The sequence below is a fragment of the Ixodes scapularis genome, unplaced genomic scaffold, assembly GCF_016920785.2.
Source record: "Ixodes scapularis isolate PalLabHiFi unplaced genomic scaffold, ASM1692078v2 PGA_scaffold7__128_contigs__length_106722199, whole genome shotgun sequence".
NCBI lineage: Eukaryota > Metazoa > Arthropoda > Arachnida > Ixodida > Ixodidae > Ixodes > Ixodes scapularis.
Genome location: NW_024609882.1, coordinates 90,922,181 through 91,066,359, shown reverse-complemented (window position 1 = coordinate 91,066,359; position 144,179 = coordinate 90,922,181). Strand labels below are relative to the sequence as shown.

General features: G+C 45.4%; 1 protein-coding gene across 1 annotated transcript; it reads left to right on the top strand.

Annotated features, from left to right (window-relative positions):
* The first annotated feature begins 35,113 nt into the window (after positions 1-35,113).
* On the top strand, positions 35,114-102,346 carry LOC115330430 (lysosomal alpha-glucosidase-like). Its single transcript, XM_040211015.2, has 15 exons — positions 35,114-35,264; positions 45,591-45,697; positions 49,147-49,466; positions 53,851-53,999; positions 56,695-56,707; positions 56,764-56,895; positions 58,546-58,656; positions 64,111-64,227; positions 65,804-66,003; positions 68,908-69,041; positions 82,397-82,548; positions 87,106-87,254; positions 90,375-90,459; positions 98,752-98,936; positions 102,133-102,346. The coding sequence occupies exons 1-15, from the start codon at positions 35,233-35,235 to the stop codon at positions 102,344-102,346; spliced, it is 2,100 nt and encodes a 699-aa protein (XP_040066949.1). The 5' UTR covers positions 35,114-35,232.
* Positions 102,347-144,179: the final 41,833 nt, after the last annotated feature.

The window sequence follows — 144,179 nt, the reverse complement described above, 5'->3', positions numbered from 1 at the left end:
ACCCAGTTCGACAATAACAATCAATCAATGGTTACGAAAGAAACATTGTGAATTTAAACACATAATGACAAGAATCAACACGTATGCAACGAGATACATTCGATAGAAAACACTACGTTTTTACATAATACCTCATTGTTCAGAATTTCAGTTCGACAAAAAACACCTCTTTTATTTTTTCATACATCTGCCTTTTAGATGACAGGCTTAGGATGTCTTTAGGCAAGATATTAAATATTGCAGGAACATAATAGTTTCTCTGTTTTTTTCTGTAGTTTGTATATATTTTTGGAATTGCATAGGTTTCTGTGTTCCGGAGTGTTTTTATCCTGTTGGGTATTTCTTTGAACTCCTTCGAAAAATAATGGCTGGTTAAAACGACAAATTTAAAAACATTTTCAAACGACACTAGTCCGACTGCATTCTTTCTGTCCTTGGTTTCCTTCAGTTCATGTTTTGACCTATATACTATATTACTAACATATCTATTAATGATACTATCAATTTTTGTTGCTTGTATTTAAGACATGTTCCATATATAGTAATTCCGTAACGTATCACAGATTCCCCCAATGATAGGTACACCTCACGCCTCAGATTGACGTCACATCCACTTTTAAGTCTATATAAATATGCAGAAACAACGCGAAGTTTTTGTATGACATGAACAATGTGATAGCTCCATAAAACGTTTTCGTCGAAATGCAAACCAAGGTAGGGTGTTCTTTTAACAGTATCCATTTTTTTGCAGTCGCACTGATCACAATGTTGATCATGAAGGAATATGGGAACATCAAACGGAACTTCTTTATAGGGGTTCGGAAACACATAAGTTTAGTTTTGTTGCGATTGACAAAAATACAATTTTTTGTGAACCAGCTCATTAACTGTACTATATCGTTTTGAAAGAAAGGAACAGCGAGATTGTATTGTTCATGTGGTAATATTAATGCAGTATCATCTGCGTATTGAAATAAATTTGATTTGATCTTCAGGTGACCTATGTCATTGATATATATGTTGAAGAGTAGAGGACCCAGTGTAGATCATCGTGAAACACCAAAATTCATTTTAATTTGATCACTTGTTTGACCGTTAAGGTTCACCATTTGAAATCTGTTTGTAAAGTAACTTTTGAGAACGGTATAAAATGGCCCTCGAAAGCCCATTCTGTACAGCTTTGCTAACATGACTGAATGATCTATGGTATCAAAGGCTCGGGATAGGTCAAGAAACAGTGCGATAGCGATTTGATTATTGTCTAAAGCCTTATAAATGATATCCGAAAAATTTTCCATCAGCAAAGTCGTGTTTTTGTTTTTGTTTTAGAAACCCGTGTTGTGTTGAGAGTATTAAAGAAAATTTAACACAAAATGAAGTCATCACTTTTGCTAGATACTTTTCTATGATGTGTGTCATGGCTGGAAGTATGGATATTGGTCTATAATTTGTTAGCTCTTTTTTAGATCCTTTTTGTGTACTGGCCTTATGATAGACAATTTCATCCTGTCTTGTATATTTCCGCTTTCAAATATGCAATTGAGAATTGAAAGCAAAACACCTTTTAATTCATAAAAGTTACAGTAAAGATCCCGCACTCTTATCAGGGCAAGTCCAGCTGGCTTGAATAAAGACATACTAGAAAGTATTTTTCCCAGATCGTACTCCGTCATCAAAGGTAAAAATTCTGAGCTCACACTAGTTCCGATATTGACAGGAATCTCACTGTTTTTACTTATCATGGTTCTTAAATTCTGTACAGAATCAATAAACGCATGGTTAAAAGAGTTCGCAAGGACTCGAAAATTCGTTGTTTCTCCAAAGCTTTTTGCAATTACATCGTCAACGTTTTGTTTAGCCTTTATACCTGATAACTGCCGTGTTAGTTGCCATATTCTTCTCGAATTTCCCTTGCAGTCTTTGAATTCCTTCAGGTAATATTTCTGCTTTGCTAGTCGTATCGTAGTCGTTACTTTATTTCTCATTTTTCTGAATTCCTCTTTAAGAAGTACATTATCCGGGTTTTTTCTACATCTTGCCCAAAGCTTTTCTTTTAAATAGCATAGTTCCATTATGTCCTTATCGATCTATATGTTTTATCTTTTCTTTTTTTTTGTTTTTTTTCTTCTTTTTGAGTTAGAATAAATTTCTTGGAATTTTTCGACTAGTCGCGTATATGTAGCGATATGATCACTTTCAATAAGCAGGTTCCAATCGTAATCTTGTATTAATCTGTCGATATTTTTGTTATGAAAAATAATTATGTTATCATCTTCGACCAGCGAGTTTTCAAAGATCTTCTCTTGCAGTAGTGTTGCAATTACAAAGTAATAATCTGCAACTTTTTGCTTGAACTCCCCAGATAGTGTTCTCAATTCACTTACTCGAACTATAATGTGATCAATACAACTCCGCGTAATATCATCCCCTAGGCATCCTTCTCTTGTGTAGTCGTTAATAGCATTTTCCAACCCAAACTCAGCTAAAATATCTAGGTACTGAGATGATCCACACCTAAACAGATTTTGAACGTCAATGTTTAGATCACCCGCTAAAATTAAGTGAAGGTTATTATTAAATTTTTTCAAAAAAGTACTTAATTTGTCGCAAAAAGGAACTCTGCTATTAGTGGGCGGTCTGTACACAGCACACACTGTAAACGACTCGTTTTGCCGGTATATTGACACTGTTACCACTTCTGCAGTAATAAATGTGGTCTCCACGCGCTCTGACACCCAGTCGTCCCGGACAAACGTCAACACACCCCCACCTCTACGTTTTTCGCGGCACAAGTAATGTGGACTGAAATTATTTAATTGGAACCCTTGACAGGCAGCTTCATCGACATTTATTTCAGTTATTATTAGAACATCCAGCTTACTCAACCTGTCTAATAAATAAACGTTCAATTGATCCCAGTGTTTTTGCAGACTTCTAATATTAATGTGTAGCAGTGTTAATGCGTTACTTTCATTCTCTACTGTTGTACGTTGTGTAAACACATCCCAATCTGGGAATGACTGAAATGAGCTTTCCATTTCAACGAATCTTCTTCAAATCTCTTGCATTGTCAATTCGAATAGAAGCACCTCCATCTCTTTGCCTCACAAATTTGTACGACTTTTCTTTGGCCACATTCTTTGTATCCCAAAACAGCCCCCGAAAAGCTCTAGTTAAGTTTTCGTTAATGAACACTCCTTCAGTTCTGAGCGTTGTCCTTTTATCTGTCCACAAGTCCCTGCTCACTCTCTCCGTGAACCTAACCAGGATCGGAGGGATTTTTCCTTCTCTGGCCTTTAGCCTGTGCACGGCCTCAATTTTTTCGGGAGCGGGAACCGGAAGTTCAAGCTTTGATGCAAGGTCCTGAAGAATCTTCATTACATCTTCCTGTCGTTGCTGCTTTATGCCGTGAATTTCAATATTTTTTCGACGAGAGTACATTTCCGCCTCACATAGTGCACCTCTAAGCTCGGTCATCTCATGGGTATTTGCTCTAGCCTCGCTTCCAGGTCTTCTGATTTCTTTCTCAACTCCCTCATTGTGTTTTCGTGCGTTTTTAGCGTCGAGAGAACCTCACAATATTTGGCGCTAAGCTCTTTCAAGCTCTTTTCTATTCCTTCCACTCTCTTAGTCTGGTTCTCGATTTTCTCCATCATGACATCGCCTTTGCTCGACTGTGCACTAAGCGGTTTTTCCACCCTTTCAAACTTTCCCAGCACGTGAGTCAACTTTCTCTCTATCTCTGACATCCTAGTCATGATAGATGCCAAGGTACAATCTTGGGAATCCTGAGTCATCAGGTCACCCTCAATCGCTTTGACCGAATCAGCTGCTGTCAGACTGCTTGATCGCCTAGCGCGTGTGTTGCGTGTGGCACAATACCAGAACTTCAGAATTTCACTAGTCATGTTTTTAAACACCGTTTTGCTCGTACCGGAACATTTCCCTACGTGGTAGGAATTTTTGCATCCGACGCACTCAATACACGGCGTATCTTTTGTCAAGGTTTTAAGGAATGCCAAACATTCAGTAGACCCAGACATTATGCAAATGACAAGAAAAGAAACGCACAGTAAACAGGCAAACTGGCAGTCCGGCAGAATACAACGCTGTCTTACCTACAATATGAAAAGCAGGCGATTATGTTCTGCACCGGCACAACGCCGGACTGCCATCAGGTGCCTTGGGACGGTTGCTTTTGTAGGCGCCAGCGCTGTCGTCGGCTGACGTCACACTTCCAAGCACGCCTCCAAGTTGTCACCGTCAGCTGATTGCAGATTGTCGGGGCACCGTCTCTTGCCGATGACAGTGTAGATGTGGGAGGAGTTGCGTTTCTTGTATCGGCTGTCTACAAGATGAAAAGCAGGCGATTATGTTCTGCACCGGCACAACGCCGGACTGCAGAAGGCACTATCAGAAAGGCCGATCCTGAAAGCACCGGATACCACCAGGGAGTTTGTACGTCGAACTGACGCTTCAGATAGTTGTCTCCGAGCTATGTTAATGCAGTAGCACGAGTCGTTTCTGCACCCCGTCGCGTGCGCTAGCAGAAAATTACTATCCATGGAGAAGAGCTATGCTACCGTTGAAAAGGAAGCTTTAGTTTTGGTCTGGGCCATTCAGAAGTTCCATCTTTATCTGTATGGCAAGACATTCGTAGTTCAAAGCGACCACCAGCATTTGCAGTATATAAACAAAATGAAAGCTTCAAAGCACACTCCACCTCAGCAGGCTGCTGAGGTGGAGTGTGCTTTTGCAGAAGTACGAGTTTCCAGTTGAATATACTAAGGCAGTTGACAACGTGGGTGGTGACTACCTGAGCCGTGTGTAATATTCATAGAATAGTAGTGGTTAATGACACTATCTAGGACGTTAAGTCAAGTTAGGGCGAGGTGTCTGGTTTCTGTATCAGGGATACAGAAGAGAAGTAACTGGCAAGTCGTATCCGTATTTCATTTCTCTTTTTTTTTGTAATTTTGTGGAATTGGTACGGCCTTACATTTTCAGTCTCGCTGATGACTTCACTTGAGAGGTTAGTGTCGTAAAATATTTCGAAATTAAATATAGCGTTTAGGCTGACCTAGTACACAACCTGACTTGAGGAAATTTTGATTTGATTTGCTTGCGCGAATTATGGATTTCGAACTGAGTGTGCGCACCGGGTTCAGTTGTGCCTAGTTTGACACCGAACTCAAATATTTATGCTGAACTGCTGGACTCGGTGCATTTTTGTGTCCGCAATCGATGCATGTAGCTTAATCCCCCCCTTCCAAAAAAAAAAAAAGAAAGAAAAATTTTGAAGAGGGGGCCTGTGTCGTGGTCGCTGCCGAACAGAGAGGGAGGAGGAAAAAGAGGACGGAAGGGGAAGAAAAAAGAGGATGAGAGCTCGTGAGAGGGGGCGGCACGCAGGGCTCGGGACAGTCGAAGTCGAATCGCAGACCATCTTGGACAAGCACCATCGACCTCCGTCGGGGTTCCCAGGCTCCGAGAGACGAAACATTGGCCGAGACTCGAGGACACAGCGACGACCTCCGTCGGGGTGCCCAGACACCGAGAGATACAATTGCTCTGCTTCCAAGCGCTCGAGGCGCCGGCCCGTACGGGGTCGACTCAGCAGCGCGGAAAGCCACCGGCGACAACAGTCGGAACCCTCAAACCCCGGACTCCGTACGACTCGCTGACCACTCGGCTACCCAAATGACAGGCTGCTCAACTCGAAAAACTGACCGAGTGCACTCCGACTCTCTGACCGCCCACCACCTGGCTGACTGCCCGACTGCCTGCTCCCCCAACCAATCAACGACGTGCGCGTTAAGTAAAACTTTTGTGCTCGAATAACATTAACGTAATTAGAATTGTACATATTCTTCTTATTCAATATACTTTTGTTGACCAGTGAAAGTTCATATTGTCACGGGTGGTGACCAAAAAAATAGGAAATAAACAGGAAGAAATAAACGTTTAATGTGGCGAACTTGTGCCAAAAAAATAAAAGGGGTACAACGATAATAACAGAGCGTCGCGGGCGTCGGAGTCGGCGGAGCAGCACAGTTGAACGCTGGGGCGAAATTGAATTCGCTCGCCTGGCGGAATCCCTTATGTACCCTCGTGGGTTTCTGGATCGTTCGGCGTAGAAGGTTCGGTGTGTAGAACATTCTAACCTCGAATCAGCAAGACGGTTCTCGAATTCACTAGAACATCAAATTACACTGTCAACAAAAATGTGTAGTCGTGGCCAGGAATCGAACCCTGGCTTTCCGCGTGGGAGGCAAGCGCGATAACCGTTAGGCCACGCGCGTGCTGCCTACTTGTCTAGCTGCGCGCGCGGCATTACTCCCCCCTTTAAAAAGTGCATCGTCCCGGTGCAACCCAAAATAAAACAAAGCACATAAAAAGAACGGCAAACTAAAGAGTCACTTGAAACACATAAGATCCACAGTCCTATCGAGCGTAGTACGGCTTCAGGCGCACGACGTGAACGACTTCAGGTCGTGGTGGGCGGCGTGATGATGATCTTGTTCCGTCGGGCATCACCTCGTAGTTCAGCTCGCCGAGCCGACGAAGTACCTTGTATGGTCCAAACTACCGTTTCAGCAGTTTCTCACTGAGGCCGCGGCGACGGATGGGCGTCCACACCCACACCCTGTCTCCGGGCTGGAAGTGAACGTCCCTGCGACGAAGGTTGTAGCGGCCCGCGTCGACGCGTTGCTGGTCTTGAATCATGAGTCGGGCGAGCTGGCGGACTTCTTCGGCGCGTTGAGCAACCGCCTGGGCGTCGTCGCTCTCATTGTCAGATGGCTCATGGGGCAGCATTGCGTCCAGCATGGTCGTTACCTTCCGACCATGTACCAGCTGGAAAGGGGTGAATCCAGTGGTCTCCTGAACCGCCGTATTTTAGGCGAACGTGACGTAGGGCAACACCTCGTCCCACGTCTTGTGCTCTACGTCGACGTACATAGAGATCATATCGGCGATTGTCTTGTTGAGTCGTTCGGTCAGCCCGTTGGTCTGCGGGTGGTATGCAGTGGTTCGACGATGGCCGGTGCCAATGAGACGAAGGATCTATTGCGTCAGCTGGGCCATGAACGAAGATCCGCGATCTGTAATCAGAACTTCGAGAGCGCCGTGCCGGAGGACGATGGACTCGATGAGAAACTTGGCGACTTCCACAGCAGTCCCTGAAGGAAGAGCTCTCGTTTCGGCGTACCGCGTGAGATAATCTGTGGCGACGATGATCCAGCGGTTCTCCGACGTCGAAGGCGGAAAAGGACCAAGAAGAAACTGCTTTCCAGCAGATCCACCAAAAGGATCTGCTGGAAGGGTGTAGTTGGAGGAGAAATGGGCTGCAGAAGTCCGGCCGGCCTCGTCGGCGGTTTCATGCGTCGCTGGCACTCGTGGCATGATCGTGTGTATAGGTGGACGGTCTTGGGGAGCTTCGGCCAGTAATACTTTTCACGAATACGGGCCAGTGTCCGGCTGTAACCAAGGTGTCCGGATGTCGGGTCGTTGTGGCAGGCTTGGAAGATCTCCTCTCGAAGGTCACTTGGGATTACCAGCAACCACGGTGTGTTGTTGTTGCCGAAGTTCTCTTTGTAGAGTACACCTTGCCGGATGGCGAAGGTCGGCAGTACTCGTGAGAAGACACGTGGCACGGTACTCCTGCCCCCTTCCAGGTGCTCGATTAATGCGCGCAGCTCAAGATCGTCCCGTTGACGTCGTGCCATATCGTCGGTGTTCACTGCTCCTAGGAAGCACTCGTCGTCATTGTCGTCGCTGCAGCCGGAAGGGGTTTCGACGGGGGCTCTGGACAGGCAGTCGGCGTCGCTGTGCTTGCGGCCTGACTTATAGACCACTGTCATGTTGAACTCTTGTAGTCGAAGACTCCATCGAGCGAGGCGTCCTGACGGGTCCTTCAGCTTCGCAAGCCAGCAGAGCGAGTGGTGGTCCGTGACTACACGGAACGGGCTCCCGTACAAGTACGGACGAAACTTCGTTATTGCCCAGACGACCGCAAGGCATTCTTTCTCAGTTGTGGAGTAATTTTTCTCCGCCTTGGACAATATCCGACTTGCGTAGGCGATGACTTGCTCGATGCCTTCTTGCACTTGGACTAGTACTGCGCCCAGTCCCGCGTTACTTGCGTCCGTGTGAATTTCTGTTTCCGCATCCTGGTCGAAATGTCCAAGCACAGGAGGAGTCTGGAGTCGTCGTTTCAGTTCGTCGAATGCCTGCTGTTGCTCCTCGGCCCATTCGAACTTCTCGGCGTCCTTCGTGAGATTCGTAAGTGGTGCGGAAATCCTTGCGAAATCCCGAACGAAGCGTCGATAATAGGCACAAAGTCCAAGGAATCTTCGCACGGCCTTCTTATCTGTCGGCGCTGGAAATGCCGCGACGGTGCGAGTCTTCTCGGGGTCTGGGCGGACGCCTTCGTTACTAACCACGTGGCCAAGGAACTTCAGTTCGTCATAGGCGAACCGGCACCTTGACGGCTTGAGTGTGAGTCCGGCGGTCTGAATGGCTTGAAGAACAGCTTGGAGTCGTCTCAAGTGCTCGTCGAAGTCAGCTGAAAATACTACGACGTCGTCAAGGTAGACGAGACAACTCTGCCACTTCAGCCCTGCCAGTACGGTGTCCATGACACGCTGGAAAGTTGCTGGCGCCGTGCATAGTCCGAAGGGCATCACCTTGAACTCGTACAGTCCATCCGGCGTGACGATGGCTATCTTCTCTCGGTCCCGTTCGTCGAACTTGATTTGCCAGTAGCCGCTCTTCAGGTCCATCGATGAAAAGTATCGAGAGTGGCGCAGCCGGTCTAGAGTGTCGTCGATGCGGGGGAGTGGGTAGACGTCTTTCTTCGTAACCGTTTTGAGCTGCCGGTAGTCCACGCTGCTCTTGGCGCGGCGCGTACTATGGCGAAGAGACTTCTCGCTGGGGTGCAGATGGGTACTGCCGAGCAATAGGAGGCTGCGGACGACGAACAACGGCAGCATAGGTCACAGCTGGTGGTTCCGGTGCGGCGTCGGCGAGAACGTCTGGCTGGAGCGCTTGCTGGACCTCTTCTCGAACAATATCGGCGATCGAGAGTGAAGCTGGACGTTCGGTGGCAGGTATCAGCTTCTTCAGTTCTTCACGGACGATGTCCCGGACTATTTCTCGGATCCCAGGAATATTGGGGCTGAGGGCGCAGCTTGACGGCGTGGGTGCAGCGACGGCAGGGGCTCGATGAAAGTGAGCGGCTCGTGCTTGCAGGGCCCGTTCAATGTCGGTCGCCTCTGTTACAAACGTCTCGACGGTGGTCGGCGGGTTGCGGACGAGGCCTCCGAAGATGTCATCTCGTACGCCTCGCATCAGGATCCGCAACTTCTTTTCGTTGGTGGCTTCAGGGTCGGCGCGAGTGACCAGGCGCAGGACATCCTCGACGAAACTGGTGATGGTCTCGTTTGCGCCCTGGGTTCTCATTCGAAGAAGGTCCTCGGCCCTCTCCCGTCGATACTGGTTAGTGAAAGTTCGCCTCAACTCATTCTTGCAGGCGGTCCACGAGATCAATGATGTCTCCCGATTCTCGAACCAGTGCCTGGCCGTTCCTTCGAGCGCGATGTAAAGGTTCTGCAGGCGCTGGTCCTCCGTCCATCTGTTGTGCTGGGCCACCCGCTCGTATTGTTGAAGCCAGTCCTCGACGTCTTCGTGGGCGTCCCCGTGGAATGGCGTCGGAGTCCGGGGTGCGACTGGTAGGTAGATGAAGGCAGGAGCGGCCGGGGTCTGTGACTGCTGGCCGTCCATCGTCGGCTTCGTTGGCTCCTTGGTCCTGGGTGGCAGAAGTCCGTATTCCGGGTGTAGACCTTGGGTGCGGCGACTGGTCCGAGTTTCAGGTTCCGCGTCGGGTGGTCTTCTCACCGGGCTCGGAATGGGGCTTGCACTGCGGGCCCTGGGAGGGGAACGCTGCACGGGCATGCGCTACCCCGCACCTCCACCAAAATATCACGGGTGGTGACCAAAAAAATAGGAAATAAGCAGGAAGAAATAAACGTTTAATGTGGCGAACTTGTGCCAAAAAAAATAAAAGGGGTACAACGATAATAACAGAGCGTCGCGGGCGTCGAAGTCGGCAGAGCTGCACAGTTGAACGCTGGGGCGAAACTGAATTCGCTCGCCTGGCGGAATCCCTTATGTACCCTCGTGGGTTTCTGGATCGTTCGGCGTAGAAGGTTCGGTGTGTAGCACATTCTAACCTCGAATCAGCAAGACGGTTCTCGAATTCACTAGAACATCAAATTACACTGTGTCAACAAAAATGCGTAGTCGCGGCCAGGAATCGAACCCTGGCCTTTTGCGTGGGAGGCAAGCGCGATAACCGTTAGGCCACGCGCGTGCTGCCTACTTGTCCAGCTGCGCGCGCGGCAATATATCACTTCCTAATTGCCTCCGTCTGATTGCTTAACACCTGCCAATCACAACGGACATGTGAGTCCCCATCTAAAGGATAGTTTTAAATATTCAATTTTGTCGCGCACGATTCACTAATAGAATATATTCCCCCTAAGCACTATCAATCAGCGCACTACTCCCTGCATTTTAGTGGCAGTTACAAATCAGTTAATGCCATAAAATAATTGCGCCTTTTTTGTGTATAGAGTATCTTAAGAGTTGCTTTAGTCGTTCATCAATATTAGTATGAACTTGTCCCTTTGCGTTGTCATTCCGCCTAAGCTCATTCATGTTATGTTATTTTTTGTTTATTTACAGTGCCCAGTGTACATGCTGCAATGTACTCAGCCTTACATTGGACGCCGTACAAATGACTGGCAATATTTGAAGATTAATAAAGGAATAAATAAACAAAAATAAATCAGAAATTTGTGTATTTCCCTGGACGAGTAATTGTGTTTTAAACCAAGCCTGCTTAAACGCCGCTTTCCTCTTCCATGTTCAGAGCAGCCTAGGCTCCGACGTAGCCTAACATAAAGATCGCGCCAAACTGAAGCGCCCTTGGAATGTTGTCCTCCGCGTGATTGCTGCGACCTGGTTCACTCTCGTGGTTGCGCTAGAAACGTTTTTGTGAATGGAAGGGGCCTCTCCTTGTGCGGTTGCCATGGTCCACATTTCTCCGCGAGACTTAAGCCTGGTTCAGGCAGTTGCGTTTGACTGCGTTTGACTGCGTTGCGGCAGCGGGAAACCAGGACATCCCTGCTGCTTATATCGTGTGCCAAGATGATTCCTTGAATTGGATTCCACGCTTCATACGAAGCACAGATGTGCCGGTGACTCGCTTTCGGTTCTCGACGCAACGCAGTCAAACGCACTCAAACGCAAGTGTCTGAACCGGCCTTTACAGTGGCGAGTAAAATAGAAAGCTGCGCTGCGTCGGGAACACTGTGTTCCCACGGCGAAATGAGGCATAGGATCTGACAATTGCAAGCCCTGTGTGACGTCGCAACCGACATGAGTGCATAGCCATTGATACTTCCGAACTTTGAAATAGAGTTTCGTATAATTATCCGTTATTGATTATGCTAAATCGGGGTGTCGTTTAACTGGCTAAAAAGGGCCTCTGTTAAGAATTAGGCTCCCGCCAGGCAACCATGACAAGATCCTAAACACTTCCGTTTTGACCGGACAATCCCTTTAATTACCTGCATGCGTGACCTATCTTTTGATGTCATTTTTGCTCGTTATTCTTGACTAGAGAGTAACCCGCTTGATTTGCGCTCTTGAATACCACAGGTTCTAGTCGCTCTTTTGTTACCGATTCTTCCCTTCGCTTCCGACTAGTTCGGCCCTAGCTGTTCCAAACTTTAATTGATAAGACTTTGGTACATTGACATTCTCAAGCCTATCCACGTCCGCTGGACGTGGGTAGGCCTCCGCATGGTTTCTTCTTCCTCTATGAAACGTCATCACAGTCGGATCGCGCTCGGTCGGCTATTGGACCCGAGCCCGACCTTCGACGCGCTGATTGCCCACGAGCCGCAGCCGAACACTGACGCAGCACTCGTGCCCAATCTCTTGCCTCGATCGATCTGACTATGCGTGTGGAGGCCTTCTGCCCAGGTGGTGTTGGTCCAGCGCTTTTACAATCTGTGCTGTCACGTGACACGACCGGTCGGAGTAACTAGGATTCGTTTGTGTAAGATTTGGAAAGAGCTTTGGACGTGTTCATGTTCACTACAGACGTGCTACTAACTTCAAAAGAGCGCTATTTAGTCCCGACTGGCGTAAATGACTGGAGAGGTATACTTTTAGGTTTAAACCTGGACAATTTATTTTGGGCTGCAACATGGGAATAAGCGTCGGGCGTTCCCATTTTCGGATAAGACATCGTTCGATAAAAAACACAAAATATAGTATACGTGTCATTCGTCAAACTCTTAAAACAACAACAACAGCTGAGAAATTACTCCTTTCTGGTCTTGGAAAGCAGGCCTTTGTTACGCCACAATAAAGCGACAAAGTAAACAAACGTAAAGAGAAATTTCATCCGAACAGCACGACTGCAAACCTGGAGCCTTTAACGTGCTCCACGCAGTAGCGACTGACGACGCCATGGTTGTACAATGCAAATTCTGTCGATCTCAAATATTGTTTTCGTAAAATTACGACAGCAGGACATGGTATTGCCCGTTTAGATTGTACTGTCTTTCACTCCAGAATGGACGTTTGTGGAAGCTCATCAACGCCCGCTTCAGTAAATAGGCTTCTGGGTAAGTCGATAGTGTGGTAGAGAGAAGCTCAGCGATGAGGGTTGTAATCTGGCGCTCGTGAAGTGCGTCTATAAGCGAAGAAGAGAACGAAGCAAGATATAAAGTGACATTCGTAAAGCTCTCACTCTTAGCTGAAGAAAAAGAATCAATGACGAGAAACTCAGGTAATAACGAAGCACTGCATGCTCTTTGTAACCTTGTGTAGCTACTGACAATACAAGAATCGCAGGACGTGGATTATTAGCTTTACAGTCCATGGTTCGTGAATCGTTCGCTGTTGTTTTCATCGGCATTTGCGGCAATCACCTTGGCGCTGAAGCGACAAAAGAGTATCGGGCTTCGAAACGCCCCTCGTTTCTTAAGTTGTCGATGACAATAGCGAAAATTCATTCATAAATTGGGTATAGCTTTTCTAAACGCCATTTGCGATACAGGTGGTGTGGTGTTTTTGCGACGCGAGAGGCATTACAAGGCCAATGAGTAAAGGGCGTGCCTATCGTGGGTGAAATTATGTATATTTTGGTGTGTTACTAAGATTAAATATGATTTTTGCACAGTCATGTCTTATAAGAACGACACTAATTCTGAGCACCCCGTCGTAGTAGCAGAGCGTGGCATGGAGATAAAGAGATTGGTGATAAATTGATCCTTTCTACAGGGCGTTTCTGGGATACAGGTACAGGTTTTTTTTATGCAAAAACAAACAACGCATCTGCCAAAATGTTGCACCTACGATAGAGACTATAAAAATCTAGGGTGCCTCAATGACCTTCTGTTTAGAGTGATGCCACCTTTTGTAGTACCCGATGCCGGCAGCACGCGCTCATGGAGAAAATACAAAGAAATCGACGAAAACAAAATGTCACCATTGTTGCCATAGCACAGTCAGCGCCACAGACACGTGCAGGGACACGCTCTTTCACGCGCTTCTGAACAAAAAATAAATGTAAAAGTGGGAACAAAATGGCCAGATGTCTCCACCCTAAGCAAAGCGCACATGAAGGCACCCTATAAAACTCATTCACTGGCCGGCACAGCTGTGTTTGCGACTGCTGAGCACCTGCTGAGGGCGAGCTTCCCTAGTTCCTTGGCGGCGTTCATTCCACGCCATCAAGATTACCGATCTTAGCAACCTACTAATGTGGGCTCATTGTGAGCATGTGGTCTAAATCATCGGTTTTAGTTCTCTCACTTGACAAGCTCAACGGAATAGTGGCGTTTGAAAACGGGCTTTCTCCAATGCCAACACGCGAGCTGTCACGGGTGGATAGCATTCCTAGCGCCACCAGCGTCAAAGCCTTCACGGAGAACGGCGAATGACTATCTTTGAACGACGCACTTTTCAAGTCAACGTTTGGGCGAATTTTCTGTGTAAACCTCGAAATCACAATACAATCACTTTACACCACCAGTATTGTGTATCGAACGATTTACCGGTTCAGCAACGCCTGTCCATAAAGCGGGCTAATACTGTAGCACGACTGTAGCAAGCGACACCGTGCGCACAAGCCACGAAAAGTAGTCACGAGTTCTAGGAGGCTTCCAAATATACTTTGGTGTAGTAACGTTGGTCTAAACAGCTCCCTTAAATATGACGTCCAGCGAACCCTCTATTAGTAACGTGCGCAACCAACAGCGTCACTGTAAGCGGAATTTGCGATTTGCCAAACCACAGCTTCTTCTATACCGATTATGCGTGCCCAATCGTCGGTGCACGACTGGGCGAAATTCCTGTCGTGACGTCGTAAACGATAGCCATAAGAGGATGCCCTGGAAACATCTCGGCGGCAATATGTCATCCCTCTCCTCAGTCCCTCGCCGTTGTAGATGACGAGGTACCTGACGGAGGAATGTCAGCGTTTGCTGTATTATTTAGCGATTTCGGCTCATTATACACCCGGGCACAAATTTATCGGTCTCGGAGACTTGACGGCAAAGCGGTTAAGGACAAGAAAACAATAGAAACAAACCGATCCGTCGCCAGGCTGGGATTCATTGTACCGCACGAGCATTACTCGCTCCCTCCACTGCGGAACTGACGTCAAAGCGCCTCAATGAAAACATAGAAACGGATGTTTCCATTGCGTGATGCCCGCGCTGGGAGAGATTCCCGCGGTTGACGCCTCGCGTCAATACCGCTTTAAGACCTTGTGCACTGCGTTCACAGTCGACTCCAGCCCAGGAAACGCGTAGATGTACAATCACTTTTACAATTCCGATACATATGCGGACATTTTGACATATTCCACTCATTCAAAAATCATGGTTAAACAATGTACATAAAAAAGGCAGGGACCTTTAACTTTAACGTTTCATAATGTATTAAAAGCAGTATGAAGGAGCGACTGGTTCAGTTGATTGCAAGACATTAAATGGTCCTTTCGGGAGAAAATACACTTTATTTTTATCAATTCAAAAGAAAATGAATTGATATGTCACGCAGACGGACAGGAGTGAGGGAGAAGGGAGGCAACATGAACCTGATGATGGGAGGGTGCGCTGTAGGATGGTATGGAGAGGAATCGAGGAAATGGAGGAAAGGAAAGGGAGGAGAGAGAAATGGAGAACCTGAATTCGTAAGTCAGATGACGTACATAGAGGAGGGGAGGGGAAAGGTAGGCTGGGGAAAGGCGCTAACTGTAGGACAATGGCGAAGAGAGAGGGAGAGGGAACGAGGTGCGGGAGAGGTGAGAAGAAAAACAAGAGATGGGGAAAGAGAGGGAGGGGAAGAGAGAAGAGGGATTGGAAATGGAAATTGGTGTGACACGTACGTGACGTGTATTCAACGCTTATTTAGCTGTGAGAGTAAGTTATTATATAGGTCACGTGACATCAGGTCACGTGAGTGATGTCGATTTCCCCCTAAATTTAGCAGAAAACATGATTTGTGTTTGGGTCAGGTGACGTCCATTTAACGACTATATTAAGTGGGGAAACTATAATACGCGTAAAAATAAAACGCACCAGATTTATTACCGCGTAGAACGTTCCTAGAACTCCTTGTCAACGTGCATCCCGCAGGCAATCTTAGGTCCGTTGGGGAATATATGAACGCCGTCATGCTGAAGATTCAAGCAAACCAGGAGCTGCAGACGATGATCGAACCTAGTGCCCTGCTGCCGACGCCCGAAGGCGACTGTCAGCTGCAAAGCGGAAACGTCCGCGGTCTCTGCCACCTGAGCCACAACAGGCACCTCCACCTTCAGAGGTCGCGCGAGGAAGATCCCGGATCGCATTTAAACGTGGTCGCGACGGTGCTGGCCAAGGGTGTCTGCTTCGACGCCGTGTACGAGTACGACGCCTTGCCGCATTACCTCACGGGTTCTCTGGAAGGAAGGCTGGAGATGGCGCGCATGGATCTCGTTATCGCAGGTGAACGCACAATTGAAATTTATTTCAGATTTCAGAAATATTTTTATCGCCAAGTACAATTTGAGAGAAGTAAGGGTGGGATATGGTGTTGTCGTCGCCATCACTGCGACATGTTTCCTTTACTCTTAGAGAAAAGGAAGCGTCACTTAGTCGCTCAGGGTAATAAATGCGCTGACACTACCATTAGTCACCTGGGGAACCAACGGAGACAGGAGCAACCTTTTCTCCCCTATCATCAATAGGGAGTTTTAGAATAACGTACGCAATTTTAGCGCACGCTAGGGTTAAATTTAGCGCTTGTATTAGCGCCCGCGACGCAAGAGAGTTTTAGAATAGCGTTTCTCCGTCGCGACGCAAAAGCCCAAGCATCTCGCGCTTGTGACGCCACCAAGATACAGTCACAATTTTTATTTCACACACGAAATGCTGTAACTTTAGAAAGAAACACGTTTTTTGGTCCAGAGTACCATTTTATGTTTGTTTAAACACGAGAATGCAACGCGAGCGGTTGACCGGTTGTGCCCGCTCGCGTCGCTCGGCAAGAAAGGTCTAGTGTACTGACCTTCGCATATCGTACCTTCGCCGAGAAGTGTTCGCGCGTGGCAAGCATCATGTTGCCGGTGATCGTTGCCGAACCGAGTACAATTTCGTCTCGTATTGAAAATCGCAGTCGCGAGGATGCCGCCGACGTCGCACTCACGACGTGACATAATCCCGGAAGCCGCCATTTTTGCTTAACTCCGCTCGTCTTGGCTTTAGCCAACTTCTTATCATGAATCCTCCTTGGAGAAGCGCAAAGGCTCTTTGCGTACGCACGCTATTTCCGAGAATTAGCGCACGCTAAAATTGCGCACGCAAAGCGCAAAACCTGGTTTGCGTTCGGAGCATGCGCAGTGGCGACGACGCTATTCTTTGCGTGCGCAAAGCTTTAGCGTGCGCTATTCTAAAACTCCCTAATATTGTGAGGGTTAACCGTGCTAAAAAAGACGAGGACCAGTTGAAAAAGACACACACAGCAAGAGCGCTCTTGGCGTGTCTGTCTTATTTTACTGGACCTCGAATTTCTATGCGCTTTTATTCATCTCAGTATATCACCACCTCATCTCAATATACCACCAACAAATCCAAGTAAATAAATACCCTTATACCGTTAGTCTCCGCAACGTTGGACCCAGGACTAACCTTTGCGCCCTTGCATCTAGGCCCCTGGCACTAAGTGCTGCACCTTTGCATTTAGACCTCTGGGACTAAATGTTGTTCCCTTTGCGTTTATAGCCCTGGCACTAAAAATTAGTCTTTTACATTTGGTTTTGAGCCACTCAATTTTGAACCCTTGGGGTTAATCCTCTTCGATTCAAAGTTGCTCCCCACAAATTGCGTGGAACTAAAGAAACAAGCGTCACTCAAGTCTACTGGTTGCCTAGTGTACATCAATCTCAGAAACAAAATTGTGCAGTTCAAGTTAAACCTATAGCTTTATTGCCTCAATTATACAGACCACTTTCAAGGATGATGATTGAAGTCGAGGTTTCTGAGCGATAGAATCTACGCTAAGGCCGAATTCCGAAGAGTACACCTGCGTCGACAGTGACGTCTGTCCAACCAGTTCTGGTCCAAGCACCGTTAATTGGGACACCAGCAGCTTCTTGCCTGTTCGCGACAGATTTGAATGTTTAGTAACACTGGCAGCGTAAAATACCCTATCGCTCGACAAACGTACGACACATAGCACACTCATAACAATATAACAAGTAGGCTGTGTGAGTTCTGTAACGGCTCACTTATAAATTGTGTTCTATGAAGAACAGACCAGTGCAATAGTAGATTTTTAGTAGACCATTTGCTACGAATTAGGCTCACCGTGCATGTGCTCAATCTATGCATTAGAGGGGCGGGACGAGTTTTCGCTAGCCACGTGAAAGACTAATATACGGTCGTATAAGTATTTAATGTGATCAAGCGGCCTGTGCTAGGGTCTGCAAAACACAAAGAAAAGACATCTGTCGAATTGGCGCTTCGCTCGCTTTTATAAGGGAACCGTATACGATTGATTATCAGGTCTCTGTGCTGCATAACGAAATCAGCTCCCATGCATGGTGCAAAGAAGAATAGAGCATGCCTTGCACTTTGTAAGCTCGAGAACGCGCTCAAGCTGAAAACACTTTCTGGAGCCGCAGGTAATGAATACACCATAAATAGAAGTACTTCGACATACCTCTATCAAGTTAACCTTGAGTTGTGATTTCAGAACTGATCAAGTGCAGTGCTGCAGCACCGCGAATCCAAACCGTGTACCGCATAAATCGGAGATGAAACAGGGATAAAATAAAGGCGATAAGCTTCTCAAGAAGGCTATTTTTCAACTTACTAAAAACAGGTACTCTTCAAGTAAACAAAAACCTCACCCTTCCCACTTTCCCGACGCACCTTATCTCACTCGTGAGCGAGAATTATAAGAAAGACAGTGCAGGGGAGGGGGTTGGGGGAAGGGCGCGCACGAGGGATCGAGGAATGAATGGATCTAAATGGCTATACCCTTTGCAAGGGGAGCTACCTTGCGTAACCTAGCCTAAGTTTCAGAAGACAGAAATATGAATCCTCCCGCCCGTCTAAGTCAATTTGCTCTCCTTAACTATCACCAAAATAACCTTTGTGAAATATAGAAAAAAAATATGGGGCTCGACTTTCCACTGTGAAGGTGACTGGACAGCGAAGCTATGGTATCACCTGCAACGATTGCCCACTGTACTATAGACCCTTTTGATGGCAAACGTCACCAGGTAGTGCTCCAGTCTTTGACGTCCCACAGACCTTCTGGTTTATTAAAAGAATGAGCAAAGGCCACCTTAACACCGCTGCTTGAAATGCATATGAAATATTTAACCAACAATTCTCCAGGTGAACTCCAAAAAGCCGAAGGAGCGCGAGTACCGTCGAAATTCTTCGAGTATTCCTGTAAACCAACTTGCCTCCTCTACGATGTAGGATTGCACACCGGAAAGCCCATGTTAAATCTTCACCTTTGTTGTCCCTGTAGAATTTATGCTGTCTAGAACTGGTGACATAAGCAAGTTCAACAGGCTTGCAAAGACGGCTCAACCGGAAGTCCCTTGGGACGCGAGCGGCAGTTCATGTCTGTAAATATAAAAATGGTCTATGTACCCTCTTTGTTGCAAACGCCACCACGTGGTGCTCCAGTCCTTGGCGTCCCAGAGAACTTCCGGTTTACAAAAGGGATGGACAAAAGCCACCTTTACACCGCTGCTTGAAATGAAGGTAAAACGTTTAACCACCAATTCTCCAGGTGATCGCCAAAAGACCGATGGGTTGCGAGTTCTGTTAACATGTTTCGAATAAACTTGTAAACCAACATGCCTTATCGAAGATGTAATATTGTAAATCCGAAGGCTCTCGTTAAATATCCAACTTTCATTGTTTTGTGGCATTCATGCTTTCTAGCGCTAGTGACATTAGCAAGCTCAACAGGCTCGCAAAAACGGTGCGACAGGTAGTCGCTTGGGAAAGAAGCGGCCGTTCCTGTTTGTAAACAGCAAAAAGGTCTCTACCAAATGATTGACGAAAGACAAGTAAATGCACTGTACAACAACTTTTTTTATACGAAAATCCAGTGACGTGACTCCCCACGTTGGAATACGTCGTTTCCGTGGCAGCTTCCGGAACAGTAATCTTTACCGTGTGAAGTATTCGGTGAGCGCTACTTGCTTCGTATTGCTATCAGGAGCGCCTTATCATCAATTATCTGTTTCGGATGAATTTTTATGTTCAGTATTGACAGAAACGACTGCTGCGCTGTATTTTGTATGTGATATGCTATTTTCGCTTCAATCGCTGAATGTTCTTTCTTTTTTTAGATAAGGACAATGACACAAATAATTTATAGTTATCCGACCTGTGAGTCATACACAGCTTCGCTGTCAAACATCGCCGCCCGCCTCTTCCCCCCGGCGAGGAAGTCGCCAATTTTGCCCTGGTCAAATCTTGTCCGCGTTACCATAGCCCCGAACCTACTGGGGGATAGGATTGAGTCTGGGTAGGTTGGAGCCCCGCCGTGAGGGAGGCCCACTTCTCCTCTCTCCCACCTGTCCCCAGCTGTGCTACTCAATAGTGCATCTTTTAATTTTTTTTTATATATATAACTTCCATCAATCTTTTAATCATCGCTTTGTGACTGTATTCATTTTCCCTCCCTTCCTTCGATCGTCGCCAGCAAAACCCAGGGCCCCGCCAAATCTCTAACCCGCCTTCTGTGCGTATCCAGCTTTGTCTGCTGTGTGATGGAATGCATCATGCACATGCGCTGTATACCTTTGTTGTGCTGTATACCAGACGCTGCGTGTATGTCCACAGCCCAGTGACTCGAGATTTTTCGCCCAGTTTGATAAGCGATGCATAGATCTCAAGGTGTATACCCAGAAAGGTTGGTCGGGGGGACGCAGAAACGAGTCTTGACTTGTTCTCAGTAACTCAGTTTTAACTATTCAGGGGGCCAATTACCGTGACTGCGAGACTCCAGTATTGAAAGCGCACCTCCTACAAACATTTAAAGTCGCTTCATTTGAAAAAAAAAAACGTGTTTGTTTTTGAAGGTGTTGCGTTGGAATTCATATCCATTACAAATACAATGTGTTCTTAACGTGGATTAATGCCCATTACAATGACAAATTATGTCAATGGGACTTGTTAAGTGGCAACATATCATTGTTGACCAGATAGCTGTATCAATGCAATTAACACGTTCGTTAACTCGCATTTACACAACGCGTGAAGCTCCACCTTGTAATCACAAAACTATTTTTGAACATAAAAAGAAATCGCCAGTTCTATTTGAGGTTGGTTAAGAGTTTCAGCCGTGCTGGGCTGCGTCGCTCCGATTCCTCAAGACAAGCTAAATTTCAGCTGTCTTCGTGTGGGAAAATTTAGATGTCTTGGGGGAGTAAAACATACATGTGCACAATGTTTCAGAAGGTCTAATGGTTACTTTTGCTCGCGCACGCCTCTCGGTTAGTCCCAGTCAGCAAGTTAGTTCCCAGCTTTTGCACACAATACCTCGCTTGAACCAGATCTGGCGTTAGTCCTTTGTGGCCATATTTGTTTTTGAGTATAGCTAAACATAGGGTGCTAACGTCCATCTCATAAACGCTTTCAAAATGGTGTGTCTCCCGTCCTCTGATGCATCAAAAATTGACTGGTAGTGGGAAAAATTACATAAAGGATGTCGGCATATCATGCTGTCGCGACAGCATGACATGCCGACCTCCTTTATGTAACCGCGGTATCCGCGGATACCGCGGTCCTGTTTGGGTCGCAGAGATTCTAGAAAAAAAAAAAGATCAAACGGTCCTTGTTATTATCCTCGTGCCATGCCAACTTGTTGCTGCAGAATGTTCCGTGAACTGTCGAGCTGAGAGCGACCTGTAGCAGAACGAGCCTCGTCTGTATATTCGTACACCTCTGCTGCTGTACCATCGCCAGGATCGCGACACGCAGCAGGATGCCACTTTTAGACACGATCAGGCGGAAAGCAAGGTACCGCATTTGAGGAAACGACACTCCAGTCGAAGACGCGCTCAATGCACCATGGCGGCCCACCAGTCTAGCCTGTGTCATCACGTGGCTAGATCCACTACGTGTGACGTGGTCAAGTGGCAATGTGAAATGCGTCAGACCACGCCAGATCACGTGATGTCAACGTTAGGTAACGGTGGCAACAACGCTATTGGATCACGCTGGCTGGGAAGTGGTGTTGTATTGCTTGACGTCATATCACGCGACGTTGCCCTATTACAAGGCCCATATTTACGTGTAAGCCACTAATGCATTCTGCATTCGGAAAGTTTGGGCTGCGAATCGAAAGAGCGCCTTATTTTTCGTTTCTGACATAATACTACACTTTCGCATTCTCTGGTCGTAAAGCATCGAATACGAGTGAAGAGGTGACTTCATCACATTTTGAATGTTAATGTTAAAATAAGCCGAAAGAAAAAAAAAATATTTTTGTCTTAGTCCGTATGTTTTAAAAATAAAAAGAACAGAAATTAAAACTCTTTTTCCTTTATTGTGCCGCCCACGCAATAAATGATTGTAATTGGGTTGCACGTTTGATTACACAGCGAAAAGTCAGTCAGCCTCAGTCGGCGTCCGGTGTTTCTGGGAAATTTATACATCTTTTCACTTTCAGTGTGAGCGCAGCAGAACCTGCAAAAGCGAGCTCTGTGCTTTCATTTTTTATGCCAAGCTTGCGCACTCGTGCAGTGCAAGAACTGTTCAGGGCCACACGCTCGTGCTTGTACCATCGGCTGCGTCTGGACTTAAACTGAAGCGAAGTATAAAAAACGGAGCACACATCTATGCTGCAAACGTGGGTCGCCGAGCGCGCACGTGCGTGGCCGAATGTGGCAATAAAAAAAAAGAGAAAAGAACAACAGTGCGTGGCCAAATGGTTATCGCGCTTGACATTAGAGAGTTTTAGTAGATCGTGTTTTCAGGCCACGCTAATCGTAGCGGGAGCTCGCGCTGCCACTTCGATGCATGCTCTGAAGCGCGCGCTCGCAGCGGTAGCGGGCCTTTGAAAACGATCTACTAAAACTCCCTATTGCGCGGCGGCACCAGGTTCAATTACCGAGAGCAGCCGTTTTTTTTTTATTTATTCTCTCAATTTAACCTTCTCGTCAGTTCGAGGACGTTGTCGTCTGACCGAGGTAGGAATGTTCTGCGCCGAACGTTCTACGCTGAATGTTACAGAAACCCACGCGGGTACAAAGGGTTCTTCACGTGGTGTGAGGTCTGGCCCCACTGCTCGGTCCTGCGGTTTCGCCGACATCGACGCTTGTGACGATAACCTTCTTCTGTTTCGTCTTGGACACAAGTTCGCCCCATTAAGCGTTCAGTTTCTCCAGTTATTAGCCGCCTCATCATTTGTCATTCTTGACAATACACCGTTCCACTTAAGTTAAGGCTAGAGGTTTGCCTTCAGCGCGGGCTCGCCGGCTTCCGGTGTGCTTTACTTCCGCGTGCCTGCTCATTCACACTTGTGCTAGCAAATGCAGAAACCTCGCGCCGAAGGCGGAGTTTCTAGTCTCAGCTTCAGGGTGAGCAGAATGTAATCCTGGATCTTAAACGTCCACCATGCAATAGTGACACTCGACCGCACGCTTGTGCGATGCTCATTTAGGTTGAAAGGAACAGGGATGGAAATTGAACTGAGGATCTCTGTGACACGGCCACTTGATCCCCACTGTTGGTGCGGCCTGCCGATGTTCTTCCGAAAACAAAAGAGCGCGCATGAGAGAACTTATCCCATTTTCTGTGGGGGCGCTGCACATCGGTGAGCGGTCTTGTGAGCTGTATCACCTTATGTTGTACCGCAGGAAAGGCTGTAAGCGCGAGACCCTTGCTCTGGGGCAGATCTCGGCGGCACAAGCTCTCGTGCAGTAAGGGCAGCTGTCAACGCTATGAGCTCGCGCTTCCAGCCTTCGCTGCGGTACAACATCAGGTGAAACCACGGTGGAAGAAATACATTTAGGTGATGACTCTCTGTCTCGCGCGGCGACCACATTACGTTCGCCGCACCGAGCGCGCTTCACTCGCACGGGGATAGATGGCGCGCGCGTATAGAGGGGCTTGTGAAGGCTTGTATACGCCTCGCAAGTGGGCTCATTTTCGTCTCCTGCGCATGAAAAAGGAAGTAGCGGTGACGTCAGAACGCCAAGTCCTGATTGGCTGATCGGGACCCCCTATCTGAGCGTCGTCTGCTCCTTTGCAACGTCGTCTGCGTCTGTCTTACCTTTCCTGCGACTTTCGGAAGTACTTCGCCTTTCAGAGTGTGCAGACGAAATAACTCGAGCGGTAGGTTGTTTTTATCTAACAACTAGCCGACGCGCATCAAGGAGCGAAGTCAATGGACTCACTGGCGAGGTGTCTCGAGGCGCCGAGGTTTGTTTGCTAAGAACCGAGAGGTGAGGGTGGTTAGTGTCCGCAAGTTCCCTCCCAAATACTTTTTCCCTCCTTTCGTGTACGGCGAGACTTCTCACTCTTTTACGGCGTCGGCGGGTTGGCGCAGTTAACGTCGTCTGCTTTACGTCTGCTAGTCAAAGCGATGGCTACTTTACCTTTCCTGCGTCTGTCGGAGATTCACCGCTTTTTTACCGGCGAGAGTCACCGTTGCCTCGGAAAACAAGGAGATGACAAGAGGAAGAGATTGACCTCTTAATCTAAAATTGAGGTCAGCGATCAAAGTATAAGACGGGAAGGATTCACAAGGGTCGCGCAGGCATATTCCATTCAGCACGCCAGCCGGTCGTAGGCAGACGGTCGCCGAGTCGGAGTGCCTGCTAGGCCTATTTGCCGTGCTCGCTTGGTCGTTGTCGGTGGAATCGTGGCCGTTGGAGCCTTTCCCGGTGTTTGTGGATCCAGCGTTCTTGTTCCTCGTAGTCTGTTTCAAGTACTTGTTACTTTTTTCTTGTTGCTTGAAGTCGGGACGCGTGAGAAGCGCACGTAGAAAAATAAACGTCCGTTGGTGGTCGCAACCGCGACGCTGTCGGCGATACTGATTTGATTAAGGCAGCTTCGAAGCTGTCGTAGGATTTCGTCGTAACCTGTGTAAAACTTACGAAAATTTGTTTCGTGAATATGAATTTGATCTCGAGTTTTGTCGTACGCATATTTTTGGCGTAAGATCGTTTTGTGAACCTGGCTTCTGCACTTTCGAAAGTCGCAGGAACGGTAAGACAGACGCAGTCGACGTTGCGAGCAGACGACGTTGCAAAGGAGCAGACGACGCTCAGATAGGGGTCGCGATCAGCCAATCAGGGCTCGGCGTTCTGACGTCACCGCTACCAACTGTGCAAGGAGCAGGCGAACTTGCCCTCCGCATAGAGGGGCTTGTGAAGAAAATTGTGCATTCTTTACTCGGTCCCGATGTACTGTGAAGTAAAATGATGGATTTATGTTGGCGCAATGGCAGTGATTGCCTTTCCCCCGTGCGGTTTCTGCTTTTTTTTCTTTTTTTCCAAGGAGAACATTTTGATGATTACTCAACGTGACAAAAATACTCGTATAAATATAAAACTTCCCGGCATAATCTACTGGGCCTGTAATAATTTAGAGTAAACACCTGGGTCATGCTCGAATGTTTTGTCAAACAACATGTTTGGTAACAGTTCCATAAATTGTTTACACACATTGCATGGCTTTATATGAGATCGGGTGATCTTTCCCACCCTGCTCCTGCCTTAATGAAAAAAATAAATTCTAATAATGTTACATAGTGAGGCCTAAGTAAGTCTTTACATCGGCATAAAGGTTTTAGCAATACAAATGGTTTGTAGATACAATGTCAACTTGTACTGTGGAACATACAAACCTTGCGAGCAGAAAAAATTCCTATTTATGATGACATAGTGACTGAAACGATGACACAGGTGATGACATACTGACTGCCATGATGACACAGTGACTGAAAGTCAAACAATAGTAGTGGTTATAAGACATAAATCACGTTTCATCTATACTCGCAGAATATGGTGTCACCCCGTCTTACACGTAAAAAAAATTCCTCACAAATATTTTAGCTTTAAAATGTACATAAAAGCTGAATTCACTGCATACTACCAAAGAACGCCATCTCCTACATCCTGTGTTTCTCGCCCATGCCCTTAAACTAAGACGAGCGCTGCTTTGCTGATTTTTTTTATCTCTTGAGCTTGTTTGTTCCTACTCATCGTAATGTGCTTACAGTGTAGTCGCATTTGCATGCTGAAGTAGTGGTGGAGCAACTGGGCAATTGTTTCTTCTTTGTGTTCAGCGCATGGAAACGTTATTGTGCATGTGTCAAGAACACTGTCGATTCTGTCTTAGTAGACAGTCTTGTAACTTTTATTTTGCACGAAGAACTGTTCCGCTTTCTTCAGTAGCTGGAAAAGGTTCTTGTTGGGGCGTGTAAGGCCTCCTCTGTTCCTCACGTTTCTCAGTGCTGCTTTAGTAGAAGTGTTTTTGTCAAAGCTGAAAGCGGATCGGGATGCAGGGCAGCGTGTAGCTTCTTTTTTTTTTATTTTCACGCTCCTATCTTAGTTACATGATATAGCATGCAGTCCACAGCCTTGACTTCTTGAGCCTTTTCTGTCCAGGCACCTTTGCATTCCCAGTCTTCGACAGAAATTAGACTGTCAAGCTCGGTCTTCACTTGGTCGACGAAGTGAGGAGACTAGGTAGTAACTTGCGATCGGCCCTTGGGATCGCACGACGCCACTGCTACAGGCGAGCGTCATTCGATGGAGCTTTAAACAAGGAAACTCGCTCTGCGCAGTTCCGGTACCCCGAATTGCAGCTGGGAACGAAGCACGTCTTTCCCATCCTTACAGCATAACTTCTTCTTCGGGTTAATGCTCATTTTCGTGCACGATGGTGGCACCGGTGATTGACACAGCACCAAAGCAACACATGAGGCCAGCCACTGACCGCACACCACCACCACCACACCGCGAAAAAGGCGAGTAAGCTACGCCCCCGACTCCGTGGCCGCCGAAGACAGACCTCATACTCACGGTGCTCACACCTCAGCGCCCTCCGCGGCGGCACGGAACAACTACACTTCGTTTCACCCTACGTTGTACCGCAGCGAAGGCTAGAAGCGCGAGCTCATAGCGTTGGCAGCTGCTCTTAAGTCACGAGAGCTTGTGCCGCCGGGATGTGCCCCAGAGTAAGGAGCTCGCGCTTGTAGCCTTTCCTGCGGTACATCATAAGGTGAAACAGAGTATTAGCGATGTGCGCGGCCAAAAGCGTCGCTGTGGTCAGCTTTCCTCGAGTGGCCAAACCATGGGTATATGAGCACAGTCAGACTGTCAACTTTGACGATGTTAGTCTCAGATTGCGATGACTCCTAGCTTCCACTGTGCTTTTTAAACACATCATCGAACTCGTCGTTGCACCCGATGGTAAGTAGCCAGAATAACAAATGGTGACGTCACAGTGAGGCAAATCCCAGTCCTGACGTCACGGAGGGAAACCATAAGAGGGCGCCACCGAAACATCACGGCGCTAATACTCCTAGTTCCGAACACGATCTGGTCGCTCGCTCCCCGCGGGGAGAGCGGCCAGAGTCACCACCTAAATGTATTTCTTCCACCGTGGGTGAAACGGAGTATAGAGAAGGCGCCCAACGCGCTCTTGCTCCGCTACCCAGATAACATATCTGCCTGTCATTGGCTTCGCCGATACCGAGGCGCTGCCGCGGTTGCAGAAGGCGGCAAAACTCGCTTCCCCTTCCCCCCCCCCCCCCCCCCCCTATGCACCGCTGTGCTCGGCGAAAATATTGTAGTGTCACTCTGCGCCCGCGTGTGTGGTTTGTGTTGGCATTTTGGAAGCTGCCGGAAATGTAAATGCGCGTTCTAGTTTTGAGTGCCAGACGGCGATGAAATGTGCCAACTCCACTCGTGAAACAGGAAATCCTGCAGTTGATGAACTACAATGAAGTCTCTTCCGAACTTGAGCTCGTACCGCTGACTTACATTGCTGGCTACTTGGCTCTCGTTTGCGAACAAAAGGTGACCATTTTTATTTGCAGAAATTGGCATAATTTCAAAGTAATTAGCTGAAACATTCAACCTAGCAAAGCAATAAGAATTTCTCAGTGAAAGCAAGGAAGGCTAATGTGCAGAACCCGCTCAACTTTGCAGGTGACGTGTCCTGAATGCAAGCCCAACTTAAGGGAAATGCATCACATGACGGAGCATATCAGTCCATGTTTAGCCTTGACCAAGGAGGACTGAGCTATCCACGACCTGAAGCTGTCTGGCTGTGCAAGCTCGTTTGCACCTTTATCGGGAGAGCTCTACAGTCGGCAAAGACTCGTGGTTGTGGAAGGATTTGCCAGGTCCTCTGGAGCGCTGTGCTTCCGCACCTTATGGACTGCCCGCCGATGTGGTGTGTTAACAGCCGAGACACCTACCACAGCGAAGAGCTCTACGAGTTCTTTCTCAGAAAACTCTTCAGACCTTTTTTTGTCAAACTGGGCTGGTGACCTAAACAGCCCATTAGAGTATACAGTGAGGTTTTCGCGGGCGCCTCTTTCCCGAAAGGTACTCCGCTTGTGAACTATATGACTCCCTTGGTCTGTTTTAGAGCGCAGCTCTTAGGGGCCCGTTTCCGGCTTGAGCGGCGTCGCCGTCGGCGGCGGCGTAACCGCGCGGTGCATCATGGGAAATGTCCCATAATGCACCGCGCGAGCCCCCCACCAAGGTCACGTGACCTCGTGGGGGTCACGTGACCCCCCGAAGTCACGTGACTCCCCTGAGGTCACGTGGCCCCCTCCTCGAGGTCACGTGACCCCCGCCGATGTCGCGTGACCCCCCGATGACGTCATCGTCACTGATGACGTCACCGGCATCCACATCGTCATCGTCATCATCACTGATGACGTCACCGGCATCCACATCGTCATCGTCATCATCACTGATGACGTCACCGGCATCCACATCGTCATCGTCATCACTGATGACGTCACCGGCATCCGCATCGTCATCGTCATCATCACTGATGACGTCACCGGCATCCACATCGTCATCGTCATCATCACTGATGACGTCACCGGCATCCACATCGTCATCGTATCATCACTGATGACGTCACCGGCATCCGCATCGTCATCGTCATCATCACTGATGACGTCACCGGCATCCACATCGTCATCGTCATCATCACTGATGACGTCACCGGCATCCACATCGTCATCATCTCTGATGACGTCACCGGCATCCACATCGTCATCGTCATCATCACTGATGACGTCACCGACATCCGCATTGTCATCGTCATCATCACTGATGACGTCATCAGTGACGTCACTGATGTCGTCACCGGCATCCGCATCGTCATCGTCATCATCACTGATGACGTCATCAGCGACGTCACTGATGACGTCACCGACATTCGCATCGTCATCGTCATCATCACTGGTGAAGTCATCAGTGACGTCACTAATGACGTCATCGGTACCCGCATCGTCGTCGTCACTGATGACGTCATCAGTGACGTCAGTGATGACATCATCGGCATTGGGGGTCACGTGACCACCAAGGCAACGTGACCCCCCCCCCTGGTTAGTTTAACCCCCCCCCCCCAGTGCCCTTCCCTCCTCCTCCTCAAGAGCTGCGCTCTAATTCGGCGTTACAGGGAGTTGTAAGCGGCTTTCATTTTTTTGTGAACAATGAAGTTGATATTGCTGAAGTTATGCACGCGGAATTCGATTTCATATTGTCCTTCACAGATGAGTAAATGGCACAGATCGTGCGTGCTCGAGCGTCGGTTAAAACCGGAAATCATACGGCCTAGCTATATCGAACTTTAACTCCTATATTACAGTGGTAATAGAAACGGGGCAACAGTTACGGGAACAAGAAAACGACAATTCGCTCATACTGCCAGCAGAATGCAGCTTTAACGCGCAGCCTGCAGCTAAGTGAGCTTTTCGCAGAAAGAATCATGTGCTCTTACTCTACACAGATGTGTCACATCATTCATGCAATCTGGCACTCGTTTCAATTGAGACTTGCGGCTTCACGAAAAAAACAAAATCTAAATAGCCACATCGGGCTGGGCCGGGCGTGCCGCTCCTCTCTCACTATATTTTGTCTTACCTTAGCATGGACTAACCGCGAACGCTCTGCTAGCGGGAGCGGCTAGCCTTTAATGCCTTGACTGGAGCACTCGGTGCACGAGCGCTCATGCAGCCGCCGAGGCTTCCTTCGAAGCAACTATCTCGCGCTTTTAGCACGCGCGGCTAACAAGTACATACTAACGTGAAACGAAGTATAGAGTTCCTCGATATGCTCCCCCGAAAGGAACTCTTATCTCTCACCGATAACGAGCGCCACGGCTGGTGCTGCGGGGTAAAGTAGAACTATTGCTCTCACCGGCGGAGTGAGGCATACGGCAGGCCGCTCCCAAGGGGAGTCCTAATCGAGTGGCCGTGTCTGTGATGTGCAGCGCGAGTTTTTTCTCTGCGTGCTTCGAGCTCCGGTGCGCTAACAAAACAGAACACCGAGCCCCTCATTCAAGACTGGTAGAAACTGGCGAGAACAGGAGAATGGTGCGCGCGGGTACGTCAAAGCAACGAGCACTGGTTGGAATGATCAGTGCTTAGACGCAAATCTAGCTGCCTTTATCTCTACTCAGTGTTCGAACGCGATCTAGTGCAAAGGCTGGACGTTGGCGTTCGACTTTTGAACGCGTTCGATCACTGAGTAGGGATAAAGGCAGCTAGCTTTGCGTCTACCCGCTAATCATTCTAGTGAGAGCGAATTCTGCTTCTCCTCTTCCTCAGTTAATACCTGCTTAGATAGTCATATATTTGTGACAGCTTGTGCAGTGGGCACGAGCAGCGATATGATGCCCGTTTTTCTGACGCACGACCGGAACAAGCCCTACCGCTTCCTTCGCCGGCTTGTGATGTCAACGGTCATCATAATCACGTGCCTGGGCTGTCAATAATAGTTGCACTATACATTGCTTTATCATATGTCATAGAGCAGTCTAAGACTCGAATAGATGCAGACACCTAACACAGGCATTAAAAGATGAAGCCACGATTCACCTTAGTTCAGAACGCAGCTAAAAAGCCGATGGACCGAATCGAGTAACGTCTAATTCGTTAGATTCCATGGGTTCGCTTCTTTATGCGTGAGTTGTTACTGGCAAAACGAATCATGTAGTTTTAGTTTGTGCGTTTTTGCCAGAGTGTCATGTAAACTTTGACTCCTCTTTGACTTTTAGTGGAACAAAGTATGTGAGAAATGCCCAATGTGCTCAATCACCTTATCCTCATCGTATGAACTACGCAAACCAATTAAATTTCGTGGTTGTACGCAGCTCCTGCTAACCAGGGCGAACAGCCGTCTGTGAAGCTTTTCGAGACCAAAGAATTCACCGGAGTAAATGTGTCCAAGCTGAGTGCAGGATTGGCCTTTCAAAAGTACATCGCAACGGCGGCCATTCAAGCGGTCAAGATCAGCATCGCTGACGTTATGACCAATAAGGTTGCCCCAATCCTGAACTGTACGCTGAAGGAAGTGCCGTACCCTGCTTTCGCGTCAGAGTGACTGCAAATGGGACGCACCCGTACATTCCTCACTTCAAGTGTTACTGTAATCAATTTTTAATTCTGGTAACGACTGCTTCAATACACAACTGCATAACTCTCCGTAAGCCGAAATTGAAATTAGTGTAAGGTTTCTCAGTCCATAGATAAGTCTAACTCTGAATTATACTAGTTCTTACCATACCTGCTTCAATTATTTACCTGCAACTAAGAAAGCTCAGGGCATGACTTAGTATTTAACGCATCTTGCTTCGTGCTGTGTTCTCTGGCCATCCCCGTCGCTCAATTAATACAACTCATTGGTTGCGCAGTGATAATACAATAAAACCATCGAGGATCAGGAAACTTGTAAGAGCAAATGAAGGCGGACATAAAGAGACGGCGAAACACTAACAAGTTTCCCCTTTCCGTGTCCTCTAGTGTCCGTTTCTGTTCGCGCTTAACAGTTCTTTTTTTTTTTTTTTTTTTTCTTATCTTGCGCGCCGACTTGCCCCAAAAAGAAAGGCACGTTAAACTATTTTTTTTTTCCAGGATAGCTACGTTTGACGTCAAACAAATTAGAAACAAAAGTGACGTAACGGTAGGAGCAAGTGTCCAAGGAATGCCACTCACAGGGGAACCGCCCTCTTTGACACTGTAAGGACGTGGCGAGATTGGCATCTTTCAGTCTTTTGAGAGATGTGAAGTGCCAACCCGGAAGTACGTACGCTGTCCCCTTGGCATACCTATGGTGCCCCGGACCTTCCTACTCCCTACACGAGCGTTCATTTCTCCAGCAACCGGAGTAGTAAAGTTGAAGCTTGGGCAAGCTCTCTGTCTCTGTCTGCCTTCATCAGATCCGCCGTTTTTTGCCCTCTTTTCATATGCTCAACGCGAGGACCAGTTCTGCTTTGTAGCGAAGCAACGGGAGACAATCTTGTTGGAGCTCCACAGTAGCGTAGCATCTAGTTTAAAGTATACTTGCAACCAAATAAGTTAATAATGGCATATAAATAAAATATTTATTGTTGGGCAAAACGCATTTTGAATGATGTTCCAAAGCTAGGAGTGTCCATCAGCTGTTTCCGAACATGGCAGACAGATGTCTGATAACAAGCGTCCAAACAAAACGTTTGCGGAGTCGTGGATCTAACGTATTGTTTGTTGTTGTGACATCAACGTAATTGAAAAAGCTCCTTAACCAATCTGGCTCAAGAGCTCGGCAACAATTGGAACCACGTCTAGAGAATCATGAACCACGACTTTGCCAAAAGAATGGGGCGCAGCGCCAAATGGAATGGCAATCTTGGACTCCCGAAACTTTGCGACCGGGTGCTAAATACGCCTCTACTTACGAAAGAAACCAACAAAGTGTTTGCCTGCGATCGCATGAGACTTGGTGGGCCTCTCTGTTGCCATTCAGGAAAAACAACATACACAAGACCCATTGATGAACAATTTGTGAAATTCTCTAGAGCGAGAGGGTAAGCGTTTTCGAAAAAAAACTAATTTGAACTAGCTCTCCTACAAAGGAGAACAAAAGTTATGATCATGATCCCCTCACTTTTCAACGTGCATGAGCGCTTGGAAGGGCTAAGAAGGCACCCTAGATAAAAGTTCGCGCAATGTGGGAATTTATCTGGGTTCTAAGCTTACTCGGAAAAGCGAGTCTCCCCTAAGCCGCCAAAAAAAAAAAGAAAAAGAAAAGCGGTTTGTTTGCCTGCTGACTACGGAGATCTGCCACTTCGGTACGCTCTGATTGGAAACCATTCTACACGACCGTCGATTTGAAGTTGTTAATGGCAGTTTTGGAACGCGGTACAAACACATAGCCAATTCGCCTGCCCTCGTTCCCCAAGTTAACTTCAGTCGAAGCGCCGCACACTTTGTGCGTGCACACTTTATCCAAGAATTCTTCGCAGGCACTCGAAATTTGGCGACTGGTAAAAATATTACATTGTTACGCGGTATCACAGCTCCCCTCCTAAATTTAGCAGCGAAACCGTGACTTCATGAGACATAATGTCACATCTCGCTCCGATATCCCGAGGTATCTCGACGCAACATTACTAGATTTGGTCAGTTGTGATACTTTGGCAAAAGTCCCCCACCTCCCCTCACTCCCTTCGGTCTGCCTTTCGTCTTTTAAAGCGCCATCGATATTTTAATTTCAAAACTGTGTGTTCTATAGAGTACAGTGAAACGCCATCTAGACAATAGGCTTCTAGACAAACGTAGAAAATGCAATGTAGTTACCATAGCAGCCTATACTCCAAAACGGCGGTGCATCAACGACGGGAGATGAATCCTGGCATGGCCTTGGGGGGAAAGTGTGTGTGTGTGTGGAAGGGGGGGGGGGGGGTGGGGCACTGCTCGCGCAAGCAGCGTAAATGAGCAGTTAAGTTGCAGAGCTGATCCGGTAACGTTTTCTTGACGTGGCAGATATGTGTTGTGACGTCACATCGCATGACGTCATCTGGAGTCCATTTCCCCGCAATGTTTTGTCTGGACAGTTATCATTTCACGTCACAATGACTAGATAACGTCACCTAGCTCCCGCTATATTCCCAGGTATAATTAGCGGTGGATTCGTCCGCTAAATCTAAAATGGGGAAAATCTTTACGGGCCGTCGAAGTGATACGTGAGACCGTAATTCCCCGCTAAATGTTAAGCGTTCCATGCTAAATCTAGCGGGCCACACCACCCACCTTGTACCATACACACACCGGGATCTACCGGAAAACCTCGCCTATAACGGACAAATAGCTTGAGAGGTTGAGTTTCTTTGGAACACTCACTGGCGCTCCAGAAAATGGACTCCAGATTATTTCCTCCTTCAAGTCGCGTACTCACTGATTTTGGATTAAATGCAAAGAGAGATAGCGGACCAGGAGATAGTAAGTGTACCGTGGCTTCATGTTACCCGAGATAACGACAACGAAAGCGCGTACTGACCGACTAGGAATGCTGGCATTAAAAATATGATTGGGAATATTTTAAGATTAAGCTCAGAAATAGTTATGCTTTTCTCTCGCGATTCAGGAAATTTTGTCAACTGTAGTACGAGTGTCTTACCACTGATCAAAAGCATAGGTTGCAAGACAGTTAAATATTTTAATGTTTTAGAAAATGTTATGTTATTTTTAGTATTAGGAGATATATATAGGTGGGAGGGTCGGTATGTTTGTCTCACTATCAGGTTAAATAATAATTTCAGAAATTGTTTTAGCAGGATGTATTTTTAATACAAAGAAAAAATTGTCTTTCCCGATTGTTTTCTAAATTTGTGGCATCCCATTATGTGAACGTTTTCCTAACATTTCTTGTAAGGTGAATATTCTCTAAAAAAGACCGAAAAGCCCCACGTGAATTTTTTATTATCTTAATAGTAATGACATTTGTGAGTAGATTTTCGCCACGCTTTCCTCCACGTTTTAATGAGGAAAGAATGTATCTGGAAACTGACCATATCCGCGAAAACGCAATGGACAATCTTATTACGTCGTTTTTGCAGGGCCAGCCTTGCGCATGATATACCAGTGGGTACTGTAGCACGCCCGGGCCCTGCACATGTGCTTTACGTCTTGCTAAAATTTAATAATTTAGTGGTTTTGAATGAAACTTCGGCAAGTTTAAAATTGAAACCATATGTTTATTATCGCAAACTAAAAACTCTATCAAATCAGTTTTGTTTCAATATTTGAGTTATAGCAACGACTACTCCCCTAGACTATATCTCCCTAACCGTAAAACTCACCTGCGCATACCGCATTGGCGTGCCTTTCGTGGCTTCTGTATTAAGATATATTTTCGAGTTCAAATCAAGCCCACTGCATGTCCGTGCTTTAAAACTCTCCCAACCGGACTTGGACTTGTCCTCTCGACGATATCGTACACCGTCAAGGGGGAGGATACACGGAATCTTGCAGAGAGGGAAAGTGGCCCCGACGACAGAAGAGACGACGGCAGTCACTGAGATTACAGACACTCCTATCGAATATATTTGCTGCGACGGGAGTCTTTGGAAAGCGGTGCTCTTTCGAGGCGTTCGCAGAGCCTAGTGCCGCACGATGGACCACATCTGGGCTCGTATTTTAATAGGGTGAGTTTTCGAAAATGCACTCTTCTACTTGTAGCAGATCCTATAAACAAATGCTAGAACAGCATCCCCACTGGGGTCCCATGAGTGTTATAACGCGCAGCTTGCGCGTGAACATAGCTCTAGCAGGCTTGAATTTGCATGAGCTCGTCTGTACTAGTGGAGACATGGCGGCGCCCGGTGGCCTTGCTTTCAATCGCCTAGAACTATATTTCAATACATGTAGCATGCAGACTGAGCTAGCGAGCACCAGCTCGGAGCACGTAGAGTCAAAACTCGCTCGGATCCTGGGTTAAATTCCCACTCCTGCCCGTTTCGACCTGGATGAGCATCGTACTGGAGGGTGGTCGTGTGTCACTACTGCCTGATGCATGTTAAGGACCACGGATTAGGGGTTGTATTGCACCGGTTAAATTTCTGTTCAATACATAAGACACCAGACGCCCATTGTGGCTGACTAACGTCCGACTTTTTAGACGTACATATAGCATTATTATTATCTGAGAACATAGGTTGAATGCGTGATTTGCTTTTGAACGACGCGCATCTTAATTTTTTTATATAGCTCACTTCTGCTATGTGTACTCAGTTATGTAAATAATATTAAATAAAAAATTAAATTGCAAGTAAGCTGATGAAGGTTATTTGTACTAGTTGTTTTTACTATAGACTTGGGTTTTTCTACAGGACAAAAGAAACAAAGAGCACTCTGGAACAAAGTGGAATGTTATTGTACACGACAGGCCCTTAAATAGGTGGCGATACTCAACAAAAGCATAAAGCGAGACACCAAAAAACCTTTTTCACAAGTATAATTTCGCTTACAATAAAAACTCTACAACGGAAACATTTGCTCTGGAGCACTGCAACCTTTTACTGAACTCAACTATCTATTGTTTCCAAGAGCAAGAGCACAAAAAGACTACTAACATAGGGGTTACCACAATAAAAAGGACAAAAGGGACTGTCCTTAAAGTTGCGATCCCCCTTCCCTCTTAAAACAAACAAGCAGAAGACGTACACAATTTTAGTGTCCAAAACAAGCAAACATCACACCTGATTCTACGAAAAAGAAATAAAACATATATAGTTTTGATAGCCTTGCCTTAGACGACACGTTGGGAGAAAATGTTTGGCATGGGTGTATGAGCGCAAGAGGCGTAGATAAGGTTCATTTCTTACCTGACCTTCCCGCGCGAAGTAAAGATGGGTTACGACCGTCAAGAGGTATAATTACGATGGATGTTAATATCAACGGGCGACTGACGCGCATGGTGCTATCACTGCCATGGATCAGCTTTTGTTGTGGCTTGCGCACCTTATCGCGTTTTTTGCCGCATTTGATTCGCAAGGCGCGCAAGCCACGGCAGCTGTCGCGTAATGCAAGGCGCTGGCAATACGTGGTGGTGGACATGGATGCTTGTTCACTGTTATATGGATTGCAACCGTACCTACTTTACGATAAATATAAACATGACACTACTTTTAAATTTCACTCGTGTACAAAAAACAAAAACAAATTTTCGTTCAAGGTGATTGTAGTCGATATTTGTTCGTTTTTTGAACTAGAATATGTCTGAATCTAGCAAAAAAAAGCACTTTTGAACACCTTTACAGCAATGCGCTTCTGACAAAGAGTGCGAATCGGTGTTCTTTTTTTTTTCTTAAAAACCGGCTAGGTGTAAGTGTTCCAATTTTGAGGCTTGATACTTATCATAAGTGACGAGTGTTGAAAGTACGACCTGAGCAACAAGCTGCAGAATTGGTCGCCTGCATAAACTGAGAATGTGTGCACTTATAGGAACACTGTATGTGTATTTATTTTGTTTTCCTTCGCTTCCTTCTGTACTTTTAGAGATTGTGAATGATCTCAAGTATAGCAAACATATAATATGCGTATCATTTTTTTCACAGTTATCGCAAACCAGACACCTAGTACTGGTACAGGACGCGGGTGGGAAATACTGTGAGCAAACGGTTTAAGATGGTTAGGCGTGCGGTCGTTTGTCACTACTGAGTGGTGCACATTAAAGACCCCAGATTAGCCATTGTACGGCACCGGCTAAAGGTGTCACCTACACCTGGGAGACAAGTTGCGCGTTGAGGCAGACTCCTTTCTGGGCTGTATAAGCATATTCACACCCCAATCTCCTTTTAGAAATATTTAGGATGCCTAGCCGCCCAAACAATAACGCAGAAATAAAAACTACACTAACAACAAATATTATAGGTTTTATCTTACGGTCGTAGTTTTCACTATCTTTTTCTAACAAAGTCGAGAAAACCGGATTACTCTCTTTACCGCAGAAGGCGAGATGGTTGCACCTTTGTAGTATGATGTATCTCAAGCGTCTTCGTTCCATCACACAGGAGCAGTACAGCATCACGCACGAGGAGTACCCCTCTCTTTAGAATCGTGTTTTGCAGCGTAAGTGTTATTGCAAAAAAAAAAAAACGTGTTGCAGAGGTACAGATATAGGTGCATTCAATTCAGTAGAGCTCCACTTCTGTGACCCTAATATCATGACCAGGATCCAAGGTAGCTGACTCAGAACCTTCGTTCCTGCTTCGTTCCCTCACCTGAACACTTTGTCTGACAGACGCGCACTGCCGCGAGGCACTAGGTTACGCTTAGGGTATTTACACCCAACCCCACAATTGCCTTGGGGTGGTTATCATTTTGCTTTGACTGTAGAGCGGGACGAATTTGTTGTAATTACCATTCTAATATATTCTTCCTAAGCTTAAGATTCAATGTCAAGTTCAAGCAATATCGTTTTATTTGTTTTTATTAACCGCGCATTGTTTTAAGATAGAGAGGGCGGACACGGGCTTTCTTCATTTCCAAATGAAATTTGAGATAACTTTAACCAGTGATTTCTCAGGAAGAATGTAGCGTATCTGTTTTAGTCTGAAGCGTAACATATTCAGTGGCTCTTCAATGTACACATGAAGTGTAAAATATTTATTGCTACGTAATAAAGTATTGTTTTCTTAGCTATCTGGTTCTCCACTAAAGTGTGGTTAGTATTGTGCACTGTCAAAAAACCTAATAGAATTTGAAATTTGTGTTTGTTAAGTTTGATATCAATTTAAGTTTAAACTAAGTCTTCAGTTTCTAAAGGAACCTGACGTGGCCCGAGAGCGAAGCGCTATTTGCCGGTTTGAAACTTCAATTGGGTTAATGTTTATATACTGAAACCAGCTCCAAATAAACTTGTTGTTTGTGCTGTAGGTTGCTGTAACAAGTATGCCGCATAGATATTCAACACCTGTAGCAGCCAAATCCTGCTGCCGGCAGAACCTGCACAAAAATATATATCTGACATTTAAATGGCCAAGGTGATTTTAATGTTTTTTTTACATTCACTGAAAACGCCAATATATTGTCGCGTTTTCATGAAAAAAAGAAGGCTAAAATAAATTTGCATCGTCGTTCGGTCTCACTTTTGTTTGTGGATTTAGCACATATCTAGGAAACATGGAACTCAATGTTTAGATTCTTTGTTGGTATAAAATGACATAAAAAGTCTCTCTGCCTCTCAGGTAGTAGTATTCGTTGCAGATTAATGTTTACTTTGAGGGACGATCAGAACTACACTCTCCTCAGCAGACGAAGCACGGATTCTCAAATTTTTTTTTTTTTGAGTTCAACGGTGATTCTAACACATCATTGAGAAATAATAACCACGAAACGGTGCCAGTGATTAGTTGCATACTTGTACTCCTCTTTTACTTGCGGCACAGCGTTTTGAAAGTTTAAACAGCTGGCCGCCATAAAACGGTCAAGAACTACCTTTTTAGCATCTTGTTGAAGTGGAATCCTCGCAGATGTCCTTTAAATTTATGTAAGCGCTTATGTAAAAAAACTGACAACGTTTCTACGCTGAATTTCTGAGAATCTGTGTACCGGCCTGTGAGTCCGTTTCTGGAGTATAATGCTACAAAATGCTCGATATTAAAGTTACAGGACTAGGGAATATTCTGGCTTGGTGCGCGAATATATTTAAAGAACTTTTAGAATTTCTTATTGGTCATTCGGCAGTTTATGTTGACTTAAAAGTTTTCCTTAATTTTTTGCTTTCCGTCTTTCAACTAGCATGGACGCCAAAATATAGCAAACACCTGTTTGCGGTGTTTAATTCAAGTATCAAAAGGTAATTCTTAATACATTTATTGACGAAGTAGCATTGACCAGGTAGAATGTTGTTAACCAACTTCAAAACGGATAGCAGGATACTCATATGGGACAAACAAATACATGTAACGAAAAACGGAGAAAAAATGAGTTACATCAAATAATTTACATTGAGGCAGTTCCAAAAGGTATCCTACAGCCGCAATTTTCTTCGCTTAATGGCAAATGAAGCGCTTATAATCCTATCACAGCCTCCAAAATTACCGGTGCTTTTTCAGCCGTTACACTCGTCCAAAAAGAACTGTAGCTGAAGAAACAGATTTATTGCTTTTTTTTCAATACCACAATGAGGTGTGTCATGCGAAATCCGGATTTCTGTACTAAGCGCACTATGCTTGCTAGACCGACAGCGTAAGATAAGATACGTGCTACTACCTGTACACAACGTGAATCTAATCAGCCATCGACATGTGACTACGTGTCCACCTGAGTACGTGATATGTTACTACGTAATTTACTTTCAGAAAGTTCATAAGGAATAAATTTGGTATGTGGCATACGACTGCTAGCCTAGACCTTTTAACGTGGATCAAGTAACGTATGCGTAATATATGCAAATCATTTATTCACATACACTGAAAAAAAAAAAAGTGGACAGAAAGCATTTGCAATGAAGCGAAAAATCACTTCGAGCAAAGGCTCAAAGAGTAAAACAAAAAGAAAGAATCTTCAGATGAACCAGGCGCGATTTTTCCCATGCACCATCGTACCACAGAAACCCTTCTTAGGTTCAAGCATTCCCAAGTCCAGTTTCAAAGACGGCCAAAAAGAGATCCACTGTTGAAGAGGATTTGTGTGGAACAGCAGTGCTCCATCACTTGCCTTTTTCAGCGGTCATTTCCATGGTGCTTACTTTCCTCGCTTTCCAACGCAACAAACATACACGTGCCTGGCCATGAATTCAGCGCGATTTGTTCCTTCTGTCGCATTTTCCAATATGCGAATATACGGCTGCCTAGCTTTCTTCGGTGGTAACCCTGCGCGACCACCTGGACACTTAGATCTTTCCTTCATTTTCACAGAAAGTTAGCGCGAAGTGTAGAGTTTGTGTAAATTGTGTTCAGATACAATTGCAAGATACCAGGACTTTGATCATTTGTATGGCAAGTGGGGAACAGCTCTTTGAATTGGCTGCCACACAACGCGTCACCCGTCGCATGAGGTGTGAGACGTGAGACGCGGGATTCGAACGCTGTATTCTTAAGCCTTGGCTTGAGAACGAATGGCCGGGCCATGGGTTTGTAGCCCTGGAAAAGAAAAAAAAAATCAAGAGCGAAGCTATGGTCTAAAACCACGTGGCACAACTGTGCGCTGCCCCTGGGTCATTCCATGCCAAAGGAGGCGGCAATTTTTGTCATATTTTGGATACGCTTGAAAAAAATAATATGAATAAAGACACATTTGAAAGTAAAATTGGCTAAGTTTGAGGGCTGAATTATGTTTAGTTTTGCCGACGTCATGCTCCAAATTGCCGGGAATTTGAGAAAACCTCCTGTATTTCAAAAAATATCTGAAAAAAATCTATTCTTACCACATAATTTTATGTTTGTATGCAATCAAGCACAAATGTATTCTATCTTATCTTGAAAGGAAAACACCTTACGCTGCCATTTTGGGTCCAGACAGGCACTCCAAACCGAAGCAACTTTTTAAGACTTCTTGATTTTTTTTAGACAACTTGAAATTAAAATTTGACTAAGAAACTTTTTCTACTTATTTTCATAAACCTTATACTCGACTAGGTTGCATTACAACAGTAAAAAATTATTCGGACAGTTTTTAATTAAATGGTGAATATGACACTTTCTTCAAAAACTGCCCTATAGAGGGTAAAAAAAAGCCATGTGGGCAACGGTGCTCGCATTTTCTGAAATAGCCAAAAGTTTAACCGACCCCATCTGTCCAACATATCAAAAAATTGGAAAAGTACTTTTTTTTTATTTTGGAGAATTTTTTTTTTAACTATGAGGCAGAACGGCATCACCTCCAGGCGCCCACCTCGTCGGGAACGCACGCCGTCGTCTGCTACGTTCGAGTGAAACACTGCACGGGGTACTTACTTTCGTTAATTATATTTATATAGCTAAAGCTGAGGATCTTGACATTATGACGCGTCTATTTATAGTGACTAGAGACTGAATATTTTTTTCTCTAAACTATATGTCCAGGTGCGCTTGCAAGTTGAATAGCGACAACTCGAAATATTGTTCAGGATACTTTTTATCAAAGCCGAAAGAAAGCACATTTGCAGCTCACCGACGTTTTTGTTTCTTGTGTAGATAAATATAAAATATAGTCAAGAAATGCTGTATCACATTTAGAATATCAGTGTTTCATTAGCTTTCAGTTCATGTCATAGGCTAGAACACTGCGCACGTCTGGAACGTCACGGGTGTGAACCGTCTGCTGCGATGTCTTAAATTCGCATGGAAAACTCTTCTTGCACGATGGAAGTGGGTGTTTTTTTAGCCACCACGTAATAATATTCCTTTGGCACGCTAATTTGAAGGCTTTAATTGCACTTTACATGTGCTCAGGTGACTGGAGACGAAGCCGTCGTCTACTAACCGAGTTTGTGAACGCAGACAGTTCATCAAAATTGGTCAGCAGACGGCGCGTCTTCACTTTTTGGTCATACTGCGTTTGCTTGTAAAAAATTAAATAGTGAACGCTGGAGATCGTCAACGATGCCGAGCGATAACGGTGATTTTCCTCCTTTTCAACGAAAAGATATTGGGGTGCAAATACATAGAGCAACTGAAATACAGAGAGTGAAACATTAAAATAAGCAGAACATTAAGAGTGGATATTTAGGCCAACGGCCATTCGAAGGTTATAACACAACAAAAGCATGTTGCGTGTTTACCTCTTGCAAAATATATCTCTCCCCTGTATGAAAAAAATGTTCTCTGTGGTGCTCCTATCGAAAACCCCTAAATATGAGTATTCGCCTGCCCTTTCTGGTATAGTGATATCTTATCTGAGTGACATCTGTACATAGTATTTCTGGACTATATATTACATTCATGTACATAAGAAAAAAGAAATGTCGATGAACTACAAATGTGCTTTGTTTCGGCTTTGATAAAAAGTATCCCAAACAGTATACGAGTTGTCGCTATTCAACTTGCAATCGCACCCAAACATATATTGTTTAGACCAAAAAAATAATATCCCGTTTCTAGTCACTATAAATCGACATGTCGTAATGTCAAGAATCTTAGCGTTACCTATACAAATATATTAACGAAATTAAGTTCCCCGTGCAGTGTTTCGCTCGACCGTACCAGACGACGGCGTGCGTTGCCGACGAGGTGGACACCTGGAGGCGATGTTGTTCCGCCTCATATTTAAAAAATGATTTCTCCAAAATATCAAAAAGTACTTTTCTAATTTTTTTATATGTTGAACAGAGGGGGTTGGTTAACCTTTCGGCTATTTCAGAAAATGCGAGCACCGTTGCCCACATGGCTTTTTTTTACCCTCTATAGGGCAGTTTTTGAAGAAAGTGTCATATTCACCATTAAATTAAAAACTGTCCGAATAATTTTTTACTGTTCTAATGCAACCTAGTCGAGTATAAGGTTTATAAAAATAAGTAGAAAAAGTTTCTTAGTCAAATTTTAATTTCAAGTTGTCTAAAAAAATCAAGAAATCTTAAAAATTTGCTTCGGTTTGGAGTGCCTGTCTGGACCCAAAATGGCGGCGTAAGGTGTTTTCCTTTCAAGGTAAGATATAATATATTTATGCTTGATTGCATGCAAAGGTAAAATTATGTGGTAAGAATAGCTTTTTTCTGCAATTTTTTGAAATACAGGAGCTTTTCTCAAATTTCCTGCCTCAGCAAAACTAAACATAATTCAGCCCTCAAACTTAGCCATCCTTACTTTCAAATGTGTCTTTATTCATATTATTTTTTTCAAGCATATCCAAAATATGACGAAAATTGCCGTCTCCTTTGGCATGGAATGACCCTACTGGCTTTCTATCCCGGCCCACTGGTCATGGCGGGCTATAGCTTTAGGCTCATCTCAAACATTTGGAGTGTCTTCTGCGCAGTCTAGGCATTTACAAAGCAACATACGTATGCCTGTTCATAACTCATACGCCTGTACGGCATCTGGAACAGCAAAATATTCTGCCATATGTGATACTTGCTTTTGAATTTCGGACATTGGTTTCTTATGAATGGTACTGACGGCAGCAGCGGATACAAATAACGGATTTTTAAGGGAATATTCACGGAAGGGATGTTTTTCAGGAGGGATGTGCATGACGTCAGTAATCAGCGGAACCAGCGGGAGTCCCTGCCCGATTCAAGTACTCACACGAAGGGAGGGGATCCGAGAGGGATATCAGTGTTTTCAGACACGTTTAGCAGTCGCAATCTCGACAACAGGGTTCGGTGTCCGATGACAAGTGTAGAGAAATGAGGACGTACTAGAAACGTCGGTACGCAATATGGTAGAAGCACGGTTGGACGTAGAAAACGACGAGTGGCTTCCTACTAAAAGAAAGATGCTTCTGAAATGGGTGGATGCAACTAAAAGGACGTGGAATCAAAAACCAATTACATGAGGAGCGGCTGGGGGGCGGCATTGATGAATATCAAAGTTGCGTGCCTCGGAGTACATGAGAAACATCGCAGGCTATAACAATTTAGGTCAGGGGTCGGCAACAGCGGCCTGTGAGGGAATAAATTACGGCCCCTGACACGCTACCGGAAGCCCCCCCCCCCCCCCCCCCTCAAGCACACAGACACGTACTTTCAAGGACTAATGGCGCAAGAACTAAAGTGGGTACCTTGTGTAATTGAGCGTGCTATTTCTGAAACAGCACACCAGAATGTTAATTTTCTATGAACGTTCCCTGTGCGTATTACCTACCCGCAATTGTGGTACACCAATGTGATGCATTGAGAAGCCTGAACTGTTTAAACTGTACAAAATAACAGTTTTGTACCATTTTCAATTTCAATCGTTTCTGTCACACACAGAAGCATACTATCGAGATTCTGACTAAGCGGTGGTTCAGAATTTTAGCATCAATCTTATAGGGCTTCCTCAGAGAGAGCAATTGGACTAACGGCGCTTAGATCGCCTGGGTCTTTGGATAGGGGAGTGAAAGCCAGGTGCCTTGAACATTATCGAGGTGAAAGCTGGGCCCCATGAGCCTCGCCAGATAGAGCGTGCAGTAAAGAGAATAGCGGCGCACTTCGCGTCATATCGCTTAAGTTCGAAGCAGATACCCCCCCCCCCCCCTCCCCACCCACTTTCCCGGGTGGGGGGTTCGTTGTGTTGGGTGGTCTAAGTGGCGTAAGAAACAAGCCGCTGTGTAAGCTCCTCCTGTTCTCGCACACTTTAGGAGTTGTTTTGAACCGCTCCTACGCGTAGGACGAGAAGCCGACGTGGAGCGAACGTTGTTGAGACCACCCGAAACACAATCTAATAATCGACTTCGCCAACCGTAGAACGTTTAGAATTATTTTGAATGGTCATGTGTATTCACGGGACAGATTGGTTCAGACCGCAAAGATTTATCACAAAACAATGAAGAAACTCTCAGACCGCTTAGAAATTTGTGAAGGGTGTAGTCTCTCAGAATATGAATGACCCATTCGGCCAGACAGTTTCGGTAGTGCTGATAAGTTTAATTTGGCAAGGGGCGCTTTATTTGTAGGAACAGTGTATTGCGAAGGATATTTTATTTTCTCACCCCAAGCGTTGTGATTTTTGCCAAAGTAAATCGCATCCAGCTGCATGAAAACTGCTCGATCAGTCGGGATTTCAAATTGTTGGGGACTGCAGATCTAGAAATTTGAGATAACCTGGTGGGTATGAGATGAATTTCTTTCAGAAGGGCGTTAACGTTAGAAACATCAATGTTCGTGATAGCTAGAATTGTTCAGCTTCTAGGCCACATTTCTCAGCAACTGTTTCTTCTTTTGACCACGGCAGCTCAGTGACGCTATAAAACGCGTACACACTTGAACACCACGCCCCAACTGGGACGTACACCTTACGCTAGACTGTTTTTTACGTCAAAGATCATGTGGAGTTCTAATCCGTTTCACCAGATAAGTAAAAAAATGCGGTTATTTAAACATTTTTGTTCTGTGTTCGCTGTTACAGAGTCATTATCTGGGCGATTGCTGCATGTTCACTCATCAATATCGAAGACAAAAGTGCGAAGCAGCGCGTTGGTATCGATGAACAAGACGGGAGGCACGCCAGACCAGGCAAGTTTGTGGAGAAATTAGGATGATGCTCGGCCAATGTGCATAGACCTTGTACATTTGGTCGTCGTGACCTTGAATCGCAGATCTTCCGGTTCGAGGTAAAACGTCGGTTTTCATACGCCACGCCACTGGAAAGTCATCATGTTACTAATTGCTTTTGCTTTTTCTGTATTTATTTATTTATTTTAGGGTCTAATGCTGCGCCTATTTGTTTTCCCCCATACCGAATATGTCAACTCGCTATTCGAGGGCAAAGGGAAATAAAACAAGAAAAGAGCTTTCCAGAGAAACGCCTTACTTGGCCGACATTTTTCCCTTCTGAGGGCTTATAATTTCACCAACGCAATAGTTATGCCAAAGTACTTTTCTTTAGCTCTGCAATGACCTTTTTGTGGGTCGTCAAATAATTGCCCAAGTGCCAGATATGCGAAAAAGAAGAATCAGGCGGACAACCAACGGTGAACAAAGATTCTGGTATTTGGTCGGCGATTTAGGTCCAAAGTTGCCGGGTGAAAACCGAACAAAAAATAAAGAACAATTCTTGCGTTTCCTTTGAAGCTCAGGCCCAAAAGAGGCAGGTGACCACTGAGCGAGCAGGACGTGAAGCCTAACTCTGGCTCCTGTTTAGAAATTTTGCGCAAAAATATACATTCTGGATAAATAATGTAAAGTTTCAATTTAACTTGGCTTTTCCGGCTTTTATACTTTGAAATTGTAAGACAAATGACAAAATAATTAGCTCAAAAACTGTGCTACTTGGGAAAGGTCAAAATGTTACACTGCGCAGGACTCACGCCAATACATTTTAGGTAATTGTCTTATGATAGGTATATTCGTTGGAATGTGCCCTACTATCCTGTGACGGATATCAAACGTTTACTGTAGTTGATTGTAAATAACTAGTGTATTAAAAGAAGTTTGTTATACATTTTATTTTTGTTGCATTCTTCGTGAAATAACTGGTCCAAATCTTTAATACCATATTTAAATTTTGTTTACGAATTCCTGCGAAACCTAGAGAAATGTCTGCATCTAGCGACCACCTGTTTTGCAGTGTGAGTTTTTTTTTTTTTTTTGGGAAAGTAAAAGTTGAAATAGGCCAGCTTTTCGTAAGCCAAAAATGTATTAATTGCTTTGTGAGAAGTGTTTGGTTTACGATGGTTAACGCAACACAGAGCGAGTTCCAATGTTCATGGCGCTAAAATGTGTCACGCGCAGCAAGGCGGAATGGAATGCTACACCCCATCAATTCGATTTGCCTCTTCTACGGCTGCATAAAGGCCGTGCCGTGTAGGGCGGCTCTGTAGCTACGTCAACGTGCGGACAATATTGCCGCCGACCGTGCACCGCCTGGTGCTGACCGCAAATATCTAGAGTTACTTTTTGAGCATATGTTTTATAGGGACGGTGATAAGAAATTTGTAGACGATGTTTATAAACGCGAATTGGTCACTACAAGTTTGGATTACAAGTTATTTACTCCAGGATGGCGAATCTGTCAAATCAAAAGGGTTCTTATAATAGGTACTTCTTGAAGACACCAGCGACATACCATAAAAACCTAAAATTATCCCGTTAGTACTTGAAAAAAAGAAAGACGATTGCAACTATACCTGTATTGCCGAATTAGAGCGTAGCTGTTGAGGGGAAGGAGAGGAGAGTACGGAGCGGACGGTATGCCCTCCTCCTCCTCATCCGTACCCTCTCCTCCTCCCTCCTCATATACTCCTACCGTGCTCCTCGCCTCCTCCCCGTCTTCCTCCTCCTCCTTCTCTGTCCTCCTCCCCTCCTGCTCCTCCCTCGTTCTCCTCCCTCTTTCTCCTCCCTCTTCCTTCTCCCTCCTCCTCCTCCCTACTGCTCCTCCTCCCTCCTCCTCTCTATCCTCCGCACCCTCCCTCCTGCTCCCTCCTCCCCACCTCCCCCCCGTCTCCTCCCCCCCCACCCTCCCTTCCTAGCTCGTCCTGCCTCCCGCGCGGTGCATTATGGGAAACGTCACATAAGGCAACGAGCGCGTCAACACGGTGCATTATGGGATGTTTCCCATAATGCACCGCGCGGTTTCGCTGACGGCGACGTCGACGCCGACGTCGCTCAAGCCGGAAACAGGCGCCTAAGAGCTGTGCTGTAAAATAACCCATTCATCGTGTGGAGGTCGCTCTTAAACCTCCTTCGTTTCGGGCAGCTGCAAAGGCGTACTCAGGGGCTGTTAAGACATCTCGGGGTTCTCTTTACCACATCTAACGAATCGTTTGGACGGATCTTGAGTCAAATGCCGATAGACCCGAACTCGGAGAATAAGACACGTATAGAAGACTGAATGAAGCATGGGCACCTCGGAAAATCTCCGAATGACGGGCGGCGCTCTCATTTTCGTTTCCATTGGCGCGAGAGTGCGAAACGTTCCACTGAAAAGTCCTTCAATCATACTTTTTAAACGCCTTCTAAATATAAAATACCGTATCAAACACTCTTATTTTCATGCTGGGTAGTTTATAATGGAGGAGTGACTTGATTTAATTTAGAGTGTTTGTTTAGCGATATGTAAAGTCGTAAGTTGGGCGTTCGTCAGCCTGGTTCGAGGCAAATCCCTCCCAGCAAAAGCAAAGGCAGCCTTAAAAAAAAAAAAAGAAAGAAAAAAAGACAGCACGTTTTTTGTTTCGTGCAGAGGAGTTTTAGAGACACGAATTAAACTCGAAGCTGGTAGTCTTTCGAGCGGCCTTAAAGGGCAGTCTGCATGTTCCCAAAAATGCAGCTCACAATACGCAGACTGGCAATGGGCGTAGTCCATAACATCTATTGTGTACACTGGTCCCCGCTTGGGTGAAGGATGGTCAATATATTTTTTTTTCAATGTATGACCACAAGGTGGCATTTGTTGGACTTATATGCGGAAATTATTTGGTTGAGTGTGGCTTAGATTTTTTATGTGGAATCGACCACAGGTTTTGCAGGGTAAGAACGTCGTATTCATTCATACTAGTGACGTGCTACTAGGCACAAAGCTGTTACATTTTGACAGTGGGGGGACAATATCTGGACAGCTCAAAAACGCTACTTATAACATAAGTGGGCTCAAAGCACCCTTGTCTAGACAATATCATACCCGGTTTCGTGAATAAACGTAACATTAAACTTGTTTTATGCACCATGTAAGTGGGGCCCAGATATTTAAAACAAGGCAGTCTAAAATCAGGTCCTCGTTTTATTTATTAAACGAGATTTCTGTTGTGTTTTGTGTTACTTTCAGGTCTCAACTATAGGATTGAGAGCTTATCAGACGCCGGACATTGCATTCACGTTCACATCTCTTGATTCCTGATTTTTTTTCAGTGTTGTTATCCCACTAATGTCGCAATCTAATTGGCTGTTGCGTAATAAGATGCACGAAAGATGGCACACACTGCGTTTCTCGGTCTGTCGATGGCTATAGAATGATCATATAATTGCAGGAGACACTGCACAGTGCCAAGTGGGGAAGCTTTCGGAGCGCTTCGACTGTCATCCAGAACCCGGATCCAACGAAGCTGGCTGTCTTTCTCGCGGGTGCTGCTGGGGAAGACTGGACGAAATTCCCGGTGAAAGGAAGCTCGATATCCCGTACTGCTACTTCCCGATAAATTACACTGGCTACTACGTCGAGAATGCGGAGATTTCCGACGACAGGATCGATGTTATGCTCGTGCGTCGAACGCCATCGGGAATCGACGTGGACGTGCCATTTGCGCACGTAGAGATTCTCTTCTACGACCAGGACACACTCAGAATCAGGGTAATCTCCGAATATTCACTCGTTCCTACTAAAACGTTTTACATCATTAGGGGTCTAAATTAACTTCTTGAAAGGTTATGTCTCTAAGAGTGTTACACCAATACCTTAGACTGCAGGCGAACACCCTAAAATAGGATGCTGGCGGTTTTAGCAGCGTCCAACGATGTCTTTCACAAGATACCAGTTTACAAGCAACTACAACTATATTCAGTGCTCACATAAACAGAAAATACCAGTACACAAACAGTAAATCACGACTGGAAATATGCGCCAAAGGAACGGGGACAAGTAAAGAACTGAACAACAACAGGGCGTTTGCTTTGGTTCGCGAGTGGCCCCCGTCTTGTGTGATTTTAGTTTTTAGCGCACTGTGAGCGCCTTTTGTTTTCGTACACTTCTTCACCTGTCCCCGCTCCTTTGGCGCTTATTTCCAGTCATGAACCAAGAAGCCCAGCTAACATTTTGTTTCACTAAATAACGCACAAGAGTCAAATAAAGAACGTGTTGGCTGCTCCCCCACCTCATATACTCGACAATTCAGAAACCCTTATCTGAACGAAACCTCTGCAATTACGAAGGTTACAAATATACTAATTTTTTCCTCCGCAATTTTCGTAATGAATACTATATGTATAGTCAAGGAATGTATCTCCGAGAGGAAAACATTCATGCACGCAAGAGGTATTTTTAATAACCACTAACCCGCCCCCCCCCCCCCTCCCCCCCCCCCCTGAAAATGATTTTGAATGGCGAACACCATTCAAAAAGGGTGTTCGCCTCATGTCACCGTAGCCCCTCGTTCCAAACCCCTTTAACATCCTTCGAGGATAAATGGTGCTTCAAGGCAAGAGTACTCTATTTTACGGCTAAAACATGTATAACTTCAATTAAGGGTGCTAAACATATGTACTTGTGGATGGAGGTCTCTGAAACAAATGTTTTACATTCTTATGAATATAAAGTTTTTCTCTGTCGGTTAAACACTATTTTCGCATTCGCACTTCACTTTTTTTTGGCAATTTATTTCTTAATGTCAAGAAGCCGCAGATGTATTCCCTAGTGGGACTTAGAATTTTGAAGACGACAAAAATGTTGTAACAGACTTGCAAAAAAAGTATTTTCTGAAACACAGTTTGCGTGTTTTTTTGTTTTTGTTTCAAGGCATAAATCGAGTGTATGGTGAATATGGCATATATATTTTGAATGCATGATACTGTGGAAATATGATTTGAAATATATCAGAATAAGATGTAATAGACTACTTTCATAAAACCCTGCACGCAACATTGTGGGAGTTACACTCTGGGAACTAGATGACCAGGGAAGAGAGTAGCATGGTTTCGGTTTCGACTGACACGTCGGCAAGAGATCATACAAAGACCTTGATCTATTCACAACCGTTATCTTGTGTTTTCTGGTCCCGGACGCATCGTTTTGTTTCTGAAAACTTACCTAAGTGGCCCACCCTCGGAGATTTAGCACAAGCTCGAACCATACGAAAAGTTTGTCTTCACACATGCTTGTTGCATTTCAGTACTCGAGCCCTTCTGTTAGCTTTTCAAGGTATGTGGACGAGCTTGTGCTGGAAATCTCGACGCTGCGAAGCTCGGGGATTTTGCTTGTGTACGAGGACAGGCTGAGTACGTGTACACCGAGCTCGCACATTTACATCACACTCTCAGAAATGCCTCCGCGTCTACTTACCCGCCAAACACTCAAAAAGTCAATCTCTGCGGTCTACTAAATCAGCCTAGCGAATGATGAGGCGGAACATCCGTTTAGAAATAAAAATGAAGTCTGCGCTGTGGCATTACGCAATATAAAGCGTCATGGTTGCATTGCGCAATGCGAGAGCTTGGACTTAATTTGAGGTCAAAACAGATGTATGGCCTCATTATTCGCTGAGCTGATTTTGTGGATTAGAGAGATTGGCTATTTGATCGTCTTGCGGGTAAGTGGGCGCAGGAATTTTTTAGAGTGAAGTGTTGCTGGTCGAAAAGTTTACTTCTTTTCTGCGTCCATTGACGAAGACTACCTTTTTGCAATTAGTGTTTCTTTTTTTTTAATACGCCTGAGTACTCGAGGTAAAACTCGGAGACGCCATTGAAAGCTAAAATCGAACACACTTTTTATCTCCGATCTGTACTGACCCGCAGCACTGCAAGGAATGAACTCCCGGCCCGCTTGCATTCTACTACTTGAATTTCGCGTATGCACATAAAGTTACCTTGTAGTCACATAGGTACATTCGCATATACAAACCCGTTTTTAAGAAAACAGTGGTCGAGCACTTGCTTGATTAATGTAGCGCCGTTCGCCGGACGGCATGTAGACGGGCGTTAAACTAGGCTCTGCGCGAAACGAACTAAAGGATTCAAAGCGCGCTTGAATGTTGCTAATGACTGTAAGGTTTGTTATGTGGTTCCTTTCTTTCTGATTGAGTATGCCGAAATGATTTCAGACATACCATTCCGGTTCAGATCTTGGGCGTCAGTAAAAGCTCGCACAAAAGGCTAGGCGATGAGTTGGGAACGCTTGTTGGGTCTCCGTCGTAGCTAGCCAATTTCAGCGTTTGCGAAAGCGTAATCTCTAATCAGTATACAATTTCAGTAAGAAATATATGATGATACCAGGAAGACTTGATAGTATTTTTTGTGCAGTAAAGAGGACAAATTTATTTCGCTTCCTTAAAACTTCGAGCGTCAACGCTGGGCTCAATGTTGAGACTCCTGTGAGGATATGGTTTGTTTTTCGCCCAGTCATGTAGCAAAACACGGACGTTGGCAAACAAAATATGTGTAGGGCTTAAAGCAACCAAATATGAATTGTTGTTCTAACGTATTAGACAGGATTATTGTAATTGATCTCAAAGCTACAATCGGTGGGTGAGGGGAGGTAAGACACGTCTTCTGCGTTTGCATACGCACACACAATATGCGGCATGTCGGAAGCATGAAAATTGCCCCGATCTTTCATTTATATATTGCTCAAGAATGAGAGTATTATACATACGTGGGAAGCCAGAGAATCGAAAACGCAAGCAACGCATTCGGTTACGGCTTGATAGCACGAACTGAAGTTGCTCAGTCGAAACCGATACTGAGTGGCCAACTAGTTCCCGGGGTGCACCGCGTGTCATTTCGCCGCGATGGGCAACTTCAAATTTTGGAAGACGTCTATTTGCAAAACGCTCACATCTAAAAAATGGTAACTTCATTAATGTTAAAATGCATTCGAGGTATTGTCCTGGATTTATTGAAATCAGCACAGTCGAGAATCTGTTCTTTGAGTGGAAGGTTTAAATTCATACAAAAGTTGCTTTAATCATGTGATAAGTTAATCCACTTGGTACCTAAGCAACATATTAAACTAGCGCATAAACAAAGAGGTGAGCGGTAATACTCGCAGAATGAATTCCACTCTTCTTGTACTTCGAATGAAACAAAGTAAAAAATGGTGCTAGTGTAACACTCGGGTTTCATGTGGCAGCACAATATACTAAGTTGCTTTAAAGCAAAAATAAATTGTACTGGCTATTCTAGATATAAAGACAAGCGAAAGAAATATTTTTGTTCTTGTAGCTTGTGCACAACTCACATCAATATTTCTGAATGATTGGCAATATTCCGTGATAGTGTGTCAGCCATATTGATGTTCAATATATATTTAAATAATCAGGCATGGCGCAGAACAAAATTCTAGGACGCGCAGGTGTGTATTCGCGGCGATAGTTTAATAACTTCGTATTCGTAAAAGTTGGTTTTTTAAGCTATCTTTGTAATTAAAATATTTGCAGGCTGATAATGTAATAAAGCATATATATAATGGTGATTTTTTTTTTTTTTTTTTTTGTAACCGAAGATGACTTACTTGTTAATGTGTAAACACTCTGGGGTTGAAAGTTGTGTAGAAAGGTCTCTGATATAGAGACGGTGTCCTAAAATTGGGCCCATGCACGACGTTTCAGATTAAGTAAAGCACAAACGATGGGGCCATTCTGAACTCGTCAAACGCGCAAGGTCACACTATATGTAATCATCTCGTCCAGATGATATAATCATCTAAATATGTTCAGCGCAATAAATGCGTGGCCTTCCTCTCGGAGTTCGTGTGTGTGTGCGCGCACGTATGAATGCATAGAACAGAAATATGATGAATTGTGCTCGGTTTGTTGAAACGGCATTGACTCAAACGAATATATAGACTTGAAATAAGGGTATTCAGCTTGCCAAAAGAAAGATACGCATAAATGTGTATTAAACGATTTCAGGAAATTCAACGAAATACAGTCAGTCACATTTGAAGAAATAAATTGCTGCATGAACATTACCAAACAGTGCCTACGTTCTTGGTTCATCAAAGATTGGTGCATGGCTTGTTGCAGGTGCTGGATCCATTTCACAGGCGATTCATTCCACCCGTGCCCATGATCCCCTTCCGAACTTTCTCGGGCGACCGTCAGTACGTCGTCGGTTTGTGCAAAAGCAGCGGCAAGCTGGTGGTTCAGCGCCGTGGAGACTCTCAGACTATCATGTAAGGCCACAATGTGCATAATTGTTTTTGGTGCTGTAGTCATTCCGTGCTTAATAAACACAGTGCTTGGCGAGTGCCGAGCATTCTGTAATCGCTCCCCTGCAAATTCCATTGAGGCATTAGCTGAGAAGAGTTCTCAAAAAGAAATCAGAAAGAGAGGTGATTAAAATAGGCCCCTCTCCACGTTTCTTGACGGAACAGTGCCACCCCCAGATTTTTTTTTTAATGTCTAATACACTACAGTACACTAATACACTACACCTGACTGATGTATGTTTTTATTAATAAAAAAATGCTCAGCTTCTCGAAACGGAAACGATTACACGAGCACGGAAGCTTATGGCCGGAAGTCACGTGGCTAAAAACGCCGTAATACCAGATGTCATTTCTTTTTTAATTCTCCGTGTTTTTGGCGTATGAACCAGACGACGAAGTTACGTGCACGGTGTGTAGTGTGATTGTTTCGCACTTACATGCCTCCCGCTCGGCGTTCTGCGCTTGAGGATCGATTTGCTGGCACCACGAATGACATTTCCTAATTAGCGTCCCCCACGTTGGCCCGTCCTGTGCCGGCACTCCCTCGTCCAGCCTGCGGCACGTTGTGAATGACGTATAAATGTACTTCCTGAGACTTTTCGATTTTTTTTTTCAATAGCTTATTTGCAGTTTTTGGGGGTCACAAAGAAAATGGCTCAACTTTGTTCTTTTTAATATTACAATTGTTTTATAAGAGCCACCACTTTGAATGTATTTAGTGCACATAGTTTGAACGCGACGTTACCACGGAAGAGAGGGTGAGCGCGACTGAAACCAGCCCTTTCTCGACCGGCTGTTTACGGGCGGAAAGATAACAAATTTCGAGCCGCAAATTATGTTCTGAGTAGTGTGGCTCTGATTGGTCCAGTTTCTATAAAAGCTCAGCGAGTATAATTACCTTTTCGGTGTTCTTTAGTTAGGCCGGCGTCTATACAGAGCTACATCAGAGGCATTACAATGATATAGGTTCAACTGACCCTTTGTAGCTTTATAGTTATGCATGCGTGTCGGACAATTCCGTAGCAAAGCTTGTATAAAAACTGTGCGCAAGAAGTCCGGTACGGAGAGATACTTATTAATTGCTAAATTCTTATAATCAAGGAATGGGTTGAACAACGAAATATTTGAAGAAGCAGCCGGCAGGGTTGCAACATTTTTTAACACAATTACCAAAGCGCTTTTTTGATTTCTAACATAATTTTTGGTATTATCGCCCTTGGATACAAAGCTTATTCTTTTGCGCAGTGTATTCAATCTCCATAGTTCGTCGCTAGCTCGTTAATGGCTTAAATAGATGCAAGTTCTAAACGGGTTTCTGTACGAAGATCCCCGCATTAAAAAAAACAAGAAGCAAAATATGCGCTCCAGTTTTTTTAGGCTATTATTCGATGAGACCTTGTGGTTTTACGATACCTTACTTCAAAAAAAAAAAAAAAGAATAACTGTCTTTGCTTGTTGAAATGAAGATTTATTTATTCAGCGAGACAAAATGTCCTGCGGGGCGGTTACTGACCGATAATTTTGGCGATTATGAGAACAAAAGTTTACTGTAAATAAAATTTCCTGCTTCAGAAATTTATCAATAAACTCCTCAAAATATCCTCCGAGCCAATTTTAGCAAAATCTTAGAAAAATAAAATAAATCTCAAATTTCCGCTTTTTTAGAATAAGGAAAAAACTCAAGCTTCCGAAAAATGCATCTTTAAGTACTGTTTTTTTAGCCTTGACCCTGTGGTCAATTGGGAGCTCCAAAGCGTCCGGCCAGGTCTCCCGCATCTTTAGTCGTCTCTGTTCATATGCTCCTCGAGGCAGCCGAGTGCAACTTGCCACGCAAGCAGCACTCCGCCACTGGGAAAAGGCCTGAGCAGGCTATGCGCGAGAGGCTTTTTAAGTTGCAACGCGGGGCGATAGCCTTCAGTAAATGACTACTCCTTGTTGAATGAGTGCGTTGTAGGCTTCTGGGAGGTGAGCAGCGACAAGGGAAATAATACAACCCGAAACACAGCGCATACAGAACTCTCAGCGTGGCTGCTTCTTTCTTCGGGAGCTTCCCACCCCTTAAGTTTTTTCCTCTCTTATCGGCACTGCAACGATATCATAGTGCTCGGGTTATTCGCTCGTTCGCTGGAGATTCTCGTTGCCCACGTGTGTATATTGGACAAACGGGAAGGTGCGTGAACGATCGAGCACGTGAGCACGCAGCAAACATAAGAGTCCTAACAGGGCCGGGGCATTTAGCCGCTCATTGTCGAGCATGCACGTGCGAGGCCAAGCTCGACCTGGGTACCATACTAGCTCACCACAAAGACCAGCTCGCCCGTGAAATACTTGAGGCCTTGGCCATAGAAGATAAAGAAGAAAATTGCGTTAGTACACCATCTATTGTGCTACAGGAAAGCGAAAAAAGATTCCTCCGGAAAACCAGTATCCGAGATGGAACAGAAAAATCAAGTAGAAAGAAGAGAAGGTAGCCACAACGCCAGTAGACAAAGAGAGGAAAACGAAGAATTTTTATTAAATAGTTGGTAGTCCAGCGATCACCTGTCTTTACTCCTTTCTCCCTAATTTCGTAGTTCAGCTGGTTTAACCGTTGTAAGAAGGATAAGCTTTTGATAATTTCGTGTTTTATTTTGATATGTCAGAGATAAACCATACCCAGTTGTGGTCTACCGGTAAAATTGTGGGGGATTGAAATCAAGTATCTTGGAATATGTTTCTTGATTTCCAGGACACGCAGTGGAACGACATTGATTACATGGTACGGCAGAACGACTTCACCTACGACGACGAAAGGTTCAACAGCCTCCCAGACTTCGTGAATGATCTGCACGCTGGTTGCCGCCACTACGTCGTAATTGTGGTTAGTGGTGGAAAGTGAAACATGCGTGGAAAAAAGATTATATATATATATATATATATATATATATAAAACTTGACGTTGCGATCGGCCTGGACTCGAAAAGTATATTTCCCTATGTACACGGTGTACTTGTTATTCAAAACAAGCACCCGCCATCATTTTTCTCTTTTTCACTTGAAATTACACATTTCATATAAAAATACCCTCTGTTGCGCTTAATTCTCTTTCAATGGCACTAAAATCGTCAAACACAAGGGTGGAGCCTAGCTTTCGAGGAGTCCAGTCGGCGAAGAAAGCGAGAATTAATTGTCGTGACAGGCAATCGGTGCGCTCCGTCAACTTCGGCTTCAACTTTGGGTTTCACGAGTTTTAGAGGCCGAGGGCAGAAATCTAAGTCGTAAAGTTTAGTGCCCGTCTGTATGTGCTCCGAGAAAGATGCAAATTAAGCACCGATGTCCTGTTAGCGCTAACAATGTCGCGCCCTGCACGTTGCAAACTTTAACAACGCCTTGTTAGAAGAAGACGTAAATAGCCAAGAAACTTATTAATCTACATAAAAATAAACGAAACCTACAGATTCTTAAAGGACGGCTATTAATTGATTAATAGAAGAGAGCTAACTACAGAAACCGATGTTCTGCACTGCCTTTTCATAAATAAGATGTTGCAAAAAGTAAAAAAAAAAGCAGCTACCTGTCAGAAATCGGTTGATTAATGCGCGGCTACTTCTACATGAGTATTTCAGGTAAATTTTTTTTTCGTTATGTTTTAAATAACGCAACAATGGAGAGTTATAAAATAATGTAAATGAACACGAGCTCTCAGTCGAATGCCTAGGAGCATGTCAAAAGAACACATTTAGTACAGCGGGACGCAAAAGCATACGCAAGCAGTTTCAGCGTCTGCTAGAGGGGTCCACGCAATCGGCTCTGAACAAACCGAGGTGGTATTCCAGCGAGCGAATTCGATACAGCAAACACCGTCGCTACCAAAACGTTGGTAATCTCTCAACATGCTGGTCGGCTGCGAATGTGTTTTAATTTTCATTGTAATTACACCGCCACCAGTTCGAGGTAGGGTTCACATGGTACAGCTCGCTGCTTTGTGTTCGTGTGGCTATGATTGGATGGAGCAAATCAGTCCTCGGTAGAAGTGCATTGTCAAGACGCTATTTTTTTTTTTTTTTGTTCTTTGTGGGTTGGAGTTCACCTTGCTAAACCAATCATCCACAGCAAAAAGCGAAGAATCAATGGGCAATCACTGTGCGTGATTGGTTTAGTTGCCGATTGCAAACCCACACATATGTTAAATGCCGTGACGATGCACTTTTAGCACTGCTTGATTGGCTGCACACGATTAAAGCGCCAGCTGCGGCGGGACTTAGGGGTCTTTTTTTAAGTTCTGGCCAAGAAGAAAATATAACGAAAAGTTTCGTATATTTAACACCCATTTGTTGCTCAACAAATATATAACAGAGTTGAAATGGAGCTCAGAGTGGATACGCTCCTCGAGCTTCGATGTCGTAAAAGTATGAAGAATATTAGGCCTAACTAAAGTTTTGTAATTTCAATATAGGAATACTTGTAGCGCCGTTTCTGGGAAACAACGTTGAAATCCAAAAACACCCAGTAACCGTAACGCTTCCTTCAGGATCCTGCTGTGAGTGGTTCTGAGCCGCCCGGAACGTACCCCCCTTACGACCAGGGCATGGAAATGGACATCTTCGTGAAAAACATGTCCGGAGGCGTGGTCTATGCCAAGGTCAGTAACGAAAATAGCCGTTGGGGGGTTTCACGTGACTCACTTCCTGCTCGGAATCTCGCCGGACACGATGTTGATGAACGTTATCTGTTCATGCGCGGAGGTGGCGTTTTCTATCTCGGTCGAGTATTTTAGTATCATGATATTGACTGCATCTGCCGGAGTAGTCAGCGGCACGAAGGAGCATCGTCTGATACTCGGTTTTAGGTACGTACCTGTCTTTATTCGTACAGCGTATGGGTTGGCGATCGAAAAGGACCTGTTGGCGGCCATAATGGCTCCAGTAGATGCCGACCGCGCGATTCCTAAAGGAAACAAATAGTAATAAACTTAAATTTATGCAACCAAAATACGCCCACTATATTAATTTCTGATTTATTTTGTCGGCGGAGCCATTCGCCATGCTTTCGTCGTCCAACAACACCAAACACGGCGCCAATAACTAAGCATCTGCCTCTATGCAAATCGCTAAAGTGGCGGACACTCATTCTCAATATCCCGGAACGTGGTTTACCGGGAAAAAAAAGCTGTTTTCTGGAACCAACCTTTTGGTTCATAGTGCTGTAAATATAATATCCCTGTCAGACGGACATTTTAAGGGCCTATAAAACAAGCTCGTTTATAAAATCGGCGAACAACCGCGCGCCGTATAGGGTACCACTTGCGCACTCAACATCGCATGCTGCTTGGTAGATTTTTTAAAGGAGCTTAGTGAAAAGAACCTTTAATACGCCGTCTGCCAGGGGCAGAAAGCACTTAACACAGCCGCAGAGCAACAAAAACGTGAACATAAAAACTTTGGGAACGCTTAAGCTTGGCCTTTAAGAGTGGAATGCGATAGCGTGATCGGTTTTGTTTGCAAAGCCTTCTGATACAGACGTGTGCTCGTTGCTCTGCCGTGCAATCATAGTGTTCACGTGGTCTAGCCGGTAGCGTCACGTGTCACGTGACGTCACACGTGGTAGTGATGTCATAACCTTATTGATCTGCTAAATCTGTCGGAACCATTTTCGCTAAATCTGGAAGAATGTATTTTTCGCCAAGATTTGACGGGAAAATTTTCCGCTAAACATGGCGTTAAAGTTTTTTGATAAATTTGAAGGGGAAATTTTCCCGCCAAGTTTAGCGGGTTGATTTCGAAATGCAAAACGTGCAGCCGCGTGTGACGTCACACGCGGCTGCACGTCTCCCAGAAAATCCGACGCCGGCGCCGGATTTTCTGGGAGACGAGGTCCTAAACGCTATAGCGTTAAAATTGCTTTTGAAGACAACCCCTTTAGTTTAGATAACATGCACGCGTAACTTGAAGCGCTCTATGAACAGAGCAGGGCTATAGTCCCCATAATAGAAGTTCCTTTGTAGTCTTTATTTTAAAGCATAAAATGCTTTTGAACGCTACGTCCAATCCCAAAGTTGTGTCCGTCCGTCCGTTTGTCCGTTCATATCTCGTGAAAGTTACCGGGGAAATTGATGTCACGTGACCTCTACACAAATTGGGTTTCCCCACTAAATTTAACGAGAAATTCGATGTCACCTGACCTGATGTCACGGGACATACAGACCAGTTCACCCATTAAACTTGGCGGAAACTTTAACGTCAAATCAACTATACACCAACTCTGTTTCCCCGCTAAGTTTAGAGGAAAGATGGAGTTCCCATGATCAATACTCGAATTCAATTTTCCCGCTAAATTTGGCGGGAAGATTGATGTCACGTGACATGGCGTCACGTTACTTATACGCCAATTCATTTTTTCTGCTAAATTGGGGGTGGGGGGAGTGGATATCTTGTAATCTGACGTCAAGTGAACTGCAGGCCAATGTAGTTTCCCTGCTATATTTATCGGAAAAATTAACGTCTCGCGATAAGATGTGACGTGACTTTTACTATACAAAATTGTATAGTATGATCTTCTGAATAAATTGAATTGATTACTTACACACTTCATTTCATGCATTGTAGGATGTTAAAAGCAAAGGTGGTTGCCGATTATTTTTTTTAAAGTTCTTTAATCTATACTTTTGACTTTCTACAAAAATAGATTGCTCTGATCCCAGCTGGTATTCTTGTTCAATTAGATATTCTTATTTTAAGCACTTGATCAATTCAGTAAAGGTATTTGCTGCGATAAACCCTTACAAAATTATAAAAATAAGTATAATTATGTGCTCCTCTGGACATCAGTATAGTCATAATTTACCATAATTCCAATCCCTGCGGTTCAAAAATTGATTGAGATAACTACATTTTGTTTATTACGGGTCACGGAGACTGACAAAAAATAAACGATATTGCATAAAAAAATGCAACCAATGAACCTGTGGGAGACGACCAAATAAAGGCAAGGTACCTTAAATGCCACATCCACATTATGAAAACAGGTTTGATTCAGCTATCATTAGGCTCTAAATCGGCACATTATCAAGTGATATCATTTCTAAATATATAAGACTATTTTTCGCCCAATATACAAGAAGGGCAAAAAATATAAATTTCTTGATTATAGACAAGTTTGTATACTCTTGGTAGTTAATTATATAATGTAAAAATACATCAATAACATACTTGGGAGTGTTATCGCGAGATATAATATCATAATTGACACGCGATATGGTTTCACAAAGGAAATGGGAACTTCACTTTTTCTGCAGGGTTGTTTTGATTATGTATACGAAAACCTTCACTGTACAAAATATGTGTTAGCTGTTTTTGAAGATTTTACACGGGAGTTCAAAACTACAAATTACTCTATTTCATCAGGTCGACTGTACAGCTTAGGGATTCGGGGAAACGTACATGACTTGTTAGAAAATTATCTTCTACACAGATATAATCTATAGCTAATAGGAGTTCAATATTTTAAAGTAATTAGGGTAAAACAAGGAGTACATCAAGGTACAGTTCTGGGCCCTCTACGTTTTAATTCATATGTCAATGAGATTGCTCAGGTAAAACTAGCAAGCAAACAATTCCAGTTTGCAGATGACACAGTAATTGTATACGCACAGGGAGGGGCAGTATTTCAAATACAAGTATTTGAAATACATATTTCAAATACTTTGTGTATTTTGCATTTGTATTTAAATACAAATTGGGTGATGTATTTGACGTGTGTATTTAAATACTAAAACGTGGGTATTTCAAATACAATTGTATTTAAATACAATTTTGTGGGCAAAAATACATCGCTCAAATTTATTGTCACTGTCCAGAGCAGGAAGAAAACTACGCTCTGCACCGAATGCTCTGTCTCTCAATCAAGCACAAGCGTTTAGTGGCTTTGTGATGACAGAGCTAGTCCAGGGCAAGAATAGCGACAAAATCGACGTTCACAGGCAGACTGCCTAAGTAAGTGCCTGTGACAACTTGTGATGCTTTACAGTCTGCTTTCCATCCATATTTTTCCCTCGGACATTCTAAATGCGCGGGTCGTCCAAATTTTCGAAGTGGTGCGAGCTACAACGATAAAAAAATTCTCTAGCTAGTGCTGCGCGTTTTGGACGTCTCGGTTCTTTGTTGGTCTATACCAAAATGTAATCGACAGAAAAATCTGATGCTTGAAGCTCTGTACTTTTTTCACCCATTACATCCAAGCTGATTACATTTTTTTGTGATTATATTTCTATTACGTCATTAAAGCATCGCACACTAACTCCCGAGTGTGCGATGCAAAATTAAAATGAGTCAGTTACCCAGAAACCCGTTGCAGGTGCCCTGAAGTCGCTGACGCAAATTTTGAGGAATGTATTTGGAAAAGTATTTGAAGGAGACTAAATACATTTGGTTGTATTTGTATCTTGTACTTAAATGCTTTTTTTGAAAATGTAATTAGATTTGTAATTAAATACATTTTTGATGAAGTATTTTGTCATTTTATTTCGATACATATTTGCATGTATTTTGCCCATCCTTGTATACGCCCGTAAAAGTTATGAAGTCGCCGTTGGAGAAGTAAAGGAAGGCATTCACCAAATTTCTGAATGGCACTGTAAAGATCAGGTTATCGTAAATACTTCCAAAACTTAAATAATGTGCTTAGAGACCCTAGAAAAATACTTTTAACTTAATTACCCACCAAAATACATGATAAAAATTGCAATAACTGTTCATCCCAAGCTGTTCAATATGCTAAAAAATGTAAAATACCTTGACGTGTAAGTGAACCAAAATCTAAAACGGTACTCTTACATAGAGCAAGTACGGATAAAATTTAGGACATTGATGGCTTATAATAATAATATTCTTTATTCAGACAAGTGTCTAGGAGGATGGGGCAAAGGGCGATTTAAATCGCCTGACAGGGCTCCATCCCCCTGTACAGTCAGCAGCACAACGTACAGAAACATAGCAACAAAAACAATCAAATACTAATAGTTTCACATCCAAGAGATGGGCCCCCATTGTGTACATAAAATGATTTTATGACTCATTATGAAAATCTGTAATACAATATTGAATAACTGTTTACGAGCACTGTGCCAAAACGTCCAAATAAAAGTTGAAACTCTCCAAGAAATGAAAATTCAGAAATTCAGAATTCAAAGAATTCAGAAGAGTTGGTTGCAAAATCAAAAAAAGAAAACGATCCAATAGATGATATACATAAAGAACTAGGTTATTTCACTTCAGTGATCAATTAAAATACGATAGAATTACAAAATTATTTTCAAGCAGTTACCACAAAATAGAAACTGCTAAAGAAAGAAGAATTAGGCCAAATAAGAAATATTTTGAATCATTAATAAAGACAAAGTGTGGAGAGGCTACAACAAAATATTAGCTGCCAAAACGTTTTAACCAATTACCTGAATTGACCGATCGCCAATACCCGCACGAAATTAAAAAAAGAAATTGCAAGACGATGGACCAATAAACAAAGACATTAAAACAACTGACATTTAATAAGGAACTTTACCTACGTACGGCCGTAACCATGGTATGAATTTTATTCACCATTAAAACAACGCAGTGAGTGTATCAGTAAATAGCAGTGTGTACCTAATAGAAACCCGTTCCACCTGTTATTGTGTGTCAGTGTGTTATCCGCTTCTTTTTTCAATCTGTTTGATTAAGCTCATAATATGTGTTGAAATTAAAACAAATATGGTTGCTAGTTACCTGCCGCGTCACACGCACAAGTCTTATTTTATTATGTGGGTACAGAGAGAAGTGTATTAAAAAATGAAATAATATGTATTGCGTTTAAGATGGCGTCTTGAAACCACCAATTTATTATAAAAGTTTTAATGTGATATCAAGGAGATCTGAAAATGTTTGTTATTACATTATCTCTGCGTGCACTTGAATTATTCTTGGTTTAAACGTTAGGCCTTAGTTATGCAGGCGGCAAGCTCATATTTCAGAAGTTTGAAGCTGAAATGACCCAAAAATAGTGTTACCTTGTGAAGAAAAACCCATTGATCGATGTGCCTTGTTTCTATGGACCGCTGCAGGTGTGGAACGACAAGAGTAGCGTGTTTCCAGATTTCACACACCCAAAGGCCGAGGAGTACTGGGCTCAGCAGTTCAAAAACTTCCATAACGTCGTTCCTTTCGACGGAGCATGGATTGTGAGTTGGCTGATTCATTCTTTTTGGAGCCACCGGAACCACTTCTTAGTAAGATTACCTTGTTGGCGCAGTCAATTTTGTCCCTGGTGCACAGTAGGCGCAATCGTCGATGGTTACTACTATTAAAAATGCGAATTTTAGAGCGTTAGAAATGGTGTCAAGAGGCTCAGAGATCGCTTTTTTTTTTGGTTTTGATGACTGTTTTAACATTGCTAAAAGACAAAAAAGCGTTTTTGTTTTCCGAACTTAAATGAAACTTCAGATAACTAACTGCAAACAATGACGTCAAGCAACGCACTATCTGAAGTGCCATTTCCCTGAAGAGGAGCTTATTTATTGGCCCTAGTTCCTTAGACTCATCCACATTTCTTTATCTTGTTAATACATGGTCAACTTTCTGGGAGAATCCGTGGGATAAAAAAGCTTTAAAGGAAACATGAACATTCTTTACAGGGCTCGAAATTACAGTGCTCGAAAACACTACGATATTTCGTCAAGAAATGCACAAATTGGCAATTTTACGGATGTAACACATAAGCTTCAATGCAAACGAAAAAAAAATGATTAGTGCCATGGAATCAAAACTATATCCGTCCAAAATTTTAATTAAAACCTCTATATATTATTTGACTGTCATCGATATTATTACCGGGGAACATTGCGATATTTGCTGTTCAGTTGAAATTATCGTGTTAGTTCATGCACCGAGACTCTGTTGTCCACCGAAGTTTGGGATATGGTGTGAGAAATTTACTAGACTTTCTTCAATATAATGAATTTTGAGAATCTCGAATAGTGGAAGATAAGAGGACAAATAATCTCTCTTATCGCGCCTCAGTTCAATTGAATGCAAGATTATTTGGGAGGTTATTTTTATGCGGCAATTTATTAGAACAGAATATTTATGTTTGCGAATCATCGATTCGAAAGAAGCAGAGGGTGCAAAGAAATTCAACGCGTTAGCATAATCTTGGCAGATTACGTGAACTACGATTTGTTAATAATTTTGTTATCATGATTGTTAATAGCAAGGAGGACTATTAAACAGTAAATAAATGAGTCTGATTCATGCTGTCAACGTATACCACAAGAATCGTTTTACTGAAATAGTATGGGTGGCACTTGAGATATATCTTTGATGGTTGCATTACATCAGGAGAATCCATCTGTCAAATGTTCATTAACTCCTTATAATTGCGGAGAAAGTGTGAACTGATTATATTAAGGCAGGAGTTAAATTGTGATGTATTTTAAGCCACTCTCCCTAACCATTGTTAATGCCCGAAAAGAAGCTAAATACGGCTATGAAGTGTAGAAATAGAGCTGGGAAAGGAACTTTCTATGTGCTCATCTGCTCGGCACAAACGATTACAAAAGCCTATGAAAAAAAATGTTTTTGTGAAAAAAACGACATGATGCGTACAATACTTATTTTAATGATTACATTTTTGTTTTGCTTTTATTACGATTGCCTAATTGTTAGTTTTGAGGTGTCCGAATATCTCAAAGTAAAAATATAAATGCCATTTTGTAGAACATACAGCTTTAATGGAGGTTATATTGGCCCTAATTGTAGGACATGAACGAGCCGTCCAACTTCTACAACGGTCATGCGGACGGTTGTCCGACAGCGGACAGGCTCGATCATCCCCCGTACGTTCCTGGCGGAGAACCGCTCTACACCAGGACTCTCTGCATGAGCGACCGCCACCACATCGCACCCCATTACTTCGTGCACAACATCTACTCACATTTTGAAGCCAAGGCAACTTACAAGTAGGTAGAGATCCTAATCACTTTTTGGGTTGCGTTTTAGGCCTTTTCCTATTTTTATGCCTTTTTCACGGATGTCTACTGTAACCTATACCACACATGCTTGGAAATCCTATGATTAGTCGATACAGATCATAGCGAATTTTGTGATTTGTAGTATATTCTTGCAAATGCCTGCATGCATGCCTTCGTGGGATGCAATGCAAACACAAATTATTTTTTTTTTACTTTAATGAAGATCGCCAGTAATTGGTATGTGCGCAATATTTTCCTTACCTTACTTCCATGATACCATTCGTCCTTCCGATGGTAATATTCATAAAGTTTTATTCGAAACTCTAGGTGACACTGTTCTTTCGAAAAGTTGGTTCAAAAATAGTGTTATTATCAAGCTCGAAATGGTCACAATTTCAATGCCTCGTGTGGTTTTGAAGACCGGCAGCAATTACAGAACTTTGCAACCATCATGAAACAGTCCAGAATCTGAGGCTTTGGTTCCTCTTTCTTTATCTTGGAGGTGTGTTACTAAGTTTTTCACTTTAATACCACAGTTAATATAGATTTCGCCTGGCAGAAATTCAGAAGGCGACATCGGTGAAAAGTTTCTAGTCCAATATTCTTGGCCAAGCACAGCATGACCAATTAGAGATTATGCAGACTCTGGTATATAGCGACTAAAAAGAAATGTCTCCAGCTTAATTTGTTGCCTCTCCGCTGCAGAACCGCCGTACAGGAGGTAAAATAGCATAAACATGTTTACGGTTATTTGATTTAGCCCAGGGTTATATGCGGACGATTAGAACAGGGGTAAACGTAGTGCGCAGGGCGTCTTAGCACAAGGTAAATGCATCCCGCTCGTTTATTACGGATGAAAGAATAAGGTTCATAAGCATCGGTTTAGAAATCGTCTGAAATGACAGATACAGCAAAGGTGGCAATAAAGAAGACTAAAAAAATACAAAAAATGGTACAATATGCAAACGGATTCTTACGACTCTTGCAGGATGATCAGGTACTTACGTCCATGGAACGTAGCTTGCTAAACAGATTGGTGTGCAAGTTGCTGAAGTTTCAGTATATTCAATATTACAGTGTCTATATTGGAAAATGCAGAAATAGTTACAATGCTTCTTGCGTATGCAATCAAGTGGCCCTCGAGTAATTATGGGAACGGTGGTTCTTCTCCTCATTATTGTTTGATAGTTTTGACCAACTTGTAGACACTTTTGAGTGAAATCCAAGCCACCCTGAACAAGCGTCGTGTAGAGTTCAAGGACCTGTCATATCCCTCTTAAAATTTATCGTCAATGTGCAGCGTTTTGAATACTGTACTTGCAATCCACCTTACAACCTGGCTACGCTGCATAAATCTCTCACGTTAGTATCATTCTCGTGATTGCTTTTTTTTAAGATCAATTGCTTAAAAAGCCGAAAATTGACTACAATCAAAACCAGGATTTAAGTCAGAGTCAGAGGTGCTTGTTATAGCATTTTTAGCGTTTGTAACTTAATATCAGCATTTTTGAATCTGCACGAAAATGATAATATTAAAAGAGATTTCCGCAGTTCAGCCAGGCTGAAGGGTGGATCGCATGCACAGTGTGAAAAGCGGTGACATTGACGAGAAATTGTAAAAGTAATATGTCAGGTCCTTTGCCTCCACACGGCGCTTGTTCAGGGTGACTCGAGATTGCACTCAAAACTGGGCAGCCATCGAATTGGTAAAAATTACCGATAGCTAGGTATACGAAACAGCACCATTCCTGTGATTCCTATAGTGAGGGCCGGCCGGGGCGTTTAGGTTATTTAGCAGATGTTCTGTATGCCAAAGTGCACAGTTAGGTATCGCTTGACGAGATGTGTCAACTCGAATCTTAAACACATATCATATTGTTACCATATTTGATAGCGAATATATATTTAACTGGTTTGTCACTAGGCGATAAGAATATGGTGGTCATGCGTATAAACTAATATTAATTTTAATGAAGTGATGTCTTAGTGTTATGTTCTAAAAAAATAGGTGACCGACTGACGGTGGTAGACGTCCTGTGATGAATAGACCCTTTGCAAAACGTAGAGCTCCACGACGGCAGGGAATCTTTGGAACCCTCGGTACAGATCACGGGCTTTCCCGTTGCGCCTCCGCGACTGCGCGCGTGCCCCGGCAGTTACCGCCAGCAGCTGTTGCAGCCATCCGCCATCCCGCCCATCCGCCGAGTCGTACGTCGTTGACGGCGTACCGTATCTGTGGCAGCGTAAAGGCATCGCGACAGGTGAACTTATTTCAAAACGTTATTCATCGTAACTTACCTTCACGTATTGAAGTGTCCCCGAATCAACTTGTTTTGCACCGCAACCGTGGCAGATTTCCACCAGGTTCGACAAAGCGTTGGCGCAGCAGACGACAGAGCCGGTAGAAAGGAGAGCGATGAGGAAGGAAAGGGGCAGCCGTTGGCTCGTCGCTCGCCCGACAAGGCTGCTCAAAAGTTGTTACCGTGGTAACCTGCGCCTGCTCACGTATGCCACGTGGTCACGTGGTAGCGAGAGAAGGGGCGTACCGACGACTCCCATTATTCGCCGCGCGGCGCGCTCGGGATTTAGGGATTTTTGCAAAAGGCCTATTAAATTACCAGATGCGCTCAAGGCTAAAATTAGCCCTTCTTTTTTACCTTAGATACTTTCATTATACCTTCTTGTCGTCTGGGTTCCAAAACTATAGGCGTGTCGGAAAACCAATTGTTTATAATTGTTTCTTGATTATATACTAAAAAGTTGGAACTAGACGAATATTATACATGTGAAGAGTATGGTTGACGTGGCTCAATATTAATTTTATGAGGGCAATCCTACCAAGCGACTGGAATCTGGTATTGATTCATTTGTATTGGTATTTATGTTCTCAAGAGCCTTGGCATCCATCCGACGAAAACGACCGTTCATCATCTCTCGAGCGACGTCACCGGGACAAGCCGCCTGGTCGGGACACTGGTCAGGGGACATTGCTTCTTCCTGGGAGGACATCCGACTAAGCATACCAAGTACGTAAGATGCCGCAAGTTTGGTGTGCCTGATACCGTATCGCAAGTTTGTTTACTTTATACTGGTCGCTTTGCCCGAATTTCTGCTTTTAGGGGAAGTTTACACTCGGAAAATTAGTAGGGACAGAATTCGTTTGCAGCTACGTCTAGTTCATTTTGACAACTAACAATTAATAATGTTTTAATAGGTGTGAAACGATTATATTTTCTTTTAAAATGAGAACACACCAACGTTTTGATTTCGTTGGTTCATATTTAATATTATGTTCGGCGTCACTTCCTAACAAACGCACTCTAGAATACACCTAGTTGTTGCAGCTAATTTGGTACCACTAGAAAGCAAATGTTCTTGAGACATTAGCCGATATGAGCAGCAAAGAATGAAACACGAAGCGAAAAGTGAGAACATAATAAAGCAATCTCTGGCGGTTCTTAAGCTGTCCCATAGAGTAGAAGCTAGGATTTTGGGATGACGTCAGAGAGGAAGTAGCGCGACCACAGAGGGTATCACGAGGCCCCGATAACGGTGACATGGTGGAGACCTTTTTGTGTAATTCAATTCTAGGACATTTACGTCACAATTTTTTTGGATCATGTGACCGTCACCATATGCTGCGCACCTTGGTGTGTGGCGTCACTCTGAGAATTTGGCTCCCGGAAATCGAGGCCGAAACAAATATCGCATTAATGAACCATTATAATTGTTGGCCTTGCTCGTTTACATGTCTTGGGATGACCTGATAAGTATTAAAAGAAATAGCAGCCCGTAATTGTAAGAGTTTGCGCATCTATGGACAGAGAAATCATTGCGTGAAAGCTGTCTGTTTGCAGCCTTCATCTTTCAACACTCCGGATTCATTGCCAGTGATCACAGATGAACTCGCTTTTATTTCTATTATTTTTTTCTGGTGTGGAGTTTTATCTGACTACCCGGCTTTCAAAACTATACGTAATATAACCATACTCTCGGATCTTCAATCTATAACTTATATTTCTGTGTTACTGTTTGAGATTGAGTTTTTTTGTTGTTTTTTTTCAAAATGCTGGAGATTAGTAACAGTTCGAGTTATAACGTACAGAAAAAAAAAAAATACCGCAATGCCTGGTTTGGAATTCATATGAGACCATTCATTGCCTTTAAGATGTATTTTATGAGTAGGGATCCGCGTTTTCGGAAAATACCAAGAGATCAAGGCAAACCGATAAATCCCGAACGGGAACAGCCCTTATGTAAGGACAACCAAGCCTGACTGAAAGTAAGTCTTTGTCTAGATCAGTGATTCTCAAATGGGGGTCCGTGGACCCTTTGGGGTACGCGAAGGCATTCTGGAAATCCGCGAAGCCCAGCCTCATCAGTCAAGCCCATAAATAAAAGTTGTATTTTCTCAGATTGTGAAGAAATGTTCCAATTTTGGGGTGAGTTTTCTCGTGTATATGTCAAAGAGCGAGGTCTACTTCACACTACCCCTTGCTTCTATCCATTTCTCAAAGCACTATAATAATGAACCTATACATTTCCTTCCCATCGCCATAAATGGGGTCCTCCATTATCTACGCCGATTCACAAGGGGTCCGCGAAATATCGATGGTTGAGAACTACTGGTCTAGATCTATATTGCACCTTCTCCAGGAGCGCAGCACGCATTGACTGTTCAAGATGCTTATTCCTGCTACAAAACCACACATCTTACCACGTGTTTTTTTTTTGTTTTTTTTTTTCTTATCGAGGTTGGGGTATACCCGTGTCGTATTTTCCTCTTTCTAAACCCTGATAAACTTCGCTTTTACGTCTCGCACCAAATATTGATTAAAAAAAAAAAAACTTAAATATGTAGGGAAAAAAATACCTCCGAGGAAGCGTTTTTGATTTTTCTAATTTGAAAAAAATTACACTCCTAAGGTGCGGTGCCCAAATCACAAGTCCCCCTCGTTAAAAGATGTCCTTTGTACGATTTATCATTCAGGTTGTACCTTTTAGTATTTCACTGAATTCAACTGCACTCTAAATAAAGACTGTGCGTATACTTTTCTGCACAGCACTCGGAAAGCCAATCACCGCAACTCACGGAGGCAACTCAGCGAATGACGATGCCGAAACATATGTTTAGAACAGAAAACCCACTATGAGTTGTTACATTAAGCAATGCAAGCGTGACGGTTTGCATTGCTTAATGTCACAACTTAGACTGCGTTTTTTTTTTCTAAACATACCCAGGCAGCACACCAATGTTGGACCTACATTGGGCCAATAATGGCAAACGCTGGCTCCGGAGGTTGTTACAGCATTGGTATTCCGGCCGAGCGCAACTTCTTCCAATGTTGGCCCAGCCATTGGCACCAACGTTGGGCCGTCGTTCAACCAACGTTCCAGCCATCATTGGCACCAACGTTGGGCCATCGTTCAACCAATGATCCAGCCATCATTGGCACCAACGTTGGGCCATCGTTCAACCAATGTTCCAGCCATCATTGACACCAACGTTGGTCCATCGTTCAACCAATATTCCAGCCATCATTGGCACCAATGTAAGGCCATCCTTTAACCAACTTTTCAGCCATCATTGGCACCTTTGTTAGACCATCATTAAACCAATATTTCAGCCATCGTTGGCATCCACACTGTCCTTGGCTATGCCAATTTTGGCTTTCACAGTATTTGAATGGCTACGCCATCATTTGCATACAAGTTAACTCATTGAATAGGCCGTTATTGGCAGTCAAGCTAATTCATTGGCATGTCCCAGGCAGCACACAATATTGGGCCAACATTGGAATTGATGGGACAAAGAATGGTCCAACAATGGCCCAACTGAGCCATGTGTTTACCAATATTGGAATTACCTGGGCCAATAATGGACTATCATAGCCAATGTTTTTCCAATATTGGTGATGCACTGGAGTAAGCTGTCCAATATTGGACTGTGAAAGCCAATGGCTTCCCAATATTGGATAGATGCTGGCATAACCTGTCCAATATTGGACTGTCAAAGCCAATGGTTTTCCAATATTGGATATATGCTGGCATAAGTTATCCAATATTGGACTGCCAAAGCCAATGGCTTTCCAATATTGGATATATACCGGCATAACCTGTCCAATATTGGACTGTCAAAGTCAATTGTTTTCCAATATTGGATATATGCCGGCATAAGTTATCCAATATTGGACTGTCAAAGCCGATAGGTTTCCGATATTGGATATATGCTGGCATAAACTGTACAATATTGGACTGTCAGAGCCAATGGCTTTCCAATATTGGATACATGCCAGCATTAGCTGTCCAATATTGGACTGTCAAAGCCAATAGCTTTCCTATATTGGATATACGCCGGCATAACCTGTACAATATTGGACTTTCAGAGCCAATGTGTTTTCCGATATTGAATATACGTTGGCTTAAGCTGGTTAATATTAAACTGTCAAAGCCAAGAGTTTTCTAATATTGGTGATGTCTTGGTATAGGCTGGTCAATATTGGTACTGCCATAACCAATGGCTTATTGATATTTACATCGCCTAGGCTATAGACCCGCGAACCTCTTTTTTGCATTGCAGAAATAGGAAATTGGAAGAGTCATTCATGAGCTCGCTCGGGCGAGAATTTTATTTAGTCAACTTCATGGGGCGTACGTCGCCGGCGCTTTATAACCGCGATCACAAATACGTCCTTAGCTGCCTATAGGACTATTGCAGTTTTTTTTGCCGGCTGCTCTCCATTCGCATTGCCTTACCTCGGCGTTGACAACTTAACTCCGTTTTTTAGATTTAAGTATTTTTGTCTTTTCCAATATATTTTTTATATATACGTAGCGTTAACGTCTTCTCTTTGTCCGTGCCCCTGTCATGTTTGTATTTCTTTCTGCGTGCTCTATTTTTTATATCTAATGATTCTGTGCATATTTAGTCATTGTCGACGCAGGTGTCAACAAACATAAAGCCGCCGCTTACGCCGCAACCGAAGTGACTCTCAGTTTTACGAGAGTATATCGCGATATAAAGTCATATATTAAACTCAAGTGAAGTCTCGAGAGGGTTGCTTCGACTGCCAATGCACATGTCATCAGGGTAGGCAGAGCAACGACGTAGCTATCGCGACGCGAGAGCACACTGCGCCTCGATCTGGCCGGCCGCGCTCGCTCTGCGGAAATGTGAGCGTGGGACTCTCGAGCCCCGTTAGCTTACTGAAGCTGCTAGACACTACTTCGTTGTCGCGAATCATTTGCCCTTCGAACGGTCGCGAAGCCGTTGCGCTCGGATTACCCTACCCAGCATCTTTCAGAAACCGTTCGCGCAGCATCGCAACCTTCCGTCTGCGAGCGTCGGCGATTCATCGTGTGTTGAAATTCGGACGATGTGCTGTTCGGGGTGTCTTTTACGTGTAACTCTTTCGTAAAACAATTTGAAGTTTAAAAACGCGAACCTAACAGCGTACAAACAGTTTTAAATTTATTGATAAAAAATATATTTATATACTTATAGATATATTTGTGTACATCGAGCGCAAAAAATAGTCGCGCTTAGTTCTTCATTACATTATATTATATATTTATATATTATTATATTTAGGTTATACGAAGTAAAACATACTGTCTTCAAACTTGCTCCGTTTAGAACCACTTTTGGGCTGGAGAGCTTCTTTAGAAGTTCAAAAGCTGACCTTCAAAGAGCTGTCCTGTTAAATCGGTATTGACAGCAGGGTAGACGCTATGCGTGTTTAAGGCCAATCGCGTCTCCGGTTAGGGTCACTTGACTACGGTCTCGAAGCTGGTGATAAGGCAGAGCACGGAACCTGCCTAAAGCCCAAGGTCACGCATAACATCTACTGCACTATCAACCTTGGGTAGAAGTGACAAATTCTCTCGCTGCGTTCATTGTTGAGATGCCCCTGAAGATTAGCCTTTTGTAAGCGCACCCCACCCCCGTTCTGGCCTGCTTGCTTTGTCCTCCTTCTCTTTTTTTCTCTCTCCCTAAGCTGAAGGCGCGGTAGACGGTCCGTACTCGCCGGACCAATGAACCGTACACGTTTTATCGCTTGAGTTCGCTCTCTGTGCGCGGGTAACGGCAGAAGCGTGATCACGTGGTTTGACGGATGACGCATTAGCCGTTGAAAAACTCGGAATGCCTGCGTCGCGAAGACCGGACCTAGTTTCGCGTGTGATGCGGCCTGCGGAGTGCGGGCCCGCTGTGGATTTCGCTTCTGTGGTAAATGGTATCTCGTTCGAAAAGTCCCACCCGTGTCGATTTCTTCATAGAAGCCCAAGACATTCTTGTGAATCGTTTAGTGTTCGGTTCGGCAAATGGCAGCGTGTGCTACATCGTGTTGAATCTTCACGGATCACTTCTTTCTGGTTTTTGTGTTTGAGTGGTTTTTCTGCAGTGCCCGTGTTTACATATATGTCGGATTACATCTTTCAAGTCCGGTATTTTCAAAGTAAGTGCGCTACAACCTACTTGGTGATCATTGTCCGCTCTTGTATGGGTAATCTTCCGGATAACCTCTAGAATTGGGCAGGGCCTATCTCCTGGCAGCCGGGAGAATAAGTTTCCCGCAGTCTTACCGACAGTCGCCTGCCATTATCTGTCTGAAATAATGTCACAACTGCAGGTAGAATGCTGACTTTTTTATTCTCCGTGCGTTTCGCGAAAACACGTTTCGTGGCCACCTTTTCGTCGACATTTTTGTTTCATCGACACGCGTTACGCGAATTGCGCGCTGTAGGGGCATTTCGTCGTGCGTGTATTCCTGAGGCGCAACGTTTCCTTGACATGCGTTACGCGAATTGCACGCTGTAGGGGCATTTCAACGCAAGTGTATTCCTGAGGCGCGTGCTCACCGAACCAGCCCACCCTTTCACGCCGCTTCATGCCAAGTCTGAAGCGGTCCATTGCAAAAAAAAAAAAAAAGAAAAGAGGGAAAAAGACGTATTTTGAGTTTTTTTTTATGAAACATCGCGTGTTGATGAAACGATCTGTCTATGAAATGTCGTTCGATGAACTGATTGCACCGCCAATGAAGGGCGAATAGCGGTAGAATTTTGGGGAAAAAATTCTTCCAGCTGCCGGGAGACTGGACACTACCCAAGAATTACTCCGGTTTGTGTTTGCTTGGCAATCTTCTTAGTTGTATCACAGTTGAATAGTACCTCTTCACATATTACAAATTGCTGATTTTGTGCCTGTCTACAGAATAAGCTGTGTCTAATAAACTTTTTGAAGATTTTAAAACAATCCCTTGTGTCTGTTTACCTTCCTTTTTGCAAACAACTTGGTGAATGCACTTGCAAAGAGCTGGGCGAGTGCAACGATGGCCAAAAATCAGCATGACGGCCAACATTGGATCGGGTCGCGCTTCCAGTGTTGTCCAATATTACGCCGGTTTTCGCCAATGTGGGAGCACCTTGGCTACAACCATGGTTTAGCAATGGCCCAACATTGGCATCAATGACTGGGCCGACATTGGCTGGGACGATGGCTGAACAGTGGCCCAACATTGGCACAGATCACTGGGCCAACGTTGGAAAGGGTAGCGCTTCCAATATTGTCCAATATTGCGGCCGGTCTTTGCCAATGTTAGGCCAATGTCGGACCGACATTGGTGTGCTGCCTGGGGTCCCAATGTTAATGCCATATCTTTAATGCTGGCTATGCAATGATGGCAATGCGTTTAAATCCTGGTTATTCCAACATTGGGTTTTAAGAGCCCCTGGCCTGTTTCTTATTAGCAGCCCACTGCAAGAAAAACAATCTGAACACAAATGGCAAGGTCCTCCTATGCTTTGTCTATGCACTATTTTATCCGGCGAGCAAATGAGTAATTCGAGATCAATTAATACTTTTTTCGGAAATTTTATTGAAAGGGGCTAGGGAGGAAGCTCAGCGGGGGCGCCTATGCCTGGTCGTGGGGAGGGTTTTGGGGCGAGTCCTGGGGCTGGGGAGCCATTACGGCTTCCAAACGCCTCTTCCTGCGGCCTCCCCTGTCGCAAGACCCTGGCAGCCACTTGAACACCATTTTTAAGCTGCCGATTCTTTAATTTTTAGCTTGGCACTGATGGAATCTACGAAAAGATCCAAAGGTCGAAGATCAACGCTTTCAAACCCACATTGGTCTTAGTAAAGCACACTCCCAAGCAGCACGTTGTGAATGGGCCAAGGCTGTACATAAGTTCACTTGTTTCTGTGGCATCGCGATGTTCTGAAGAGCTTTGCTCACAATAGACAAAGTTCTTCCGCAACCTCAACAAAGTCGTCATGAAGTCAAGGATGACTGGCTACCATTAGCTCTTTCTGAACTATGTAACTGAATCTATCATGCAGAAGCAAATGAACAGACGCGATCAAGCCACGAAAGGCCGTGCTGGCTCACTTGCTCCAGCAGAAGCCTAGCCGCGGCGTCCCTCCACTGACAAAGGGTTGCTGAAATGAATCGCTCTCGAGCTAGCATATGATCTGGCACCCATGCCAATTATTCGTTATCTCTGAATGGGTATCGTCTGGAAGGTTGGATATCTCAAACATTACCGACATCCGCGATGCGGATGTCGGTAACGTCATCAGTGATGATGACGATGACGATGCGGATGCCGGTGACGTGATCAGTGATGATGACGATGACAATGTGGATGCCGGTGACGTCATCAGTGATGATGACGATGACGATGTAGATGCCGGTGACGTCATCAGTGATGATGACGATGACGATGTAGATGCCGGTGACGTCATCAGTGATGATGACGTCATCAGTGATGATGACGATGACGATGTGGATGCCGGTGACGTCATCAGTGACGATGATGTCATCGGGGGGTCACGCGACATCGGCGGGGGTCACGTGACCTCGAGGAGAGGGTCACGTGACCTCAGGGGAGTCACGTGACTTCGTGGGGTCACGTGACCTCGGGGGGGGGGGTCACGTGCCCCCCCACGAGGTCACGTGACCCCGGTGGGGGGCTCGCGCGGTGCATTATGGGACATTTCCCATGATGCACCGCGCGGTTACGCAGACGGCGACGGCGACGCCGCTCGAGCCGGAAACGGGCCCCTAAGAGCTGCGCTCTAAAAGTACTCGCACATGAGTTTGTAAACAGGTAGCGAAACAGACACAAAATATTCTCTGAAATTTTCCCAGAAGTTTATTACACACAGCATGTTCCCTAGAGCACTACAAACGTGCAAGCGATCTGCGAAATGCAAGGAAGTACGGGGTAATTCTAGTCCACATTGTCTGTTCTCTCGGGAGCTGGAAAAACATTTTCCCCGAAATTCTCCTGACAGATGCCTCTCATTGACGGTGGCAATCAGTTCATCGAATGACGTTTCATTGACAGATCGTTTTATAGACAGGCTGTCTCATCAGGAGATTGATTTACAAAATATGATTAGCTTTTTTTTTTCTTTTTTGTGGTAACAAGTTACCAAAAATCGTCGCCACAAATGGCATGCAGGGGGAGACGCTTGGGTTAAAATTATTGTAATGAGCCGTCGCAGAGCGTCGCCGCGAAGCTGCGTAGACGGGTCTACCGGCCGGTGACACTCCCGCGAAAAAAAGTAGTAGATATTCTGCCGCCGGCACAATAGCCCTGAAAAACAAATGCCGGCAGTTGCGTCCTATTGGGTCGTGAAAACAACTATTTTAAGCTGTAGAGTAACTCCCTAGTAAGGTGCCCGTCTCTTATCCGGCGGGACCCTGGTTTAATCGTCAGTGTGGGATTACTTTTCTTTTTTTCCTAGGCATATGGCGATACCTACGGCATTTCTTTTTCACGATTAACACTGAAAAAAAAAATAAAGTTGTCAACGAAACTTTATCAGACTCCCTTTCGGGCGGTACGAGGTAAGCAGAGCGAGGTAAGCGGTGGAACATTCCGCACCTCGTGACATCGTCTCTTGTTGATTTATTTACGTGAATTTGTTCGTTTATATCTTTGAGGCTGGCACATCCAGGGACGTCTTTAGAGGCGCTCCGTACGTATTGCATCTCGTGTCTGAACATGCTCAAATAAACAGTTCGTACCAAACCTGTGTTTTAGTTGCTTCCTTCCTTCCTACTTGCTTGATAGCAATTTGCCTTCGCAATAATACAAAAAAAAATACTTTTTTTTTCTTTTTTTTGGGTGGGGTGGGGGGGTATTCAACGTTTTCCCACAACGGCTATGGAACGTAATTTGGAAAGGTTTCTCGACGTTCTGTGAACGTCGTTGGTAGTCCGGATGTCGTAAACACACATATCATAAACGTCGAGGGAGGACGCAACGGCCCACTGAGACGTGCATGTGACGTGCAACAAACGTCATTTGGAACGTCCCCTCGACCTTCTGTGCACCTTTTCTCGCGGACATTTAAAGGTTTCATTGACGTCGAAGGAAGGTGACGTCCGGACCTTCGACGTTTTACGACGTCACGTTACAGACGTCTTCGACGTTCTTTCGACGTTTTCTTCACGTTTATGTGCTGCTTGGGCATCTGCAGTAAAAAAGAAAAAAGGTCGTGGGTTCTTTTCGCTTTATATTGCCTAAGCAGGCTAAAAAAATCGGATGGTCGCGAGTCTATAGCTCGGGAGACATACGTCCCTCTATAGCCGGCTAAAGCACATTGAAAGTTCGGAGGCCTATAGCTTTGGTGACATAAAACACTATAGAGACGGCTAAAGAAAATTCGACGGTCTCGAGCCTATAGATTTAGGGACATACACCACTCTATAGCGGGCTAAAGAACATTGAAAGGTCGGAGGCTTATAACTTTGGTGACATAAAACACTATAGAGTCGGCTAAAGAAAATTCAATGGTCGCGATTCTATAGATATAGTGACATAAACCATTCTATAGCCGGCTAAAGAGTATTCAATAGTCGCGAATCTATAGCATTAAGGACATACATATTTCTATAGCTCGTTAAAGAATGTTGAATAGCCGCGAGTCTATAGCTGCATAGTCATAAATTATTCTATAGCCAGGTATAGAAACCGGTATGGCTGAGATTCTATAGCTTTGAAGGCATACAATTTTCTATAGGTGGCTATAGCGTGTTTTATGGTTCCTTATGGCTGACCATAGAGGGCCATATGAGGTGATAGCTCGCCATAGGATTTTCCATAGACGTCCATAGATCATTTTTGTATGGGATTCCAGTGCTTGGCGCATCTCCCGCGCAGCATCGCAACCTTTTTGGCGCCTGATAGGCCTAGAGAGCCCGTAGCATCTGCTGCGGTTCATTCTAAGTTGAAGCAGAGTATCCGCGAAGTACGTGAATCGTTGCGACGATGCGTGATGTTGAAAACTACACAGAGAAAAATTATCTCGCAGGTTTTTCCAGTTTCAGATGCGGCGATTTGAGACATGAATGCTGTAAATGTCATCGAGGAATCAATTTGTTGACTCTATTATTGGGTTCATTCGGCTCGCACTCTACACTCATGAACTGATCTTTTGATTTTCGAGGCTTGCATTTTCTAGAGAGCTTCGTGACAACGCCAGTAGTTTCTTGGCGCACCGAATCCTGCAAAGCCAATAAACTCTACTCAAAATCACTTCGTTGTACTTCCGTGGGATGCTGAGGCCAGTGATTACAGTCCCGCGTGACAAATCTTTTTTTCTTTTTTTTTTGTGACCGCTAGCTTGTTTACCTTGGTCGGCTCGGACCAAAAAGAGACAAAAGACGCAAAGAAAATCCCTTCCCTGGCAGTTCCGTGTAATTCCGGTCCCCGGGATATGCAGTGAGACGCCACGCTGGCAGTTCACCGAATTCCCTGAGCAGTCCCGGTCCAGTCTAGTATGGCCAAGGCCAAATTTTGGCCCCATCGCTAGTCTAAGCAAGTGTGCTGCCTGGGGTGTACCATGTTCTAAACTTCTTCATCAGGAATCTATTCAAAATACAACTTTTCAATTGACACCTTTTCCCTCAAATAAGTATTTAATAATTAAAGTTTGCCAATCAGTTTTAATTCATGAATAACTTATTTAGTTACAGCGTCTTCCTAGCAGCCTTTTTATCAAGACGCCTTCTGGCAACAGTGATCTTCATTGCCTAGAGTACTTCATTCGTTTTTAAAGCTCTGTTCTGGAAAACGAGGCACCCTGATACCTTGCGCCAACACATTTTCAATGTTGGTAACCCATTGGCTAAGACAGGCCAACGTTGGTCAGCCTAAGCTAATCGATTACCAATGTTGGTAAGACATTGGCTAAGACAGGCCACTGTTGGCCAGACTAAGCCAATCAATTACCAACGTTGGTAGGCCACTGGCTAAGACAGGCAATTGGTGGCCAGATTAAACTAATCGATTGCCAACGTTGGTAACCCATTGGCTCTATTACAGTTTATATTTCTGCGGGCGTTGTCTCTACCGTAGTCATTACTGCTGTTGCCGTATTTCGTACGCACTTTGATGTCATTTTAGGCAAGCAGATTTAATGCTCAGCTCCTTCTGTTATATGTTGCGTGATAACCTTTCTTTGCAGATTGAAATGCGCATCAACTTTATGTCACCTCCTACCTCAGAAATAGGGTGTTCGAGATGTTAATTCAACGCGATTTTTATTCGTGAAGACATGTAATTGCTTAATCAATCGCTGGATATTTGTTTAAGGTTTTATTTTGGTGCTAAAAATATAAATGCTTTTTATTTATATTTAATTTTGTCCGCTTCCGTCTGAATTATAGGCCGTGTTTTGCGGCTCAGCGAAGCGGGTTGCTTTGAGATTTTCAAGACCAGATACAGCTGACAATACACACGTGTCCACGGTACTGGGGAGGCGGGTGGAGCTTTCGAGGTTGAACCCTGCCTTCTCCACCCCCCCCCCCCCCCCTTTTGGAAAGGTTTCCCGGCTGCGTCGCTGAATGGGCATAAGAGAAGAGGCACTATGCTTTTTGCCGTATAGACATATACACAAATCGAAGGAAGCGTGCATTTTGTATTTCGTGTGGAATTTACTGAGCATAACTATCAGTTTTGGGAAGACGCGTGTTAGTTATAGTCGGTGGCAGGTGGTAGAAGCTCCTCCCATCTCTTTCCATATTTGTAGATCGAAAGATCGGGAGGAGGCGACCTCCTCCGCAGCGTTTGCTTTTAACCTGTCACCGACTGCGTTTTTTTTCTTCGCGGACGTTCAAAATTGCTACGGCTCGCAATGCATACAGCGTTCTAACTCAATAGCTAACTTGCTCTGCGTGTGAAAACAGAAGAATCGTCCCCCCAGAGCCATAGATACAGACTGTTGTCAGCGTGCGCGATCAGGACAATAAAAGAACTAAGCCAATTAATTATAACATTGGTAAGCCACTGGCTAAGACAGGCCAATGTTGCCCAGCCTAAGTCAATCGATTACCAATGTTGGTAATCGATTGGCTTAGGCTGGCCAACATTGGCCTGTCTTAGATAGTCGATAACCAATGTTGACAACTCAATGGTTAACATAGACCAATGTTGGCCAACCTAAGCCCATATATTACCAATGTTCGTAACCAATTGGCTAAGACAGGCCAATGTTGGCCAACCAAAGCCTACCGATTGCCAACGTTGCTAAGCCGTTGGCTGAGATTGGCCAATGTTGGCCAGTCTAAGCCAGTCGATTGCCAACGTTGGTAAGCCATTGGGTGAGATAGGCCAATGTTGGCTAGCCTAAGCCAATCGATTACCAACGTTGGTGAGCCGTTGGTAAAGTCAGGCCAACGTTGGGCAGTATATTCCAGCGTACTACCAATATTGGTTATACGATGGCCACATTGGCCCAACATTGGAGCAATGTTTGCCAATCAAATGCCAATGTTGGCCCGACGTCGTGTGCTGTGTGGGAGATGTTTCGGCATCGTCATTCGCTGAGCTGCCTCCGTGAGTTGCCGTGATTGGCTCTCCGAGTGCTGTGCGTGAAAGTATACGCACAGACTTTTTTTAGAGTGTACGCACCGCCGAAAAACAGTTCGCAAAATAAAATATGCCGGAATTATTATGCCAGGACTCCCTAAACAACATTGAAGATAATGCCGGTGCTCCTTCTTTGCAGGTTTGAAAATGTAGATTCTCCTAGAGTAACCCACAGCCTAAGAAACGCGAGGCGTCGACTATTATGTTCACGCCCCTTGCTTCGTGATTAAACCTTCGGACTTCTTATTTTCCGAATGTCGCAATCTCATTGGCTAAGAAGCAATAACCAGATGGCGAAATCTGAATCCCGCAATCTCTTCGGCTAAGGAGGGATAATGAAATGCACGGGACTTTCGACACCCCGCGCATCTCACGTGTTAGGTTGCTATGCGTTTTCATGCCGTGCAGTACATCAAGGTTTTCGCGTCTACACCTTTAGCAACTAACGTTCGGTGAACATCAACATCAGCATTCGCTTCTGCCGTCACGATTTCTGCAGACATGCTGAGTTTCGGAATGTACGGCATGCCGCTGGTGGGTGCGGACATCTGCGGCTTCAACTCCAACACCACGGTGGAACTGTGTGCGCGCTGGCAGGCCCTGGGTGCCTTCTACCCCTTCTCCAGAAACCACAACACCGATGACGGCTTGGTAAGCGGTGCGCAGTTGAAAAGAAATAATACGGAAACATGTCTCTCCTCAGTACATGATGAGGGGCTGCACACTACTAATATCTGTGTTTGTTCTGTATTTTTTGGCTAAAGCGCGTAACACGGATGAACTCGAAAGCGAGCTGCATTCCTGTTTGCGTCGTTGAAATTGCGCTCGCTCTTACAACTGGCATGAGAAATAATTTGGTGGTTTCTTATTCTTGACGGCCTAAATGTAAGGTAAAGGACGAGGGAAAAGAAGGTAACAAGCGCGAAGTGTAGTCGCTCGGGGACTCTAAGGGACCGTGTTTGAAAAAAAAAGTAGAGTGTTAATAGTAGGAAGGTGTTATTGGCGTATTCTGAGAGATAAATCAGATATTGAACGATTGGCTTGCATTGGGAGATGCAATTAACTGGAAAACGCGTAGTCACGTTGGTTTACTTAAATATATTGAACTGGATAAGAACAACAGGGCGTAAGCAGACGGGCTGGAAATGGTGCACTATATCATACAGTGTTTTTTTTTTTATTTGTTTTTGAGTTTTTATCGGGTCATGCGATATCCTCTTTAGCGTTCGATGAAATTAGAAGATACGGGATGGACACGCATTTTTCGTCGTTTTGTAGCTGATGAAGAGCTACGAGTCTTCGTAGCACTTCGTCTTACAGCTATGAAGACGACTTCGTAGCTCTAAGACTACGAAGTCGACTCAGAGCTATTTACTAGGTTGAAAATATTTTAATGCCTCTGAAGTCGATTATGCTTCGTAGAAAAATAAAGCACCGCTCAAGTTAACATAGAACAAACAACACATCGGGGAATGGACGACTTCAACATATGGGTGTTCACAGGGTGGATGTTTGGAAATGTTCAATTTATGATTAGAAAGTAGGAATCTATAAGTTTCGTATTTCTCAATGTAAGCTTACTTTATTTTTTACTTTGTGGTGCATTTACTTTCCAACTGGTGTCCCCCCAAGTCAATCCCTCAATCACGGCGACCGAAACAGGAATTTCCGCGATTGAGGAAAACGAAAATTTATTTAGCTTTAAAATTAAGTATGTGAAATGACCCTCGACATGACGTTTACGCTCTTAAAAATAGAGGTAATAGTATTTGCTAGGTAAAAGCTAGTAACTGCTTGTCACATACGTTAGGCGGCACCTAGTAGCCGTAGCTAGTAACGATTACTAGGAAATAAGCTAGTAACGGTAACTCAACAAGCAAGTATCTTTAACTATATTTAGCTAAAAACTGGCACTAACTCTCACAACACCTAGTAACCGCTACCCGAACCCAAGTGGCGCGACTAAACGTCAAACTGAAAATTGTAAAGTAAAACATTACAAGAACATTCGTTGGTAGATTCTTAGGGAATGAGTTCACATGACCCTCGAAGCGCCACGCACATCCCTTTTTGGGAAACCCTAAAGCTGTCCAATTGACTTCTCTCTCTTGGCTTTCTCCTCTGCTTCATCTATTTCTTGCTGCCTCTTACTTTCGCGTGTTCCGAGGGGTGACGCATGTGGCGTTTCCCAAGTGTCATGATGACGCATTTTCTAAGAATATACAAATGGATATTACTGTAATTACTTTCACTCCTTTTTGTACAGTACGCCGAAGCCGTTGGATACAGTCATCCATATCACCATGTGGATAAAACCGCATACATACAACTCGTGGAAGGATCCGCATTCATATCACTCGGGGGGGGGACCGCATCTATAGTTTTAATTACACACACACACATCACAGCCCACGCACCGCTACTAGGAAACCCGGCGGCGGCGCAGCGGTAACTAAACATGCCCGCATACCGCCGCGCCGCGGTGCACTGCCCCTTCTTTCTCGCTCCGCGCCAGCTGTGTGCGTGACTACGGAAAACGAAAGGGTTCGTTTTGACGAAAACCCGGTTTTGTCTTGCAGTTTGTCAGCGCCAGGGATAGGAGGAGAGGTTGATGCGCGCTGGTGTCAACGCTTCGGATGAACGAGAGTGTCGTACGCGTCACCTTCTCCCCCTCCTTCTCCCTCTCTCTCCGGCACTCACAAACAAAGGACACTCCGGGCTTTTGTGAAAACGATCCAGTGTCCTAATGCTAACGCATAAAAAGTATTTTCGCTGGGGTAGATTTTTTCCAACGCTGCAAACATGCAGATTTGCACACCTATTATACATTTACCTCAAATAAGTAATTCGAACACAGATGACACACACCCACAACAGGCACACGACGACACGCTAACCTTATTGCTGTCCCTTAGGCTACCCATGCCTCTTTTATACTAATCTTTTGGAAGAAATCGGTTAGTCAATGGCCACCTCGTTCATGAGCGATGTTACACATATGGTGCTACTTTCGCAGCAATATTCTCATCCAATATTTTCGGTAAATATTTCAAGAAATACATATTTTACGAAGAAGTGGCGGTACAAACATTAATTATTAGCGAGAGTGTGTAAAACAGCGTCCCTATACGTTCTCGCATCCCCGCAAAGCAGCTGCAGTTACTACCTATCGCGCGTTTGAGGTAGCAAAGAAGGAAGATGTAGTAACGCTCAGAAAAATTTCGGAACTGCTGCAGTTACTAGCGTTTTATTATCTTTTTTTCTAAAAGTGTATTGCACTCGCGACGTGTTATGTCACATCGCAGACTTTATTTTTACATCCAAGCGTATTTTTGCCTTTTCGTTCGCCAAGACACCTGCTCTTCAACCGCTGTGAACGGCTTTCTTAAGATTTGTGAAAACGCGAGACAGAGTCAAAAAGTAACCACAATTTAGTCGTGAAAAAAAATAATAATAATATACTGCTGCGCTGCAAATATGCTTTGACGCACCCCAAGAGGGAGCTGTGTACGCCAGCTTGGCGACCTTTCACGTAAACACAGTATGTCCAAAATGGCCGCCCCCTTGTTAACATGTACCAAGGACGAGCAGCGTTCGGTTATTCGATTTTTGGGCGCAGAGGGCGAGAAACCTGCGGATATTCTTCGCAGTCTGCTATAGCAGTGCAGAGACGCCTGCGTATTCTTTGCCAGGTGCACGAGTGGCACAAAAAGTTACGAAGTTGAGCGTCCACCTTGACGGACGCACCTCGCTGCGGCTGGGATCCTTCAATGACACAGGACTCAATCTCTGCTGTGGAACGGCCCAAACACGAGAACCGGCGTGTCACCAGAAATGAAGTGACTAACTAATTGTATATTAGTCACGGAGCGACGCATTATGTCAATCATGATGTTCAGCAGCTCAACAAAGTATTCGCCAGGTGGGTACCAAAACAACTTAACCCGGACCTTAAGGAGCAGTGTGCGTATGCTTGTGAGTCGCTACTGCAGCGCTACGGAGTCTAGAAAGATGATTTTCTTCAACGAATTATCACCGGCGGCGAATGTTGGATAGACTACGCCCAGCCTGAGACAACGCGAGCAAGCAAGGAGTGGTGACACACAACGCCAACAAGACCGAAGAACTTTAAGACAGCGCCAACGGAGGGCAAGTTAATTTTCACGGTTTTTTGGGACTGTAACGGCACAATACTTGAGCATTACATTCCCAAGGAGCTCACTGCGAACAGCGTGTCACACGGCAACCTGCTTGAGAACCACTTGAAACCTGAAATCAGGTCAAAGCTTTGCGCAATGCTCAGCTCAGGGATGTTGCTGCAGCACGACAATTAGCGCCCTCACACGGCACGTACGACAGCGGAAACAAAATGAAAGGAATGCTGTTCGAGTGTATTGCGCACGAACCATACTCACCAGACTTCGCACCGAGGGATCTTTACTTATTCGGACCTCTCAAAGGGGCTCTCGAGGGAAAGAAGTTTGATACAGATGATGACCTAAAGCAGCGGTGCATTACTGGCTCCGAAGTCAGCCACAATAGTTCTTTTTCCGCGGCATCGATGAACTGGTGGAACATTGGTGCACATGTGTCGAGCAAAGAGGTGACTATGCCGAAAACTAATAAAGGGCTTTCCACAATATCTATATTTTCACGCAAATAAACACGAAAAATTGCAGTTACTTTTTGACACTGCTTCGTATAAACACCTGGCCATTTGTTTAGATAGTAGACGCCCTCAGAGCGTATATCGCTCAAAAGAAGCATCCTTAGTCATTGGGTTTTGAACACTTGACCGTCGTCTTCTGTTCAACAGGAGAGAGTTACTTAGCATGCTCAGAACACGCTCCACGGACAAGCAGAAACATAGTACTGGAAAAAATAGTATATAAGATTACTTTTACTTGAAATTCCTTGACGGAAATCATTGTATTCCTACGTTGCGGCTTGTGGCTTCAGCGGCAGTAAACGCAAAGCTTTCTCCATTTATATTTACAAGTCCCATCGACAGCACATACAAAACATGAGTAGAAGGCTCTTTCTCGTTTTTAAAGCTTTCAAGAAAAAGCATCATTAAATCTTGAACAAGCATAAACCGAATATAACCGTTCTCTCGCTATAACTAAATGTTGGTGTCTGTTTGGGAATGCCGTAAAAAACCGAGTAGAATGCTGTTGTAGAGTGATTGAAGTCGCTTGTTTCTCGCAGGACCAAGACCCTTACAGCATGGGCCCCCTAGTGGTGGATGCTGCCCGGAGCACCCTGCTGGGGCGGTACACGCTGCTGCCGTATCTCTACACGCTGTTCTACAGAAGTCACACAATCGGCGAGACTGTCGCGAGGCCTCTCTTCTTTGAGTACGCAGAGCCCGTCCTTCCTTCTGTAACGCCACTACCGCAATTTCATGGTTATAATTAAGGGGTCGTGTTCTCTTTACATGCACATAAGACTCGAAAATCAGCACCAATATTCGTTTTCTCAAAATCTAAAAACAAAGGATAAAAAAAAAAACACTCCTGGGATTTTCTTTAGATTAGAAAAAGGCGTTTTCAGAAGTTTATTTTTTTAAACCCTAAACACACACGAGCGCGTGGCGCGTTAATAGAAACGAGTTACCTCTATGTAGCTAATTTTCTTTGGTAACGAGTAATGTCATCAGTTGCATTTCTAAAAAAAAGAGCGAGTAACGTAGTTGGTTACTTTAAAAGCCAAGTACTGAGTAACGGTATTTAGTTAATTTGAAAGAGTTCTAACCTTAACATGCGTCGATTGTGACAAAGGCAGATGAGCAGCCCGAAAAACAACTCGCAGCTTTTATCGCTGAACACGCCAGTCGAACTCTACAGCTGGGAATGTCGCTCACATAGAGAACACAATAAGGTACGTGGGTTAAACCTTCTAGAATCGTGTACAAGCCGAATGTAAACTCGAATATTGCCAACGCGGAAAGGCACAAAACCCATTGTCAATTTCGAACTTTAGAACCAGAGAAAACGCAGGAGAGAGTAGAATCTCATTTTCACCAGCTCTTGCTACAGCACAACTTTTCCGTTTTTTTTTTTTTTTAGAGCGCGTTTTTAGAACGACTCTTCTGCATAGCCAGATATGCATTCCAAGAAAGCGGGAAAGCATAACCGATGAAAACGTCGAGATTAAGCTACTGCTTAAAGGGGCACTAATCAGTAAACATAAATTTTTTTATCATGATCTGCAACGATTGAAAACAATGCCTGTGCATTATTCTCAAAGTTTGGAACATGGGAACAAAGTTTTAAATTCACGATATCCAACAGACCGTTCACGTAAATTATAGTGGTCACTAGGACGCTCTAAGTCGAGAATAGAGTTGTTCAATATCAGAAACTGTGGTTTATTAAAGGTTAAACAATAAACAAACAACTGAGAATACACGTAATGTCGATACATGACAGTATAGTTGAAGAATATTTCTCTGAGTTGACTAACTTTTTGACTGCAGAACACTGAGGAAAGAAGTTATAAACCGTTAAAGAAGAACCAAAACGGCATTCAAGGTTCAATTGCACCTTAAGTGCAACGACTGCAAATAAAATAATGAAACAAAAGCAGTTGTGTATTTGGTCGTCAAAGTAACGAGAAAAGTAGCGCGTTACATTTGATGTAAAGTTTCACGTTCCGTACGAGAACCGGCAACGAGTAACGTTTTCAGCTACTTTTTCAGCGCACAGAGAGTAACGATAATTAGTTAATGATAGTGTAGTGAATGCGCAGGCGAGCTGGTGGATGTTAACGATTTTGTTCTTAGCCCGAGACTGAGGAAGGAAAAGAGGAAAAAGGAGCAGTCGAAGGCAGTCCTCGACTGTTCATTTCTCTTCTACTTTGAAACTTTCCTCTTTTCCTGCCTCAGTCTCGGACTCAGGACAAAGTGGGTAATTAGTTACTTTTTTGTGTAACATGTATCTACAGGTCTGCCTAAACGCAGCCCCCAATAGACCGTCTGTGAGGCTGCTTCTATCGATCGAAGCAATACCTTTTCGTTTATTTTCCAGGCTCTTATGACCAGCGTTACGTTTTTATTTTTTTTGTTTTTTTTTTCACGCGTATTCTCCTATGTGGTGAAGACTCGCGTGTCTTTGTTTTCTCATCTTCTTCATTACCCTCAGCTATGGCGATCTTTTGTCCGGCGGCAAAAATTAACTCCCAAGAATACCGGATCGGCGAGAAAAAAACCAACCACCAGAAAAATGCCCTCGCGTTAATTGAACGGAAATAAACCCCTAATACACGTAACCCTAGTGATAAGCGCGTTTCCAAAGAAAAAGTGTTTTTTGTTGTTTTCGTTATTGTACTTGTGTCACGGATGAAACGCCGTCACACTATAACTCGCTTTTCGATACTTTCTTCAACCCTATTGTCAGTTCACAACTTGTTTACTACATAGTTACAGGTACTTAGTTCGTCTGGTCAGCTAGCTGACGGCGATCACTCAGTATTTTTCAATCAGTTGGCAACTTTATTTTGGGGGGGGGGGGGGGGAGAGGGATGCTAGGATACCTGAGTGGTTTTTAGTTAAAATATTGGAAACATAACAAGAAACTACCCTATCAAGTTTTTGTTTTGATACAGGTGAAATAATACACATATTCTCCGGTAATTTGAAACATGGCTTGCAATATCAAATAATATATCCTGGTTACTATTTTTAGACCATTGATACTCAGTGCCGAAAATTCAACGCAATGTAATAGTGTCTGGGAGTTTTATCACTAAATATTTTGAAATGGCGGTATTCGAAGCAATTTTATAAAAAGAAACAGAGCAGCTTGGCGAAATACAAAACTCAGGGTGTGCACTTGAAAGCAACATTGCGTTTTAGGAAGACTGGAAGCCAGTGAAATATATATATTATTAAGTATTTATTTTAAATTTTAAAATCTTTACATTATAAGAAACTCCCTACCGTGCAATGCATAAACAATGTCAAATGCAGACATATATATGATATTAAACTGTCTCATCTTTGTGCTTAATTTTATATTTGATAGTCAGATCTCACACTAGCGACCTACGTATAATTGCGCTTTAAGCTTGCTTTGATTTCCAAAGACACCATTACCGGTAATACTCACGATTACTTAGCTGAAATATTTACTGATGGTTACGAGCAGTAAGTTACCATCGTTGTAGATATCTATTTGTGTTCTTTAGAAGAAAACACTGCAAACATACTTTGTAAACCAAGAAATAAGAAAGAGAGAAGTACTATGATTGATCAGGCACAACGTGTCAAGCTCTTTGTTTGTGCGGCGAATGTTACAATAGCACGTACTGTTGCAACGTCTGGGACGCTGCCACAACAATAATTTGATATAGATTAAATAACATAAAACACGTATTCTTAAAAAGTTAAACCTCCTTCGCCCCTGTGCTTTCAAATACAAAAAAAAAACTACAAAAAACTTCTTAGGGGTGACGATACGCGACGTTTGTACCTGCAGGTTTCCCGAAGACCCGAACACCTATAGCATCGATGAACAGTTCCTTTGGGGTCCCAGTCTGATGTTCAGCCCTGCGTTATACCCGGTGAGTGCATGAGACGGATTCATTCGTCGCTTCTGCCTCAGGTCACGTGAGATTCTTGGAAATAGATTCATAGAAGCTCTGAAGTAAAATTCTCTCGAATGCCTGGAATGCATGGAATGCTTAAATGCCTCGAATAAATGCAACTGCCACAAAAACATACCTGAAAAAGTGTGTCCATCATATAGGTTGAGGCATTTGTTTCGGATGACATGAAGTGTTTCTTCATACTCACTATATTTGGGGACGACGTGCAAAAATAGAAGCATGTATTGGAATCTCTCCTTACTCAAAGTGAGCCAAAATAAATCAATATATCCCGCTAATTCATTGTTCGCGCAAATATTTTTTTTTGCGGGTACCCTTTATTTTATGCCCTTATATTTTTATTATTTTTTATGTCTTTAGAAACAATTCTGAAATATTCGCATATTTTGGATTGACGTGCCAAATTATCGAAATCTGTCTGGATTAAAATCAAATGTGTCCCGTAACGTAATTATTGCCCGAAAGATTTTTTTTCTGTGGAAATTTATTTTATGACATACGTATCCTATCCTGGCACTTGAGAAACCAACTTTTTCAAGTTCAATGTTTTAGATAAATTCTTTCCAACTATCATAATCTTTTGATATTTAATTTTGTCCAGAACGCCGCCGTGTCTCTATAACTTTTACCACCTAACGGACACTTTCCTGGTGCACAAACGTCTAGTTTAAACGACTAGGCCGAGACTAGATTTGTTGACAGGATGAAATGCCCTATACAGGAACCGCTTGGCAGGACAATATTGAAACAGCTCTTCTAGGTTCTGTTACCTTTTCAGGTTTTCCTATTCCTTTGATTCAGCACTGTATTTCTTTCTTATATTCACAAGATATTTGCCCTTATAGGAGATGGTGCTCCAGGGTCGCCAAAAAAATTGATCTACAGATACGTTTCGAGCCTACCAGGCTCGAAACGTAACTGCAGATCACTTTTCTCGCAACCTTGGACGACCATCTCCTATAAGGGCAAATATTTTGTGAAAATATTTTTCTCGAGTGCCTTCTTTTTATCCACCAGGTGCTGTTCCTATATATATATATATATATATATATATATATATATATATATATATATATATGGGTGGTTTCATCTCAAATCGTGCAGGCAAAAAGGGTCGAATTTTTAGTTTCGATGAAAAACATATATGTTATGGCGCCGTTTTTAAAAACGCAGTCGCCGCAGACCGCAAGTTCGTCGGATTTTTTGTTCGCGACTTATGAATTTTTAAAGAGGCCGCGGCGAAAAGCAGTGTTTTTCACACCCGTCGTGGGTCGGATGTTTCGCTTGATCTCCCGCCATGGATTTTCAGTCCACATTATATTATCTTTTTTAAAGCACTCTGTGGACACATTTAAAAGGCTCCAATACCATAAAATAATTTTAGGCGTTTTGCTTTTTTTCTGTAAAAATGTCAAAAACGCCCCCTTGGTCAATTGTTGACGAACTTTGACAATTAATTACTGGCGATCTACTTGGGTTACATCAATACTTTTTATGTCCACGGAAAGCCCAAAACACGTTCTTTATATGTATTATAAAATAAGTTGGCTGTATAAAATATTCTTTGCGGTACGTTTACGTTAATGTTATGTGAAAACCAAAAAGTACCATTTTTGAAATTGATTTTCTCAAAAAACCCATTTTGTATTTTTTTTATTTTTTGTTAAAATGTAGATGTGATAGTTTTCTATGCGAAAATCAAGTCTAGAAAGTGTATATTTTGTTTGTATGTTTTATATTTAAGCATCAATATCGTACAAAAACATGTTTTTACGGCACGAAATGGACTTACGATTTGCGCGTCTTCACAAGCTTGGAGATAGCTTTTTTTATTTTTTTCAACGTTCCCACATAAAAATGAAATACAGTATTTCCACCCTGTTATATTTATTGATTATTTAAATTTTATTATAGGCGGCAAGCTACATTGGGAGGAGTTCTAAAAAGAGAAAGCAACACTTCTTAACAGACCAGCAGGTGTCGTAAATTTTAACGTGTAGGAGTCGGCAGACGTCGCATTGATTCGGGGCCCTCATTGGCCTGCATGAACGTCCGCCCCTTCGGAGCCAGCAGATGACCACGACCTTTCGCGCTCGTTGTGTTAGATGGGACGGCCCGTGACAGTAAAGCGTGCAGCGCACCCTGTGTCACGAGGAGTGAAATGGTACGATTAAGTCGTTGACGCGGCGAACAGTGACAGCCACCCAGGAGGAGTCAGTCAGAGTATTGCACAAGGGAAAGCAAAGGAATCGTTGCCTGAAAGGATGAGGACACCATGGCCTTACAATATCGACGGTCAACAACTGTTCTGCCAGCCAAAACAACGCCGCGTGCGCGCTAAAACCGGCGGCGCGGGACAGAAATCCCACAGCCGCACCCACGAAGATGGGCCGGTTTCGTTAGGGATGTGGGGAAATTTGAAACCAGCCATCCGTGTATGCGTGAAACGATACCGCCTGTTTGCCCCAGCTTCGAGCGCCCTATCCTTACCTTGAAACGGCCGTGCTGTCTCTTTCTCTCCGGGGAGATCCGATAGCACCAAAGGGTTATCTATTAAACTTGAGGAAGAAAACGAGAAGGGGCTGTTTAAGTTTAATTATCCCCACCAACCCGCTCATTCTGTCCTTATAAAGGGCTATCTCTTTTGGAAACGGCAAAGCCCGGAGACTGACATTAAAACGAGCGTGTTGGTAAATATACTTGTGTTTGTATTTTGCCCGGAGACTAGTTGGGTCGAAGTCAGCCTCCTTGTCAACTATAACCGTTTGTGAAAAGTGAGCTTCTCCCGAGATGAAAAGTCAGCGCCGGCTGACGTGCTCTTTTGAAAAAGGGATGGGGAAAGAGAAAGTTTGAGTAACTGCAGAAACTACCTCGAAAGCTCCTCTCCCGATATGAAGCTTCAGGCATAGTCTCGGTAACTTTCTCGCGCATCGCCTGCTCGAATCTATTCTTCACTTTCTTTCGCACAGCCACTGTTCCTCACAGCCGTCGTGGATGTGCGTAACAGAGGGAAAAACAGATTCGAGCATCATCTGGACGCCGTCATTCTGCCAGACTTCAGTGTCGTGGGACCGACTCGTGTGTGTTTCTTCGCCCCGCTGAACTTAGTTTCTCGGGTGCATTTTTGAACGTTTTTTTTTTTTTTTTTTCAATGTTTTCTTACTAACTGTTTGTTAGCACTGTTCAGTTGTTGGGTTTATTTTGTCATGGCGTAGCGGCCTAGGCGGTGATGTAGAGAGCGTGTTCGCACGCATTTGGTTGCGTCCCATTTAGGGAATGCCCGGAGGAGTTGGTTTATCTTCTCGCCATGTGCGGCTGAGTTTTCCCGTCTTTATTAAATTATTGATTTCTTTTTTTTTGTTTTACCTTTACGTGCCGTCGACTTCTTTGTCTGACTCTCCACCAGGCGTGGACCTATCGTCTTGCCACCACTCCAACCTAAATACTTTATTTTTTTAACGCAATTTTCGTTGAGATCGCAGTTGGGCAATTTAATTCCTATTTATTTATTTTTATTTCCTACCCCTCCCCATGACACACTCTCTGTGTGTTTCGGACCGTTTCTGTGTCACCACTTTTGTGTATTACGGAAGTGAAAGGACATTCCCTGGTGACCTGTGCGATGTGCGGTGAACAAGCCCCAGTGTTTGGTTTCGTAGAGAATTGTATATAATATATCGACGATGTGGTGACTTTCTTTGTCTTAGTGATATGACATCTAATAGCTAGTCGTGCTAGTTTACTGTGAAAGGTTTATAAATCGAAACAATACAACGTCTGTGCCTTTTGGTTACTCAAAGTCTACTAGGCCTGCTGATTTGGTTAGATATGTATCTCGTGGTTTCCGCTCTTATCAAAACATACATAAATATTCAATACCACAAAATTCGTTTATAATTGATTACAAAATGCAGAAGAAAATTCAAGAAAACTTTTTCACAATTCATAGAGACGCATGGGTCGGAATGTCTGACTTGGGTCTTGCAAAACAAAGACGTTTTTTTCCGATATTGAGGCCTAAATATAAAACATACAAACAAAATATACACTTTCTAGACCTGATTTTCGCGTAGAAAACTATCACATCTACATTTTAACAAAAAATAAAAAAAATAAAAAATGGGTTTTTTGAGAAAATCAGTTTCAAAAATGGTACTTTGTGGTTTTCACATAACATTAACGTAAACGTACCGCAAAGAATATTTTATACAGCCAAGTCATTTTATAATACATATAAAGAACGTGTTTTGGGCTCTCCGTGGACATAAAAAGTATTGATGTAACTCAAGTAGATCGCCAGTAATTAATTGTCAAAGTTCGTCAACAATTGACCGAGGGGGCGTTTTTGACATTTTTACAGAAAAAAAGCAAAACGCCTAAAATTATTTTATGGTATTGGAGCGTTTTAAATGTGTCCACAGAGTGCTTTAAAAAAGATAATATAATGTGGACTGAAAATCCACGGCGGGAGATCAAGCGAAACATCCGACCCACGACGGGTGTGAAAAACACTGCTTTTCGCCGCGGCCTCTTTAAAAATTCATAAGTCGCGAACAAAAAATCCGACGAACTTGCGGTCTGCGGCGACTGCGTTTTTAAAAACGGCGCCATAACATATATTTTTTTCATCGAAATTAAAAATTCGACCCTTTTTGCCTGCACGATTTGAGATGAAACCACCCATATATATATATATGCCTTTCCTTCGAAGGGGGCATTTGTGGCGTGGGAAGCACAATCGTCAGTGCGCGGAATTGCGCGCTGCTGGGGCTGGGACTCGAGACTCAGATAGCGCATGCTGATGTGGATCTCGATCAGGAAACAACCGGCATTTGTCTTCTTTTTGAAGCGGCCAAAAACACCTTCACATTATGTATACATCTATATATTCCTAGATTGCGGAAATATTGGAGGTGTAGAAAATCAAAAATACAGTGGCCCAATTTTTTAATATTATCAAGCGAGCGTCACCGCTTGGAGGGCCAGCGCTGTGCCGCGGAGTAATGCTGCGTCACGGGAGAGATTAGGCGTGTGCGCACAAAGCTCTTTTTTTTTTGCGAGCGTCGTTTGCTAGGCTATTCCATTGACCGCACACAGTCCCTGTTCATTATCTGCTGGCATAGCTAACAGCCTTTAAGCAAAGATCTGAACAACGCTTGCTTTTATTTTCTCGGTGTTTCGATACTTCTCAGGCGTTTCATAAAGCACGCGTCATCTCGAGTTTTATTTTTTTTTGTAACTTCACGTTGTCGTTTACTTTGGAGAACACCTACAAAACTACAAAAAAAAAATACGGTGACGCGACAAACAGAATGAAATGATGCATGAAAACATATACCGCATTCAATCCTATGAGCCATCAATCCAATCCAGTGATTTAACCCTGCCACGTGACATCGTGCTTTCAAGTGCAGTTGTGCCCAACGGGAAGGCCACGTGACACACATTTAGCGACGGACTGGCCAAGATGGCTCGAAGTGTCGGCTGTGGTACAACACGAAGTAAAACGGAGTACAGACAGTGTTTCGGCTCGGTGTTTTGTATTATCAACCGCGTTGTTGTTGTCGTCATCTAGCCTATGTAGCCGGGTAGTCACACGGTCACACGTTTCTTTGACCGGCGGGCGCGCGCACATTTTTCTGCCTCCTCGAGTGCCTTTAGAAACAGGGGAACTTGTCGATGGGTGGCATGACGCAAAGGAATATAGCAAAAACAGTCGGGGTTACACAGGCTAACGTCAACAGGATTATGAACGCATTCTAAGAGGAGGGGCGTATCGGCGATGCACTTCGACATTGCAAGCGCCCTGCCCTCCTTTGGTACGGTGCAGGGGCTGTGTGCGATCGCCGAATAGCCTAACAGACGACGCTCCCACCAGAAAGGGCTTTGTGCCCACGCGCTTAATCTCTCCCGTATCGCCGCACGCCTCCGCGGCACGGCGCTGGCCGTCCCGGCGGTCGACGCTCGCTTGATATTAAAAAATTGGGCCACTTTACATAGAAATGCCCCCCCCCCCCCAAAAAAAAAACAAAAAAAATTAAGATCTACGAAAATTCGAGTCACCCCAAAAAAAAAAAACTATAATATTAATGACACAGTCATAAATAAAACAGCGGAAGATTTAAGAATCAGTAAAATACATCATGTGATGCGTAAATGCCGACTAAAAGATATTCTCTCAGTTCGACCTTACGGGAAACAATAATTATAACAATTACAGTGAGACTGAAATGGGACCCTGTATTTTGTAAGATCACATAGTCTCGCAAAAAAATGAATATGTTTGGACTTCTTCATGGCGCTATCTTCATTTACAATTCATTAAAAATATTCGGCGGCTTGACAAACAGATCTATATTATTCAATAATATGTGAAAGTGTTATTTTTTTACGTGTGGTTTGGACATGTTTTTTTTTTTTTTTTGTAAAATAAGGGCACTTTGAACACACGCAACAAAAGAACAACATTTAGCGCAATATTTAGGTTGTGAGACGCCTTTCGAGTAAGGATCAATTCCGGAATATTCTTCTATATTCGCACTTTGCTCCGAAAAAAAAAAAGAAACGAATAAAAGCACAGGACAATACTCACGATGGGTTGCGGGTCCTATATTTTTATTAATTTTTTTTATCGTAGAAAGTGTTTTTATCACTTACTGTTGTATACAGCTACTTCAAAATACTATTTTAAAATTAGTTCAGTGTTCCTCTAAACAAGTACTAAAATCACAAAAAAAAAATTTAAGAGACTTCCATAGGAAAGGCGTATATGAAAGAATAGACTTCCCAAGGAAAATTAGCGGTATATTTACATTGAGTGACTAAACTCGAGCGCGCGTCGTGCTATTTCTGCGTTTACTTTGTGTCGAAGTGCCAATAGAGAAGGAAGTTACGGAATTGATCTTCACACAAGATCAGTCTGAAGATTTAAATATTGTGCTAATTTATGTTTTTTTTAGAACGTTTGGTCATCTTCTTTGTGCGTCATACGTTTGCATCCGGGAACTTGAAAACAATTTAAGGGAGTTCAGCGTCCCTCTAAGTGGTCATGAATTACGCTGAAACACTTTCGATGCCTTGTGTAAGAAACGAGAAAGAACATCCTTACATTAGGCGTTACGCTGATTATTTTTAGTTTATCCGAACAATATAGAGCTCTAAGAAAACAGTCAAATCCTGGGTGAGGGAAAAAAAATGAATCCCAGCGGTAATGACTCAAGGAGTAAAATGTACAGCATGTTCTGATCTGTGTTGAGTGTTACGGGCTCTGCTGACGACCGGAGTAATTAAAATTTTGCGTACTCACATCTCGCTAACTTTAGAGGATATTTTTCTCTGGCTACATTTAGCGGGCGAACTCCTATAGGTGTAAAGTTATACACTAATTTCGTTTTCTTACTAACATCAGTAGACGAGCACTTCCCCGATAAATTAAGACCGGAATCTGCTTAATCCAGCGTGTAACGTTCGGTTGTTGCATGTCTGCGCTGCACTTTTCTTTGCGCCATTTTGTCAATGCAACCCATGCCGAGAACATATTCTGCGCAATACTTATTCAGTCTAAAATATTTAAACATTTACTTTCCACGCAGTACGTGTGGGAGCCAATTGCTGTAAAAAGAGGAGGGACCTCGGCCAATGACGAGGCTGGAAATATGTCTAGACAAAAAAAGGAAAGCGTCTGCTCTCTGCACTCTAAAAAAAGTCTGTGCGTCTACCTTCACGCACAACATTCGGAGAGCCAATCACCGCAACTTGCAGAGGCAGCTCAGCAAATGACGATGCCGAAACATAAGTTTAGACCAAAAAACACAGTTTGAGTTATGACATTAAGCAATGCGAGCGTGACGTTTCGCATTGCTTAACATCACAACTCAGACTGCATTTTTTGGTCTAAACATATGTTTCATATGTTTTCTGCATCGTCATTCGCTGAGCTGCCACCGTAAGTTGTGGGTGATTGGCTGTCCAAGTGTTGTGCGTGAAAGTAGGCGCAAAGACATTTTTTAGAGTGTTGCACCGAGTATGGCGTTTCCCGGGGCTCAATGCTACAGCGCACACAGTTTGTTTAGGTCTGAACACATCTTAAAAGTCGTGACTGGTCGACCTGTTTCCGTAGTTTGCAGCGACTGGTTCCCCCAAGTGCCTCGTGGGGACGTCGAGGCTCCAGATTTTGTTTGTGAACAGCCTTATTCTCGGTGCTTTCCGTTCGCGACGTGACGGAATCGTCGTCTTTGTCAACCGCAGAACCAGACTGAGGTCAACGTCTACATTCCGGCCGGCGTGTGGTATGACGTGGACCGAGGGACTGCCTACTCAGCGACGTCCGGGCGTTATCAGGCATTCCCTGCGACCTTCAACGTTGTGAACACCCTGATCCGAGGTGGATCCATCGTTCCCGGTCATAAGCCGGCTCTTACAACAACCGAAAGGTGAGATGTCTAGATATCATGGCGGCCACCTCCTTCCGCACTACTAATGAGACAAAGGAGCAAGCTTACCTTGATGCTTAAAACACGAACTGTCGTTAGGGATATATTAGCAAATTTTAAAGTCGAAGAAAAATTGGTCTGTGCATCGGTGTCCTGAGCTGTACAAAATTCCTTAGAACTACGTCTGGATGGCGCAAGAAATAAGACGGGGACAAGATAAGAGAGGCCATGCCCTGTACACTCCTCTCATATGTGGTTCGTGGCAGCTGGAGATAGGTCCACTTACCCGTGCCTTATGACAATGGCGGGTGCGCAAGAAGTGAATACCTGTGACTCAGAGTCATGTAGAAGCAATTTTACATCGCCCCGCGTATATCATTCCGAGTCGCATATGCGGAATTACGTGCGAAGTAACTAGACGGGGGAAACCTGGGCTCGCTGTTGGACCGTTTAAGAGACACGATACGAAGTTGTTTTCGGGAAAGAGCACAGACGATTGAAAAGAGCCGGCGGCGTTTCCATAACGGACGCGACAGCATGTTCGCTGTGTCATTAGTGTACCGTGGTGCAAGGAGTGCATGGTAAAGCATGAGAGCTCCCATTTTCTTTGTTTACTTTGTTCCGTATTCAAAATAACTTCAAGTGTTACGTGCGTGCCCGTATTTTCTGTGACCAAGATTTTGTGACATTCCATGACCAAGTGTTTGTGACATCGACGTTCTTAGCTTTGTACCCACTTGCAAATTATTCTGACATGCGTGACGTCACGTCTCTGATAAGTTTTTATGACATCAACTTCCAAACTTTGTACCCCCTACCAAATTTCTTTTGACGTGCGTGACGTCACTGCGGTAACCAAGTTTTTGTGACATTCTCTGACCACGTTCTCGGGAGATTGATATCCCAACTTCGCACCCATCGTAAGTGCCGGGAAAGACGCAGTTCTACGCCAAACAGCTCAGGAGAAGACGTCTCAATTGAGAGGTCTTTTCCTGCGCCTTATTCATTCACTTTAAACTTTTTTTTTTCCCTCTTAACAGAGTTCAGGGTTTTAAACATCAAGAGGAACTACCACCAACTCCCCTGCGCACTTGCTATGTTTTCATTAGGCATGCTTGCGCTGCACGGGCTCGTAAAACTAGTTCAAAAATTGCCGCTCTCTGTACTGCTTACAGCGTTAAAAGGAGAGGTATGATTATCGTACGGGTTATAGCGGTCCCAAGAGTTTTGCTCATAAAGTGGCATTAACACGGGTGATGTTTTTTTGAGGAGGGAGTGAGCGAGACGTCAGTTGTCGGTGGAATCAGCGGAACGCCCTCCCCGACTCCAGCTTTACGCACGCGGCGGGGACCGGAGAAGGATTTCAATGTTACTAGACGCAGTAGCGGTCGCACGCTCGACCACAGGGCTCGGTGCGCGCTGACGAGAGTAGAAAAATGAATCCGCATATAAAACGGTGATACACGATTATGGCAACAACGCCGTTAAATGCTGAAAACGAGGAACTGTTTCCTGCTAAAAAAAAATGTTTCTTGAATGGGTGGATGCAACACAAAGAACGTCGAATCCAAAAAAAATATGTATATATCTAAGGGGCACCTTGAGGAAGGCATTGGTGCCTCGAACGACATGCGCACGAGCGCAAGCCGCCGCAATTAGGCGATCTCGATGACACCGCCGGTATCCCGCTGAGCAAAATCTGTAAAGTTGTCAAACAGGCGAACAAGCTCGAGTCCACTTGTGAAGAGATTCACGCCAAGGTGGGGATTGTTGTGTGCAGCCCGAGTGGTAGTCTCCTGTATACTGAAAATGCCTGCCCGATTGACGGTTGCCAGCTATCACAACAAGTGTGCCCTTTTCCGGACAACACAGAAACGTGAACGACGTTAACGACGTGAATGACGTGATGAAGCCTCTCTTGTGCGTTTCTGCTTTCTTCGTTCTGATTTTGGCATGGCGCTGTAGCTGCTGGTTGAACCTAGTTATTTAGTTAGTTTTTCCTTTTGCCACAGATTTTTCGACGTTTTAGGCAAACTTTCGAAAGAAGGACTCGGTGCTGTCATTTTACAAGACTTCAAACAAAAACACCAGAGATCTCACACGTGACAGTAGCTTTTTTGATAAAAGCCTGCGCACCAAATTCTATCTCCCGCTACTTAAAGGCGAGCAGTTGGCACCTTTTTGCCACGTACATTAGAAATACCGGTCTTGAAAGGCTTTCCTTAATTTCTGTTTGAGTTAAGCCTCAGCATTTTGCTGAGGTTTCACCCGAAGCCCAACTTGGTGTGATTGTCGCTATTTTCGAAACTGGATTTGCCCATGTCGTCCAGCAGCACCGAAAGAGTCCACGGACTCTTTCGGTGCTTTTTGACTGGCTGACCCGACCAGACATCTAACGCGCACCTCGAGGTTGTGACGAGCGCCTGAAGACAGGCACTGTACGTCATCACAATCGTGAGCTGAGGTACAGCTAACACCTTTCACAGTGCTTAGGAATTTTTGTTGTGGTTGTAACCCCGCAGGACCCTTGCCGTTGCAATTCCTCTTTACATTACTGTCTTCGCCTGTTTCTAGGCCTAGGCATTTCAAAGTTGTAAGTGTTCGCTGTTTTGACATTCTTTATTTAAGTTTACCTCCTCGTACACACAAACATATGTATTACCTTTTCGAAGCTACATTTGTTGCTGCATACCCGCTATCAAATATGCGTTCGGAAAGTGTTGGAATCACGGGCGTTGCAAGAGTAGCGGTGTGCTGCGGGCCAGCGAACAAGCATCGTATTTATTGTGACGCCCTTGGCGGCGGTTATGTGTAGCAAGTGAAAGAGCGCCAGTGCATGGGGAAACCAGAAATCGCTCAGGTGTGTTCAGTATATAGGAGGCTATGCACGAGCAAAAGCTCCCCCATTCTACTGAAATATCTACGCCCATTAAGCTTCGCTCAAAGGAGTGACGTTAGTACCACATGATGCGCAATTCAGAAAACAAAGGAAGAATGTTCTCCGTGTGAATACCCCTTAAAGCGTAACATAATGAGTATGGTTACATAACCCTGTCGATTAGACTCAAAGGAGAATATATGAACTTGCCTTAACGGAATTGACTTTACCTGAACCTTGGCAATCACACCAACGTAGCGTCTTAATGAAACCCCACATTTCAATTAACAACTTTTGCTTCTATTTTTCTTATGTCAGTCGACAGAACCCTTTTGTTTTGCTGGTTGCACCTGACCGCAAGGGCACTGCACGAGGACACCTGTTCTGGGACGATGGAGATTCAATCAGTACGTACTGCAACAGCAAATGTTTGCCGGTTGTTGTTTTGCTTGTTTATTCTTGCGATTGTATTTTTGTCGCATCTCTCGATGAGGCAAACCTTAATCATATGTTTCTACAGCGGAGCTGTTGAGGGCGAGTTCCCCCAGGATTGTGTCCGCGAGCAAAGAAATGATGACATTGAAATCCGGACAGCTAGCGCCATCTGTGAACCACGGTGGCAAAAAGACAACTTGTTGCCACCGACGCTCATAGATGACGGCACCCTTTCTTCGGGATGTACAGTACCTTCATACACACGCGCGCGTTTGCTTGAGCGGTGACATCTGAGCCATTTTTTCGTCCCAATCGTTTTTTTATGCAATTTTAAGTTCGCACAATCCGGTGTCACGCAGCTTGAGCGCCTAGTTTTGTCTAATGTATAGACGCCATGTTACCGCTCAAGTCACGCATCCAGAGCGCCGGAGCGTCACGTGCTGGCACCTTCAGGGTAACAATGGATGTCTTCACCCTGAGCAAGACAGACATGTAGGCACCCTACTCGGAGAAAGAAGAGTGGAAGGAGCGGCGATCTGCGCAGCAGCGCGAATGGTTTCGCAGCCGCCGCGAAGCCACTATTGACAAAAGTTCCACTGCATCCAGCGCTTCAGATTCCCTCGCCTGAAACGCAACCGCCGAGAACAGAAGCTACAACTTCGCTGCTCTTCCTCCTTCACCAGAGTGCAAACGCCGAAAGTTTTTTTTAGTTGGACTAAATTTGAAGACCCCGCCTTTGCTTCGGAATTCACATTGCAGCCTTAAGCTTCAGCGAGATGAACTCACTTTTTTTGGCATGGTATACTGGGAATGAGTTATTTAGATACCAAAACTTCCAAGGAACTTGTTGAATCATTAACTTGGCACGTCTTTGAGTAACATATAGTATAAACTGACTTTTTTAAGGTTTTAGTTTACATCTGAAAGGAATGGGCTACAGCAAGAAGAGCACATGGGAGGATATATACAATGTTTAATTTTGAATCTAAACAAATTGAAAAAATAAAAAAAAAAAACGTATCCGAAAGTTAGACGATTACCGTCTTTACCAAGCATTCTTAAGGCTCGGCGAACATTCAATAAAAAATAATAGCTATAGTAATTTGACTGATTAGGTCTTAGGGGGCATGTAGCAATAGCAGTATTGACAGCAATTACTGTTCGAGCCCAGAAGATTGTAATAATATGTAGAGATGTAATGGTTTTTGAGATGTTAATTCGTAAATATTCATGTGTGTTAGCCTGACTTTTCAAATTGCGATAAAAAAGGGCGTCGCAAGTCATGCCCACAATGACGATTAGAAGAGTGACGTAATCGTTCCAGTCATAACCTCGCTTGTGCCGTCTGTGTACCCATCAAGGACAGGCTGCCGAGATAGGGATAAGGTGGCTGAAAGGACTATGTCACTATTCTAAGCGTTACTGTAAGCTGGGCTAGGCGCAATTATTAAGTTGGGATAAAAAAAAAAAGCCAAAACTGAATAATTGATATCAGGAAAACCATGGCATTTTTGCTAATTCTTTGAATGGGTTTGAGCTCTAATACTAAATGCTGTCAGTACTGCTTTTACGTGAAGATTTCTGAAACTAAATTTTAAAAAGTAAAATACGGTATTTAGTCTATTAGCCTTTATACCATGACGGCAATTCCCTTATCTAACATCCGCCAAGCCTGAGAAATGCATGATAAAAACGGCACACGTCGAAATCTCATATTCTATTTCTTAATCTCTTCGAATTATAAGCAGACACCCTGTGTAATCAAACTAAATAAATAGGTTCGAAGTGTACTTATCGCTACTGTTTTTGGTCGTGCAAGCATTCTCTTACGCCATGCACTAATTTGGTTCTTGCAGTTCAAAACAATTATTTTTGTGTGCTTTGTAACTGCGTCATCTTTATTTGTAACAGTGCGATAAATTGAAATATTTGATATCTAAATAAGTTACCAAAATTATTGATTACATGTGAAAAATTCATTGCGGGTTTTCACGTTTACGTCCTATTATTGTTTCTTACACCTGCGACGATCAAATTCCAACATTCTTGCACAATTATGAGTGCGGGACTCGAGTAAGCAGAAACACAATTCAACCCGTAAATAAAGACCCTACGCCTTCCCAGCATGTAAAAATGAATGCTTAAAATGGAAAGAAATTATTCTCAATTGTCTTGACCTAAATTTATTCCAAAAATATTACTTACTTTTTCTCTGCTTGCGTTCTCAAATAATGACTGATATAAACAATTTTTAAGAATGAACAATAATGAGACGTGACATCTTTTCAGCCATGTGTAAATTGCCATCTTTAATACGCGTTATAAACAAAGAGTTCAATAAAAAATAGTTTAGTTCGTGCAGATTAATGCTGAGTACAGGGTTTGAAAGTAACAATATAAGCGGACAACACTGTTTTTAATGCTGACGGGTTTCCAGTATCCCGAAACGAACGCTTAGTACTCCTACTGCTTGCTACTTTTGGCAAAGTCTTTTTGTAGTGTAGGTTAGTCGTTTCTGTTTGAACCGGAAGATAATATTTGCTTCTAACTTGAATGTGCAGAGTCACCTTACCGCTTTGGAACGATTCTTGAAACCTTGCCTTATTGTAGCTGTTGTCCAGGCTATAGAGGCGTATTTATAAGATATTTGCTAAGATCAGTACAGGCTAAGATGTCTCATAACTGTTTTATGCCATTTCAGATACGATAGAAGACGATAAATACAACATTTATGAGTTCTTATTAGTAAAGGTAAGTCTGTACTTTGTGTCGATTTGGTTTTTCAAATCATTCGTTTTTCATTCTTTCTGAAACACGTCTCAGTTTTTTGTGTGATATATCTGAGCCCACAGAACTGCTTTTATCAGGTCATATTCACAATAAGAAAAGTTGAGATACATTCCATATACTTCACATCTATTACAATTGTTTCTTCGGAGCATTGGTGAACTTCGTAGCTATGCCCGAAGTTCAGAAATTACCGTAGTTTACATTGATAATTCTTTTCCACACTAATCAAACTAACATGACGAATACCTGTATCCTGCATATCATATTCCTCTGCTACGAAAGTTGTAGGCTTAGGAGAGAGCCTCATTAAAAAGAAAAAAATATACATGTACATGTATATGTCCATGTATATATGTACATGTATATACACATAAATCCAGAATATACATCCTTGATTTGATACTTTTCCTTAGATTGAGGCAGTTTATTTTGATCAGTTTTAGTGTTCGATATACGACCGAACGCAAGCGCTGTACGTTCGGGTTAGCGTTGCGTGTGCAGCACTGCGCGTGTGCGGAGCTCAAACTGCGGTCTTCAGTTGGCGTATGGCGACGACGTGTATGAGCAAGTGGAGAGTGCAAACTTCGTGATGAAACTGTTTGTATACTGCGTTTCAGCTTAACTCTAAGCGGGGCCAAAAGCTATTTGCATGAGACACAAATACACAGACTATAACGATATGTCACGATTCATTATTCACGCTTGATTGGATTGGCTAGAGATAAAGTCCTTCAATACTTATTTTACAAGTAACGACAACACTACCAATACAAATGACAAAGCACATTCCGCTAAAAAAAATAGCGGCATTTAGTTCAAACCTCTGCTGTGCGCCGCCATTCGCTTCCTAAAACCCGCACAGTCACGGTGTCGGCGCTTCAAAGAATGTCGCTACTTGTAGCAAGCTCTCATCTAAAGACTTTAGCTAGAGCCAACACGCGCCTAGAAACACAGTAAAAATATGCCGTGATCTAGCTCTTTCTGGGGAGCTTAAATTCACTCGTAGCGTTGGTGGCATTCGTACGTAAATTGAAATGAAGTACACTGAACGGTACAGTCGGCACTAAAACAACGTTAGCCCAACAGATCGATGGCGGTAGCGAATAAATTGCCAGACTTGGTGCTACGTTGTCGCGGACACACAAAACATTCAGAGTTCACAGATCGTTACCGCTTGTCAATCTCGGTGGCGCTTCCGCGGACAACTATCGTATCCCAACAAGTTTTTTCTTCTACATCGCCAATGTTATCGATGGTCACTGAAACTTAATAGTCTTGAAATACGTCTGATGACGGTAAAGCAATGAATAAAAGAGACAATATCTCTCCTGTCAACGAGCAAGCAACATGTGCACAGTCATGAGTGGCCGGCGGAAGCCTGAGGCAGAGCAGTGGAATGGTGAAAGCGAGCTTGGTTTCTGCTTGTTGACTTCCCAGATGTTACAAGGATAGCACACGCCAGGCAGTTTTAGCCCCGTTGTGTTGGCGTGACTACAGCATTAGGTGTCACCCCCTCGCCGGCTCGTCAATTGCTCCTTTGGGTTAATATTTTAATGAAAACTGTACGAGGTGCTCAAACTGTCCGACGACTTCGCTCAAACATAGAGTTGCACAGGCGAGAAGGAAACGACGAACTTACTTTACTCTCCTGAACCGCGGAGGCTATAGTTTTGCAGTTTGCCTTAAATGGTACGCTCCCCCTCTATTGTTACTTCTTCAAATGTTATGGTTACCACTACACATATATTCAGAGTGTAGCTCAAATCTATACAACCATACTTAGCCAAGTAAGGCAGTTCAACGGGATGAAACTTTGGCCTTGTATGGGCTTCAGGGACCCGAAAGCCCCAAAAACAGTGTAGCCAAAACTGATATTCTTTCTCCAGAGTTTGGAATTTTAACCCTAATCTACCAAATATATTGTTGAGTACAATAAGCTTCAATGCCTGGTCATCTTGCTGGCAACTGACTTCTTTGTTTTTCAGTTCCAAAGCAAATGCCAGAACTAGGTTTCCCTTCCGATTGTTTCTTGTGAACTTGCATCATCATAGCCTAAATCGACAAAAGGGTGCCAGAGAGGCGTAACTGTCCGGTTCGATTACTTTCTGGAATCTTTGAGGCTATATCTCAGATCAAAAGCAAGAATTATACTTCGTTGCTTGTTGTTCGGTTGTCATGTGACTTCGTTTGCTCATATTCTTCTCTTTAACAATAATCGTAAGAGACCACAAAACAGTCCAACTTAGCGTTCCTCTGGCTCGTAAGAACAAAATGAATGTACTTCGACACTAATTAACGCCTTTGAGGAAAAACCGCAAGTTCAAGGATTGTTAAAAACGGGTCAATTTAGACGTTAGTCTCATGTGCTATCTGGCTTAACTCTTTTAAACACCCAAAACCATGATACTGACGGCGCGAACTGCATTAGGACGCATTTTTAAAAACACGTTATTAAAGCCTCCGACGTAGTGAATCGAGTCGAAGTTATGGATTTTGCACCTAACGCAGCCAGCGTGCGCAAGACTTGATAAGATTTTTTTTTTTTTTTGTGCGTGCAATTTTTAAATTCAGAGGGAAAAAATTGATACTTAATATTTACGCTGAAAAATCATTACTTCGTTTCAAATAAGAATGTGTGGTCTGGACGCAAATAGTAATTGCCATCAATACTGCAATTCCTACATGACCAATAAAACTTATAATTTAAATGTCAATCAACACATTCTAGTTAATTAGTCAGCTTAGCATAACGATTGTCCACTTATCTAAAGTCCGCCGATCCTAATAACTACATTGTGAAGACGGTACTCCTTTAACTCTGAGCACAGTTTTGTTTAAAATAGTTTCGAATTAAAAGCAAACACCTTGTATATATTTTTTCACCAGAGGGCAAGAGTTGTGGAATTGTTGACTGGAGGCCATATTGCTAATTAATGGAACAAATTTGCTTGCCCGGGTTAATTAACATTCATAATTATTAAATGGAAGATTGCAACGTGCACTTTAAATGTCCGATCTTGCACAGCTGACATACTTATGTAATGCATACACCACATATATTGTGTGAAGCCATATGGATATAATCAATATTAAGTAAGCTAATTGGTTAAGCATTTTGAAAATAAAATGCGAGGACAGCAAGAAAGCAAAGACGTTCCTTGTCAATATTTTTGCTTATTATGTTCAATAATACATTTGGAAATGCTGCTGCTAAATAAGCGAGAACACTTGATGCGGCAGATGAGGGGCTAAAAATGTAACCAGGTGGGTTATTTTGAGCTGTTATCTCGAAGAATTAATTTTTTTGCTTGCGTGTCTTTTACATCAGAAGGAAATCCCTGGAAATTTCAACGCCGTGCCGAGACGTATTCAGAAGACGTCGGTAGCGCATGCTCCAGTCAAGAGATTGAGAAAACCAAATTTCATATCATTGAAATCCCTGCAACAATACATACACTTCAAAACTAAAAACTTCACTAAAAATATGCCTTAACGTTACCACCTTGGATGTGACCACCTGACCTGTGCTGAGACAGTACCCCAACGCCGAATTTCTCCATTTGTGTTATTTCATTCTCGAGTTTCTACAGTGATATAATTTGAATACTTACGTAGTACATTTTCTATTTTTATTTACATGTATTGTCAGTTACATAGATGTTATCTGAAAAATTACTTTAAGAATGTATGATACATATTTTTCAGGACCTTCTTATTATCAGTCGGACGAAACAAGGATATGCGGATAATGTGACTCTGGGAAGAGTGAGGGTCTTCGGTGTTTCTACGGGGCCAACGAATGTTTCTCTTGAAGGCAGAAGCGTAAGTTCGACTACAATGAAACAACTGAGGTATTTAACTTTCATTGAACAATACACAGTTTAAAATGTGCTACACGTAACGTTGATTGCATTGATTACGTACAGGAAACGTGTGTTTTATAAAAACGACCCTGATTGCTTGCTTAACGGTTCAAATTTATTTTACGTTCCGCAAGATGTATGGTGGCTTTATGTTGTTGTGAATCACCTTTTAAACTCTTTTATGATGAGCAACATTACCGGTTTACCATTATCAAAATTTAAACTAGGGAAGCACACAATTTTTACAGGATAATTGATATTTACTTCAAGGAAAGTGCACTTTAACCAGATCAATCAATGTCGTCTTTGTTGATTTTAGTTACCATACTGATGTTTGTTTACCTATGCAAGGACGTGGAACTGCATCACATAACGCTTAAAGAGCAAATCGATAGTTGCTATAGACGGCAGCATTGAGTACAAGTTTGGGAAATTAAGGCATATTTTTAAGTTCTAAGTATGCACTTGCACGATGTGAAAGTGCATCTCCTTCTCATAGAGCATTCCATCGTGTAGACCAACAATGGGTTGTGCTTTCGGAAATTATCACTTATAAATTTCAGTAAGGTTGCCTATAAAGAAATTTGCGGCTTCTATGATAGTGTAAACGGGGCATCCAGTTCCAGTATAATTTGATTTTTGAAGTATGAACAACTGGATAACACCGTGTGTTTATTGGATTACATTTTTGGTAGGTATCCGTGATTGAAAAACCAATGCAACTGAATCTTGCAGCTTGGTGAGCAAAACATGGTGGTGGAGAATTAAAACGAGCACACATTGCCCCTCATCCCCCATAACGAACGAAAACAAGACAAATGCTTAAACATTACAAACAAATAAACAAGAATAAATAGCGAACCCGCCCGCGGCTACCGGCTGCAGGTTTTGTATTACGCTGTGGCCAGGGTTACGTCCGGACGGAAAACTGAAACTTGTATACCTAACCTCCCCCCCCCCACCCTCCTCTGTCTCCCCCGTGAACCTAGGGAAGGCGGAGATTTGGACGTAACTTGGGTTACGTCGGACGTAACGTTAGATACTTTGTTTGTATCAAAGGACCTCTCCAACCAAATATAGAGGTTGCTAGTTTCACATAAAAAAAAATTTAAAAAAAACCTTGGCGGGTTTTAGGACTTTCTCATGGATACTTCCACTAAATCTTAAGTTGTGATTTGAAGATTAAAGTATATACAATGCCTATAGAATATTTCGTAATGTAACTCAATCGATGAACGAGCTGTAACGTAACCGGATCAGGATGCAGGGTTCTTAAAACGCTCATTCTTCCGCTTTCTTCGCAATGTGTATCGGTTCCTTTTGCGTCAGTTTGGCATTTCTAGGGACGGGGCTTCGGAGAGCGGCTCGACATTAGTATGAAGGGAAACCGCAATGGGCGTGACGTCACGATTAGTGGCTGTCGTATCCTGTTACCTGATAGGTTTTGTGGAGTGACGAAACGAAAAGGTGTTTCACAGTTTCAGCGTCTCAAATGAATTTCATGACCAAAATCTTAGGGATTTCGTTTGATAATTTGAAAGCATAATGGAAGGTATGCAAACTTTTTCAAGGCGTGAAGACCAACAATGCCTTCTTTTAGGTTGGGGAGGCACTTTATGCGCCCAGAATATTACAAATTACGTAGCCGAACGCATACTTATGGAAAAGCTATTAGTGTGGTTAACAGTACGCCCTATCATTTACACTCGTTTCTAATTTTTATCGAGGTACCCCCCCCCCCCCTTTTTTTCATGATGTCTTTTTTTGTTTCTCTCTTTTTTGGGAGGGGGACACGTGAAGGTGCGGTGCAATATAACAACATGAGTTAAAATTTACAGCTGTGTATGTTCCTTGGAGGCGGTGGCAAACTGAAACGAGGAGTAAAATGTACATAGTTTTCGATACAGTGTGTTTCAATTGTATTCAACAATCGTCTGCTGTACTTGTCTTGATGACACATTGTAAAACGTACAGGAATTACAGTTTATATGTTGGCGCGTATGTTTTTATTAATGTGAAAGCAGTAACTGTTCCATGCAACGAACCGGCGTTCTCAATTTTTGAATCCGCGTCTAACGGTACCTATAATTACCCTGTCTAATGGCGCGAAGCCTGTAGTCTGTTGCAGCGAATTGATAGATACATTCCCATTTTTTCCGTATCAGCGGTGCCTCGTGGCTCACGCTCGGCCGCCACTCTCGTGACACGCGGCGCCGGGTATGCGACCGATTCTGCTCCACTCGGTGCCTAAAGCGGGTTTCACATGCAGCAATTCCACGGTTGAAATCGCTGCCGCTAGCGGCGAGGCGGCACGTAGCGCGAGGTTTCATTACACATGGGCGTTGTCTGCCGTTGCGATGGCCAATGTTGCTTGCAGCAAGAACATGCGAGCAGTCTGTTACAGTGGCTTCTAACAATAATTTTGATGCCTTAGTTTTAAGTTTTTTCTTTAATTTCACCTTAATAAAACAAAAGAAAAGCGTTCAAAATACTAAATAAACCTTAATCTAATTTGTTTTGTTTTTCAAACTTGGTTTTTGCGGAGGGTGAAACCTCGAATCATCGTCGGCAGCGTCGCCGGCAGCGCCTTCCTCAGTTGGAGATGCTTTAACTGATATGGGCCAACCCGAACCTCCTGGACCTGAGTAGTAGTGCAGTGCTTTCGTACCGGTCTTGTCGGTTACTTTCCTCAGTCACCTCTTGCCCTTCGGTCCCATTGTTCCTAAATTCTTTGAAGCTGCGCTTCCCAAAGAACCTGACGCTTCGACACTTCACTGATCAACAGTCCATTGAACTGGGCACGATACATTTTGGCTTACTTGGTGGAACGATGTGTGTTGGAAAAACACGTGAATGTCGCTCAGTCATTCTCATTCTTTGCTTTTCTCCCTAGCGCTCGCTCAAGCCACTTCCGATTAGCGCCTCTTGCGCTCGATCCAGTTGGCACTGAGGCGAGAAAAGTAAAAAAAAAAAACCGCGTAATTCGTTGAGAAAACTAATTCTAAGGAAGTGGACAGCGATCCCCTGGAATCTCCGGAACAGTTCCAACGCGACTGCTGAAACAAAGAAGCTCAACCCGCTAAAAAAAAAAAAAAAAAAACGGGAATCCAGTCGCTTGCGTGCTTTCTCTGCTCGTCGTCTGCTTCAAGAACGTGAAAAGGCGAAAACGACGTCGTGCTATGCACCAGCTTTAAACCCTGTTTCACATGCAGCGATTTTGGCCACAATGGTACGTTTACACTTGCGGATCCGCCAGCGGATCCGCCCAGCTTCTGCCGCTGGAGCGAAACGCTGTGCGGAAAACGCGGCGGCGAGCCGTTTAGGTCCGGGATCTATTTCTGCCGCCGAACGAGGCGTTTCGCTGACCGGATGTGACATTCTTGCGCAGCGCGACGCTGCCTACGTCATGAGTACGCGTTTTTCCGGGAGCAGCAACGCCCGGGAGAGACAGCCGAGATGGGAACTCTCGCGCCTTCTCGACATTTTTGACGGGATGTTACGAGAACAGTTGCCGCAGCCGGCGCCACCGCCGCCGCCCGAAGGATATAGATGTAAACGCAACCAGCTCGCCGCCGCCGGGAGCGGATCCGCTCCCGCGGCAGCGGATTTCTTCTCATGTGTAAACGTACCATAAAGTGGCGCGATTTCTGCCGTCGCGGCGCTCGTGCCGCTCAACCGCTGGTGCTTGCCAGAGCGCCGCGACGGCAGAAATCGCGCCGCTTCAGGGCCAAAACCGCTGCATGCGAACTAGGCTTAAGGCAATATTTCTCCTTTATTTTTAACCTAGTGGAACTTTGCCGCCCAGCCGCTGCGGCTGGCCAGAGCGTCGCGACGGCAGAAATCGCGCCGCTTTAGGGCCTAAACCGCTGCATGTGAACTAGGCTTAAGGCAATATTTCTCCTTTATTTTTAACCTAGTGGAACCTTGCCGCCCAGCCGCTGCGGCTGGCCAGAGCGTCGCGACGGCAGAAATCGCGCCGCTTTTGGGGCCAAAACCGCTGCATGTGAACTAGGCTTAAGGCAATATTTCTCCTTTATTTTTAACCTAGTGGAACTTTGCCGCCCAGCCGCTGCGGCTGGCCAGAGCGTCGCGACGGCAGAAATCGCGCCGCTTTTGGGGCCAAAACCGCTGCATGTGAACTAGGCTTAAGGCAATATTTCTCCTTTATTTTTAACCTAGTGGAACTTTGCCGCCCAGCCGCTGCGGCTGGCCAGAGCGTCGCGACGGCAGAAATCGCGCCGCTTTAGGGCCTAAACCGCTGCATGTGAACTAGGCTTAAGGCAATATTTCTCCTTTATTTTTAACCTAGTGGAACCTTGCCGCCCAGCCGCTGCGGCTGGCCAGAGCGTCGCGACGTAAGAAATCGCGCCGCTTTAGGGCTAAAACCGCTGCATGTGAACTAGGCTTAAGGCAATATTTCTCCTTTATTTTTAACCTAGTGGAAACTTGCCGCCCAGCCGCTGCGGCTGGCCAGAGCGTCGCGACGGCAGAAATCGCGCCGCTTAGGGCCAACACCGCTGCATGTGAACTAGGCTTAAGGCAATATTTTTCCTTTATTTTTAACCCAGTGGAACCTTGCCGCCCAGCCGCTGCGGCTGGCCAGAGCGTCGCGACGGCAGAAATCGCGCCGCTTTAGGGCCAAAACCGCTGCATGTGAACTAGGCTTAAGGCAATATTTCTCCTTTATTTTTAACCTAGTGGAACCGTGCCGCCCAGCCGCTGCGGCTGGCCAGAGCGTCGCGACGGCAGAAATCGCGCCGCTTTAGGGCCAAAACCGCTGCATGTGAACTAGGCTTAAGGCAATATTTCTCCTTTATTTTTAACCTAGTGGAACCTTGCCGCCCAGCCGCTGCGGCTGGCCAGAGCGTCGCGACGGCAGAAATCGCGCCGCTTTAGGGCCAAAACCGCTGCATGTGAACTAGGCTTAAGGCAATATTTCTCCTTTATTTTTAACCTAGTGGAACCTTGCCGCCCAGCCGCTGCGGCTGGCCAGAGCGTCGCGACGTAAGAAATCGCGCCGCTTTAGGGCCAAAACCGCTGCATGTGAACTAGGCTTAAGGCAATATTTCTCCTTTATTTTTAACCTAGTGGAAACTTGCCGCCCAGCCGCTGCGGCTGGCCAGAGCGTCGCGACGGCAGAAATCGCGCCGCTTTAGGGCCAACACCGCTGCATGTGAACTAGGCTTAAGGCAATATTTCTGCATTATTTTTAACCTAGTGGAACCTTGCCGCCCAGCCGCTGCGGCTGGCCAGAGCGTCGCGACGGCAGAAATCGCGCCGCTTTAGGGCCAAAACCGCTGCATGTGAACTAGGCTTAAGGCAATATTTCTCCTCTATTTTTAACCTAGTGGAACCGTGCCGCCCAGCCGCTGCGGCTGGCCAGAGCGTCGCGACGGCAGAAATCGCGCCGCTTTAGGGCCAAAACCGCTGCATGTGAACTAGGCTTAAGGCAATATTTCTCCTTTATTTTTAACCTAGTGGAACCTTGCCGCCCAGCCGCTGCGGCTGGCCAGAGCGTCGCGACGGCAGAAATCGCGCCGCTTTAGGGCCAAAACCGCTGCATGTGAACTAGGCTTAAGGCAATATTTCTCCTTTATTTTTAACCTAGTGGAACCTTGCCGCCCAGCCACTCCTACTGGCCAGAGCGTCGCGACGGCAGAAATCGCGCCGCTTTAGGGCCAAAACCGCTGCATGTGAACTAGGCTTAAGGCAATATTTCTCCTTTATTTTTAACCTAGTGGAACCGTGCCGCCTAGCCGCTGCGGCTGGCCAGAGCGTCGCGACGGCAGAAATCGCGCCGCTTTAGGGCCAAAACCGCTGCATGTGAACTAGGCTTAAGGCAATATTTCTCCTTTATTTTTAACCTAGTGGAACCGTGCCGCCCAGCCGCTGCGGCTGGCCAGAGCGTCGCGACGGCAGAAATCGCGCCGCTTTAAGGACCGCCCATACTAGCGAGAAAACGCGCGTGGCACGCCGATCGCGGCAAGTAACAAAATGTCGCCGAAGCACAGTCAGCGCTACGAGCGCGTGCAGAAACACGCCCTTTATCTTCCCGCTTAACCGATTTATCGGCGCGCCGGGCGCGTTTTCTCGCTAGTGTGGGCGGCCCTTTAGGGCCAAAACCGCTGCATGTGAACTAGGCTTAAGGCAATATTTCTCCTTTATTTTTAACCTAGTGGAACCTTGCCGCCCAGCCGCTGCGGCTGGCCAGAGCGTCGCGACGGCAGAAATCGCGCCGCTTTAGGGCCAAAACCGCTGCATGTGAACTAGGCTTAAGGCAATATTTCTCCTTTATTTTTAACCTAGTGGAACCTTGCCGCCCAGCCGCTGCGGCTGGCCAGAGCGTCGCGACGGCAGAAATCGCGCCGCTTAATGGTACGTTTACACTTGCGGATCCGCCAGCGAATCCGCCCAGCTTTTGCCGCTGGGGCGAAACGCTGGGCGGAAAACGCGGCGGCGAGCCGTTTAGGTCCGGGATCTATTTCTGCCGCCGAACGAGGAGTTTCGCTGACCGGATGTGACATTCTTGCGCAGCGCGAAGCTGCCTACGTCACGAGTACGCGTTCTTCCGGGAGCAGCAACGCCCGGGAGAGAGAGAGCCGAGGCGGGAACTCTCGCGCCTTCTCGTCATATTTGACGAGACGTTACGGGAACTGCTGCCGCAGCCGGCGCTGCCGCCACTGCCCAAAGGAAATGGATGTAAACACAACAAGCTCGTCGCCGCCGCCGCCGGGAGCGGATCCGCTCCCACGGCAGCGGATTTCTTTTCAGGTGTAAACGTTCCATTAGGGCCAAAACCGCTGCATGTGAACTAGAATTAAGGCAATATTTCTCCTTTATTTTTAACCTAGTGGAACCTTGCCGCCCAGCCGCTGCGGCTGGCCAGAGCGTTGCGACGGCAGAAATCGCGCCACTTTAGGGCCAAAACCGCTGCATGTGAACTAGGCTTAAGGCAATATTTCTCCTTTATTTTTAACCTTTTAAGCCCACGGTATTGTTTGTTTCTGGTGAAGAGATGTGTATGTGTGATTAGCCTCTTGGTTTGCGGTGACGTTGAGTCAAACCCAGGCCCAAAAACTGATCATGAGATTCTAATGGAAATTAATGCTAATATCCAAATACTGCTACAGCGCACTAATGGTTTAGAAGAAAAGTTGGAAAACTTGACCACGAGGGTGACGTCGAGTGAAGACCGTATGACGGCCCGGGCTGAGGAACTTCAAACGCATATTCAAGCCCTGGAGAACAAGATAGATGAACTGGAAAATAGAGAACGAAGGAACAACTTGGTGATACATGGTCTGACGGAGAGTCCGCAGGAAAGTTCGTCCTCGTTAAATACTACGGTAGTCAAGGAAATATTCGAAAAACATTTGGAGGTATCGATAACAAGTATAGAGCGGATCCACCGTCTCGGAAAGCACAAAGAAGGCTCACGACGCCCCGTCATACTTAGACTTATGGACTACCGGGAAAAAGAGCTGATACTTACGAATTCTAAAAAATTAAAAGGCACAAATATATACATTGGTGAAGATTTTTCATACCGTGTTCGCTCAGTCAGGAGACTTCTTTGGAACAGCTCATGAGCCAACAGGGAAAGGAGGGAAACGGTGTATTTGTCATATGATAAGCTGAAGATAAATGGTGAAGTGTACATATGGGATGACCAGAAAAATGATAAGGTGAAACAAGTACAAACTTCCAGCCAGCGCCTTACTCCCTGCGCATGACACAGAGAGGAAGAAAAAAAAGAACTCAGACTGGTATCCCTAAATGCACGAAGCTTAGTTAACAAAACTGACCAACTAGAAGCTTTAATTTATTGCTACGACCCGCATGTTTTTCTGATAACCGAAACCTGGCTTAATGATAATATTCTTGATAACGAAGTCGTACCGCCAAACTATAGGTTACTTCGCAGGGATAGGTGCGGCAGAGGTGGAGGAGTAGCTATAGCGATAAAAGACAACTTGGCGTTTCAATCCATGGAGCATGTTGGTGACAGTGAAAGTGTGTGGTGCAAGTTGGATTTCTTCGGAACTTGGATAACTGTTGGAACGGTATATAAAAAGCCAGGATCATCCTCTGAGGACTTAGATAAAATCCTGGATTACTTGATCGCAAACACTAATAGTCGAAGTAAGTTGATAAATGGAGGAGATTTTAACGCTCCGGACGTCTTTTGGTCGGATGATGGTGTGGCTGTCCAGGGCACGAGGATGTCCGACTCGCTTCTACAATTGGCTTTCAGTCGCGGTCTACGTCAAGTTGTTACGGAACCTACGCGTGTTACTGACACTACATGTTCGCTACTCGATCTTTTGTTTGTTAGTAATCATTTCGATGGTTGTGAGGTTTCTGTTCATGACGGAATATCTGACCATAAGTTAGTATTTTTAAAATGTGATATTTCTGTTACTAAGTCTAAACACTATGAAAAGAAGATGTACTATGATTTTGGTAGGGCAAATGATGAATCCGTTATTGACTATCTTGAGCAGTGCCTCGATAACTTCAATCAGCGGACTGAGGTAAATGATATGTGGCTGAGCTTTAAGTGTATAGTGGGCCATTGTCTTGCTTATTTTATTCCAAAAAAGACAAAAAAGATAAAACGCCGAAACCCGTGGATAACACGGGAAATTCTGCACGTCAAACGGAAGCTGAAAAGGCTTCGGAAGCGTCGATCTGATTATGTAAATCAGCAGGCGAGGCAACTAAAAAGCTTAATAAAATTGGCTAAAGAAACATACCATACAAGGACGTTACCTGAATGTTTGCTATCTAACCCCGAAAAGTTCTGGCGTCACCTATCTCCTACAAAAAGTGGTATTAAACAGATATCTATTGACGGCAGCCTGGTGAGTGACAAGGCAATAATAGCAGTTAAGTTCAATCAGTTTTTCCAGTCTGTATTTACAAGAGAGTCACGTCAGAACATCATTATTCCTCCCGCAGATGACATGAGCAGTTTTATATCTGAGGAGGGTGTTGTTGCACTACTACTTTCACTCGATGAAAAAAAATCCCCGGGACCAGATGCTTTGCCGAATGCCTTCTTTAAAAGATATGTAGAATGGGTGGCCAAATACCTTGTACGAATATTTTCTATATCAATCAAGGATGCTGCATTACCGAATGACTGGCTAGTCGCTAGGGTTGTCCCTGTAAAGAAATCTGGCAGAAGTGACTCAATTGATAATTATCGTCCTATCTCCATGACTTGCACGGCCTGTAAATTACTAGAACATATCATAACCAAACAACTCGTTTCTTTCTTAGAAATGCATAAGGTTCTAAACCCCAACCAACATGGTTTCCGCAGTGGCCTGTCAACGGTAACCCAGTTGATTGAATTTTACCATGAATTAGCCACTTACGTTAACAACCGTACGCAGGTTGATGCAGTTTTCATCGACCTGTCGAAGGCATTCGACCGGGTACCTCACCGCAGACTGATTAAGACATTAATAGATCTCGGAGTTCCCTTTTCTTTGACTAAGTGGATCAATGCATATCTTTCAAACCGTCAACAATTTGTGGATATAAATGGTACTTACTCAGGGCTGTTAGATGTTCATTCTGGGGTGCCCCAAGGTTCTGTCTTAGGGCCCCTACTTTTTTTAACTTACGTTAACAGTTTGTTCCCATCCAATGAAGATGTCCCAATTAAGCTAAGAATGTTTGCCGACGACTGCGTCATTTACAGTCCCGTTGTTGAAATACAAGACCAGATAAAAGTGAGTAAAGCACTGGCTAACATTGCGTCTTGGTGTCGTGAAAATAACATGAAGATTAATATTAGCAAAACTCAGTACATGCACATAACAACAAAAAGAACTGTCTTAAACTTTAGCTATGAGGTTGCTGGCGTAGTATTGACTGAAGTGGACAGTTACAAATATTTAGGAGGGATTTTGTCTTCTGACCTCGGGTGCAAAAGGCATGTGGAGTATGTTAAAAAGCGGGCAACTAACAAATTGTGGTACCTGAAGAGAACGCTGGGTAAAACTCCCCCTTCCGTTAAAATTCTTGCGTATAAGACAATTATTAGACCTGTGTTAGAATACGCGTCTGCAGTGTGGAGCCCATGGCAGAGCTCTCTGGTCAGAGAACTCGAAGATATTCAGTCGCTAGCTGTGCGTATAGTTTTTTCAGATTTCAGACGAACTACGTCTGTGACCGAACTTAAAAGGAGAGCCAATATAAGCCCTCTGTCAAACAGAAGAGAGAGCCAACGGTTGAAGCTGTTCTTTCAGATTTTCAAAAACTGTATAAAAATTGATGGCTCCGTTTACTTAAAACCAAAAAGGTTTTACTCGGAACGCTTGCATCACTCAAAGACCGTAGCCCCTATTAAAGCTCGAATAAATAGCTATAAACAATCTTTTTTTGTGCATACAATTGATTTGTGGAACAGCCTTCCCGGGGATGTTGTCGATATTGATTCACTCTGTTCTTTCGAAAAAGCCGTAGATAATATTTTTCAGTGCTAAGATTGCTTTTATTGCTCTTATGAAATTATTTTACTGTCTTTATTTTTTATTACTGCTGTTACATTTACTGCTATACTGTTATTGTTATTACTAGTATTACATTTGGTTACTGTATTGTTTCTCTTCTTTCGAATATGTCGTAGATATTAATTTTCGGTGCTAAGATTGCTTTTTGTTTAGAACTGTTGTGTTTATAATGTGCATGTGTGACACTGTATCACCCCACTCCTGCCTTGGCCCTATATTGGGCTGGCAGTATTGATAAATAAAAATAAAAACCTAGTGGAACCTTGCCGCCCAGCCGCTGCGGCTGGCCAGAGCGTCGCGACGGCAGAAATCGCGCCGCTTTAGGGCCAAACCGCTGCACGTGAATTAGGCTTAAGGCAATATTTCTCCTTTATTTTTAACCTAGTGGAACCTTGCCGCCCAACCGCTGCGGCTGGCCAGAGCGTCGCGACGGCAGAAATCGCGCCGCTTTAGGGCCAAAACCGCTGCATGTGAACTAGGCTGAAGGCAATATTTCTCCTTTATTTTTAACCTAGTGGAACCTTGCCGCCCAGCCGCTGCGGCTGGCCAGAGCGTCGCGACGGCAGAAATCGCGCCGCTTTAGGGCCAAAACCGCTGCATGTGAACTAGGCTTCATGGTACGTTTACACCTGAGAAGAAATCCGCTGCCGCGGAAGCGGATCCGCTCCCACGGCAGCGGATTTCTTTTCAGGTGTAAACGTACCATTAGGGCCAAAACCGCTGCATGTGAACTAGAATTAAGGCAATATTTCTCCTTTATTTTTAACCTAGTGGAACCTTGCCACCCAGCCGCTGCGGCTGGCCAGAGCGTCGCGACGGCAGAAATCGCGCCGCTTTGGGGCCAAAACCGCTGCATGTGAACTAGGCTTAAGGCAATATTTCTCCTTTATTTTTAACCTAGTGGAACCTTGCCACCCAGCCGCTGCGGCTGGCCAGAGCGTCGCGACGGCAGAAATCGCGCCGCTTTAAGGCCAAAACCGCTGCATGTGAACTAGGCTTAAGGCAATATTTCTCCTTTATTTTTAACCTAGTGGAACCTTGCCGCCCAACCGCTGCGGCTGGCCAGAGCGTCGCGACGGCAGAAATCGCGCCGCTTTGGGGCCGAAACCGCTGCATGTGAATTAGGCTGAAGGCAATATTTCTCCTTTATTTTTAACCTAGTGGAACCTTGCCGCCCAGCCGCTGCGGCTGGCCAGAGCGTCGCGACGGCAGAAATCGCGCCGCTTTAGGGCCAAAACCGCTGCATGTGAACTAGGCTTAAGGCATATATTTCTCCTTTATTTTTAACCTAGTAGAACCGTGCCGCCCAGCCGCTGCGGCTGGCCACCCTGACAAAAATATGTATGGACACTTCTAGGACGTTCTATAGACCAGAGTCCATAGGGAGGACAAAAGGCATCTATAGGCGGACCACGACCTCTGTTGCCTCCGTGAAGTCGTCCTATGGCTGCCCTATAGAATATTGGCCAACGGACGTTCTATGGACGTCCTGTTCTATGAATGATGTGTGGTCATCCTATACCCTCTCTATGGCAAGGCGCCATATAGAGTCCATAGGCACTCTATAGGGTGTCTACACAGAATGTTTACGGTGTCTATAGGGTGCCTGTAGAAAACCCATACGAAGTCTACAAGGAGTCCCTAGGGAGTCCACAGGGAAGCCATACAAGGTCTACGCAGGGTCCTCATGGGGTCTGCAGAAAAGCCATTCAAGCTCTACAGGGAGTCGCTACAGGGTCCGCAGAGAAGCCACTCAGTCTGCAGGGGGTCTGGTATGGGGTCCGCACCGACCAACGTTTCTAGAGCAAGTCAGTTGGGAAACTGCTAAAGAGCTTGCTCTGAAAAAGCGGCACCGATCTGTACTCGAAAACCAAACTAATTGCGATCGCAACGCCACCATTCCACCCGCAGCGACCACTCGGATAAATGCACGACTGCGTGTGTTGGTTTGGGACTATCGATATTCGACAGCATGTGTCTGTTCTGCTTTGGCTTTAATCGGCCACTTTGGCGGCGAAACATATACGGTAGAAGAGGGGTTTCAGGGATGCCAACCCCGTCTCCCAGGCGGACACGCCGCGAATTGCCACCGAAGTTTGGACGCACCCAAGTCGGGACGCGCTACCTGAAGCCGCCGGTGAGGCATGGCTCTAAAAAAGAAAATATTAATTGTGTCGCAAAACCCTGTAAGCTAAAAGTGTATGCAAACATCACGCTCTTGTCAGTTTGTACTGATCTCCAATAAAGGGTTCTACAAAAAGAGCTTTTCCCCATTTGTTTTTACGCAAAAACGTGCTCTGTAAAAGTCATTTTAAAGAGTGTAGGGTCCTTAGGGGTCTGCAAAGAAGCCATACAAGGTCTATGGGGAGTACGTAAGGGGTTCAAAGAGAAGCCATACAGGGTCCACAGGAAAGCCATACAGGGTCTACACGGGCTCCTTATGGAGTCTGCAGAGAAGCCATACAGGGTCTGCACGGAGTCCATAGAGAAGCCACTTTAAGCGATTGTGGTACCGCGGTATGAGAATCGCACTCCCTAGCTCCTGGATGATTGGCATCATAATAAAATGGCTTGCCTACACTTTCCTGACGTGAAAAAAAAAACAAAGTAAGTCTCTGATACTGCGCGTATATAGCGAAACTACAATTACTTACGCGTCGCGCGCAGACCCAGCCTAGTATACCGCTTTGTAACGACGATCATCCAGATGACCCAAATTTTGATAGGCACCAGTGCGTCCACTATGGGTTGTGAAAGTTACGAATATCTACGGGGTTCCTTCCATCGTAAACCGGAGACACGGAAAAATAAAAAAACTGACAAAACAACAACAAGTCTCAATCTACGGGGGCCGCAGCGACCCACATATACCTACCTCCCACTGAGAAAGTAAAAACATTATTCCGGCACATACTAAACACTTCCATCTCCACTATGTGTATACCCTGAGGTTGGATATGCCTCTAGACATCAATGTAACATATTGATACCCGGAACTTAATTAACAACTCTTTAACTTGGACACCTCGCTACACCTAAAGAAAACGTCTACTCGGCATCACTTTGTTAATGCCCCATTATATAGCTCACACCATAGAGAGGCAATAGGATGACCATAGACTCGCCGGGACCATAGAACGGAAATAGGAAGGAATGAAAAACTTTTTTCTTTCGCGAAGATCTCTATAGCGTTTTTCTGTCCATTCTGTGGCAAACCAATGGTACATAGAAGGTCTAAGAACTGTCTACGGGAATCCATAGGATGGACAAAGAGGTAATAGAACGGCAAAAGTATGGACATAGGACGTTCATACATATTTTTGTAGGGCAGAGCGTCGCGACGGCAGAAATCGCGCCGCTTTAGGGCCAAAACCGCTGCATGTGAACTAGGTTGAAGGCAATATTTCTCCTTTATTTTTAACCTAGTAGAACCGTGCCGCCCAGCCGCTGCGGCTGGCCAGAGCGTCGCGACGGCAGAAATCGCGCCGCTTTAGGGCCAAAACCGCTGCATGTGAACTAGGCTGAAGGCAATATTTCTCCTTTAATTTTAACCTAGTGGAACCTTGCCGCCCAGCCGCTGCGGCTGGCCAGAGCGTTGCGACGGCAGAAATCGCGCCGCTTTAGGGCCAAAACCGCTGCATGTGAACTAGGCTTAAGGCAATATTTCTCCTTTATTTTTAACCTAGTGGAACCTTGCCGCCCAGCCGCTGCGGCTGGCCAGAGCGTCGCGACGGCAGAAATCGCGCCGCTTAATGGTACGTTTACACTTGCGGATCCGCCAGCGAATCCGCCCAGCTTTTGCCGCTGGGGCGAAACGCTGGGCGGAAAACGCGGCGGCGAGCAGTTTAGGTCCGGGATCTATTTCTGCCGCCGAACGAGGCGTTTTGCTGACCGGATGTGACATTCTTGCGCAGCGCGAAGCTGCCTACGTCACGAGTACGCGTTCTTCCGGGACCAGCAACGCCCGGGAGAGAGAGAGCCGAGGCGGGAACTCTCGCGCCTTCTCGTCATATTTGACGAGACGTTACGGGAACTGCTGCCGCAGCCGGCGCTGCCGGCACGGCTCAAAGGAAATGGATGTAAACACAACAAGCTCGTCGCCACCGCCGCCGGGAGCGGATCCGCTCCCACGGCAGTGGATTTCTTTTCAGGTGTAAACGTACCATTAAGGCCAAAACCGCTGCATGTGAACTAGAATTAAGGCAATATTTCTCCTTTATTTTTAACCTTGTGGAACCTTGCCGCCCAGCCGCTGCGGCTAGCCAGAGCGTCGCGACGGCAGAAATCGCGCCGCTTTAGGGCCAAAACCGCTGCATGTGAACTAGGCTTAAGGCAATATTTCTCCTTTAATTTTAGCCTAGTGGAACCTTGCCGCCCAGCCGCTGCGGCTGGTCAGAGCGTTGCGACGGCAGAAATCGCGCCGCTTTAGGGCCAAAACCGCTGCATGTGAACTAGGCTTAAGGCAATATTTCTCCTTTATTTTTAACCTAGTGGAACCGTGCCGCCCAGCCGCTGCGGCTGGCCAGAGCGTCGCGGCGACAGAAATCGCGCCGCTTTAGGGCCAAAACCGCTGCATGTGAACTAGGTTGAAGGCAATATTTCTCCTTTATTTTTAACCTAGTAGAACCGTGCCGCCCAGCCGCTGCGGCTGGCCAGAGCGTCGCGACGGCAGAAATCGCGCCGCTTTAGGGCCAAAACCGCTGCATGTGAACTAGGCTGAAGGCAATATTTCTCCTTTAATTTTAACCTAGTGGAACCTTGCCGCCCAGCCGCTGCGGCTGGCCAGAGCGTTGCGACGGCAGAAATCGCGCCGCTTTAGGGCCAAAACCGCTGCATGTGAACTAGGCTTAAGGCAATATTTCTCCTTTATTTTTAACCTAGTGGAACCTTGCCGCCCAGCCGCTGCGGCTGGCCAGAGCGTCGCGACGGCAGAAATCGCGCCGCTTAATGGTACGTTTACACTTGCGGATCCGCCAGCGAATCCGCCCAGCTTTTGCCGCTGGGGCGAAACGCTGGGCGGAAAACGCGGCGGCGAGCAGTTTAGGTCCGGGATCTATTTCTGCCGCCGAACGAGGCGTTTTGCTGACCGGATGTGACATTCTTGCGCAGCGCGAAGCTGCCTACGTCACGAGTACGCGTTCTTCCGGGACCAGCAACGCCCGGGAGAGAGAGAGCCGAGGCGGGAACTCTCGCGCCTTCTCGTCATATTTGACGAGACGTTACGGGAACTGCTGCCGCAGCCGGCGCTGCCGGCACGGCTCAAAGGAAATGGATGTAAACACAACAAGCTCGTCGCCGCCGCCGCCGGGAGCGGATCCGCTCCCACGGCAGTGGATTTCTTTTCAGGTGTAAACGTACCATTAGGGCCAAAACCGCTGCATGTGAACTAGAATTAAGGCAATATTTCTCCTTTATTTTTAACCTTGTGGAACCTTGCCGCCCAGCCGCTGCGGCTAGCCAGAGCGTCGCGACGGCAGAAATCGCGCCGCTTTAGGGCCAAAACCGCTGCATGTGAACTAGGCTTAAGGCAATATTTCTCCTTTAATTTTAGCATAGTGGAACCTTGCCGCCCAGCCGCTGCGGCTGGTCAGAGCGTTGCGACGGCTGAAATCGCGCCGCTTTAGGGCCAAAACCGCTGCATGTGAACTAGGATTAAGGCAATATTTCTCCTTCATTTTTAACCTAGTGGAACCGTGCCGCCCAGCCGCTGCGGCTGGCCAGAGCGTCGCGGCGGCAGAAATCGCGCCGCTTTAGGGCCAAAACCGCTGCATGTGAACTAGGCTTAAGGCAATATTTCTCCTTTATTTTTAACGTAGTGGAACCTTGCCGCCCAGCCGCTGCGGCTGGCCAGAGGGTTGCGACGGCAGAAATCGCGCCGCTTTAGGGCCAAAACCGCTGCATGTGAACTAGGCTTAAGGCAATATTTCTCCTTTATTTTTAACCTAGTGGAACCGTGCCGCCCAGCCGCTGCGGCTGGCCAGAGCGTCGCGACGGCAGAAATCGCGCCGCTTTAGGGCCAAAACCGCTGCATGTGAACTAGGCTTTGTAGGGTTCGGTGCTACTGCTCACCCGCAAGAAGGACCAACGAGGCAGATCTCATAGAACAGACCTTTACTGTCTGGCGGCAGCCAACCGACTGCCCAGCGCCCCGAGCCTCGAGCGTGGCTCGCGCGCACGTTGCGCGCCGGGCGCGGAGCACAGGTTCTTTTGCCCGATGATGGGCCGCAAATCCCACAAACTTCCCCCCCCCCCTCCCCTCTCCTCTTCTCTGTCCTTTGGCTCCGTGGCTGTCGTCTCTGGTTGTTGGTGGTAGAAGAGGAGGGGGTTGTGACGGCGCAGGCGGCCGGATGCGGTTCGTGGAGGCCGCCTCCGGATTGGTGATGCGGTCGTTGCAGTTGTCAATGAAGTCCTTGAAACACAGCGTGCCGCCAGGAAGCTGGAAGGGCAGCTGCGCGTCATTCAGGAACGCCTGGTTTTAGTACCCGAGCTTCATCTTGATGTTGGAGAGCTGTGCGTTGTTTTGGTGACGCACTGCTCTCTGCTTGGTCAGGTGGTGCTCCATCTGCATCATGACACAGCCGTTCTTGTCCTTTAGTGATCTTGACGACGTTGCCGTACAGGCAAAGCAGGTTGAAGAGCTTCTCGGCGTTCATCTTGTTAGAGTTGAGGCCGCACACAATCAGCAGAGACCCATGGTGTGGACCCGCCGCTTGAGGACGAGTGGGTACCCCCGGGGCCGTGGCTGGCAACGTAACGCTCAGGAGGACCTTCGTTGCGGTCCTGGTCTCCGTTGGTCTGCGCCCCGTAGCCGTCGTTGTAGCCGCAGCCGGGGCTGCTGATCTTGCGGCGTAGCTAGGGCCGGTAGAGGGTCCTCGGCCGCCCACTGCGTTGCCGTAGTCCCCGAAACCACGTGGCTCATCGAAGGGGTTGAGAGAGCCTCCGGAAACGGTTGAGGCGGTAGCGAGACATGTCGAAGATTCGAAAAGAACGAAAGGAAAAAAAAAAAAGAATCAACAGTTGTCTTCTGGAGAGGCTTCTACAAGAAAGCGTCAGTACGTTGGGCGCGGCAATAGACTGGCTAAATTTGCGAGCACACTGTCGGTGTATATCGCACAGAACTACGCGCACAATCTGTATGGTGCGGAAACTAGTTCTCGTCAAAGCCTAATGTAACGCGCATTTCCAAGTCTTCGTCTTCGTCTTCGTCACCAACATCAAAAAGAGTCCTCCCAGAATTATGTTTATTTTTTAATTATAACCCGGATCGGCATCACTCTCCACCTGCGAGAGAACTTCGTCATCCGATTCATAATACCGTTTGAGGTTGGTGACATGAACGGGCCCAGCGAGTCGTCCAGACTCACAATGAACGAGCGTGTACGTGAGGCGTGAGACCTTGTCTCGCACTCGATACGGACCATCCCACCTGTTTGCCAGGGAAGCTGTGAAACCTCTGGAGGCGTCACTAAGTGGGTGTGTCCGCCGGAGTACAAGATCTCCAACTTCGAATTGCACGTCCCGGTGGCCACGATTGTACTGCTCAGCCTGCTAAAGCCGTGCGGCGTCCAAGCTCTCCCGGGCATCACGAACGATGTCCCTGAGTCTGCGTCGTAGGCTTCCTGCGAACTGACCGTATGAGCGAGCAGCGCCACGGTTGTTGGTCGTGCAAGTGTTTTCCAGCGGGAAAGTCAGCTCTTTTCCGAAATTAAGGCAAGCTGGCGTAAAACCTGTAGACCGGTTAACGGTTGTGCGAGTTGCGAACGCGAGCTCTGGGAGCTTTGCGTCCCAGTCAGGGTGACGCTCGGTGTGAGCTATTAACATCGATTTTAGGTTTCGGTTCACCCGCTCTGTGATGTTTGCCTGTGGGTGATAGGGAGACGTCCGCTTGTGTTGTATGCCCAATGCGGCACATGACTCTCGGAACACTTTGCTGGCAAAGTAAGTAGCGTTGTCGCTAATCAATTTCGCCGGAAATCCGAAGCGTGTGAACGTCTCCATCAGACACGACCAGATTCTTTTGGACGTCAGCGACCGTAATGCAAATAGCTCCACCCACTTGCTAAAGTGATCCGTGACAACCAACAAGTACTGGTTGCCACGCGGACTGCGTGGGAAAGGGCCCATGACGTCGACAGCAACGCATTCCCATGGGGATCGACTCACGACTGGCTGCATGAGACCAGGGGGCTGACCACCGCGCGGTTTGGCTTTCTGACAAACCGGGCATGAACGAGCGTACCTCAGCACGTCCTGACGAATTCCTGGCCAAGTTGCAGTACGGCTTAACTTTTCAAAAGTCTTGCAGCCACTACTGTGACCAGCCAAAGCAGAGTCATGGTAGTATCTAATGAAGGACGTGCGAAGTCGGCGAGGTATCACGGCTCGAAATGGAGTGTCTGTGGAGCCACCCTTCTCGTCGTCGATCTGAGGTATGTACCGGAGAAGCAGACCGTCTTCGGCCAGCAAGTACGAGTCAAAACCCATGTCAGCGTCTCTGTTGCCACGTCGGTCACGTGAAGATAACCACTCAGAGACCCTGCGACAAAGTCCATCGTTCTGCTGTGCAGCACGAAGCTCATCTCGGCTAATCAAAGTACCCCAGCGCGAGCCAGCATCTATCGCAGCCACAACATTGGCATCCTCGGGCACGTGCTCTTCGCCGAGCGGAGCGCGCGACAAAGCGTCTGCAACTTTGTTTTGTGAGCCTGGTTTGTGCACAATAGTGTAGTCATATTTCTGAAGCGTTAGTGCCCAGCGTGCTAATCGTCCTGCCGGATTTTCCAGCCGCTGAAGCCAAGACAAGGCGGCATTATCCGACTGGATCACAAAGCGCGCGCCATCAAGATACATGTTGAATTTCTGCAGGGCGAATATGATGGCTAGGCACTCAAGCTCGCAAACGTTGTAATTCCGCTGAGCTGCTGTCAACGTATGGCTAGCAAACGCTACGGGTCGTAAGACACCATCAAAGTCTTGAAGCAGCACAGCACCTAAACCGTAGCCGCTCGCATCGGTTTGCAGCACAAACGGACGGTTGAGGTCTGGGAGCTTCAAAGATGCTGTCTCAGCAATAGCTCTGGACAGTTGAAGGAAAGCATTTTGCTGTGCCTCCGTCCAACGCCATTTGACGCCTTTGCGCAGCAGTTCGTTCAGAGGCCGCGTTATCTCTGCACAGTGGGGAATAAACTGGCGGTAAAATCCAACCATGCCAAGAAATCTCTGCAAACTCTTTGCATCATGTGGGGGAGGAAACTCAGTTATGGCCCTCAGCTTGTCCTCATTAGGGCGAAGCGATCCATCGTCGATTACAAAACTGAGTAGGTTAATCTTAGATGTTGCCAGTTGCATTTTTCCCGGGTGAACTGTCAAACCAGCATTCTGCATGCGTTGGAGAATAGTCCGAAGGTGCACAAGATGTTCTTCAAACGTGCGTGAAAAGACTACTACGTCATCCATATATGCCATGGCGTAGTTGTGCCGTGCGTCTCCAAGCACAATGTCCATAAGACGCTGGAATGTGGGAGGAGAGTTGCTCAAGCCGAAAGGCATGCGCACAAACTCGTACAATCCTCTGTAACACGTGAATGCGGTTTTCTCGATGTCAGCGGGTTCGACCTCTATCTGGAGGAAACCGCGACTGCAGTCAAGAGTCGTGAAAAAACTCGCGTTTCCCAAGTTGTACATGATCGACTCAATCGAGGGGTACGGGTAGGCGTCACGAACGGTTACCGCATTCAGGCGCCGGTAGTCGACGCAAAGCCGAGCCGTTCCATCCTTCTTGGGGGCAAGGACGATCGGGAAGGCCCAAGGGCTCTGTGACTCACGTACTGCACCCGTGTCGATCATCTCTTGGAGCGCCTTGTCCAGCAGGGCTCGCTTGTGTACGCTGATTGGTCGAGGGTTGCAGCGTAGAGGCCGTGTATTCCCGGTGTCAATTGAGTGCTTTAAGACACCGGTTCTGCCGGGGTTCTCCGTGAACATCGTTGAAAACTCCTCAAGGAGTCTTTGGAGACGCCGCTTTTGCTGGTCCGTAGCAGGACACTTCTGCAAAGAATCGCTTACCGCACATGGGAGTCGCAAAGCAGGCGTTCTAACGCCAACGTTATCGACACTGACGATACAATCCTCTCGTCTGGTAAATGGAATCAGTTGCGCGTCACTACCCAACCGGTAGCCTTTGTTCGGAAAGTCCAGAACCAGGTTCTCCCCGAAAATGAAATCTCGCCCCAAAATAATCGGTACCGTGAGACCAGGTAAGCAAACGAAACGCTGACGGCGTTTTTTCTCGTTAAACCCGATCTGTAACCTCACGGCTTGACTCGCGAGCATTTCTGGTCCTGACGCTAGCTGCAAGCTCACGTTAGTCTCACGCAGGTTAGCTTTCTGCTCTTTGCAGCGTTCGATCAGGTAGTCCCCAATAAGCGACAGACTTGCACCGGTATCAATCAGCGCTGCCACAGCTACTCCGAGCACTGTAACTGTCATACGAGGCTCAATTAGCTCAAGGTCAGGCTGAATTCGACATACCGATGGAAGTTTTGCCGAGTTGTCCATGGTCACCGTGGCCGACAGGCGTTCAGGGGTCAACTCATTTCTCGAGGTTGCAGGACGGTTGCGCCGCAGGTCGGGGCAGTCACGCCGGAAGTGGCCATGGCGACCAGAGTCGAAGCACCGCACCGAGTTGCGCCGGTCAGGGCCGTGCGTCGGGCTTGCCTGCGCTTGTCGTTGCGGCCCTTCTTGGTGTCCCTCGTTGGACCAGCGATCGGCGCCCCGGTTGGCATTGCGGGGGAAGGACCTTAAACGGCTTTCACCCTGCCGTAGTCTCGATCCAGCCGGCCGGGCACGTAGCCGGAGGTCCGAACCATCGAGTGGTCTCCCGCGCTCCCATTGCCCGAAGGCGTAGGAGTCCAGCGCACGGGGGGGACAGACCGCGCCATCCAGGGTTTGGCGCTGAGTCGGACCTCTTCTGGGCCCGGGAGCTCGCCAGGCGCAGGACGGCTCAAGAGCTTCTTCAGGCGGTGGCGGGGGCCGATACTGCAGCTCGGCCAGGAGCGTCTCTTGTATGCCGTGAGCGTCCCGGGCCAGTTGCTCCAGGGTGGAATACGTGCGGCCATGCAGGTAGGGCCGGAATCTTGGGTGGCTCTGCTGCATCACCCAAGCAACCCTGTCCGACTCCGACGTCGTTGGGCAGGCTCTGTCATAGAGCTCCTGCATCACCCGTACATATTCGACGAGGGTCTCGTCCGGGTGCTGGGTCCGGCGCTCCAGTTCTCGCTGGACTCGAGACTGGTACCCAGGTGGAAGAAACTCATCTTGAAACTTCCGCCGAAAGTCTTCCCAGGTGAGGAAGGGGGCCACGATGCGCCACCAGCGCGCGGCGCTAGCCTGGAACGCCACGGGCAGCACCCGCCCAAGGACGTACTCGTCCGAGGCTCCCGTGGCGAGCTTATAGGCCGCCAGCTCGGCCAGGAAGTCGGCCACGGACTTCCGGTCGTCGTAGCCCGTGTACAACGGAACCGGCACTTGGGGTCGCGGCCCTTGCCCTTGGGGTCCGTGATCAGCCAGGACCAGGCGTTGCGCGACCGTGTCGCACAGGTTGGCCACCCGAGCCATCAGGTCCATGGACGTCGGGTCAGGCGTCTCTGCGGTCTCGCCTTGGTCTGCTGCGGCTCTATGGCGGGTCTGCATCGCAGTAGCAACCGCAGAAAAACAGGCGAACACAAAAACAGAACAAAAGAGAACACAAAAGAAAGGAAAAACACTTAGTATACTACAGTATGCACACTATTCACAATGTCCAAGCCACGATGGGAAAGATGGCGTCCGGTGGCCGAGGCCTAGTCGAACGACCACGTAGGCCTATCGGGGATGGCAAAAGCAAGAAAACCCAGGCTAACACGCCTAAAACGGGCTAAAAGCCTGCGGTCCAACCCGCGGGCGAGCAGTAGGCCCCACGTTGGGCGCCAAATAATGTAGGGTTCGGTGCTACTGCTCACCCGCAAGAAGGACCAACGAGGCAGATCTCATAGAACAGACCTTTACTGTCTGGCGGCAGCCAACCGACTGCCCAGCGCCCCGAGCCTCGAGCGTGGCTCGCGCGCACGTTGCGCGCCGGGCGCGGAGCACAGGTTCTTTTGCCCGATGATGGGCCGCAAATCCCACAGCTTAAGGCAATATTTCTCCTTTATTTTTAACCTAGTGGAACCTTGCCGCCCAGCCGCTGCGGCTGGCCAGAGCGCTGCGACGGCAGAAATCGCGCCGCTTTAGGGCCAAAACCGCTGCATGTGAACTAGGCTTAAGGCAATATTTCTCCTCGTTTTTTAACCTAGTGGAACCTTGCCGCCCAGCCGCTGCGGCTAGGCAGAGCGTCGCGACGGCAGAAATCGCGCCGCTTTAGGGCCAAAACCGCTGCATGTGAACTAGGCTTAAGGCAATATTTCTCCTTTAATTTTAACCTAGTGGAACCTTGCCGTCCAGCCGCTGCGGCTGGCCAGAGCGTTGCGACGGCAGAAATCGCGCCGCTTTAGGGCCAAAACCGCTGCATGTGAACTAGGCTTAAGGCAATATTTCTCCTTTATTTTTAACCTAGTGGAACCGTGCCGCCCTGCCGCCGCGGCTGGCCAGAGCGTCGCGACGGCAGAAATCGCGCCGCTTTAGGGCCACAACCGCTGCATGTGAACTAGGCTTAAGGCAATATTTCTCCTTTATTTTTAACCTAGTGGAACCGTGCCGCCCTGCCGCTGCGGCTGGCCAGAGCGTTGCGACGGCAGAAATCGCGCCGCTTTAGGGCCAAAACCGCTGCATGTGAACTAGGCTTAAGGCAATATTTCTCCTTTATTTTTAACCTAGTGGAACCGTGCCGCCCAGCCGCTGCGGCTGGCCAGAGCGTCGGGACGGCAGAAATCGCGCCGCTTTAGGGCCAAAACCGCTGCACGTGAACTAGGCTTAAGGCAATATTTCTCCTTTATTTTTAACCTAGTGGAACCTTGCCGCCCAGCCGCTGCGGCTGGCCAGAGCGTTGCGACGGCAGAAATCGCGCCGCTTTAGGGCCAAAACCGCTGCACGTGAACTAGGCTTAAGGCAATATTTCTTCTTTATTTTTAACCTAGTGGAACCTTGCCGCCCAGCCGCTGCGGCTGGCCAGAGCGTCGCGACGGCAGAAATCGCGCCGCTTTAGGGCCAAAACCGCTGCACGTGAACTAGGCTTAAGGCAATATTTCTCCTTTATTTTTAACCTAGTGGAACCGTTCCGCCCAGTCGCTGCGGCTGGCCAGAGCGTCGCGACGGCAGAGATCGCGCTGCTCTAGGGTCAAAATTGCTGCATGTGAAACCCGCTTAAGAACATGGCGTCGCCTGAAGCATCCATATCGTCGGCGGCCGCAAGCTCGGCAGCAGCGGAGCGTGGCCGTCCATGCCAGTACACCGCAGACGAACTCTGGGAGCGGAATAACGAAATGCATGCGTCCGCATTCACAACTCATCAGAAATGTGGATGTGTCTTCGATTTTTGAAAGCGCAGCTCTTAGGTGCCCGTTTCCGGCTTGAGCCGCATCGCTGTCGCATTCGCGTTGGCGTAAGCGCGCCCTGCATTACGGGGCGCTTCACATAATGACGTCACACGTGACATCACGTGTGACGTCACGGGGGCTACTATCGTGAGGGTTACGAGGCTCACAGCTATATTACGTGACATCACTTGTGACGTCACGAGGGTAAACGTATTCCGCTAAATTTAACGTAAAAATATCCTCGATAAATTTTGCGGAAAAGAGATTGGGGCATACCTCTTCTCCGTACCCTCCCCTCCTCCTCTTCAAGAGCTACGCTCTAATTCGCCGTTACAGAAAATTGTAGATTGTAAATGACTTCGATTTTTGTCTGAGAAGTATATATTTAAACATGTCGTCATTGTTTATCACATGTCGTTGACTTAGTTTACCTTGAAATTATAGAGCGTCCTTTAAAAAAATAAGCCGTATCGTTTTGTAGTGTAAGTAAAACGAATAACAGTCGACACTAGAAATAGGTATTGGCTTACGAAGTCGGAAAGACGATGTGCCTTCCCCAATATTGATTTGCTTAACTTTGATTCTTTCGCAGGTTCTTACTCTTCTTGATCTTGATCAACCAATGGATGAAGATTTTACGGTCACATGGACGTAAATTACACAGGGAATCCTTCTAAAGCTTTCCGAGGTCGCAAAAGAATGACAGAGTGTATAATGTTATAAGCTGATAATGGCAATAAAATCGCCTCTGTTTAAAAAACGAGGTATCTGACTTTTACACTGAAACATGATTATACCAATAAAACTTTGATATAGTTTATGACGTTTGAATACAGAGTGAAACTCAGAAGGCAACAGACAGAGCCACAAGTGACCTACATGTATTGGTATTGCTCCAAAATTGATATATATTAACATTGCAGGTTATTTCTCTCCAATATATAGGCTCTTTCTCCTCTCATAAGTTAACTCAACAAAAAAAAAAAGTTTTTATATTCCAGGTGTTTTTAGCCTCACACGACACACATGTGTTAGCAAAAATTATTCTGATGGACTGCTTCTCGCAAATCATTACACGAAGAAATATGTTCTGTCCCTTCACAAGCAAAACCGCCTAGAGGACAAACCAAACAATATTTGTGTGTGTGTGTTTCTTAGCAAGAATGAGCTAAATTGTTAACTTTGAACAACTAACTCACCCTACAGCAACTGAAGGACACAATTATTCATTTTGTTACCTGGAACAGGCTTAGTGTGAATACCAGTGCGAACTTCTTCGATAATAACCCAGCAATTACACCGTCTGGGTAACTGAAAGGTTGATTTTTCGTACGATCATCAAAATTAGCATTATTATGAGTCACCATAGCAGCACTTTATACCAGCAGTGTATATGTCCGTATCACTATAGTGTACAAGCATTTACCAGTACCGTAGAAGTCACATACCGCATCTTAAAGGGCAACTTCGGCCAAAAATCAAAATTAAATAAATTACTGGTGTCGTTGTAGTGACACAAAATACGACACCAGCCAAAATATTGCGTCAAGGGGACGCCGCGTTCCCAACTAATTCCGATAATAAAACTGCGACCCGACGCGAGCCGCTGCTCCTTAGCGGGCGGCCAGCGGGTTGCCGATCGCTAAAGCAACGTTGGACCGTGACGTCAGGTAATGTTCTTTTTTTCCTCCGGTCCGTACGGGCGCACCCGTTGCGCGGTCGAGCAGTGTAAAGTGCGCTTCTTTGAGCCGCTTCCACCACTACTCCGGCTTGTGTTTGGCGTGTTTAGCCGTTGCTTTTATCTGTAGCCCGTGTAGCTTCGGTATAGCCTTTTGTTTATTTGCTTGTGAGGACTCCCCTACTCAATTTAGCGTGCAACTCGGTGCTGCCAAGACTGCCCAGCTGTTCCTCGAAAGATGCTAACTACTACATGTAGCGTTGTGGGCTCCTCAAACCACCCGCTGCGCAACCCGGAGGTACTTTTTCAGAAGTTTCCAACGGACTGGAAATTGGAGAAGGTATATATGGGTGAACGCTGTTCGGGAAGAGTGGACTTTGGAAAGCCTTGGACGCCGACCCCCAGATCGAAGCTCTGCTCCCATCTTTTTTCGCCGGAGAGTTACGAACGCCACCTACAGGTGTTGGTTGCTAGTGGCTTGTCAGCAAAGGGCTCGAGGCTTAAACAGGATGCCGTGCCGTCGCCCGTTGCCCACCGTCCGCCCGCTGTTCTAGCACGAGCGGTCAAACACCTTATGCAGCAGTAATATTGAACACTGCGCTTGCGGTTAAACAAATCGCAAGAATTCCGATTTGTAAGTTATAACACTCCAATTTACCCAAGTTTGCCTGGTGGTAAATATAAGATTTAACAATGCCAAAAAAGATAAAAGAAAACACTTGCCCTACTAAAAGTAACGGAAGAAGACTTTTAAAATCCTATGTATTCCAATAAAAAAAATGTCATTGTGAGTGAGGGTGGGAATGCGGAAGGGAAAGAACGTGTTCTTCTCACCTTGCTAACATTCTCTGTTTTCCTCTATCACCCACAAACACTTTTGCTAGCTTATAGAAGGAAATGTCTGCCTATAGATGTTTCCTCTTTTTCTTTTTTTGAGTACGAGAAGTTTTTTTTTTTGTATTTTTACAAATTAGATTTGCCACCTAGACGAACTTATGTGGTAAATTAGTGTCGTAGCTTACAAAATCGGCTTTTAAGCGCCCGAGGAAAGAAGGACGAAAAAACAGTCGTGTACAGCCCAGCACACGTGTGTTCGGGCACCGCGGCCCGCGCCGGAGAGCCTCAAAGCTTCGTGTCTGGGACTGACCTGTACCGCGAAAGCGAGAAGGCCCCCAGTATACTGTACGTCACTGGCAGCGCGTCGTAGAGCAACGCAGCTCCATCCACACAGCCCTATTCAAAAGTTAGGCCTAGCGACAAGTACGGAAGACCGCATGTATGGCGAGAGCCGCCGAGTACGTACCGAACGAGTTCACTCGTTTTCCAGTCGCTAGCTTTTGGATATACAAGCGACGAGTACGGCATAGCGCACGTACGGGGGCGGCCGCCGAGTACGGCGCCGAACGAGTTCACGGGTTTTCCAGTCGCTAGCTTTTGGATGTACGCACTAACTCTTGCTACATGTGCTCGATAACTACCACGTATACAGAATGAAAACGAAATCAGCTTACCTTCTATCTTTAGGCGGCTAGCGCCACAGAGGTAGTTGCCGCTTGGCCTGCGTACTTGTTGAACGAGAACGATCCAGACGTCACGTTCACATAGAGGCTGATTTGCAGTGTTGCTTGGGCCTCGAGCGGCTAGTTTTGGTTTTGTCGGCCGCGCCCCAAACAAAACTTTGAGGCGTCGATATCTTTACAACTATGCACAATAAAGAGAAACAAAAGTTACACCTTGTAATTCAGGGGCACTGACTGCGCTAAAAACAGTCATAATCCCAAAATCGAAAGTACGGAGCGGAGTCGCCCTCTAAGCAGAACATCGGAGATGTGAAACAGTCAGCCCCGGCCCATAAGAACCACCTGAATAAAGTCATGTGACTACAATAAGAACGAGCGCGATTCCTGCCAGCATAAGAGATTTTCACTCTCTGACATTCTTATGTTCCTGAGCGTTGATGCATGTGTCTTCTAAACTAGTGGACCTGGCACATTTTACTGGTGACTTCACATAAGGCATCGTCTAATAAAAAGTGCGGTTTGGCCTAAGATGACCAATGTATTACACTAAAGGCAAAAACAACGATTTAAACGGTCAACCTCTCATTATGCAAGACACTATTTTGTTTGGGACGATATTTCTTGCCTCAAGACACGACACATTATACTCAACCGCCCACAATTATATTTTGACATTCAAGTGATTACGTCATTCATGCTTTTATCTTTGAAGGCACGTCATTTACCCAAAGGAAGGTATATTGCCAAGTCACTTTCATTTTTTTTATTCCCCTTATTATTTACGTAAAGGAACGTCTAATGCAAAAGTGACTTTCATTATGTTTTTGTTGTTGTTTTTTTATCCCCTTAAGACACAGGAATGCCTTCGGGTACGCGGCAACAGCTAAAGGGCATATGAATACCGTTGGACCCTCGAGAACCTCTAATGGGCGTCAACATTTCGGCGGGGCGTCGGTAAAGCTATGCTTTCACGCATCTAGTCCAACTTTTCTGCAAAACACTATAATACGTTCCACACTGAATCGATGCGCGGCTGACACTAAGATATGATGGAGTCAAACAGGCAGCATGAGAGCTATCAATGAAAGGAAAACTCTAACGAAAAAATTATTACGGAGCCCGACGTTGGCAAGCAGCATGACAGCGTCGCAAGCAGCATGAGAGCTGCATTGTCACGCTGCTCGTCGTTTTTGTGCATTCGCTTTCCCCGGTTGAGCCAATCACGCCCAGCTACCCGGCACAGTGAATGCACCGGGTAACGGTGCATTCACTGTGCTTTAATTGTTTAATTTGTCGCCAATAGGAAACGCGTAAAGACGATGACCGCATGACGAGAATATTTGGTGCCGCTGATTCTCTCCATTGGATACTATGGAGTCGGCTGCCCTCGTACTTGTGAAATGGAGTGTAATGCCTCGTTCACGCCGGCGCTTGAGCCGCAATCGCGAAGTGGTTGCTAACGCTGTTGCTTAGAAATACAGTAAAGTTTCAGGCTGGAAGTCGATAATGAAAATGAGTGTATTCGCCAGTGTGATTGCGACATAATAGACTCTAGAGAGAGGGTATAACAGAGAGTGGACTTCTCGATCCGAGTGACGTGGTTTGGGGGCTGCGCTTGAAATACGAGCCGCGAGGATAGGACAAACACGTTGGTCGTCTGAGAGCGTCTTTTACTTTCCATCTCCTTTCCTCCTTCTCACACGAAGACGCAGCGAATGCGTTCTTACGAGCAACCTCCGCCGAAGGCGTCCGACAATAAATTACAAACGTTCTCCTTGGTTTGAGACACGGTGGAAGGAACATTTAGTTGATGACCCTCTGCCCGACGTGGCGACTACATTATGTTCAGCGCACCGAGCGCTTCACTCGCACGGGGATAGAAGGCGCCCAAGAATCGGGTCCCTCCCAAACCGATCGCTCCGGTTGTTTCTCCCAGCAATGGTCCCGCATTCCCTCGTTCACGGCATCTTGATGTACCCATGAAGGAAAAAACACATTCAGGTGATGACTCTCTGTCAGACGCGGCGGCAACATTATGTTCGCCGAACTGAGCGCGCCTTATTCGTGCGGAGATAGATGGCGCCCAAGTATGGGATCCCTCCCAAAGCGACCGCTCCGGTTGTTGCTTCGAGCGGTGGTCCTGCATTCCCTCGCTAACCGCGTCTTGTTGCACCTTACCGCCGCCACGCCGCCACCAAGTCGCCAGAGTCCGTAAATCTCTGTTGTCTTCCTTCTTCTTTGGGTTAAGGCTCACCTTCGTGCACGATGGTGGCACCTTTGATCGACACATCACCAAAGCAAAACACGAGGCCAGCTACTGGCCGCACACTACCAAAACACCACTACATCGCGAAAAAGGCGAGCACTCTACGCCGCCGACACCGTGGCCGCCGAGGAGGGACCTCATACCTCAGCGCCCTCCGTGGTGGCGCAGAACTAACTACTCCTGGTTCGAGGCTAGCTCGGAACACGATCTGGTCGCTCGCTCCCCGCGGAAAGAGCGGCCAGAGTCATGACCTAAATGTAATTCTTTCACCGTGGTTCCACTTGATCGCTTTCCACATTTTGTGGATCAACTGAAAGCATGAGCGGAGCCTGAAGCTCGCCCCGCTGAATTGCTTCTAGTTCGGGCAAACGCCTCCAAGAATGCCGATATTAGCAACCTAATATTATGAGTTTGTTGTGAGCATGCAATCTAAAGATCACCCAGAAATCGGGCTACCTAATATCGAGTCCTTTCAGACGCCCATCGTCATTTCCGGAATGAAACATTTTTTCTTGTGTCTGAAATATTAATTTACAACCAAATGAGACGAAATCACGTGCAACTTACAAGAAAATCATTATAGTTCATTTTTTACAAACATGTAGGCAATTGCGTACAAAGCGTTTCAAAGGTCATGAAACAAGGGGGCTTTCAAACATGAAATCTGTAAAAGCAGTTGCGGTCCTTCGTCAGGCAAAGCGGGACGCGGCACTTCTTACAGAATATTCGGGATCTTCCTTTGCATGTTTCATACTTGCACCTTGATGGGACTGCTTGATCTCGGGCTTCTGGCCGGTGATCCACGCCATCGTAACGGCTATCCGAGCATGGCCGCTGGATGCCCGCTGCCTTCTTGTGCGGAGGATCCATGGGAGCATCTTCAATTTCTTGCGATGGCCTCCCACGCTTTCTCTCGCTTGGCACAGACGTGATGAGGGCCTCCGCAATCTACAGGCGGATATGCATGAGGTCAAGTAGCCTTGACCTCCTCATGTCCGGGTGATCCTGTATGTACTCTAGACAAGCATTCCATACAGCAATGTCTGCAAAATGGAAGAGTGCTCTTAGCGTCCACTTCCTTGATTTGATTTTGATCCGGTACAGGCTAAGCAGGAAGTCCATCTTGTCGACGCCTCCCATATTCCGGTTGTACTTCGTAATTACTTCCGGCTGCTCTACAAAGATGTGTTCACGCTTGGCCTTGTCCCACCTTTTACCTGCTGTTGGTTTCGATTCCAACGAAGTTGGAAGCCACACATACGCCGCTGTTGTCGTTCCACGAAACCACAACAATATCGTCACTTGTGACATACTCAGTGGAGTATCCTCGCGTTTTCTTTTTCATTACTTTAGCTGGTTCAAGAGGACACTTGCCCAGCCTGTTACTCCGCACAGTCCCTGCGGCGAGAATCGTTTCGTTTCGGAGTTTGCGGAGGAGCGGCACTGACGTAAAATAATTATCAAAGTAGAGTTGACAATTACAGCCAGTTGGGATTCTTTTAGACAGGTGTAGTACAACACCAGAACCAAGGCCGTAGTCTTTCTTCAGCTCAGCGGGAATTGTGTTTTCCCCCTGATAAACCCCAAAGTCGTAAAGCAGTCCGCTCCTACCGCAGAGAGCGAATACGTTGATCCCCCAAGGGGTCGGCTCGCCTTTGACATACTGTTTGATGGAGAGTTGGCCTTTGAAGGGAATCATCTGTTCATCAATTGACGATTCTTGTTCAATGGCAAGCTCCAAGCACCGCTGCCTTATCTGATCCAAGAAAGGGCGCGCTTTCCACAGGCGATCGTCGTTTTGTTCGCCAGGAGCTTCAGCTGCAATATGCAGAGTGTTGCGGAGCTTGAAGAATTTTTTTCTCAGGCATGGTCTCGCTGATCAAGGGAACTTTCATGATGGGGTCCCAGTAGAGCCTGACCCGAGGCAGAGCAATGACACCCATCAGGATATGGGTACCAAAAAGCTTACTTATTTCATCAGCTGTCGTGTTCACATTATTGTGGGTTTCTTAAACGCTGTAAAGATTCGTCTGTTCCGCCATGCACTTGAAAATGGATTCTGGCACGTACCTTGAGAAATACGCACGCGGCGTACACGTTTCGTCCGGCTCAAGTAGGCAGTCGCCGTGGCCGCTGAAGTCGATATTTGGTGGGGGGTCGAATCTGCTCTTTTTCCACTGAATGTTATTCACAACATTTTCCTCTAGACCTCTGTCTTGCAATAGTGGAGTCTGGTGCGCATTTTCTTCGTTTTCGCGTCCAGAGGTTATGCTCTCATCGATTATTTCTTGAGCAACGTCATCTTTGTCATCGCTATTACCGACGTCGGATGTGTTCCCGGAAGCAATCTTTTCTAGTAATCGGTCGGCCGACTCTTTTGTCGCAGCATGGGGCTTTGCTTTATAAAAAGATGTGCAAGGCACTTCTAGAAAGCCTGAAAAAGTTATAATGCGGAACATTAGGCAGCGCGTTTGGCACACGGTCATTTTTTGCTTCCATTGTGACGCTTTGTACACACTTGTAACCATGCACTAACTGCGCTGTTAAAAAGGTGCTGTTTGTGCTTAGGCGAAATTATTTTGACCATACACAGGATAAAGCATTACAAATAGCTTTCATATTTTATTATATCATCGGGACAAGAAGGAAAGTCAGCAAAACTTGTTAGAATTGCCTTACCTGGCGGTGCCGTCCCGCGCGCTGCCATGTTGTCTGTTTTCATGTATATTTGCTTCACCTCTTACTAGATGGCGCTGTAAACGCTTAGGCTGTCAGGTGAATAGTAGACAAATTGTCTTAATTCATCAAAAATGCAGAGTTTCGGAAACGCTCGTCCTAGAGGCCGCGGTTTCGGAATGTGCACAATTGTGTACATGGCGTCTGAAAGGATACTCCATATACAGAAGGTCGTTATGTAATTCACCTTACCATGGCCAAAGATGCCCCATAATTATTGTTGCCCACAAAGCGGCATCTTTAAAATTGTCCAAGAACTGACGAAGAATTTACCAATGACTGCCCAACAATAAGTGTGATATCAAAATAAAAAAATAAAGTCAAGCTGTCTGTTGAAAAAAATGAAACAGAATTTTTAACGCACAAGTTGCTAGCTGTTTGTACAGCAGGCGTTTAGTCTGCCAGAACACGCCGACATTTTCGCTCACTGTAGATGACCGATTTAGCCAGTGCTGTACGATTTCTAGCCTGATGTCTTTAGCGTGCACCACACAGTAGGGACACACGACTGCACGGCGGTACGATGCTCATCGAGATTTGAACGGGAAGAGGAGGGGGGGGAGGGATTAAACCCATTATTTCTGCGTATTCCCTGAGCTCTGCAGCGCGAGTTTTCGGTCCACGTGCTCCAAGCTGGTGTACACTAGAGTTCCTGTATAGGCTTCCTACGGGAACCAGAGTTGCACGTCTGTTTTTTACGTGCCGCCGCACCACTATTCGGCGAGATCCGATCACGTGATGAGCCGGATCAAGTGCCATGCAGGAAAGTAGACGTGGCGCGCGCCCCACCGAACGCTCCCTGCTTTTGAGCGCGCCGCGCGCCTCGAACTCGCGGCGCTTCCATTCGCCAAATTCAGACACGTGAGGAGCAGGATCAACATCTTATGCAGGAAAGACGGCGCTGCGGGGATGAACGCGCAACCCCGGCTCCCGTAGGGAGCCTATAGACGCTTTGCAGCAGCTGTGCATAGACGCCGCCATAACTGACCTTCAGTTTTTGTTTCCTCTTATTTCGTTTATTTCATTTCATCATTACAATAGCAGGCCAGGTTATTGCCATATTGGACTCAACTGTGTCCTTTTCTAAAGCATTGGCCTTTGTAGAGGATCGTCAACTACCGTTTCAGTTGCTTGGCATCTCGGTAAGACAAGAGAAGGTCAGAAATGGCGGCTGTAATTTGGCGCGTGTGTAAAGCGTCTATATAGGAACTCTAGTGTACACTAGCCCACTCGGGCTAGTAGCACCGTATGGTAGCAGTAGGGTGCCTTCATGTGCGCTTTGCTTAGGGTGGAGACATCAGGGTCGCAAAACTCATCAAACGCATCTGTTCCTTGTGTTATGGCATACTGGGGGGAGGGGCCGAAAGATTGCCGCGAAGTTTTCTTTTCTCACAAACCCGCAGATCCGTTTATCGTCTTCACATTTTCTTTTCAAGGGGCGAAATATCCCTACCACTCCCTGGGGGCCGAGCAAGGGCGGCACGACAGAGTGCGTGTAGACAACGCTGGTATAGCCTTTTGTCACGCGAAAGATTATCAGCTGTTACCAACAGGCTTCGCAGTTCCCAAATAGCACGGCGGAGGCTTCAAATAATTGCATTCTAAATTCAACACCGCAGAAGTTGGCAGTCTTATATTGTTCTTATTTACGTCGATAAAGCAAACCTTTCTGGAAAACGTCCCTGCCATTTCTTTAACCTGTCTCGGTTATGATCAAAATGTAGCTCGACGTGGTTAGGTCAGAATCAGCAAAATAGCGTTGTCCGATTTTCGACGAGTTTCTCGTCCGTGCAGTTGTCCCCCCATCGGCGGGATAAAATCATTTCACAATTTTTTTTTCTTAATGAATGACTACTGGCCGCGTAGGCTAGCAAAAACGTCGGTGTGGTCAGCTTTTCAAGATTAGCCAGACGAATTAATTCTGCTTCCATCAACAAAAATAAGAGTAATGTCAGGTTGCCACTATTGACGGTGATGGTTAACGAACATGATGAATCCAAGTTTTCATAGTATTGAAACTTGTCACCGTCGAACACGCTCCATTGAATTTGTCATTCACAAGTGATAATCCTGACCCTGACGTCAAGGGTATAAGACTTTAAAAGGACGCCACCGAATGCGACTGCACACTACGCTTCGTCTCGCCTTAGCATGGTCTTTTATTAGCCACGCATGCTAAAGACGCGAGCTAGTTTCTTTGGATGAAGCCTCGGCGGCTGCACGAGCGCTCATGCAGCGAGTGCTGTAGTCAAAGCAGTCAAGGCAAGCTGCTCGCGCTTTCTCAGTCTTTGCGATTAGTTCATGCTCGGTTGAGACTATTTAGTGGCACTAGTTGAGACGAAGTATGCGAGCCCTAGCACGAGCCTCTCTGTTGAAAGTCTGTAATGGTCGCTCTTGAATTCATGGAACGCGAACCATTTTAATTCCAGAACATCTATACTTCGTTTCAGCTTCGGTCTAGACGCAGCCGATGCTACAAGCGCGAGCATGTGGCCCAGAACCTGGGGGGTAGATGTGGGTGAAGAGGAGTGGCAAATCCCGCGCGCCGACATCCTGGGTCCCGAGTGAAAGATCGCCAAGGAGAGCGAAAGAACACGAGAGAAAGAAACCAATGGACCTTTTCCGAGAAGCGTTCTGCGCACGCGCGAGCGCCCGATGCCAAGCGGTGAAAATCGGCACGAAAAAAACGAGGAAATTCAGAATGAGGCTGTAAATCGACGAGTAGAACACGTAATTGCAGCATATATATAATTGTGTTACACAAAAAAAGAAAGTGGACGGAAAGAAAAACACGACGTTTGGTTGGACGCTACGGATTTCCCTCTTTAAAGTCGCGTTGGGCACTCGACGCTGCTCAGAGAGCGAAGCAACTGGTAGCGTAGCTCTCATTATCGATTGGTAGCGCAGGTAGGTCAATCCCTCGATTTTTAGTTCGTGCAGCCACCGCCTGGTGCCGTCGGTATTTGAAAAAGGTCCATTTTGCCAGTTGAAGGACGACAGTCGCAATGGTAATCGCGAAGACTGAACACTTTTAGCAGTACAA

Coding starts and splice junctions, on each gene's coding strand:
- LOC115330430 (XM_040211015.2), top strand. CDS start 35,233: ATGGACCACATCTGGGCTCGTATTTTAATAGG. Junction 64,228..65,803: donor CTTTCGACGGAGCATGGATT/GTGAGTTGGCTG, acceptor CCCTAATTGTAG/GACATGAACGAGCCGTCCAA. Junction 90,460..98,751: donor TCAGCCCTGCGTTATACCCG/GTGAGTGCATGA, acceptor TGTCAACCGCAG/AACCAGACTGAGGTCAACGT.